Here is a 144,179-nt window from a genome sequence, read left to right on the forward strand (position 1 = left end):
CGGAGTGAATGATCTCGCTTGTAGGTGGCATTTTGTTACTTCATTCCATCTTCCCCCAACAAGATTGGATAACAGTTACAAACAGTCTAAGAAATTAACTACTTCTAGTAACACATGCCAAGTACAGGGCGGGATAAAGGTCGCTTCCCCCCTTCCCCCCAAACAAGGAGACTAGATTAAAATCAATTTGAAAACGGAACTTCTACAACTCCGTTAGTCTACTACTGAAACGCTCCTACACGTTAACGCCTTTTCTTAGGTCAGGAAGTTGTGATACGGTGAAGGTGATGTTTGGAAAAGGTGAGGGGGTTGGCGGCCGTGGCCTATACTAGGAAATGTCCCGGTGGTGGTGGTGATTATTGTTTTAAGAGGAAGTACAACTAGGCAACCATCCTCTATATAACACTAATCAGACGGAAAAATGGAAGGGATCCGACACTTCGAAAAATGAAGATATCGGCCAAAGGAAGACAAGGGCCACGAAGGGCGTTAAGATGAAAGACTCCCTAGCCCTCGCAAACCTAATAGCGTCGGGGTCGGAAAAGAACAAGAGTTGACCAAGTGAGGTCGGATAGGATAAGTTAGATGAAAGTGAGGAGCCTGGCACAATAAGTGGAAGCAATGCCAGGACTCAGCTAAGGGCCTCGTGGTCGGCAACTCACGCTCCAAAGTTCAGAGCCCCTGGGGCCCCTTTTTAGTCGCCTCTTACGACAGGCAGGGGATACCGTGGGTGTTATTCTACCGCCCCCACCCACAGGGGGAGGAAATGTCCCGGCATTCGTCTAAGTGCAGGAGAATGGAAGACAACAGTAAAGCATTCTCAGGAGAGCTGGCGGTGGGGAGCAGCCTTTCTCCGTTTCCCGATTGCAGAGGAGTAGAGCCAAGCGGGAGCAGCGGTCAACCTTTCTCTCCTCGGTTGCTCGGTCGCAGTGCAGGGTCGTCGAACCGCGGACCAGCAGTGGCCACTTGTGGGCCGAGAGCGACTCTGAATCTGCACCCCCCCCCCCCCCTGTGTTAGTCTTCCCAGGGCAAATAAAATACTCTCGGAATTTTCTGGTCCTAGAGGATTATTAATCAGCAATAAAAATACAAAATGAGGAGAGTAGAAGGCAGTGTTGGTGACAAGGTCGAGGTCTTTCCGGCTTTCCCGATTTCCAGCTCTCAAAACCGGTTTGAAAAATGAAAATCCACAGCCTGTTTCCAGTCATTCGATCGGATCAGGAATTGAATGAATTAAGCCCCCACCTAGCGGCGAGGATAGGAATTGTGCCAGCTGCCGAAGACTGTCTCACTCGTCTGGTGCAATGGTTAATGACTTACAGATGAAATGATATTGGAGAGTATTGCTGGACAGGGGAAATCGGAGTACCCGAGGAAAACCTGCTAGCACAAACCTCACATGGAGTGACCGGGATTTGAACCACGGAACTCAGAGGTGAGAGGTCGGTGCGCTGCCATCTTAGCCATAGAGGCTCTTCTCAGAACACAGTTTTATGTATCTTCATTAGTGATGTCCGACTCCTTGGTGAATGGTCGGCATTGAGGCCTTCGGTTCAGAGGTGCCCGGATTCGATTCCCGGGTCTATCATTAATTACTTTGGCTCGGGGGACTGCTGTTTAAGTTTGTCTCAACAATCTTCATATTCAGATAACACAAGACACTACCATCCACACAGTTTTGGTGTCAGGAAGGGCATCTGGTCCTAAAATAGGGCCAAATCACCATGTGCTACACAGATCGCACCCGGCACCCAGAGAGTGGAAAAAACGGCAGAAGAAGAATAAAGATAAGTTGTAAGTTAAATTAAACAGCAGAATCGTAGCAGAAGAGTGTCAAAATCAACACCGACAAGACCAATGTGATGGCCATTTCCAGAATTCATAACACGCACATTCTTATGACCACTTATGGGGAACGAGTTGAACAAGTACGGAAGTTAAAGTTAAAGTTAAAGTACATGGATTTAGAGATCCACATACAAATAAAAATGGCTCGTAGTAGCTTTCTGAAAATGAGGAATCTATTGTGTGTTAGAAGTCGCAGCTTGGAGTTGGTATGTATATTCAGTGCTTCTGTATAGCGTTGTAACATGGACTCTGAAGTGTGACGCCATTAGGAGAACAAATGCCTCCGAGATGTGGGTGTTCTGAAGGATGTTACGGATCTCGTGGACTGACCACGTTTCCAAGACTGCCATACTCAAACGCATGGGGAGGGTGTGTACAATCAAGAAAAGAAAGTCAGCCTACTTTGGGCATAGGGTATTATGAGGATAAAAAGTACAACCTACTTAAATTGAACATGCAGGGTAAAACTGATGGACGTAGAAGTCGCGTTCGAAGGGTACACTCTTGGCTGCGGAACTTGCGGGATGGGACAGCACTGGATTCCAGTAGACAGATGCGGACAGCCGAACATCGTACAGACTTCGCTGTGATTGTGGCCAACCTTCAGTATTTTTTTTTTCCTATTTGCTTTACGTCGCACCGACACAGATATGCCTTATGGCGACGATGGGATGGGAAAGGCCTAGGAATGGGAAGAAAGCGGCCGTGGCCTTAATTAAGGTACAGCCCCAGCATTTGCCTGGTGTGAAAATGGGAAACCACGGAAAACCATCTTCACGGCTGCCGACAGTGGGATTCGAACCCACTATCTCCCGATTACTGGATACTGGCCGCACTTATGCGACTGCAGCTATCGAGCTCGGTACCTTCAGTAACGGAGAAGGCACTACAAGAAGAAGAAATTAAACAGAATAATTATTAGCAATTTATCAAAATTTATTTCCTACAAATACGACGTTTTAGAATAGAAACTGCCGCACCTACTACAACGTTCACATCCATACGGGTCGATTGACTGTAACGCTCATCGACCCGGATTTACGAAAGAATACAGAATTTCTTGGGCAAGTCATGGGACATGATGGAGAGAACACTGAAAAGATTACTTTTTTTTTTTTGCTAGGGGCTTTACGTCGCACCGACACAGATAGGTCTTATGGCGACGATGGGATAGGAAAGGCCTAGGAGTTGGAAGGAAGCGGCCGTGGCCTTAATTAAGGTACAGCCCCAGCATTTGCCTGGTGTGAAAATGGGAAACCACGGAAAACCATTTTCAGGGCTGCCGACAGTGGGATTCGAACCTACTATCTCCCGGATGCAAGCTCACAGCCGCGCGCCTCTTCGCGCACGGCCAACTCGCCCGGTGAAAAGATTACTGTGTACAGCAAAGTCGACAGCAACAGACCACGTGGAAGGACAGGTCGATGAAGGGCAGACCAAGTAAAGATGATCATGGAAGAATCCCTTTGATGCGGATGAAAGATCGCAATGGATGCTTGTAACTCGTTTAGTTCTACACCTCTTATTTTTAAATCGTTAGAAACTGAGTCTAACCATCGTCATCTTGGTCTCCCTCTACTTCTTTTACCCTCTACAACAGAGTTCATTATTTCTCCTACTGAAGGTAACCTATCCTACTCCATTCGCCTCACATGACCTGACCACCGAAGTCGGTTTATGCGTACATATTCATCCATCGAGTTCATTCCTAACCTAGCCTTTATATCTTCATTCCGACTACCCTCCTGCCATTCTTCCCACCTGTTTGTACCAGCAATCGTTCTCGCTGCTTTCATGTCTGTTACTTCTAACTTCCAGCTTTCACTCCCGTAAAGCAAAGGTGGTCTGAAAACAGGTCGATATAACATGCTTTTATAAACTTAAACAAAAGAAAATAGGCTTCGATGAAAGCAGCATATCCCCGAGTAACCGTGTTGATACAAAAGTACACAAATACTAAACATACACTAACAAATTGCTGTGTCAATCCTTACGCCACAGCTCTTGCAACAATGTTTCAGCCATTACTTGTAGACCAAAACAGGTAACTGGAGCCCGTAACCGGTAGGCGTGCATAGTCCTGAGTCAGCAACGTGGGGAAGTACAAGCCGACTTGCGCCTTCGTGCACAGGTATTTCTAGCACGGCGTTCAAGCTTTGACACCCGAGATGTATAGCAATAAACACACTCTGCCTTCAGCACTGCCTGTTCACTCCCCTCCTCTCCTTTTCAGTACTGAAGTGGGGCGGTGTTGATTGTTCAATTCGGAACACCATTTATGTGCATGCGTGTACACGGAGTTCTCAATTAGGAAGTCCAGCGTTTCGTCCAGTGTGGAAGGATGCTCTTCAAGTGCGAAGTCACAGCACAGTGCTTGGCGAGGTTACTTAGAGGTGTACTAACTAGCACCTTGGGTTAGATGTGGCATTCCAAGTGGTACTTGGGGCGAAACGTTGGATTTCCGGACTGAGAAACCTATCCATTCTTACTTGTTAAACCAGACTCGATTATTCCTATGGTACGTAAAATCAAGTAATGAGGGAGACTTTTCTGCAAATCAGACATTTAACGGACCAGACTATTGTAATTCTATGATTGCATCCCACACCCTATTTGCTGGACAGTGTCCATGCGGATGTTGTTAGTGATAGCCTGACACACCCAAGACTTCTACTGTCGTTTCTAAATTGGAAACACTTTGTCCTTGACATGGCTAGCAGAGCTCAGAGCAGATGATGTAGACAGTGGTATAAAGGGGCCTAACATCTAGGTCATTGACCCTTGATGACATGATATACGACAATGATTTAAAACGTAACCCAATGAATTAAGATGAAACGAGTTGGTTACGCATTTTGATCACATAGCTGTGACCTTTCATTAGGGGGATGGTCGGTTCCAACTCTACCATCGGCAGCCCTGGAAATGGTCCTCCGTGTTTTCCCATTTTCACACCGGGCAAATGATAGGCCACGATAGCTTCCTTCCCAGCCATAGACCTTTCCTATCCCATCGTTGCCAAATGACCTAGATGAGGCGGCGCAACGTTTAAACACTTAAAATAATCGGGAGTCTGATCCATAATGCCTTAACCTTCATAGAACATTTTTAAAGGGTTTTTAACACAACAGTAAAATGTGATAAAACTCGATAACCCATTCACTAGTAAAATTTACTGAAAAATATCACAGATAATTTAACAAATAAAATAGAGTTTGTTATTCTAACGGTAAGTTCTAAACTCTCCGTCTGATTAGATATGAAATTTGCCAAATACACACAAAATTCTATGCCAAAAACAAATAATAGCTTGATTAGTACTAGAGGAGCCGTGCTGCTCCGCAGCATTCAGTAAAAAGAGGTCCAATAACGTGCCTTGTTATGAAATTGCTCCATGCCTTACCCAGGTACAGTTACGTCAACGAAACCGATCCCCGAAATGTCACTGTAATGTTTGTCCCAAATGGAAGATAATAATTGCTTTTACTTAAAAATAAGGAGCCAACGGCCATAGCCGTGTTGAAACACCGGATCCCGTGAGATCTCCGAATTTAAGCAACATTGGGCGTGGTCAAGATTTGGATGGGTTGCCACGCGCTGTTGGTGGGGGTTAAGGGAAAGGAGGAGCGGAAAGGAACCGGCCACCCTACCGCACGTAAACTCCGGCTCAGGACACCTCTGCGGAGGTTCGGACCTGCCTTCGGGTAGAATACACCCTTAGCTTTCCTTACTTAAATAAAGAGTAAAATCTGCGGTAAATTAAGAAAAAGTACGAAATATTTTACTTGTAGAGAATAATTTGGATACATACTTTATTACCTTACAACTATTTTTTCTGCTACGTCGCAGAGCTTCCGTACGTGTTTTGTTTGTCTAACACTTCCGTGTGTGATGTCTTTGCTCACTGAAGTTGTTTGAATTAATTAGGTGTCGTTTTCTTCACGTTACTCATTCGTTTTGTGCCCTAATTCATTCATTATTATTGGTGCAGGTATCATGCTATATTTTTGTTTGAACTGCCCGCGCTCTTCATATGGACAAAGATAATGAGAATTCACAGACATAGCACTTCCATTCGTTGGTGCTAGCCCTGGACCTCAAGAAAGAAACAAAAGACGGCACGAGCAGCGGAATGCAACAAAAGGGAGTCCTGTCTACAGTCCGTAAGTACGTATATATATTTCTCTAGTAACGACGGTATTTCTTAATTTACCGCAGATTTTACACTGTATTTGAGTAAAAGCAATTATTATCTTCCATTTGGGATAAATATTACAGTGACATTTCGTGGATCGGATTCGTTCACATAACCCCCAGGTACTTTTATAAATGTTTACTTTTAGAATTTATCATCATCATTAGTCGTTTCATTGCCGAGCGTCGAGACGTCATAACTATAATTTCTGCGTTGCAGCCTTGACGAGAATTTATATTACCTGTAAATTATGTGTAACAAGTTGGTAGAGACTACGCTGGAACATACACGCATACATCCATAATCTCAACATTTTTGACATTTCCCTTTTCACCCTCAAGCAGACGGAGACTTAAACGGCATCCGGAGCCTCACGGAATCTCAACGACCCCCAAAACTAAGGATTCAACACTAATATAGGCAATTGTCGATTATTTCTACATGTCACCTCCTCCCCACTCCCCCCTTACAGGTGCTAGGGGCATCGTATCCCCGCTGTAATTCTCTGCAGGTAGTATTAAGTCATATGTGCGAGGTTTCTTTAAACTGCAGGTCTGCTTATAGACGCCTGTCATTTTTCAACCGTTTAGCTTCGCCGATATCTTAATGTGAATATATTGCTCCTTAACCGTATTCAACCCGCTAAGTAGAAACCTATCAATATCTCATGATTCACCGGCAGGTCATTCTGGAAAAAATAAAAAACGAATGAAGCAAATCGGTCCAACAGAACGGCCGGATGGACTAGACAAAGCTGTTTTGGTCAACTTTTTAAATATATAGATCTGTGACATACAAGTGTTTACGATGTCTCCGTTTTAACCCTCTGTGGGTGGGGACCATAGCATAGAATCTCGGTATCTCCTACCCGTCGTACGAGGCGACTCTCCAGGGGCTCTCAACTTGTGAGGGTTGTAACTTTTGTGATGACTACCAAATAAATAATAATAATAAAATCATGAATAAAAATATATAAATAAAATTACTCAAAAACTTAATAAAATTAATAAGCATAATTAACCGAAATGCCCGTAGTATGGGCGCCAGAGTTCACCAGAATGGATCCCTCGAATTTAGATAAGAGCATGATAAACTTTATATCCCAAGGCGTGTACATAATGCTGCGTACTGGTACATCTGCTGCAGGCCTTACCTAACCTCCTGAAAACACTGAAAACACTGATTCTAAAATAGCTAACTATATTCTTAACAAATTCCGTGCATGAGCACCTCATCAACATACAACATTATACATATAATACACACATAAAATATTGCTGGAAGACTCCATATTTACAACAACAACAATAATAATGAAAATCGTGGGAAAACGAAAGCAATAACTAAGTTACCATTTGTAGATAGTCCGATGAACAATGTGCATACATGTAGATAAATACCCTTCACTGTCTTTATATCAATTCGACTTACCGATTCTCATAATCGGCAGTTATCACATCACACAGATACTGTACCTTGTACTACTGTGTTCACATATTTTAACACTTGTTGTAAAGATATATACACACGTCTGTCGATCCTCAACATAAGTTATGGAAAGTCTGAGATAGCTTTCACCAACATATAATGCTAGGCCGCCACAAGTGCTACAATACTTAATGCGCAAGCACTCTCCACAATCAGCCACTTTCTACGAACATAACAAGACTACGCTCCACAAACGTTTGAAGTCCAGTCCATTGCAGCCGTGTCATTCCAGTACTGTGTATCAGCACCACTTCCTTCCAGTACAGTGCGTCAGTTGTAGTTGTAGTTATCTTCCTTCTCGTTCCTTTACCTTCACCTCTACAATCACCTTTACAATGTCCCTTACAATGTTACTGGTTGCCGCCGTATGATCAACCTTTATAGACATCAACATCCCCCTCCTCTCAGATGAGACGTCTGGATTGGTGCTTGCCCACCAATCATGAGTGAACCTCTTGTCAAGACCAAGCCCTGAACTACTTCTTCCACCCAAGACAATAACAAACTCTGGGGAGTTTTACATGAATCATCAAATTTCCCTGGTACAACAACAAGCTCATCTCATCAGGCTGGGATATATACATGACCAATGTAATTTCCTGACACAAGTACATCACAACACACACTGGGGTAGCCAGATGACTCATTCAAATTACCAGAGTTATTAAAGCAATGTTTTCCCACTCGTGCAAAACAAATTACTCATACCTACATATGTGGATATCTTCCAGCTTACCAATATAAATGGCAAAATATACAAATGAAATACTGATAATAATAATAATAATAATAATAGTAATAATAATAATAATAATAATAATAATAATAATAATAAATCGAATACTGACAATAATATCTCTAACTTCTACATATAATTCGGGGGTGTGATATATGTACTATCACATAACGCCCCCTTGGTGAATCGATGATATCACATATTATGATTCACCATAAAACAAAACTTCATACATAACCTTATAATGACATAACTGAACACATAATTTACTGTAATAATGATATATTCATTGCGTCTACTGCATTGTATTCGCACACACGAAATACAATTTGTCCAAACAATAATAATAATAATAACAACACAACTCTGATTGTTTCATATAGCATTGAACACAATCCCTTCTTGCTACTGTACACATACATTAAAATTGATAATATATACATCCAAGGTGCAGATCCTATCTCTTATATCTACGAAGGCTATAGATATTAAATGCCCCAAGGACCTTATTTTCAGCGGTTAGGAGCCTATAAGCACACTTGCCTATTCTACTGTCCACAGTATACGGACCCTGATATAAATGAAAAAAACTATACATAAACTTAACATTGGCATCGATAAGCGAGGAATGCGTACCGTAATAAAACTAACTACGTCTAGAATCCACTCTATCTCACACACAAACATTCATACCATCCAGTCACACAAGAATCATACAAACTTTCATTCGGAACATTCATAACCAAGAAATCCCTCTTTCTGAAATGCGCGGGAATCTCACTAAGTTTACTCTTCCACAAAACCATAATTAATGCAAGCAAACAGGTCACATAATTTTTCACACATTCCACATCGCTATCACTCAGCACGTCATTCACATCATTCACACAACTCTCAGTCTTAAATGAAACATTACACATACGCTTGGATAGACTTTCTTTCATCTCACGCACACTTCCATTCTCACACACGCTCACTCTATTATTGGAATTCTTACCATAATACACTTGGAAATTGCTATCATTACTACTTAATGACCCAACAATTAATCCATCTTCACCACATTCCATATCAGCTCCCACTTGAACCACTTTCATGCCAACAACACTGCTACTTTCGACTCTCTTATCAGAAGTTTCATTAATCTTAAAGTCACCATTTTCACACATAATGGACCTAACTTTACTCTCCTCACGTACACTTAAATCAACAAAAACATCCTCATGATGTATACTCCGTGAACACTCTTCACTTACAAAACAACCTTCATCAACTTCACAAAAAACTTCGCTTTCAATTTCAGAAACTTCCACAAGATTATCGATCGCAACACCGCTATTACCATCACCACTAGCACACAGTAAGTCATCCGACACAGCTTTCTTACCTTCATCACGCCCCCTATTCTCAAAATCTCCCTGAACACAAAACACATGGTCATACAATAATTCCTCTTTCACGTCTACCTCATAACTTACCTGTTTCATCACGTGAATAGGAATTTCGGTATCGGACTGCCTATCTGACCCAACTAAGAAGTCCGATTCCGGTTTAAATTACTTGACGTGGACTGTTCACTATTATCATGTCTTGGCACTTGATCTGGAGGTCTTTGATCCGTACGCCCCCTACTTTCTGATTCCCCTTGATTAGGTCTTCTGCTAAAATATTCCTGGTGATTAACTCCCTGATTAGACTGTCTGTTTCCCCTTCCGGAATTACCACCCTGATTCCCTTGCCTAGAATGACTGAAATTCTGATTATTCCTATCTCCCGCTACCTGATTACCTTGTCTCCCATTATCCCCGTAATTTCTACCTTCACTTTGCCTAGTCCTCCCCTGCCCTTCCAAAGCATCAAACCTCTCTAACAGCTGCTCTAAATCCTTGATCGTAACAATATTTTGCATACATGCAGCTAATCCGACCTTCTCAGGAAAATGCCTCAACATCTGGCGAACTGTATCTCTCTCCGATGCTAGACCTTCAATATTCTGGCTGATCAGAACATGTGCCAAGAAATATTCCGTCATAGACACACCTTCCTGAGGTCTATATTTGCCAAATAGCACGCGATCTCTTTCCCTTCCCTGAATAGCATCACTCCAAAATTTAGAACTAAATTTCTCCCTAAATTCCTCCAAACTCGAAATACCCTGTCTATAAACTTGAAACCAGGATCTCGCTTCTCCAACAAATGCAATATCCAACATCTCATCAACCATACTCCATTCGATCAAACCATCGTCAAGATTCTTGGAAAACCGTTTCTCCACCGTTTTCAAGAATTCCATCGGATTAAACTGCCGACCATTAAACTTGGGTAATTCAGAGTCCTTCGTACAAGATACGTACCTATTACATATGCTGCTACCTACTTGGATTTGACTGATCTCCTGCCTTAACTTCACATGACATGCTTTAATTCCTTCTTCAACTACCATTCTGGCATTTCCTTCTACTGACTTGAGGTCTTTCTCCAATTTCTCAGTCTTTTCATCTATTCGCTTCGCTAAAACATTCTGGCTGGTTTTTATTCTATCTATTTCTTCGACTTTATATTCCACTATTTTTATTCTCTTATCACATTCCTTGCTGTTTTCAACAAATTCCTTCCTAACAACATTAAATCGGCATTCGATTTTCTCAGTCAATTCCAAGCATTGAGTTTCTACCTTATTATTGACTTCCTGAATTTCCCTGCTTTGATGGTCAAACTTTTGGTTTAATTCATCTATTCTACCATTCACAGCACTGCTTAAACTATCAATTTTACTAGACAAATCAACACTCACTGAATTTAATTCCTTACTCTGATTCTCAATCTTACTAGACAGTTCCGTACTAACTGAATTTAATTCACTATTAATACTGTATATTTCATTGCTTAAAAAACTCAATTCACTCTTCAACTCTTTACTCTGACTATCAATCTTATTGGACAATTCAACATTATTATTATTATCGATTTTACTGGACAGTGCATCACTTTTACTGTTAACAACATTTAATTCAACACTCACTGAATTTAACTCCTTACTTTGACTACCAATCTTACTGGACAGTTCAACATTATTATTATCCATTTTACTGGACAATACATCACTCTTACTGTTAAATTCACCCTTCAACTCTTTACTGAACTGATTAAATAGTGATTGAAGCATACTATGAGTTAAGGTCGCCCCTTGATCCCCTACATTCTGAGTTTGAGACGGGTTACTCGGTTCCTCACCTATCTTTGCCGATTGATCTTTCCTACTATCAGCCATTTCGCTACTCTCACTTAAATTAGATAAACTCAATGTGGTGGAATTCTTTTGACTTCTCCTATCCTGATTCATGGTACCAGCAACTTTAACAACCTCTCTACTTCTCAATTTTATAATACTGGACTCGCTACAACATTTCTTCATACTCCAAAATACACATGAAACATATAAAACACTTCACTGACATAGTTTGCAGAATCCCAACCACACCTGACAAGTGCACCTACGCTTATAAGCCTAACAGATGTACCAATCATTCAGCCACAAGTTGGGAAGCCAATTGTAACTTTTGTGATGACTACCAAATAAATAATAATAATAAAATCATGAATAAAAATATATAAATAAATTACTCAAAAACTTAATAAAATTAATAAGCATAATTAACCGAAATGCCCGTAGTATGGGCGCCAGAGTTCACCAGAATGGATCCCTCGAATTTAGATAAGAGCATGATAAACTTTATATCCCAGGGCGTGTACATAATGCTGCGTACTGGTACATCTGCTGCAGGCCTTACCTAACCTCCTGAAAACGACTAATTAGGTAGGAACTGCATCTAGGTTCATCAATAACACTGATTCTAAAATAGCTAACTATATTCTTAACAAATTCCGTGCATGAGCACCTCATCAACATACAACATTATACATATAATACACACATAAAATATTGCTGGAAGACTCCATATTTACAACAACAATAATAATGAAAATCATGGGAAAACGAAAGCAATAACTAAGTTACCATTTGTAGATAGTCCGATGAACAATGTGCATACATGTAGATAAATACCCTTCACTGTCTTTATATCAATTCGACTTACCGATTCTCATAATCGGCAGTTATCACATCACACAGATACTGTACCTTGTACTACTGTGTTCACATATTTTAACACTTGTTGTAAAGATGTATACACGCGTCTGTCGATCCTCAACATAAGTTATGGAAAGTCTGAGATAGCTTTCACCAACATATAATGCTAGGCCGCCACAAGTGCTACAATACTTAATGCGCAAGCACTGTCCACAATCAGCCACTTTCTACGAACATAACAAGACTACGCTCCACAAACGTTTGAAGTCCAGTCCATTGCAGCCGTGTCATTCCAGTACCGTGTATCAGCACCACTTCCTTCCAGTACAGTGCGTCAGTTGTAGTTGTAGTTATCTTCCTTCTCGTTCCTTTACCTTCACCTCTCCAATCACCTTTACAATGTCCCTTACAATGTTACTGGTTGCCGCCGTATGATCAACCTTTATAGACATCAACATCCCCCTCCTCTCAGATGAGACGTCTGGATTGGTGCTTGCCCACCAATCATGAGTGAACCTCTTGTCAAGACCAAGCCCTGAACTACTTCTTCCTCCCAAGACAATAACAAACTCTGGAGAGTTTTACATGAATCATCAAATTTCCCCTAGTACAACAACAAGCTCATCTCATCAGGCTGGGATATATACATGACTAATGGAATTTCCTGACACAAGTACATCACAACACACACTGGGGTAGCCAGATGACTCATTCAAATTACCAGAGTTATTAAAGCAATGTTTTCCCACTCGTGCAAAACATATTACTCATACCTACATATGTGGATATCTTCCAGCTTACCAATATAAATGGCAAAATATACAATTGAAATACTGATAATAATAATAATAATAATAATAATAATAATAATAATAATAATAATAATAATAATAATAATAATAATAATAATAATAAATCGAATACTGACAATAATATCTCTAACTTCTACATATAATTCGGGGGTGTGATATATGTACTATCACAGGGTGGATTGGTGACTACGGGGTTGAGTATGAATTGCTTCCATTTACTTGAGGAAGGCTCCCTCACTTTCATATTTCCTATCTGACCTCCATTGGTCAGTTCTTCATTTCTTCGGACCCCGACAATAATAATTTGTAAGACCTAGGGAGTCCTCTACTTCTACAACTTTCGTGGCCTTTCCCTTCCTCTTCTTCGAAGTGTAAAATATTTTCTTCCTTATCTTCTTCTTGTTTAATAGTTGCCTTTACGTCACACCGACACAGATATGGCGACAATAGGGTAGGGAAGGGCTACGAGTCGTAAGGAAGCGGCCGTGGCCTTAATTTACATAAACCAAGGAAAACCATCTCTAGGACTGCCAACACTGGGATGCACGACCCTAAATGCACTTCCATCCCATCAGAGATAAGAGGGGATTGGTAACTATTTGCACTTGCCCTTAAAATAATACTAACCACGGTTTCCGACTGCTTCAAGCAAGCTCGGAACATGATAATTATACTCGCGTAAAGTTGAAAGTTATTTCTGTCACTACTTCCTGTACTCCACACTGCTTTACTTCTAAAATGACGTTTTGCAAAACAAATGACTATCGCCTTGAGAACAGCTGATGCAATATGACCGCTGTAAACAGCCCTCGTAAAATACAATACCGTACGCAGAAAAGCTAACGAATCGGGATTGAAAACAAATTCACAAAAAGTACACTTACTAACAACGTACGATCCGACGCTAAAGAGAGAATAGATTATTAAGAATAAAAGAGAATGAGGAAATAACACATCACTCACCGCTAATTGGTGGCACAAGGAGGTTATAGCCTACAAAGGGAACACTTCACTGTTACCAGAGTCACTTTCTTGCCACTTGTCTTTCCCGAACTACACTTACACATGCTAAACACGCACGAACCAAGTACACCAATCAATAAACGGACGTAAATAAATCTACAGCTATTTTTATACTCTGAACTACCAAACCTGTTTTATGCTAACTTACGCTATGCTAAACTGTAAACTACGCTATACTGTACTATACTAGAGAGATAAAGACTAATGTGAAAAACACTCGATACTCAGGAGAAATGCAAAAGATTGCTAACCGTACCGAGTACCATACACGCTGAGCGACATAGGATAACCACGTGGTGAATGTAAATATTAGAGTCGGCAACTAGGTTTCGAGATCGCACTCTGCCGATATAAGTCGATTTGAATGGCAGCTTGGGATTGGTTGGATGTCTATGTTTCAACGCATAACCACCAGACAGAGCCAAAAGCAGCCAAAACGTCAATTTAGAAGTAAAGCAGTGCGGAGAATGGGTCGAGAAGGGCGCCCAGTAACACATTGTGTAGTACCTAATCATGTAGTCAACGAATGGAGTATTATTATTATTATTATTATTATTATTATTATTATTATTTTTACACGGTAACCCTTTTAAGGGTACGATAAATCAACTTTGGTTACTTTTCTTTGCATTTAACTTTCTTCGTTTCCAAACTTCCTTCATTTTCGGAGAATGTTGTTCCTTTTCCTATAATTATTATTATTATTATTATTATTATTCTTATTATTATTATTATTATTATTATTATTATTATTATTATTATTACCGAGGGGAGTGGCCGCCCGTTATAACGCACTACAGCTAGGACGCCAAATTCCGCATTCGGGATACGAGTGGGTTCGAACCCTACCGTCGGCTGTCCTGAGAGTGGCTTTCTGTGGTTTCCCATTTTCACTTCGCAGTAAATGCAGGGGTATAGCTTATTCACAGGCAGCAGTCAATGTTTTCCACCTCCTTACCCAATTTCATGTTCGACTCGTTGGCTGAACGGTCAGCGTACTGGCCTTCGGTTCATAGGGTCCCGGGTTAGATTCCCGGCCGGGTCGGGGATTTTAACCTTCATAAGTTAATTCCACTGGCCCGGGGGCTGGGTGTTTGTGCTGTCCCCAACATCCCTGCAACTCACACACCACACATAACACTATCCTCCACCACAATAACACGCAGTTACCTACACATGGCAGATGCCGCCCACCCTCATCGGAGGGTCTGCCTTACAACGGCTGCACTTGCCTAGAAATAGCCACACGAAATTATTATACCCAATTTCATTCAACATAATTCATTTTCGTCTTCAGTACCTCCTTCTGAAATGAAGTTGGCCTCAGGCTGGACAAACAACTTGACGATATGTTTATAGATAGAGCGATTTACGCTCCTTTCTACAAGCTCTTGATTGATTGATTGATTGATTGATTGATTGATTGATTGATTGATTGATTGATTGATTGATTGATTGATTGATTGATTGATTGATTGATTGATTGATTGATTGATTGATTGATTGATTGATTGATTGATTATGGCCTCCGGAATGGTCTCGAACAGGTGTTTCTAGTTGAGTCCCATCGGCGACCTGCGCGTCTGGTTATGTGTGATGATGGCGGTAATGAGGTATACAGGGGGTGAAAGCCAGTGTCGACACATGCTTACTCCTGTCTAATAACTCGAAGGGGAATTCTCAAGGCTTAACGTCTCCATCCGACGTTCAAATCACGATCAGCAGCGGCATATGCCCTCACTCCTTATTGCACCCGATAGCGTAAGTATTTAAAATGGTGTATTATAAACGCTGGGGAGGGGAGTTAGAACTGAACCCAGGTTTTCGGCACGCAAACTCGGGATTATAAACTGTATAACGGGACTCGAACCAGCTAACAGCGGAGTCAGACTTCAAATACTAGACGGCTGAACGATCATGGTCATAGGTGAGATTTTTCTACGAGCGACCAGAGTATCCGAACTAGGTTCCTAGTCTGCTTGTGGATATTGCGATCGTAATTAGGGTTACACCACTGACAATTGTAAGTATTTCTTAAGACCTTCAAGTAACACTAATTACAAGAACAGAAGATTTGTTCAGGTGGAGCGCACTGGTCTGGAAACGAAGACTTCCGCGTTTCGGTCCATGATTCCGCCTCCGTGGTATTTCCATGAACAGTGAATTCCACGAAGATTCTGTGGATGTTACTGCGTAGAACCTAAGTAGATGTTTGAAACATTTCATCTGTGATTAGATTCGGTTTGCATTTCAGAGCACACTGTTCATTAGGAGATAGCTCTGGAATGTGATACATCGTATTCAATATTCCTTTCCCACGACTCCCTGGACGATATCGCAGGATTACAAGGAAAGCCCATTAAGTCAGTCATTTTGTTGTTAGTGTTTTTGACATTTTCATGTTTCTCTATGTAATTTCTTCTGCTCTATTAAGTGGTGATATCCATTAGTTGTAGACGGTCATTCTGGTCACTGAACTTTTTACATTTTAATTTTCCTGCAAACTATCAAGAGAAGAAATTCATTCAAATAAAATACATTTACACATTTTCAGCTAAACTTCGCTATTCTAGATACTCTGACAGGTCCAGTGAGTAAATATTCTAAATCTTAATCTGGTAGAAACTGATATTGACTATCAAAGTCTGTGAAAGCCTTCAGATCTCTTTCACAAAAATAAGGATTTTGACTTAATGTGTTTTACTTGTATCTATACTTTATTTTTATTTTACTTTTTCCATTGCAAATGGCTACAATTCAACCAATGGCCGACATTCTGACTGGCAAGTTAAAATCATATACGCAACTAGAATAAGAATAAGAATAAGAATACGAATAAGATTCTATGGTCTCAGCTAAGGTATGCAAATATTCTGACATGATGCCATTTAGAATGCATGCGTGTCAATTTAAGCATTCCGTTTTATTATACCAGGTGGCAGAGACACGGTTCTGTTGAATGAGTTTTAATATTTGACAGTTAACACAAAATCCAGAGATCTATAACATGCTGAATAGACCTTTTCCACCGTCCAAATATTGCTGAATAGACTTTTACCACCCTCCAAATATTCGACTACCATTTCAGGATTCGAACCCATGGACTCGAGATCCAGAGGCCGACACTCTAACGCTGACCCATACATGAACTTATTTGTGAAATTATAAACTATAAGATTACGAAGTGCATTACCTGATATGCAGAAAGGAAAATGTGTATAGTGATTATGGATGGCGGTGATTTTTATGATCACAGAATCAGGCAGAGGCATAAATAAGCTACACGTATGAGAAAAATCTTTTTTTTTTTTTTTTTTGGCTATTTGCTTTACGTCGCACCGACATAGATATGTCTTATGGCGATGATGGGATGGGAAATGCCTAGGAATCGACAGGAAGCGGCTGTGGCCTTAATTAAGGTACAGCCCCAGCATTTGCCTGGTGTGAAAATGGCAAAAATTATTTACGAATTAAATTCATTGAATAACTTCAGTTGAATCATGGAAAATGAAGGATAGCAGGGAAGTTTGAAATTTCTTTGGAGATCAACCAAGTCCAAGCACTTGACGATTGCCATTCTCAGGTGCATCACGGGCCATCAGAAAGAACATATGGACTTCTATCTGAGGTAAAAAAATATCGAATAAGTGAGTATGGATGGCTCCCAGCAATATGAATAAACCGAAGACAAAAATTATTATTATTATTATTATTATTATTATTATTATTATTATTATTATTATTATTATTATTATTTGCTAATAACTCCATCAGGACTACGCAGAATACTTAAAGGCATGTATTTGCCTTCCTTTGTGTCCATATTTCCTTCATTCCTTGACTATGGTCTTCCTTTCTGTCTTCAGACCAAGTTGTTCCGATCTTCTTCTTTGGACTTTCCTCTTAGTCAACTTGTCATTTGTGAACTTTGGTTCTGAAGATCACCCGGTTCTGGACATCTGCTGGTGTAATTCCTGCCTGTTTCAGACCAGTTTAAATGTCATTGTGTCTGTTTGGCTTTACCCCTGTTTTTATAGAATTGGACTATTTGTTTTCTACAGCTTTTCCCATACCTGAGGGATCGCCGGTTCGAGCTGCGTCGCACATGTGGTTTGGCCCTGTTTGACGGCCGGATAACTTTCCTGATGCCAGATCTATATGGAGGGATGTATTCATCATCATCATCATCATCTCCACACTAATAGCTGTGGAGATTTCACCTATTCAACTACCTTAATACACATCCCACCGCTTCCTTTTCTGTATACCGGGTTGTCTCACCTGAGAGTCGTCAAGTGCCTGTTTGCTGATGTTTCGGAAGATATTTTCAATTTCGTTTCTGTGATGTTCGCCATGCTCATCCAGTGTCAACGCGAACGGTCGTTCTAGTTCTCACTGTAATTAATCTGTACTGACATTGTACTGGTCACATAGCTGTCAAATTGCATTCGGGAGGTCGTGGGTTTGAACGCTACTCTCGGTAGCCCAGAATATGGTTTTCTGTGGTTTCCCATTTTCACACCGGGCAAATGTTAGGGCTGTACCTTAATTAAGGCCACGGTCGTTTCCTTCCCACTCCTAGCCCTTTCCTCTCCCATCGTCGCCATAAGACCTATCTGCATCGGTGCGACTTGAAGAGAACTGTCGAACCCCACTGTTGGCAGCCCTGAAGATGGTTTTCAACGGTTTCCCCAGTTTCAAATCAGGTGAATACAGGGTTTGTACTTTAATCAAGACCATGGTCGCGATGTAAAACCAAGAGCAAAGAAAAGTATTTTCCTTAATCCGTCCCAGCATTTCATATGTTATTACGCAACGACACGACCACGCCCACCTGATCAAGGCCATTGTCTGCCCGTGAAGGTGCTATTTGGCGGCAGCTGTTCGTAACTAATCAACATTCAGGAGGACCTGTCGAAGCATTTGTTTCCTTATAACTTGCCAGGTGACAACCTTGAACACCTCCCGTATTTACATTAAATGCATTTATAATTCAAAAACCTTGACTGCTCTTCACAGAGCAGCGACGTCTCTTTGTACTTAAATGGATAACATTCAACATCTGGTACCAGCATTGAGTCTACATCTGCATTAAATAAACACGATTCTCTGTAAGTCACACTGTAACTTCCGGGACCTTCTTTACTTGGTTGACTCAGTCTGCCATACCGCAAAGCTGAGCAGCACTGGCCCTGGCTTCTGAACAAGGCGGTCCTGATTCGAATTCCAGCCAATGCACAAGGATTTTTAAAATGAAAATTCATATCACTGTCGTTCGAATTTCTCGCAAAACTGGAGGACTTCTAGTTCCAAGTGGATTCGGAAACACACCGTCTTAACTTTTCATGCACTTGACATGCACTGGCCGAGATTCAAACTGCGTTCATGTTGGTGGGAAGCCAACGACGAAGTCAAAGCACAAGATCAAATTAATAGTAGTGTAAATAATGCACGGGTATCAAATCGTGCCCGCCGTAAGCGCAGTGCCGTGCTAGAATACCTGTGCACGCGTGCGCAAGTCTCCTCCCCTCAGTCGGCTCAGTGTTGCAAGATGTAGGGTAAAATCCCTAAAGTAGGGACATTTCGCGTCTTGTAGTGAGACTGATTTTTTAAATGAGCCGAATTATAGGGATTTTCTTATCGTTTGTCAATATTTATACTGATTTCCCAATGTTTTATAGTTACTCATAATTTTGTGTTCATAAAACTAAATTACAGAAGTCTCTATACCTGTACGGTTACATCATTTACAGTAGGATGCTACATTACATCAGAAAGTGACTCCATATTATCACTCTCCACTGTAGACATTTAGACAGTTTCATCATAATATCACCTTCAGCAAATGAATCTGCAGCTGGATATGAATTTTAAAAAGATTGTTGCTGAGAATACCACGAGGCTAGAAGTAATTGGGGATAATGATTACCTACTTGTTAGATCAGGGCTTCTCAAACACCCAAAATCTCACGCGTGCAATCCGCGGCGCAGAATTTCTGTGCACCATGCATCGGCCCGACTCGGCTCGGTTCGGAAAAGTTTTTTGTCTCGGGGCGACTCGGCTAAGCTCGGCTGAACTCGGTTAGGATGATGGAGCGCAGCAGAGCAAGTGATGAAGAGGGAAACAGGCGTAGAGAAGTAGAGAGAGAGAGAGAGAGAGAGCGCTACAGCTTAAAATCTATTGCGCCGCGCAATACACCGGTGCATGCACCCTGAGAGTCCCTGTGTTAGATGTAATCCAAAGCATCCCTTTAACCTGTTGCCACATAATGAATTTGAAAAATCAACAACAATTTGAAGAATTTGTCTAAATTGTATTCAGTTTTTCCAAACCGCTTTCGAGGAAACTGTGAAAAGACCAACTCTTCAAAGGAATGAACTCGCCTTATTATTATCTTTTTCAACCTCCCATTGCTTTAGGAACATCTGATGAACGGGCCCGTGTACAGTTAAATTAAATAATCAAGAAATATGAAACAAAAATAGATCCTACTAATACACTGGATGAATGCAACAACATTAACTACTTTTCTGATGACGAGAAAGAGGGACTGTCAAAAGCACAATTCATAGATTTCTGGAACAGTGTACATTAATACATTATTAATGAAGTATTAATATTCAGACATATTACAATTGCTTTGACTTGTTTGGCCCTGCCACGCTCTAATGTAGACGCTCAAATAATTTCGTCGATGGTCAATTATATATATATACTAGCTGATGTACCCGTGCTTCGCTACGGGATTCTCAGAAAGACTGACTTTGTGGTTTTCCTAACCTGAAATCAACATAGGTCATTACAAAAACGTAAGTATGAATGTAGCGATTAAAAGCAATGCTATCATATAAAATACTCGATCAAATGGAAAGCCGCACGTTTTATCACTTTTAACGAACAGTGCTGCGGTTAGATTGCGGTGCCGATCTAATAGTCCAAAGTTCCAGAGCTGGGATGACCAGGCCGCAGGTTGCTATGAACACTCATCTGCCATTATTCCGCTAAATATACACACTGTTCATTCCAATCAGTGCCTCAGAGTAGGGATTGAATAGCCCGAATGCTATGATGATCCAGTGTGTTACGTACCAGTAGTATCAGAAAATTTATAAACCAGGGGAATGGCATGCTAAAGAAGAAAGTTATCTAACTCCCCAGCTACTTCCCATCAATATTCAGACAGGCTGTTACACAGTGTACGACTGGGCGAGTTGACCGTGTGGTTAGCGGTGCGCAGCTGTGAGCTTGCATCCGAGAGATAGTGGATTCGAACCCCATTGTCGGCAGCGCTGAAGATGATATTCCGTGGTTTCCCACTTTCACACCAGTCAAATGCTGGGCCTGTACCTTAATTAAGGCCTAAGGCACTCCTAGCCCTTTCCTATCCCATCGTCGCCATAAAACCTATCTATGTCGGTGCAACGTAAATCAAATAAAAAATACCCTGTACGCAGCAGTAATCCTATCTACCGGAGATGAGGGGCAACAGAAGATACAAAGCACATCACGACACACAATGGTCAATGTAATGTTATTGTTGATCAATGTTATGAGCTTTCTATATTGTAGGCCTTCACATTTAGTTTTCTTTCGACTCTGTGATTTGTAAAATATTTTATACCATAAACTGTAGTTTCTTATTCTCCGACTTTATATACCGATTTTCATTAAATACTGTTTACCCATTTTCTCGTTACTCGGCGCTGATATGGACTTAGTAACAAAAATCCAAATTCATGAATATCTTTGTGATCATAGCCAGTACGGTAACAATGTATAAGACATGAATAATAGGAAATTTAATACTATATAACCTCAGTTATTTAGCATTCATCGATTACACCTCTAATAAGAAATATTTGAGAATTACATTTTAGGCCTTCCCCTAAACTACCATTTCACTCAGCATGAATAAAATAATTTACAGCCTAGACTATAGCGACTTATTTCCTGACTTTGCATACCGATTTTCATCAAAATAGGACTACTAATAACAATACTTGAGAATTAAATTTTACGCCTTCCCCTAAACTACCATTTCTCTCAGCGTGAATACAATTCTTGATAGCCTAGATTGTAGTAACTTATTCCCCAACTTTGTATACCTATTTTCTTTAAAATACGACCACTAATAACATAAATAGCTGAGAATTCAATTTTAGGTCTTCCCCTAAACTACCATTTCACTCAGCGTGAGTAAAATGATTTATAGCCTAGATTGTAGAGGCTCATCCCCCGACTTCACATACCGATTTTCATTGGACCACTAATAACATAAATAGTTGAGAATTCAATTTTAGGCCTTCCCCTAAACTACCATTTCACTCAGCGCGAGCAAAATTATTTATAGCGTAGATTGTAGAGGCTCATCCCCCGACTTCACATACCGATTTTCATTAAATTCTCTTCAACCGTTTTCTCGTGATGCGTGTACATACATACATACAGACAGACAGACAGACAGAAATTACGGAAAAGTAAAAAGTGCATTTTCTTGTTACTATGGACATGACCGATACAGAAATACCATTATTTTCAAATTCTGAGCAATGTACAGACAAAACTCTTATTTTATATATATAGATATACAGTGTGAAGCGAAATTCACGCACTCGGGCGTCGCAGCGCGACTCCTCACATGCCAGCAATAAAAAAGTCTCTCACAGAAGTTCGTCCTGCGAGTATATCCGGTAGAGAAAGGTCGTTGAAGAGTGGCAATCTGGCAACACTGTAACCACATGTAGGGTAACTACCTCTGTCAGCACATATTAGTCGTGCTGTACAGTTGGTACAGTGGATAGAGTTTTGAGTTAGCATGCAGGAGGTCGGGGGTTCGATCCTGGGTTGAGCTGCTTTTTTATTTGCTAATTTCCATCGGACATTACATACTGTAACATAGCAAGACTCCGTTTCTTAGGTCACATCTATCCTACATTTACAAAATTTAGTAACGCTGAACACGTTGTAACGCATCTAGCAGATGAAGTGTTACGAATAAATTCACGCCCACGACGTGGAAAGGGCGTCTTTCAAAGCTGACCAATGAAAACGAATGTTCGTCCATTTCTAGGATCGTAGTATGTAACTGCAAATGGTTTCGCTGTTGACGAGTAATATGCCAGATACCATACCACCTGGACTACATTTACGAAATAAAAAACATACGCCTCAACCCAGGATCGATCCCTCGACCTCCTGCATGTTAACCTAAAACTCCCTCCACTGCTCCAACTGTACAGCACGACTGATAAGAGCTGACAGAGGTAGTTACCTTACATGTGGTTACAGTGTTGCCAGATTGCCACTCATCAACGACCTTTTTCTCCCGGATATACTCGCAGGACGAACTTCTGTGAGAGACATTTTTTTTTCTGTCATGTGAGGAGTCGCGCTGCGACGCCCGACTGCGCGAATTTCGCTTCATCCTGTATATATTTGCTATTTGCTTTACGTCGCACCGACACAGATAGGTCTTATGGCGACGATGGGACAGGAAAGGCCTAGGAATCGGAAGGAAGCGGCCGTGGCCTTAATTAAGGTACAGCCCCTGCATTTGCCTGGTGTGAAAATGGGATACCACGGAAAACCATCCTCAGGGCTGCCGACAGTGGGGTTTGAACCCACTATCTCCCGGATGCGAGCTCACAGGTGCACGGCCCTAACCGCACGGCAAAATCACCCGGTGTCAATTATATTAAAACACACACACAAAAAAGAATTAGGCTGAATTCTTCAACTCTGTCAGCTTTAGTAGGCATCAAATTGAATATCAGAAATGCAAAGAGTGAAATGCATATATTTATACTTCCCTCCATTTTGAGGCTGCGAAAAGAAAAGAAAAAACTTACATGAAAAGTGGATGACAGCTGCAAAGGTAGTGAAAAATATACTGTCTATAACGGAATAGTATAACTATTACTCATTAATAATCGTATCAATCAAGTATTTTGAAACCTATGGAGAACTCCTTAAAGAGAGAACACAAGGAGTTTAAGTAATTTCTGACTAATATTAAGGAGCCTTCTAGAGCCGCTAACCGAGTGTCCTTAATTTATTGCTGCCGAGCTGAGTGGCTCAGACGGTTAAGGCGCTGGCCTTCTAACCCCAACTTAGCAGGTTCGATCCTGGCTCAGTCCGGTGGTATTTGAAGGTGCTCAAATACAACAGCCTCGTGTCGGTAGATTTACAGGCACGTTAAAGAGCTCCCGCGGGACTAAATTCCGGCACCTCGGCGTCTCCGAAGACCGTAAAAGTAGTTAGTGGGACGTAAATCAAATAACATTATTATTATTATTAATAAATTGCTTATCCAAATACGTGAGTAATGGTGGCTCGTGCTTCTTATTATCAATCCCATTACTTCTCAGGAGTCCAGATGCTATTTCTCAGCGTATTATAGAATTCTAGGTTCATATATGTGTGTGTGACTATGCAGCAACGGATAGCCTAACTTCTTTAAACGATAACATTTACAAACAGAAAAACAACCCAGCGTCTCTCCGATCACATTCCATCTTAGGAGTCGAAATGGAAGAGGAGGATCCTGTTGAAGAGATCAATATGTCATTGTCTACGACGATAGGAGAATGTAGATAAGAAAAAGAAAACCTTTATTTTGCATATACATCTCGTACAATGCAACGAAATAACGACCATTTCTGTAGGGGTTTTTTTCTGCATAGGGGGAGATAATTTTGTATGGTCAGTAGGGATTTTTCATTCCAGAAAAATTGGCAACACTAGTTTGCCTGTACTTCCCCACGTTGCTGACTCAGGACTGTACACGCCTACCAATGACAGATTGTAGTTACGTGTTTTCGTTTGGTCTACTAGTAGAGTTTGAAACATTCATGATACAGTACATTAAGCTACACAGGCTGTGGCATAATGCGTGTGCGTGTGAGGCTATTTTTCTGTTGTTTAAATTTATAAAATGATGATGGTTTGCTACAACGGGGATATAGTAGTGGCACAGTATTCGGCGTTTTTCTGCTTTATAATTCTTCATAGGAGAGTTGGCGAAGTTAAAAGACGAATTCCTTTCATTTATTCCTTGTCTGCTTACGACCACCTTTAAAATAATTACATATTTATTTTCCTGGTACATTTTTAATTTTTAATTTCGTGTGGCTATTTCTAGCCGAGCGCAGCCCTTGTAAGGCAGACCCTCCGATGAGGGTGGGCGGCATCTGCCATGTGTAGGTAACTGCGTGTTATTGTGGTGGAGGATAGTGTTATGTGTGGTGTGTGAGTTGCAGGGATGTTGGGGACAGCACAAACACCCAGCCCCCGGGCTATTGAAATTAACCAATGATGGTTAAAATCTCCGACCCGGCCGGGAATCGAACCCGGGACCCTCTGAACTGAAGACCAGTACGCTGACCATTCAGCCAACGAGTCGGACTCCTGGTACATGATAAAGCATGTTTCGCGTATTTTTTACAAACGCCGTACGGAACAAATGTTGTTATACAGAATGAGAAAAACAAAACTGGGCCAGAAAATATTTATAAGATTGACGAGGAAGTGACACTTGTTAATGAATAGAAGAACTGCCCATCACAGAAAATGCTGGCAACCGTGATTTCGATGTATCAGTCGGTTGCTGGCACTTATCTGAGCAAGCACATCTCCAGCGTACGTCACTGTGTCATTATATATGAGTGAATATGAGGAGCAGAGATATTTAGTGACCAGTTGAATGCAACACAAAATCGTGCTCACGATAGAGCAGCCGTGTTCATTGTCGAATATTATGAAGCATGATTCGTGGAGAACCTGTGTGGAGCTGTTTTAGGACTGAAGTGTTTTGGCGAAACCTCCAGAAAAGTCTGCAATGCAAAATTTAGTTGCAAAATGCCGTGAAACGGGCTCTGTAGAGAATGAAATCACGTATCTATCCGAAAGAGTTCGAACACCAGGAAACAGGAAAGTCTGGAACGAAGTCCGGCAAAATCTCAACGCCGTTTATCTGTGCAAGAGGGAATTAAGAGGTCGTCGTGTCGAAATATTATCGAAAAGGAACTGCATCTGTATCCTTACAAATTTATTGTTGTGCATGTGTTAAAGCATCCACACGAACTTTCGCGTGATGAGTTCTGCCGGTGGTTTCTGAGTGAAATGGAGTCAGGATATTTGAATCCTCAATTTTTCATTTCTGCAGATGATTCCATTTCCAGCATCTTCTGTGATGTTCATTTACCAGGGTTATTCCCACCTCAGTCTTATGGTAAATATTGTATTTTGTGGAGTACCGTATATATATGAACGTGGAATGTATACGCATGCACAGAAATGGTGTCCCGGCATAAACAATAGACACTGCCCCACTTCAGTACTGAAAAGGAGGAGAGGGAGTGAAGGGATAGTGTTGAAGGCACAGTGTGTGTATTGCTATATATCCGCCACTGTGCCCATTTCAATTACAACAGTCTTGAAGCGGGTGGTCTACCTGCAGCAATGCGTTAAGCGAAGAGGTAGGGAGACGCCATGCTTTGTTTATATCGGGACACCATTTCTGTGCATGCGTGTACACTACTTCAGACTTGCACTATCTGATAACGTACTGGTCTAGCACTCGTAACAACTGAAATGAAATGGCTTTTAGTGCCGGGAGTGTCCGAGGATATGTTCGGTCGCCAGGTGCAGGTCTTTCGATATGACTCCCGTAGGCGACCTGCGCGTCGTGATGAGGATGAAATGATGATGAAGACGATACATACAACCAGCCCTCGTGCCAGCGAAATTAACCAATTATGCTTAAAATTCCCGACCCTGCCGGGAAACGAACCCGGGATCCCTGTGACCAAAGGCCAGCACGCTAACCATTTAGCCATAGAACTCGTAACAACTGTTTCTCATGCACACAGAACTGGCGGTCAGCTCATGACCTTGACATGAATGATATAATGAAATGGAAACAAGTAAATTTCAACTTCTTTCCACCACACCTCGTCTACTGCGTAATCACCTTTTTAGTGCCAGAAGTACGCCAGGAACGAATCGCAATATTCATGGTTAGCCTACTGTGTTATTCATAGCCAAGTTAGCTTTTAAAAGCAAGCATTAACTAGTAAAATTGTTAATAAAAGGGCGTATTATAGAACTCAATACATACTGGAGATAATACTGAAACTTTATATTCCTGGTAATGTGCTCATTTTTGGTTTTTATGGCTCAGATATAAACATTTCTGATGCGTAGTTTCGATTTTGAGATAAAACTTTACTTTACGAACCGCATATTGGATTTAGTACGTGTTCCTATACATTCCACAACAGCCAAACCTTCTCACTGAGAAAGAGATAAAAACACGCATCTCAAATGTTACGAGTATCATTTGGAACTAGGAATAATAATGAACGAGTGAGGGATTTTCTGGAATAAATAAATAGAGCCCTGCGCGGATAAAATAGTATTATCCCTCATCCGATCTGCATACGTGCTTCCCTCATCCGCACCCGCTTCCGCGAATGGGTATACGCGGATATCTTAAATATTTAACTATATTGCACCAGAGGTATTGAAACGGATACATCTGTTAACATAATACAACAGGCCTGTTACTTGGCACCAGAACCGCTACAGTCACAAGTTTATGAGGGATTTTCACTTGCGACGACTATCGATGTAATTAGCTGTTTCCTTTCGAAGAATTTGTTCCTTTCTTCCACTATTTGTGGGCAGGAGCCACTTAGGCTTGGGTCTGATTTATGGCTTTTTGGTCTCAAGGCTCCTTAGGATGACCCGAAAATCCGTTTACATTTAACGAGGCAATACTGCAAGAAATATTGGATGCAGAGAGGTAATAATTGACACACATCATTGGCATGACATGGGGTTTTATTGACATCAAAATAAAGTACACAAAATGACCCTCAGATGGCGCTAGACAATACCACGTTAGGTATAAATGGTGACACGTGCTTGATATGACATGGAGTTTTATTGACACCAACAACGAGTGCACAAACAGGTCAACAGACGGCGCTGGACATCAACACATCAGGTATAAATGGTCAGACATGCTTGACATGACATGGAGTTTTATTGATACCAATAACGAGTGCACAAACAGGTCAACAGACGGCGCTGGACAGCAATACATCAGGTATAAATGGTCAGACATGCTTGACATGACATGGAGTTTTATTGATACCAACAACGAGTGCACAAACAGGTCAACAGATTGCGCTCGACAGCAACACATCAGTGATGCCGCATGCGACACGTGTACGGTATAACAGGAGCTGTCGTGCGAGAGGGCGTCAGTTCCGCCTGCAATCGTGACATGTCATGTTTGGCCTCCCCAGTCCCCCGACCTCAATCCGTGTGATTATTGGTTGTGGGGTTGCGTGAACTGTACCGCGATCGACCGACCACATTACGGATGCTAAAATACAACATCCGGCGGTAATTTCTCACCATACATACGGATATGCTGTACAGTGCTGTTCGCAACATTGTTGCTCGACTACAGGTGTTGATTGTTCATGAATGACGGCCGAAATGCTGAGCATGTGTTATAAAGAACATCGTCTTTGCTAATTAATGCTAGCGCCATCTGTTGGTCATTTTGTGTACTATATTTTGGTGTCAATAAAACCCCATGTCATTCCAATCATGTGTGTCAATTATTACCTCTCTACCTCCAACATTGGGTGAAGTATTGTCTCGTCAAATGCTAACAGACGTTCAGGTCATCGTGTATATCACCATTCTCCCTTACCACTGTCAAGGGTTGTCTAAACACAAGAAAAAACAAGAATATACCAGAGTAAAAATCAATAAACTTCATTATTTAGAAATTTTAGGCAAATTAACCGCACTACCATAGATTTTGAACTGCCACAACACTAACTTCGCCGATATCCGAATCCTTGCAGGGCTCTGCTAATAAACATTTTCCATTGGGTTATCCCCAGGTGAATGCCACCATCATTAACTCAGTCTTTCACTGATGAATGTTGGCGCCCTATCATATAAAGCGTTTCACTTGTTTCCTTTCCACTAAAGATTCTGCTTCATGGCATAACTCCAACCAGGCAACCGATGTTGTCCCGTGCCAACAGCGGGCTCCCAAGGCTGTGAGGAGCCGAGCCGAAGACAGCGAACGAGAGAATGGGAAACGTATAGTTGGGGACAAATCATGACGACCTCGCCTCACACCACTACTTTCAGCGGCAGCTCGGTGTCTCTTAGCGACTTATAGGATTTACTACCTCTACTGCAGCCAGAGTTGCCAAATCGGCTACTGTACTCTACACGAAGAAAGGATAAATACTACAGAAAGTAAGGAAGAAAGTGGTTTGGCAGCCTCTCCAAAACAAACAAGGATTACTTAGAACTTGTTAACTCAGCAGGGTGCAGGGTGTGATTAACTACCGGCTTCCAGCTCGCTTCCAGGAACTGAGGCCGTCATGTTTTGTCCCCAACTGTATGTAATACTGATCGCGTGGTAGACGTGTGAGGTGTACGGACGGCAAAATTTACGAGACATTGAAAGAATTTCAAAAATCAGCCTTTGATGAAAGAATACTAGAAAATATTTTGCCCATTTCTTTTACATTTAGGACACATTCTTTCATTCACCCGTTTACCATTTGTCCACGATCATTCTCACAACATCGACGAGGTCATTTTTCAGTCGCCCATAATCCAATAATTTATTTATTACTTTATACAATCAACCAAATAGTAAACAAGAAATCTTTCAGTATCGTGCCGACGCAGGCATAGGATAGGACGTTCCTGGCAATTACAAGATTAAACTGTGTTACGAAAGCAATAAAAATGAAAATCCTTAGCCTGTTTCCAGTTATTCAACCGGGTCAGGAATGAAATGAATGAAACCCCCATCTAGCGGCGAGGATATGAATTTTGCCGGCTGCCGAAGCTTGTCGTATTTTTCTGGGGCAATGATTAATGACTGACAGATGACAAGAAATGATACTGGAGAGTGTTGCTGGAATGAAAGATTACAGGGAAAACCGGTTTACCAGGAGAAAAACCTGTCCCGCCTTCGCTTTGTCCAGCACAAATCTCACATTGAATGACCGGGATTTGAACCACGGAACCCACCGGTGAGAGGCCGGCGAGCTGCCGCCTGAGCCACGGACGCCCTGAGAAAGCAGTACTTGCAAAACAAAATTTAATTAAATAAATCAATAAATAAATTTGATTGATTGGTTATGTAATTTTATACCATCCTATGTGCTAGAACCATCCTAGCATTTTTATGGAGATACATGGCAAATCTGCTCTCAGCTGGAAGTAGAATATTTAAGCCTTTGTCCTCTGTCTTGAGGTTCTAGAAAATTCGTAGTATAGACGGGAATCGAACCTGTATCAACTGGGTGGGAGCCTAATGCAACTCATTAGAGAAGAAGGTTCTTATTTGTCTCCCCGAGGATAGAAAACAGAAAGGATTCGAACAAGACCTTTAGCTTTCACAGCAACTGGCCGTCGTATTACTGTGTCTCTGGCCTCATAAAGTGAGGAGAGTAAAGTTAGGACCATTATGTGTGAAAATGGTGACTTTGAGATTAATGAAACTTCTGATAAGAGAGTCGAGAGTAGCAATGTTGTTGGCATGAAAGTGGTGCAAGTAGGAGCTGATATGGAAGGTGGTGAAGATGGATTAATTGTTGGGTCATTAAGTAGTAATGACAGCAATTTCAGAGTGTATTATGGTAAGAATTTCAGTAATAGAGTGAGCGTGTGTGAGAATGGAAGTGTGCGTGAGATGAAAGAAGGTCTATTCAAGCGAGTGTGTAACGTTTTATTTAAGACTGAGAGTTGTGTGAATGACTTGCTGAGTGATATCGATGTGGAATGTGTGAAAAAGTATGTGATCTGTTTGCTTGCATTAATTATGGTTTTGTGGAAGAGTAAACATTGTCAGATTCCCGCTCATTTCAGAAAGAGGGATTTCCTTTTTATGAATGTTCCGAATGAAAGTTTGTATGATTCTTGTGTGACTGGATGGGATGAATGTTTGTGTGTGAGATAGTGGATTCCAGACGTAGTTAGTTTTATTACGGTACGCATTCCTCGCTTATCGATGCCAATGTTAAGTTTATGTATAGTTTTCTTTTTTCATTTATATCAGGGTCCGTATACTGTGGACAGTAGAATAGGCAAGTGTGCTTATAGGCTCCTAACTGCTGAAAATAAGGTTCTTGGGACATTTAATATCTATAGCCTTCGCAGATATAAGAGATAGGATCTGCACCTTGGATGTATATATTATCAATTTTGAGTTAAGTGTACTGTAGCAAGAAGGGATTGTGTTCAATGGTATATGAAACAATCAGAGTGTTGTGTATATAGCCATATTATTATTATTGTTTGGACAAATTGTATTTCGTGTGTGCGAATACAATGCAGTAGACGCAATGTATATATCATTATTACAGTAAATTAAGTGTTCAGTTATGTCATTATAAGGTTATGTATGAAGTTCTGTTTTATGGTGAATCATAATATGTGATATCATCGATTCACCAAGGGGGCGTTATGTGATAGTACATATATCACACCCCAGAATTATATGTAGAAGTTAGAGATATTATTGTCAGTATTCGATTTATTATTATTATTATTATTATTATTATTATCAGTATTTCATTTGTATGTTTTGTCATTTATATTGGTAAGCTGGAAGATATCCACATATGTAGGTATGAGTAATTTGTTTTGCATGAGTGGGAAAACATTGCTTTAATAACTCTGGTAATTTGAATGAGTCATATGGCTACCCCAATGTCTGTTGTGATGTACTTGTGTCGGGTAATTCCATGCGTCATATATATATCCCAGCCTGATGAGATGAGCTTGTTGTTGTACCAGGAAAATTTGGTGATTCATGTAAAACTCCCGAGAGTTTGTTATTGTCTTGGGAGGAAGAAGTAGTTCAGGGCTTGGTCTTGACAAGAGGTTCACTCATGATTGGTGGGCAAGCACCAATCAAGACGTCTCATCTGAGAGGAGGGGGATGTTGATGTCTATAAAGGTTGATCATACGGCGGCAACCTGGACATTGTATAGAACATTGTAAGGGCGATTGTAGAGGTGATTGTAAAGGAACGAGAAGGAAGATAACTACAACTACAACTGAGGCACTGTACGGGAAAGAAGTGGTGCTGATACACGGTACTGGAGTGACACGGCAGCAATGGACTGGACTTCAAACGTTCGTGGAGCGTAGTCTAGTTATGTTCGTGGAAAGTGGCTGATTGTGGAGAGTGCTTGCGCATTAAGTATTGTAGCACTTGTGGCGGCCTAGCATTATATGTTGGTGAAAGCTATCTCAGACTTTCCATAATTTATGTTGAGGATCGACAGACGTGTGTATATATCTTTACAACAAGTGTTAAAATATGTGAACACAGTAGTACAAGGTACAGTATCTGTGTGATGTGATAACTACCGATTATGAGAATCGGTAAGTCGAATTGATATAGAGTCAGTGAAGGGTATTTATCTTCATACATGTATATTGTTCATCGGACTATCTACAGATGGTAGTTTAGTTCTCGCTTTCGTTTTCCCACGATTTTTTTTATTGTTGTTGTTGTAAATATGGAGTCTTCCAGCAATATTTTGTGTGTGTATTATATGTATAATGTTGTATGTTGATGAGGTGCTCATGCACGGAATTTGTTCAGAATATAGTTAGCTATTTTAGAATCAGTGTTATTGATGAACCTAGGTGCAGTTCCTACCTAATTAGTCGTTTTCAGGAGGTTAGGTAAGGCCTGCAGCAGATGTACCAGTACGCAGCATTATGTACACAGCCTGGGATATAAAGTTTATCATGCTCTTATCTAAATTCGAGGGATCCATTATGGTGAACTCTGGCGCCCATACTACGAACATTTCGGTTAATTATGCTTATTAATTTTATTAAGTTTTTGAGTAATGTTATTTATATATTTTTATTCATGATTTGATTTATTATCATCAAAAGAAGTTACAACTTTGATGATATCGAACAAGACCGTTTCAGCTCCCCGTTTGGTGGTGTCACGGAAGGCAAATGAATGAGGATAGTTTGCTTAGCAGAATAATGAACTCGGCCACGGAGGGCAAAACTAGTACAGGGAGACCAAAAAGATTATGCTTAGATTCGGTTTTTAAAGATTGGAAAAGGTAGGACTAAACGAGGTCCTATGGCTACTTGGAAATAGAAGATACATACATACATACAGGCTTTCGGACTGAACACCGCAAGCCATAACAGTCTATTTTTTATTATTTATTTTTAAAAACGTTAGCAAAACGTAATACTAAATGCTTTATGTAATGAGAGTGCTAACTTAATATCCTATATGCAATTAATTGCATATTTTTCCTCACCAATTATTTAGTGTTTGTTCGTTGTAAGGTGTCAACACTGAGTCTGTTTACACATTTAGAACATTCCTGCAGGTTTTTGTCCATGAGTTCGAATTTCTCCATCGGCCAACGACCCACTGTTAATTTGAACTTAAAAAGTATTCAAAGAATTCTCGTGACCTTCATGCATAGCTGTCAAACAATGCCTTTGGTGTTAGTGTTCTAACCACTTTGCGCATTAGGAAAATAGCAATGACCGAACGAGTTGGCCGTACGGTTAGGGGCACGCATCTGTGAGCTTGTATTCTGAAGATATTGAGTTCGAACTGCACTGTCGGCAACACTGAAGATGGTTTTCCGTGGTTTCCCATTTTCACACCCGGCAAATGCTGGGGTGAACCTTAATTAAGGCCATGGCCAATTCCTTCCCACTTCTAGCCCTTTCCTGCCGCATCGTTGCCATTAAAACCTATCTTTGTCGGTGCGATGTAAAGGAAAAAAAGGAAAATACACTGACTGACACAGCAAATGCAACACCAAGAAGGAGTGGTTCGAAAGGGATGAAAGTTGGGGAAAAAACAGAGACGGCACGGACGAATAATTGATGTTTATTTCAAACCGATATGCAGGTTACACAATGCGCACGGCATCGACTCAGTAGGATGTAGGACCACCGCGAGCGGCGATGCACGCAGAAACACGTCGAGGTACAGAGTCAATAAGAGTGCGGATGGTGTCCTGAGGGATGGTTCTCCATTCTCTGTCAACCATTTGCCAAAGTTGGTCGTCCGTACGAGGCTGGGGCAGAGTTTGCAAACGGCGTCCAATGAGATCCCACACGTGTTCGATTGGTGAGAGATCCGGAGAGTACGCTGGCCACGGAAGCATCTGTACACCTCGTAGAGCCTGTTGGGAGATGCGAGCAGTGTGTGGGCGGGCATTATCCTGCTGAAACAGAGCATTGGGCAGCCCCTGAAGGTACGGGAGTGCCACCGGCCGCAGCACATGCTGCACGTAGCGGTGGGCATTTAACGTGCCTTGAATACGCACTAGAGGTGACGTGGAATCACACGCAATAGCGCCCCAAACCATGATGCCGCGTTGTCTAGCGGTAGGGCGCTCCACAGTTACTGCCGGATTTGACCTTTCTCCACGCCGACGCCACACTCGTCTGCGGTGACTATCACTGACAGAACAGAAGCGTGACTCATCGGAGAACACGACGTTCCGCCATTCCGTCATCCAAGTCGCTCTAGCCCGGCACCATGCCAGGCGTGCACGTCTATGCTGTGGAGTCAATGGTAGTCTTCTGAGCGGACGCCGGGAGCACTGGCGTAGCCAGGGGGGGGCCCAGGGGGGCCGGGCCCCCCCCCAAAATATTTTCTGAAACTAGAGCGAGGATTAGCCGTTGTTTTACGTACGGTACGAACAACTTAAAAACGTACGCCGAAATGTTAAATTAACGTAGCGACAAGAATCTATTAGTAGGGCTCAATAGGGACATACATAATTCTCCATATTTGTACTGCTTGAATGAAAGGAAGACACTTACGATTGTGATGCGCGAGGATATTTCCCTGTAGAGGCCTCAGTATTGGGAATGAAACCGTGTATTGACAAATGTCAAGACATGAAGAAAGGGCCAATTAGCAAGGGATTACTCAGTAGGGGCCGGAACGTGACCACCGAGATAACGGGGGCCATATCCAGAAACAGCTGCAAGCTTACAACATCGTGTCAGCTTTTGCAGATCGGTTCCAGGAGACAACAATGTCCTAGGGATCCTCGGGTTGCACCGTGGTTGAGAGATGTGCTGTGTTTGAGTTGCAGCGTTGGGAAGACTGTGACAGGATTGTGATCTGCACGTTAGTTCCTCATTTTGTGCCATATAAGTAACATTTTTTGAAGAGGGACCGTTTTGTCACGGAAAAGCCAACACTATGTGCATCCTTGGTAAGTTATGAAAAAGTTTTTTAAAAATTCTTACAGTGCCAAGACAATCGCGGATGCGTGCCTAAGTTCGATAGGTAGGCCTATATATTTTGTCAAATGCCCGCGGACTGATTGGAACCTCAAATGGCACCATCAAAAGTGCGGGTAAATACTTTGTAATTGGCGGGCGTGATAACTCAGTTCCAATGCTTCTATCTCCTCATGAGGACGGCCCAGGCTTGAATCGCAGTCGATACATGAGACATTTTAAAAATGGGTAGTCACGTTCTATTGATACGGATTCTACTTAAAACACTAGATCCCGTCCCTTACCTTTCTTTATACTTTTGAGCCAGAACCGCATCATTTATGGTGGTGTATTTTGAGTATCCAACCATTCTTCGGACTTACCTTGTACCTTAAATGGTGAGTGGATGCAGTGGCGTACCCACAAAATAATTTCAGTGGGTGGGGTGTAAGTCCAGGCCAGTAGTGTGGATACAACTTTTCCTTGGAAGGGGTTGTGAAAAGATTTTTTATTTTTTATTTAGAATTTGCTTTACGTCGCACCGTAGGTCTTCAATGGCGACGATGGGGAAGGAAAGGGCTGAGAATGGGAAGAAGCGGCCGTGGCCTTAATTAAGGCACAGCCCCAGCATTTGCCTGGTGTGAAAAATGGGAAACCACAGAAAACCATATTTAGGGCTGCCGACAGAGGTGTTTGAACCCACTATCTCCCGAATGCAAGCACACAGCTGTGCGCCCTTAACTGCACGGCCAACTCGCCCGGTGAATATGAAAAGAAAGCCGGTCCTACCGAGTGCGGTGACGGATCTTCAGTAGATATTGTTGGTTTTGATTGTTACCATGTACAATCATAGCTTTAGTACTCTTAACATAAACCGGCTGTATTACTGAAACTGTTCGTAAAATTTATAATATCGTTCTTCGTTTGCGAGGAAGTAGAATCTTCATTTAATTTGTCTTCTTAAAAAAAGGAACCACTTTGGTACTACACCCCGTGAAGGTGACTGACTACCTTCCAGGCCGTATATATTTCGATTACGAGAGACTCAAGGAAAACTCTACTGCACCCAAAAACAAGGCTGTATCTTCCCCATCCCATGCCTTTCTTAACTCTGTCAGTGCCGGGAATCGAATGCAGGATGTCTTAAGTTAAATTCGAAAATAAGGAGACCTAAAAGTACCAGCCGGCCCCACAGTGTACGGGTAGCGTGCCTGCCTCTTACCGGAGGCCCCGAGTTCTATTCCCAGCCAGGTCAGGGACTTTTACCTGGATCTGAGGGCTGGTTCGAGGTACACTCAGCCCACGTGTTTATAATTGAGGAGCTATCTAACGGTGAGATGGCGGCCCCGGTCTAGAAAGCCAGGAATAACAGCGGAGAGGATTCGTCGTGCTGACCACACAACACCTCGTAATCTGCAGGCCTCCGGGCTGAACAGCCGTCGCTTGGTAGGCGATGGCGCTTCGGGGCTGTTACGTCATGGAGTTTGATTTGGAAAAGTGAACAGAGAAGGAAGCGACATACCTGCAAGGCTCCTTAGCTTCCAGCTAGTTCTTCTGTCCGGCCTCGTGCGTTTAGGACAGTAAGAAAACGTACGCCTTAATAAATCCTCCTCATAAAACCTTTGTAAAAATACTAGCTGCACTTATTTATAACAATCACAAATGCCTCCTTTTCATGTGGCTCAGTTGGTTGAGTCGCTGTCCTTCTGAGTCTGAGTTCGCAGGTTCAAATCCCGGATTGGATCGGTAACCCTTAAAACGGTGTTGAAATGGCAACAGCTCAGTGCCGTTGATTTCTGGCACGTTAATAAAAAATTTAGGTACGAATATTAGCGTCACGAAACGCTAACTTTATACTACTATATTCTGTACCCCAGACTTGCGTGGAAAAGTAATTAACAATTTACTTTACGTCACACCGACACAGATAGGTCTTATGGCGACGTCGGGATTGGAAATGCCTAGGAGTGGGAAGGAAGCGGCCGTGGCCTTAATTAAGGTACGGCCCCAGCATTTGCTTGGTGTGAAAATGGGAAACCACGGGAAAACATTTTCAGGGCTGCCGACAGTGGGGTTCGAATCCACTATCTCCCGGATGCAAGCTCACAGCTGCGTGGCCCTAACTGCGTTCGAAACTAACAGGACAAGGTAAACCCTACATAGCATTTGTTGTAACGTGTATTTTCCATTACCAACTAACAAAATATCTATACCCATACATTTTACATTATTTATTTATTTATTTATTTATTTATTTATTTATTTATTTATTTATTTATTTATTTATTTATTTATTTATTTATTTGTCTGTTTATTAGTGCCTTCAGTACAGTGGCGAAGTTAGGTCTCCAGGCCCTCTTGTACACTTAACCACATGCTAATCAAAATCTGAAATAGAATACTGAGATTCTTAAAATAGTTAAAACTATATAAATTAATAGAATTTAAAATAAATTTAAATAAATTACTTACTAAATTAATATTAGAACTAATTAATATTAAAAACTCTTAAACATGGCTAATCCTCAGGAACGCACACATTCATACTTCAACCATTCAGTCAGCTGTCCTCAGCAGGTAGTCTCGGCAGGTGACCTTAAATCGTTATTTAAAAAAGCTAGTTTCTCTGACCTGAACTGGCAGGGAATTCCATAATCTGGCGACGGTCACCACAAATGGTTTAATAATTTTATTTGTGCGGTGCAGTGGAATAGAAAGAATGGATCTAGAACATGTATTAATGTTGTGAAATGATGATAAAAAGATGAATTTAGAAGAAATATACTGTATATTGGCTGACTTTCAGCTACCACTCTGATCATCATCGTTAAAGTATGTAGCTGCCGACGTTTATCAGACATCAGCCATGAGACAGCCTGATAGTATGGGGTGATATGAACATCGTACCCGATATTGTAAATAAATCGCAGGCAGGAATTCAGTGCTCGTTGAAGTTTAAGTGTTTCTTCTTTCGTCATGTCAACTAAAACAACGTCACAATAATCAAGAATAGGGAGAATGAGTGTCTGTATTAGTTTGGCCTGTAGCTCAAATGGAAATACATTCCTGTGTCGTTTAAGAGGGTGAAGTACTCCAAAAATCTTTTTACGTATTTCATTAGTTTGATCAGACCGATCAACTGTTACATTCATCATTACGCCGGGATTTTTAACCGTTTTACTGTAGGGAATAATGTTACCATTTAGTAGGATAGGCGGGATTGCGACATTGTTTGAGAATCTCAGTGATTTTCGTGATCCAATTATAATTGTCTGAGTTTTTTTTGCAGTTTAGTATAAGAGAGCTTCGTTGTGCATATACAGTACACTGAGTCGTCGGAGGTCCCTGTTAATATCTTGTCTTGCAGTGTCGATATATTTGAAGATCGCCAGCACAGAGGTCATGTGTGTTATTTCCTGTCACAGATGGTATGTCATTGATATAAATACAGAAACTTAGGGGCCGTAGAATACTGCCCTGTGGGGTAACACTAAGTTTCATTTTCCATTTAGAGGCCTTGTCGTTTACTGTTACACGCTGTTTGCGGTTACTCAAATAAGAACTAAAAACCTTAAGCGCAGCCAGGTCGAAATTTAGCAGTTCCATTTTCTGTATCATAGTCGGAATTAGTACAGTGTCAAAGGCGCTGCTGAAGTCAAGAAGGATACGTATAGTGAGCAGTCGTTTGTCCATAGCGTTTCTAATGTCTTCGGTAACCTTCAAAAGTGCTGTCGCGGTACTGTGACCCTTCTCAAATCCAGATTGCAAAGGGTCCGAAAGAGCATTTTTATTTAGGAATTCCAGAACTTCCTCGTATACTAAACGTTCAAAGTCTTTAGAAAGCGCAGGGAGTACGGACATAGGACGATAGTCAGAGAGTGATTATTGGTCTAAACTCTTAGGTACCGATATAATATTGGTTGTTTTCCATACAGTAGGGAAAGTTCCGTTTAGTAAACAGTAGTTCAGTGTGTGCGTCAGTAGTTTAGACAGGACAGCACCCATAATATTGTGTATAAAAGTAATAGGAATATCATCTACACCTGTAGCCTTTGATTTAATGGAATGCAAAGCCTTTTCAACCTGATTTTCTGTGACACTGTGAAATGTGAATGGCGGATTGGCTGGAGGGGAGGGCGGTGAGTCGGTGCAATTAATTTGGGTAGGTTGAATATTTATTCTACTAAAGTAATCGTTCAGTTCGTCAAGTGGAATGTCAGGAGTTGTCTGTCTCTGTTGATGTATTCCTATTCCCAGAGCTCTAAGTTGGTCCCATGCGCGATTAGAATTTAAGTCGTTAGCTAAAATCCGAAAATATATGCCTTTTTTAAATTTCTGATTAACTTCTTTGTGCGATTTCTTAAGATGCGGTTAGAGTCGAAGTCTGTGTCATCTAGGGTTTGTTTATAATGTCGAAATAACGAGTCACGGTGGGCCATCATTCTCTTGCCTTCATCATCTAGCCATGGGCAAGAAGGACGAGAAACCTGTATTCGACGCGTATGTGTGTATATCTTTGCCGCATTATTTGTATAAAATGTCACTTCTTTATTGCTTATCACATGACCATTATTATTATAACATTACTGTATTTGTTCTAAACCAGAATATTGCATCCTTACTCAAAGTGTTTATTCTTGCATTCATTTCACTTCTACGCGGAATATATGAAATGCTGCAGTTATGTTGGGATGGGAGTAACAGAGATAGCCGGGGGACCGGGGGGTTGTCGTCCAAGGAGTCCAGACACCCCAGGAGTTTTAACGAAAGTTCTTTTATTGAGCATTTTATATATAATGTGCATTAATATTAGCTTCCGGAGTCCGACTCATTGGCTGAATGATCAGTGTTGAGGCCTTCGGTTCAGACGGTTCCGGGTTCGATACCCGGCTGGGCCTTTGATTTTAATCGCATCTGAATAATTCTTCTGGCTTGGGACTGGGTGTTTGTTCCAACATATTCAGACAACATACTACATTACTAACCACCAAATAAACACACAACACTGATTACACCCCTCTATATAGGGTTGGCGTCGGGAAGGACATCCGACCGTAAAACAGGGCCAAATCCACATGTGCGACACATTTCGCACCCGCGACCCCACAGATATGGGAAAATTGAGGAAGAAGAAGAAGAAGAAGAAGGCAATTACTATTAGCTTCCGGAATCCGTACGTATCCACCACTTTTACTTGGATCCAAGGACACTAATTTCCTTTTTCGGTATTCTACACCACCTAAACTATGGAAGTTTGGACACCTATCAAAATAAAATTCTGGATGAATGGGCCCCCCCCCAAACTGAAATCCTGGCTACGCTACTGCCGGGAGTGCAGGCCTCCTTCAACCAATCGACGGGAAATTTTTCTGGTCGATATTGGAACAGCCAGGGTGTCTTGCACATGCTGAAGAATGGCGGTTGACGTGGCGTGCGGGGCTACCACCGCTTGGCGGCGGATGCGCCGATCGTCGCGTGCTGACGTCACTCGGGCTGCGCCTGGACCCCTCGCACGTGCCACATGTCCCTGCGCCAACCATCTTCGCCACAGGCGCTGCACCGTGGACACTTCCCTATGGGTATCGGCTGCGATTTGACGAAGCGACCAACCTGCCCTTCTCAGCCCGATCACCATACCTCTCGTAAAGTCGTCTGTCTGCTGGAAATGCCTCCGTTGACGGCGGCCTGGCATTCTTAGCTATACACGTGTCCTGTGGCACACGACAACACGTTCTACAATGACTGTCGGCTGAGAAATCACGGTACGAAGTGGGCCATTCGCCAACGCCGTGTCCCATTTATCGTTCGCTACGTGCGCAGCACAGCGGCGCATTTCACATCATGAGCATACCTCAGTGACGTCAGTCTACCCTGCAATTGGCATAAAGTTCTGACCACTCCTTCTTGGTGTTGCATTTGCTCTGTCAGTCAGTGTAATTTTAAAAATTACGCTTCCGTTTATAGGATTTTCTCACTCGCTTTCCCACGATGGAATGGTTTCCTCCCTCAGTTCTTATTTGATTGTATGTCAGGCCATCGATAGTAAACAATTTGTAAGTCCTGTTGCTTAGAGCTTGTTACGCCAATTGGCCTGTAATTTTGTTTCCTTCATTGTCAACACGGACGGGCCTCGACTCATTAAAAATGCAACATCTAGTTTTTTAGATGAAGGTGTCGAAAAACATATTTTATTTCTTTTATCAATAGGCCTATATTGGGGTGGTGGTTATTCCCTTAAAGTTCGAAGTTTATTTTAGGTGTGTATTATCACAGATTGTTCAGGTATATCGTCTACAGCAGGGCCTCTCAAACGCCCAAAATCTCACGCGTGCAAATCGAGGCGCAAGAGCTCCGTGCACTGTGCATCGCTCCCGCTCGGCACGGTTCGTACCAACGCTTCGTCCCTGGGCTACTCGGCTAAGCCCGGCTCAACTCGGATCAACTCTGCTCGGATTTGGAGCGCTACGCAGCAAGTGAGGAAGAGGGAGACAGGCGGAGCGAGTGAGACAGGCGTGGGGAAAGAGAGAGACAGCGCTATTGCTCCAAATCGAGGAGTGGGGGTCTGCACTCTGGTCAGCCAAGCGAAGTCATCTTTTGCACCAGGCGCATGCACCCTGAGAGGCCCTGGTCTACAGTATGTCTTGAAACTTCTCAAGAGTCGTCAGTTGTTCATATTGTTCAGGCGGATTGTTCATGTATCTATTGTATAACTTTTACCTAATGTGGTACGTTAGTTCAGAGTGGAAGTATACCATACCAGACCGGACTCTCGACACGGTTTCGGCGACGTCCGTGTACATTTAGACTGTGTACATTTATTCTTCTTTCTTGTCTTGTACTGCTTTGTTTTCAGCTGCATGAGACCATTTCTTTGTAATTCTTTGAACTATCCATTGGGATGGGTGTTGCTGAATTGTTAAGACGGCCAGTTTTGAGGTGTGACAAATGAAATAAGAGTGGTTTGGTTTTCAATTATGTGTTTTGACTTTCGTAACGGCCCCAAACCGAAATTCCGTTGTTGTTGTTGTTGTTGTTGTTATTATTATTATTACGAGGGTCGAATAATAAGTCATGGCAACTACATTTTTCTCGCGAACAGGAGACAACACGGAAAATCTAAGAAATGCATTTCGAATGATAGGGCATGTACTTATGCATAGTGCCTGAAGACTAATTCTGACTTCAGGAGATTCTCGTAGGAAAGTGACAGAACACAGGCCATTGGTAAACATTGTTTTATTATGGTATAGACAGCAAATACACAAGACTGCGTACATAGGGTAGGTCTCCACTGGTTACAGACGTTTGAAATAATCACGCAAGGTTTCCACTGTGCGTTGCCAGCGATGGGGCAGGCGCTGAATACCATTCGCTGCATGTGTATCGCTAACGTGTGACACCTCTCTCCGAAATGCTTTTACGTCTCTACCCACCTCGCCACTGTTCTATAGGGCATGGCATGCACATCTAATGCTTCCCGCAGCTCTGCATGGCATTGGCGTGCATTCCTGCAGTGGAAAGCTGCTATTTTAATATACGATCGTTGCTACTCATTGTTGACTTCCATTTTGTGACGCTCTCACTCACACACTGAATTTGGGGGCACGCTTAGACTCACACTGTTGTTTACATACATCATCTAGTGACATCATATGCAAGAACATACCGTACGTTTCCAAATGCATATCTTAGATATTCCGTGTTGTCTCCTGTTCGCGAGAAAAAAATGTTGCCATGACTTATGACTCGATTATTATTATTATTACTAGCTGATGTGCCCGTGCTTCGCTACGGAGTTATAAGTTACATTGTATACAGAACTCTAGGTTGGGTAGTGTACACGTGAGATTGTATTGATGGAATAGCTCTTAACGCTACCCTACAAAGGCGACGGGGAAGTCACGTAACTTTTTAAATGTGAAGACTGGGTTAGGGAATGTTCATTGTAATGGTAGGCCCTCTTGCCTACCTTCAGTCACAATCAAGTTGGGGAATTTTCATTGTGATAACAGACTCTCACTCTCCACTTGCCTTTTTACATGCTCAGAAAGTCTGCCTAAGTGGTTTTCCCAAAGAAATCAGCATAGGTCAATACAATGACGTCAGTGGAAATGTCGCGATTGAAAGCAATGCTATCATATGAAATACTCGATCAAATGAAAAACCACACATTTTCTCACTTTTAACGAACAGTGCCGATCTAACAGTCTAAAATTCTAGAGCTGGAATGACCAGGGCGCAGACACCCGCGAGCCGTGAACACACTTATTTTCGGTGGAGAAGAGTGGGGGGGGGGGAGGTGAAGAATTACATTTTAGGCCTTTCCGTAAACTACCATTTCACTCATCGCGAATAAAATGATTTATAGCCTAGATTGTAGTGGCTCTTCCACCGACTCCGTGGACAGACAGACAGACAGACAGACAGACAGACAGACAGACAGACAGACAGACAGACAGACAGACAGACAGACAGACAGACAGACAGACAGACAGACAGACAGACAGACAGACAGACAGACAGACATTACGGAAAAATAAAAAGTGCATATTCTTGTTACTGTGGATACGACCGATACAGATACCACTCTTTTCATATTCTGAGCAATGTACATACAACATTTTTATTTTATACTAGCAAATGTACCCGTGCTTCGCTACGGTGTTCAACATTGCATTCGAATATCGAAGTAAACAGTGTACATGCAGTAAATAAGATTGTTTTAAAATTGCATGTCTCTTAGCGTTATCCGAGAAAGAGCATGGGGATGTCCCCATACGTTGTTTCCAATGTAAAGTGTTTGTTACGGATTTGTGATATAACGGCAGGCTCACTTGCCTACTGCCATTCACAATCGAGTTGGGAAGTTTACATTATAATTGGAGGCCCCATTGCCTACTGCGCGGTCACAATCAAGTTGGGAGTGTTCGTTACAATGGCAGGCCCCATTTTCTACTCCCAAACAGATTACAGTCGAGGAGATTTTATTATAATGGCAGGTAAACTCCCTACCACCATTCAAAATTGAGTTGTGCCGTTATCATTATAATGTCAGGCCGATTTTCCTACTGCTAGCCAGCTTACTGCCAGTCACACCAAGTTGGTGAGTTTCCATCAAAATAGCAGGCCACTATGCCTAATGCCAGTCACATTTTAGATGAGGACATTTGTTTATAATGGCGGGCACCCTTGCCTTCTGCCAAACGCAATCGGGTAGGGAAATTTTACACAAAACTGCATGCTCACTTGCCTTCCGCAAGTCAAATCGAGAAGCGAACCATTCATTACAATTGTAGACCTTCCTTACTAATGACAGTTACACAGGAGTTGGAGAAGGGCCCTTTCATACAGCCAGTCAAAGTCGGTGTGGGAGGTACTAATTACATTAGCAGACCCACCCTTTCTCGATCGCTACAAATCGACATCAGTGAATATATATAGATCGGCATACGAAAGTATATGCGTTTTTACAATATTGAAGACCTTCATTTACAGATTAACTGCTACTAAACGTACGTCATATCGACAAAGAATTATACTATAAGACACGCCGGATTTAGTGCCCTAAATGGCTGGTCCTATGATATGTCATCTATTCTAGGGCCAGACTGAGTTAGAAACGTGGAACAGGCTAACGTTTTTGTAAGATTATCTCACATTACATTACTTTTCGGATAATTATGTGACAGCTACATACATAGCATTTGGCTCACATATGGCTACTGGGTGGGCCAATTTTCGTGAAGAGTTTGATGATTCTGTATTTCATATAAGTAATCGAAAGTATGAATTATGCTTGTGAAAATTCCAAACTGACTTAACATCGATTAATAGAGAAAAATCAAGCGTAAAAGGAATACAGATACGGCAAAAAGTCATAAGATCAAAGTTTGTAGATCATTCCAAATTGAACGGAGATTGTGCAATCTGTTATGTGATAGGAATTTCCGAAGGTCTGCACCATCATTAAAATTGCCTGCATATTTTGATATTCTTCGGGGATAAAAAGTGAAAAATGTAATAATCTAGCATGTTCTCCGTTCGTTACAGGCTAAAACGTATAATTTTGTCAAATTTCAATTATCTTCTTTTTTTCTATTGGCAGATTATGCCGCAATCTGGATTTTGGGCGAGGCGGTTAAAAATTAGGACTTTCAGGAAACTAAACCAAAAATTGTGCAGATGGTCATTATTACCCCTTAAACGGAAAGCCGTACGAAAATTTCGCCAAAATAGTCAGTGTAGTGGCACACAGTCGTTACGATTTGATTTATATAGATAAGGAATCTGCTCCATGTAAAACACCTTCGTGGCTATGTCCGCTGGACTTAACCTGCAAAACTGACCATTCATGCTATCTCCCTTATTAATCCTCCTGACGAAAAAATGCACATAAAAAAATGGTTTAGAGGTGGAATTCCATCACGTTTGGTCGATTTCCAGTCAGGTTGGTCTTGTTCTGTATATATTGTGGAAGAGTAAAATCACCATTTCGGTTCCCTATAAACCCCCAGTCCATTCCGGAACATGAAATGTTATTTACGTTTAAAACCTACCTTTGGACAGGTGGATGCTAAATATAAATTTTGGTTCGAATGTCTTCAGTAGTTTTCAAGTTGTAAGGAATACGCTTTACACGCACCCGCTCGTGAGTTAAGTCCGATGGGACTTGTACAGAAAAACGGTCCGTTAATGATATCTCCCTTATTAATCCTCGTATGGAAATGATGCACATGAGAAAAAAGGTTTAGAAATTAATTTCTACCAAGGCAGGTAGATTTAAATTAACGTTGGTTGTGTATATTTTGTGGAAGTGCAAAATCCTGTTTCTGTTTCGTATAAACCCCCAGTCAGTTCTGGGATTTAGAAACAATATTTGCCCTAAAACCTGTCAAGGACAGGCGTATTCTAAATATGAGTCTTGGTGGAAATACATCCAGTAGTTTCTAGCACTCGCGTACATACGGCGTAATTAAGGAAGAAAATAATACAGTTAAGAAAGTTGAAACTAATAGAAAATGGATTATAACTGAGGACAGCCGGATAACGACAAATATGTAAATGCCAAGTGACTGTATTGGAAAATCAAATGCCCCTCAATAAATTATGCTAGTGTGAGTTATGGATATAATAAAGCGGTAACAGAGGAGACATTTAGGTCCAGTGATTCCCAGGTAAACAAATAAGAAGAAGATGACTAATGGTGTTATTACTTAATCTATTCGAGGGCGGTTATAACAACCAACGATATTCCGCCAATATCCCGCAGGTAGGCCGATTGACGCCTCTCTTGTCTTCTACCCAAGGAACAACCACGAATTTAAAAGAATGATGAGAAAAATGGCAATACGTTACTTCCCTGCTGGCATGCAGTCAGAAACTTTCGTTGTCGGTCTGTCTGTCACTCAATGCAGTGCATGATACCAGCGGAAAATTGTAAATTTCTCCGTCATGTGAAGAGTAAGGTACCGTAAATTATGAACATAACGAAAGTTGTTTATAATGAAGAGACGTTTCACGTACGGTAAACGAAGTTTACAGAAAATCAATAGTATAAGAGAAAATGGAGGAAAACCAGTCTGGTTTTCCTATAAACCCCCCGTCTTTTCAAAGATTTTAAAATGATATGCATATCGAAACCTTTCCCGGGATGAGTATACTCTAAATATGAAGCTTGGTTGAGATCTATCCAGCCGTTTCGACGTGATGGTGGAAAAACCATTCTGATTTTCCTATAAACCCCCCGTCTATTCAAATATTTTAAAATGATATGCATGTCGAACCTTCCCCGGGATGAGTATACTCTAAATATGAAGTTTGGTTGAGATCTATTCAGCCGTTTCGACATGATGGTGGAAAAACCATTCTGGTTTTCTTATAAACCCCCCGTATATTCAAAGATTTTAAAATGATATGCATGTCAAAACCTTCCCCGGGATGAGTATACTCTAAATATGAAGTTTGGTTGAGATCTACCCAGCCGTTTCGACGTGATGGTGGAAAAACCATTCTGATTTTCCTATAAACCCCCCGTCTATTCAACTATTTTAAAATGATATGCATGTCGAACCTTTTTCGGGATGAGTATACTCTAAATATGAAGTTTGGTTGAGATCTATCTAGCCATTTCGACGTGATGGTGGAAAAACCACTCTGGTTTTCCTATAAACCCCCCGTATATTCAAAGATTTTAAAATGATATGCATATCAAAACCTTCCCCGGGATGAGTATACTCTAAATGTGAAGTTTGGTCGAGATCTATCCAGCCGTTTCGACGTGATGGTGGAAAAACCGTTCTGGTTTTCCTATAAACCCCCCGTCTATTCAAAGATTTTAAAATGATATGCATATCGAAACCTTCCCCGGGATGAGTATACTCTAAATATGAAGTTTGGTTGAGATCTATCCAGCCGTTTCGACGTGATGGTGGAACAGACAAACAAACAGACAGACAAACAGACAGACAAACAGACAAACAAACAGACACGAAACGTAAAAACCACCGATTCGGTCTTGAGTTGACCTAAAACGGATAAATATCTGAAAAATTGGCAAAACAAAAGAAATTACAGACAGCGGACCCCCTACAATTTTATTTATATAGAGAAATAGAAAGTGCCTGGGGTAAAATGACTGGACAGGGCATTACATAGAGTAACAATTTAACAAATTTGCAAATTTTATTTCTTTCCTTTCCTAAAATTCAGAGAGAGTAATTTAATGAAATAACAAGAAACAGTTGAAATATTCCTCGGAGATATTCACAATAAACAACGAGCTTGTCGGCTCCAACAATGCATTGGACTTTGAAGTTCTTAATCAGGTACAAGTTTAATAGGGAGAAACTCCCAGTTATTAACCTGCGTATTAGAGAGCATAATTGTTCCTAACAGGTGCAGTATTATAGAGTCTGAGCCCAAAATACACAGAAGCTAGCCTCAATCAAGCAATCAGTTGCTATTTAATACACTGACAGAGCAAATGCAACACCAAGAAGGAGTGGTCAGAACTTTATGCCAATTGCAGGGTAGACTGACGTCACTGAGGTATGCTCATGATGTGAAATACGCCTTGTGCTGCGCACGTAGCGAACGATAAATGGGACACGGCGTTGGCGAATGGCCCACTTCGTACCGTGATTTCTCAGCCGACAGTCATTGTAGAACGTGTTGTCGTGTGCCACAGGACACGTGTATAGCTAAGAATGCCAGGCCGCCGTCAACGGAGGCATTTCCAGCAGACAGACGACTTTACGAGGGGTATGGTGATCGGGCTGAGAAGGGCAGGTTGGTCGCTTCGTCAAATCGCAGCCGATACCCATAGGGATGTGTCCACGGTGCAGCGCCTGTGGCGAAGATGGTTGGCGCAGGGACATGTGGCACGTGCGAGGGGTCCAGGTGCAGCTCGAGTGACGTCAGCACGCGAGGATCGGCGCATCCGCCGCCAAGCGGTGGCAGCCCCGCACGCCACGTCAACCGCCATTCTTCAGCATGTGCAAGGCACCCTGGCTGTTCCAATATCGACCAGAACAATTTCCCGTCGATTGGTTGAAGGAGGCCTGCACTCCCGGCGTCCGCTCAGAAGACTACCATTGACTCCACAGCATAGACGTGCACGCCTGGCATGGTGCCGGGCTAGAGCGACTTGGATGAGGGAATGGCGGAACGTCGTGTTTTCCGATGAGTCACGCTTCTGTTCTGTCAGTGATAGTTACCGCAGACGAGTGTGGCGTCGGCGTGGAGAAAGGTCAAATCCGGCAGTAACTGTGGAGCGCCCTACCGCTAGACAACGCGGCATCATGGTTTGGGGCGCTATTGCGTATGATTCCACGTCACCTCTAGTGCGTATTCAAGGCACGTTAAATGCCCACCGCTACGTGCAGCATGTGCTGCGGCCGGTGGCACTCCCGTACCTTCAGGGGCTGCCCAATGCTCTGTTTCAGCAGAATAATGCCCGCCCACACACTGCTCGCATCTCCCAACAGGCTCTACGAGGTGTACAGATGCTTCCGTGGCCAGCGTACTCTCCGGATCTCTCACCAATCGAACACGTGTGGGATCTCATTGGACGCCGTTTGCAAACTCTGCCCCAGCCTCGTACGGACGACCAACTGTGGCAAATGGTTGACAGAGAATGGAGAACCATCCCTCAGGACACCATCCGCACTCTTATTGACTCTGTACCTCGACGTGTTTCTGCGTGCATCGCCGCTCGCGGTGGTCCTACATCCTACTGAGTCGATGCCGTGCGCATTGTGTAACCTGCATATCGGTTTGAAATAAACATCAATTATTCGTCCGTGCCGTCTCTGTTTTTTCCCCAACTTTCATCCCTTTCGAACCACTCCTTCTTGGTGTTGCATTTGCTCTGTCAGGCAGTGTATTTCAAATACACTGGTAACCCCCAGGGTGACCCCATGTCATAGTGTTCATACACCGGCTGCCCCCATCATGGGCTTATCAATTAAATGATTTCACAACCAGGTAAAGTACTGTTCCCCAAGGGAAAATAAACGTAAACACGGTTACCAGAAAAACCGTGAAGAATATACAGGGGCACAATTACCCATTCTACTAGGCAGTGAGGAGTAAAAGAAAAGATTACACAAAACGGGCCATTAACAAACGGCAAGGAGGCGAAACAAGAGCACTGCTTAGAAGAATGCTCTGGAAAAGACAAGAACCTTAGTAGGCTTAAGGTCCGATGACACAGACACTAATCCCATACTAAAAAGTGTGACTAAAGGGGCAACGTTTAACATATTTCCAAAATTTAGAGGTTGAAATCTTTAGTCACCCAGCTCAAAAGTGGAAGGGAAGAGTTCCGAGGATCACCACTCGTGCTCCTTAGATTAAATATTTTCCCAGTAAGGGATATAATTTACGTCCGAAGACTGCGCAGAAAGTCCTATATTTCATCCAAAAAAACCGAAAGATTACATAATAAATTTTAAGAAAAACAGCTGAAATCATCCCCTTGAAACACACGCCGGCACAATCACATGTTTAGGTAAATTCTGCCATTACCTGTTAGCGCTGCATCTTCTTCATTCTCGCTACTTTCATATCTGTCACTTCTAACTTTTAAGTAAGATATCCTGAGTCCACCCTGCTTTTACTCACGTAAAGCAAAGTTTGTCTGAAACTAGGCCAGTGTATAGTTTCGTTCGGCAGCTGACTTCCTTCTTAGAGAAAACTACTGATCGCAAGTGCGCGTTCACTGCATTAGCTTTGCTGCACCTTGATTGTAATTTCACTTACTATACTACCATCCTGGGAGAATACACATCTTAAACACTTGAAATTCTCTACCTGTTCCAGTTTTGTATCCCCAATCTGACATCCAGTTCTTTTGGATTGGACAAACTCAGAGGAAAACAGGAAATCAAACACAATTTTTGCTGGTTGCTTTACTTCACACCGACACAACTAGGTCTTATGGAGACGATGGGATAGGAAAGGCCTAGGAGTGGGAAGGAATCGGCCGTGACCATAATTTCGGTAGGGCCCCGGCATTTGCCTGATGTGAAAATGTGAAAACACGGAAATCCATCTTCAGGGCTGCGGACAGTGGGGTTCGAACCCACTATCTCCCGAATGCATGCTCACGGCTGTGCACCCATAACCGCACGGTCAGCTCGCTCGGTCTTGGAGGTTATTATTATTATTATTATTATTATTATTATTATTATTATTATTATTAAATTAGTAAAACGTTATCGCCTCAAGGGCTGTGTCCTGGAGCTAAGACTTTGGGTCGAGGGAGACCACTGGGAAGGAGGACCAGTACCTCGTCCAGGTGCCTCACCTGCGATGCTGAACAGGTGCCTTGTGGGGGGGGGGGGTGAGAAAATGATATACAAGGGATAGGAAGGAAGTGGCCGTGGCCTTAAGTTAGGGATTATCCCGTCATTTGCTTGGAGGAGAAGTGGGAAACCACAGAATAACACTTCGAGGATGGCTGAGGTGGGAATCGAGCCCACCTCTGCTCATTTGACCCCTCGAGGCTGAGTAGACCCGTTCCAGCCCTCGTACTACTTTTCAAATTTCGTAGCAGAGCCGGTAATCGTACCCAGGTCTCCGGGAGTGGCAGCTAATCACACTAACCATTACGCCACAGAGGGGGGACACTCATTTTTGACATTTAAATTTGTTACAGAATATGAGATGTCAATTAATTTCATTTTTGCGTATTTTTCACAATGTTTTCTATTCTTTACATGTCTGGACTTTACATTTTTCATATAGTAAGCCTACGCTACATTTTATGAGCAATTATATGCACAAAATCTCTCACACTATTTCTCTGCTATACACATTGCTCCAATTTTCTTGCCACATCTGGTCCTACCTCCTGAGTGTGTCGTGGTGCACAGTTCGGTGAAGGTCGCACACAGGATGGTGGCTACTGCAGCCTGCAAAGTGGCACAGTTCCTGATCACTAGACCGAGCAGCAATAACACAGCGGGTGTGACCAGGGCGAAATTTGTGCCCGTTTCAATGATTGCTTTTCCTTTCAGCACTTTTTTTATGTTCATTCACTGGTTCAAACGGCCATGACCTTATTGGAGTCCATCCCAAACAATCGAAACTGCACTAAATTTAGACTGCCGCTGGACTGTGATGAGTAAACACCCAGTGTTTGGGAACTTGAGTAATCGACCTGCAAGCTGTTGGACGCGCCGTTCACTACTTACATTTTGTACAAATTCAACTTATCCTGTCCCAAAGAAATCCAAGAAATGTCTTCACGTTTCAACTGAAATCACTTAAACCCGGAAGTTGAAGCATTTATTTTCTCACCGAGCGTGTAAGTTTTGAGCTTGGAATCGAGAGGTGGTAGGATCGATTCGCGCCATCGATAGCCCTGAATATAGATTACCGTCGTTTCCCATTTTCTTCTTCTCATTCTTGCGTTCCGGCCTTCTAAGGACCACGTTACAATTTCAATCCTTCCTCTTTAGTTCTTTCCTTTTCTTCCAGTATTCTTTCATTGTTTCACTGTGCATCTTTTTCCTGTCTTCAGTCCACTTTGTGCCTGTTTTATTTTCCTTCCTCCCTTGGAATCCTTCCATTTGTAAGACTTTCTTCGTAAAAATCTTTCTTTCCAATAATTCTTCTTCTCGTATGTTGTTCCTTTCCAGGTCTTTCTTGACTTCTTGAATCCAGGTGGTAGTTGATTTCTTTTCCCAAAGGTACTTGAAGATTCGTTTAGTTAGTCTATTGTCATCCATTCTGTAAATGTGTCCAAGAAATAGCAATCTCCGTTTTCTTATTGTTTCTGATATGTTTTCTATGTTATGGTAAATTTCATTGTTACTTCTTAATTTCCAAAACTCTGCAATTCTTAGAGGACCTTATATTTTCCTTATAATTCTTCTTTCTAATATTTCTAATTTATCGAGCTTGTAGTTCAGTGCTAGACATTCGCTGGCATAAAGGCATTCTGGTTTCACTACTGTGTTGTAGTGCTTTATTTTAAGTTTTCTTGATAAGCACTTTTTGTTATAAGTATTCTTAGTTAAACCGTAAGCTCTTTCCATCTAGGCTGTACCTTAATTAAGACCACAGTCACTTACTTTCCACTGCTATCCATTTTCTGTCCTATAAGAACTGTCTGTGTCGGTTTGCCAAAATAATAATAATAATAATAATAATAATAATAATAATAATAATAATAATAATAAACAAAAAGTAATTACGTAACATGTAACTTAACGGCTTTCCAATCTGTCGAACGCACAAGTTAAATATAGACATTAAATTATAACATACCCGAAAATAAATCACATTATTAAACAATGAATATAAATAGGCCTACACAGTATTAAAATAATTGATTCCTTTTTAATATTGAAAATATTTAGCAGCAGACAAAGTAGGGGGTCCCCATACTACGAAAAACATAAAACTAAGAATTTTCCTCAATTGCGCCGAACGTGGAAGGGCTAAAGGGCCCTAAAAAGGTTTCAAATTATGAGTCTTGGATATCTCTATCAAACTAAAAAAATAGAAAATCACTTCCGGCCAAAAAAAAAATCACTTCCGGCCTAAATGCAGTTCCGGAAAAATAGCCTAAAATGGCCTTGTTTTCTTTTCGATTCAAATTCTAGCCAAATTAACTTATTCACACAATTATTTCTGTGATGGTGATGCTTGTTGTTTAAAAGGGCTTAACATCTAGATAATCAGCCCGTAATGGTACGAAATGAGACGAAATGGAATGACAAAAGTCCAAAATCCTCCACTGACTAGAATAATTGAAAACGTGAGGACGAGGAATGAATTTAAAACAATCAGTGTCTCGCATTTACAGAAACTGGCCTGAAACATTTTTTTTTTGCTAGGGGCTTTACGTCGCACCAACACAAATAGGTCTTATGGCGACGATGGGATAGGAAAGGCCTAGGAGTTGGAAGGAAGCGGCCGTGGCCTTAATTAAGGTACAGCCTCAGCATTTGCCTGGTGTGAAAATGGGAAACCACGGAAAACTATCTTCAGGGCTGCCGATAGTGGGATTCGAACCTACTATCTCCCGGATGCTAGCTCACAGCCGCGCGCCTCTACGCGCACGGCCAACTCGCCCGGTGGCCTGAAACTGACCAAGGGACTGCGTCTATAGCATAATACTGAATCGATGATGCTATTAGTCTGAAGGGGCCCAAAATCCAGGTCATCGGTCCCTCATAATGGTACTTATCGCTAGGATAGTAGTCCCATGGTATTTGTCATGTTGCGGTACTAATCAAATGTAGCGTAGACTCGCGGCATTCCACACAGCATTAAACTAATTAATTAATTAATTTTATTTGCCTTACGTCCCACTAAATACTTTTTAAGGTCTTCGGAGATGCCGAGGTGCCGGAATTTAGTCCCACAGGAGTTATTTTACGCGCCAGTAAATCTACCGACACGGGGTTGTCGTATTTGAGCACCTTCAAATACCATCGGACTGAGCCAGGATCGAACCTGCCAAATTGGTGTTAGAAGGCCAGCGCCTTAACCGTCTAAGCCACTCAGCCCGGCAGCAGCATTATACTACTCACAGCTAATGAAATTCGCACATGTAATACATACCTATGGTCTTACGCACATTGCGGCACCATTTACAGGCAACGCAAACCTATAGTTTTCATCACATACGTGTACTAACCACCAGGGACCCGCACATTGTGCGTACTAATCATAGGCAAGCAAGAACCATGGTGTCTCTCACCCATGGTGTCACTCCTACAGTGGTACTAATCACACGTACTGTAGAAGCCGGCAACGCACTCTGTTGCTACTAATCACAAACCTACTTGGTACCTAACATAGTGGTATTACGCGCAAGTAAAAGCGACTCAGGATGTTCCCGTCGTGCTGGTACTAATTACAAGTGGTATCATGGTACTAATTTGACCATTCCTTGGTCACCCCTTTTAGTCGCCTCTGACGACAGGCAGGGGACACCGTGGATGTATTCTTCATCTGCATCCCCCACCCACAGGGGGTTGTGTGTTTGGTCGGTGAGAGGTATTTTATATCCCTCAAGTCCGCCGGCAAGCCGGTTAGGAACCCCCCCCCCCCCCCTATCCGCCACCTGGAACGCGCCACGTGGGAGTATCACCTCTTCCCCTGCTACGCCAGTGTAGTAGGTTCGTGGTAATTATTTCTGTAATGTGTTCCTTGGTTGAATACATTCCAGCGTTTGTTTGATTTTTGAAACATGGCCTCACCGAATGTAGTTAAAAGGGCTTACGTGAAACTCTGCATTGACTCACATTAGCGCTCGTAGTGGTAGAAAAAGGCAAACTGCTAATCTAATCGACCGGATAACGATAACAAATACAGTAGAGACAATACGCGACACTGAGCGAGATATCGAGGGACAGCTATTGGAGCTCACTCTAGCGGATAGACCTGAACGGTACTGATTCTCTCATAAGAGCACGTGTACTTTTGTGTGAAGTTTTTGGTGTTATTTATGCGTTTTCAGTGAGTTGACATAATTAAATAGTAGCGTACGTCATTCCTTGATATCTCCTCTCAACATGAGGGGGAAAGGTATGTGCTGTGTTTGGCTGCAGTAATTACGAAGTAGAGAAAAATGCGCGGTCGTTCTTCAGGTTCCCTCGTGACAAGAACATGTAAGTAATATTGTGTTTGCATATATATTCTTCCAGTGACAGAGATTTTTATAGTACTTCATAATCTTCTGACCTGCTCGACCCATGTTTTAACTGGCTTAAAATATAATACGCATATTTTATTGTATAGTGCAGTAGTTAACCTTCAATACCGATGTGTTGTTGTAGGTGTGATCTGTGGGTTTTGAAATGTCACAGAAGCGATTTGGATAAAGTGTACAAGAAAGAAGGGACGTTACGCTTGTGTAAGAATTATAAGATCTGTTCAGATCATTTCCAGGCCAGCGACTTTAAAAATCCTCGACTATACAGCCAAGGGTATGTTACATTTTTACTCTAATTGTACGTAAATATTCCTCAAAGCATCACTATCGACAACATTTTCAAACTTTTCTTTCTTTTATCTTTCTTCTCAGATTAAAGCCGGGATTTTATAGATTTTCTTTCTGTTAGTAGGCTTCGTGTTAAGAGGAAAATTGTCCAGCTATTAAATGTTAATTCATTGCATCATATGTGTAAGGAATATGCCGATATTTTTATTGACAAATGTCCTAATGTGATGATACAATGTTTTTAAATGAGGAAAAAAGACAAATCCAACCGTAAGATTTCAGGCAGGTATGCTAAAGCTAAAAAAGTAATGCATAAATGAAAGATCAAGCCATTTCACAGCAGTCCATTTCACACCTTGTTTATATGTCTAATTTCAGTCTTTGAATAATAACCTTTTAAATAATTCTTCATTCATTTATCCAGAATTGCTTTAGCAACTTCGAAGTTAATATCTCAATACCACTTTCTTTCTAGACGTCATTTATTTATCCATTTCCGTATATACATTTCCATTGATATTTGAATTTAGCGCGATTTGTTCAGGTCAAGTCACTAGGAGCGCCACCGTCGAATTGTCTCCCATTTTAGCAAGGCGAAATCCGTAAGTGCCGTGTATTGCCTCTACTGTATTTGACGATAATTAAGAAGGGAAATGTAATTTTAGGAATAAATAAAGAATATATTCTCATACTTTATTATATTTTATTTATCTAAAATTCGTAGCTCATATCTCTAGGATATTTTCAACATTGAGTTGCTTGACTGAAGGGATAGAACTGTGGATTTCTTTCACACAAAACACTTCATTTAAGAAAATTAGATAGTTGAAACATAACCCGCTTGTTCCAAGTTTAAATTCTGTCTGGTCGGCTATCTCGCCATTAACTGACAGACCTGTGGTTATTAATGGGATCACAGTATCTTGTTTTAATACGAACCTAACAGAATGTAATGATACCGACTGTTATGGTGTTATCAAGTGTTGACGAAGTGGTCCTCGACACTCGGCATCGCAGTCTGTGAACTTGAGAAGTGGCTTTGCTTCAAGTCGGCCGGCACTTTAATCTACTGAGAGGCCAGCTAAAAGCCTTCCATCGTATCTGGCGGGAGACCTGCATTGAGACACACAATCATTCCTCCCGGCCAGTCCACATTACCGTGATACTACAAATGCACTAAAAAGAAAAAAAATCGTCAAATACATGCATTTGTTGTTTGTCTTCGAATCGCAGGATCTCGCATTCAAACCCGTGAGGTGAAGTCAGATTTTTGAAGGGCGGAAAAAATTCTATCTACGAAGTTGGCATGTAAAAAAAATCACTCAAATACATTCAGTGATTACCCGATAACATTAATTACGAGGGTTGGAACCTAAATAGTGGCAACACTGCTATGGAGACGCTATGCTATGGAATTTAATATTGACGCTGATAGAACACGTTGGTTACATACCTACCTTACCTCAGAGCAAATGGACTCGCCCTTCCCACATCACCTGCGTGCGCACAAGCGAGAGAAACACAAGTCACTTGTGAGCTAGCGGTCTAACGTAACTTTGTCACTATGTTTTCCAAACAGGGACGACAGAGTTGGATCAAGATTGAATGCGCTAGAGGTCGTACAGCACGACAGTGTCATCAAGGTATTCAAGAGGCTTGCGGGGAATCTGTATTACCTTACAGAGCAGTGGCACGTTGGGTAAAAGCCTTGAACAATGTTCGGCAAACTGTGGCGGACATTCATCGGGCAGGTCGTCCTACGAGTGTTAGTGAAGAAGTGCATGCTTCTGCTGCCATACTGCCCGGACTTTAGTCCTTGTGACTTCGATTTGATTCCGAAGATGAAGGAACCACTTCGTGGCATTCGCTTCAGAACTGTTGCAGTGATTTGACAGACAGTAGACCACTCCATTCGCACCATCAACAGTACAGGCTCTGCTAAAGGTATACTACGACTTCCACATCGCTGGCAACGGGTTATACACAACGCTGGTGACTACATTGAAAGACAGTGAATAAGGACACAAGGCAGTCTGAAGGGGGTCAAATTGACTATGTCTGCATACAAAATCTAAAGCTAAGAAAATCAAGTAGGAATATGGAAAAGGAATCACAATCTAAGAGAGGAAATCAAAACTCATGAGATATGCCGATTACAGTTATTATATCTGAATCTGCAGATGATCTGAAGAAACTGCTGAATGGTATGGACAGAGTCTTGGGGAAAGAGTACACGATGAAAATAAACAAATCCAAAACAGAAGTAATTGAGTGCAGGTGATGCAGGAAATATTAGATCACGAAGTGAAATCTTAAAAGGGAGATGAATATTGTTACTGAAGTAGTAGAATAACTAACAATGGCAGAAGTAAGAAGGACCCAAAAAAAAGCAGATTAGCAAAAGAAAAGAAACTTAGGTACTTCGAGCATTGCTATAGGAATTAGAAAGATAATTTGGAAGAGATTCTTTTGGAGTGTTGCTCTGTATGGAAGTGAGACATAGATGATAACTAGCGAAGAAAGATAGAGAATAGGAGGTTTTAAAATCTGGTGTTACAGAAGAATGCTGGTACTCCTGCACATTTCAGTCCTTTTCCCCGCAGGCACTCTATGGCTTATTATCATGGGCGCTGGATATGTATAGGTTGACCACTTGCTTGGCCACCACGTTCTCCTGACTTAATCCGCATGACCTTTTACATTTGGGGACACGTACAACTGTCATGTATTTGACAGTATGGGTATACCGAATCACGAATGAAGAGAGGAGAACGATTTGGTGATAATTTGACCAGAAGAAGAGATAGAATGATAGAACACATCTTAAGACATTCAGTACTTGTCCAGTTGTTTTTCGAGGAAAGTGTAGGCGGTAAGAACGGTAAGGATAGACCGGTAGAACGATAGATAGAACGGTAAGGATATGATAAACAGATACGATTTAGTAGATACGTAGAAATGAAAACGTTATAACAGGATAGGGTTCCATGGTGATTTGCATCAAACGAGTCTGTGGACTGATGACTCAAACAACAAAATCACAGCCGCGGTGCTTATGAAAACATGGGACATATATTTCACGCTCTTTCAAGTGACCCCTATTGTCGTTCACCTATCGCTATCATAAAATTGTCACAATATATTTGAAGCGAAAACCTTAGATGGACTGCTCTCTCATTATATTTTTGGAGTTTTCCCACTCACTCCTCCTTCTATATAGATTATATCAAACTCAACGGCAAAAAAGAGACAAAGGTATGACAGCATGAGTCTGGAAATTCATAATTAATTATTTACCCGATTTGGTCCATAATCAACAGCAGTCAAATACATGACAGTTGTACGTGTCCCCAAAGGTAAAAGTTCAGGCGGATTTGGTCAGGAGAACGTGGTGGCCAAGCAAATGGTCAACCTATAGGGCCTACATATCCAGCGCCCAGGATAATAAGCGTTAGAGTGCCTGCAGGCAAAAGGACTGAAATGTGCAGGAGTACCATCATGCATGAAGTACAGCTGTCTTTGAGGTGCTAGTGGCATGTCTTCCAGGTAATCACGCAGAGTAGTACGTAAGAAATCTGTGTATTGTATCGAGTAAACCTGTCCAGCTAACACAGGTTGCAAAGAACTGGAGAGGATAGGATATCACGTACTGGGTTCAATAGATATGTCAGGCCCAGGGCTCTAGTCGAGGGTTACGCGAGTATACGCCGTATGACCTCTGGTTGACTCCACTCATTAGTGTGTGCCTTCTGATTTCTTGTGTACACCTTCTACTTCGCTTTTTTTCTATTTAATTTCGGCATTTCGTCAGTGAGTTTTAACTCTCCAGGTTATCGTGAACATCGAAGGTTCAACTTGATAAATAACATGATCAGCCATCATTGATTTAATGTCATCATTGTTCCTTTCTTGTAGCCTCCGTGGCTCAGGTGGCAGCGCGCCGGGCTCTCATTGCTAGGTTCCGTGGTTCGAATCCCGGTCACTCCATGTGAGATTTGTGCTGGACAAAGCGGAGGCGGGACAGGTTTTTCTCCGGGTACTCCGGTTTTCCCTGTCATCTTTCATTCCAGCAACACTCTCCAATATCATTTCATTTAGTCTGTCATTCATTAATCACTGCCCTGGAGGAGTGCGACAGGATTCGGCAGCCGGCACAATTCCTATCCTCGCCGCTAGATGGGGTCTTCATTCATTCCATTCCTGACCCGGTCAATGACTGGAAACAGGCTGTGGATTTTCATTTTCCATCACAGTTCCTTTCTTACGACTCCAGCGTTATGATCTTACTTTTAAATGCCTCACCATTTGGCCGATTTAAGCTTGAGAAATATATGAAGATGTGGCTTCAAAACCAACGTACTGCAACTTACACCAACTCAAGAGTTTGTTCCAGTGAAAAATGCGATCGCAAATTAAAAGAGACACCTTGGATCCTTTTTTTAATAAATAGCTTTTTTTTTTTACATTTTTACAATTTGCTTTATGTCGCACCGGCACAGATAGGTCTAATGGTGAAGGTGGAATAGGGAAGGGCTAGGAGTGGGAAGGAAGCGGCCGTGGCCTTAATTAAGGTACCAGGCATTTGCCTGGTGTGAAAATGGGAAACCATGGAAAACCATCTTCAGGGCTACCGACAGTGGGGTTCGAACCCACTATCTCCCGGATGCAATCTGAAGTAAGTCCAGTAGTAACCTACAATGTGAGAAAATTGTTATTGTTTGAGTCACCGACCCATAGATTGGTTTGATTCAGCTCTCCGTGCCACCCTATCCCGTGCTAATCTTTTCACTTCTACGTAGCTACTACATCTGCTCTAATCTGCTTATCATATTCATACCTTGGTCTACTTCTACCATTATTACGCCTACAATTACCTCAAGAACCAACTGAACAAATCCCGGGTGTCATAACGTGTGTCCTATTATTCTATCTCTTCTTCTCGTTAAATTTAGCCAAATCGATCTCCTCTCAGCAATTCGATTCAGTATCTCTTCATTCGTGATGTGATCTACCCATCTTACCTTCACCATTCCTCTGTAATAAGTTTACCACATTTCAAAAGCTTCTCTTCTCTTTCGTCCTGCGCTCGTTATCGTCCATGTTGCACTACCACGCGATGCCATGTTGTAGACCAGGGCTTTCCAATTTGTAGGGGGTCGAAGGCCACACTGGCAGCCTTAGGTAGGGTCGCGGGCCGCCCTTCAATAATAGGCCAATTTTCGTAGAATTCCGCAAAGAGAACAGAGGTTCCAGTATGAAATAATATGCATAGTCCAAATGAAACAAAGGTTTTAAAATTTTAATTGCTTGCAACACTATTTTAAAATTGCATAAAACAGAGGAACTAAAAATAAACAATACTGTACCCAGAACAATTGAATTTTGAAGAGCACCCATCAATGTCAGTTCATTTTATTTGACAAATGACAAGAAGGAAAAATATACCTAAAGGTAAACTGGAATTAATAATATAGTCAAAACAAAACTTAAAGAAGGACAATTAGTGGGATTAGTGTGAATGGAATAATTATATACAGCTGTAAGAGCCTAAAATCCCAGCAATTTACTTCCAGGAGTTCTTCTCTGAAAATTCCTTCGAGTGTGCAGCACTGTGTGCCAGCCAGTACTACCAATGAGGGAAGAACGAAGAATTGAAACCACTTCTTACACTAATGGCAATTAAAGTATTTCTTGGTATTCGTACGTACACAGTGAGTTTGGCATGGATCCCATAGCCCTTTTCATAATGTGAGGGCTCATTTTCCGTCAAAGCTTAGATTTTAAGTTTTAGATAAAAATAATCTATTCATATCAAGTGAATACTTAAAAACAGGAAGTAATAATAAAGAATGAATTAGTTCTGACTAGGGTCTACAAAGGGTATACAAATTAATGCATTTTTGAATGAGCTATGAAATAATTTTTATACATTTTCTTCACATTTCTTAAAATAATTTTTAAAAGCCCTCGCGGGCCACAGAATGTGCCTTCCCGGGCCGCCATTTGGAAACCCCTGTTGTAGACAAAAGTCATTAACGTCTTTCTAATTCCTATATCAATGTTCCATGTGGCCAAATTTATTTTCTAAAGAAAGACTTTCTCTGCTTATGCTAGTCTATATTTTAAGGTTTTCAAACTAATGCATTAAAATATGGATGTGTTCTTTGTCTACATAAAATGACTTCTATAACTAAGCCTGATGTCTACAAATTGAGGGAAGTTTGTTATACCTGGCTGTAACCCACTAATTTCAAACGCCAGAGTAGTCTGGTATCCTGGATTTGTCATGCCCTGATTTAGAGTATACCCTGTGAGCGATTTCGGACTACAACGCTGGGTAGGCCCACATCAAATTTATTCGTAACATGAATTGTAACTAGTGTCTCACATTATTTTTATTCTGAGAATCCGGACATGTCGGCGTGCATTCAGTGAATATACACTCTGACAACTCTGCAATTATGCCATTTCCAGATTCACGTTGTTATACACATTTTTTTTCTTTTCTATGTACAAGGAATTTATTCCCGAAGTTTTGCCGTTGTTTTTTTATACACCCTGTATATCTCTGGTATCAAAACATACAATGGTTAAGAAGAAAAGTCAGGCCTAACAGGTTCGTACAATGTCAAGTGCACACCTGCTTGTTACCTGCCATACAAACAGCAGAGTTAATGACTCCTTGTCTTTTCTTTCTCATTCTGTGTTAAGCGAGGTCAACAAGTGAAAATAAAAAGCGTGTGTTTTTAATGACTGCTCTTTTGAGCTTTAACCTTACACCTTAGCATCCTCATGATAACATCCACAATAATTTCTGCACATCTTCTACCGTCATTCCTCCCAAGGAGCTGTGTTAGTTAGTGCCAACAGTTTTATTTACACTTTAATTACACAGAAAATGAAAACCTACAACCTGTTTTCCAGTCATTGACCGGGTCAGGGATTGAATGAATGAAGCAGATATAGGCTCTTAGTACGATGCGGTCGCCACTCCCAAAGTGATGTATTAATGACTGATAGATGCTATGAAACGAGAATGGAGGGTGTTGCTGGAATGAAAGATGACAGGGAAAACCGGAGTACCCGGAGAAAAATCTGTCCCGCCTCCGCTTTGTCCAGCACAAATCTCACATGGAGCAACCGGGATTTGAACCACGGTATCCAGCGGTGAGAGGCCGAAACGCTGCCGTCTGAGCCACGGAGACTCCTAATTACAGAGAGTGGCCTGAAAATTAAGAATGAAGGCACTTAATTATTAAAAACTTCTTGTTTCTGTACTTTAGTTGGACTAAAGGCTTCATTCTCTGCGTAGAAACAATATAAGGAAATTGTACTATTATTATACACGTAGATATGGCAGAGCTGATTGGGAGTACAATTCTGGTGTTCGAGGTTGCGTCTCCAATCCTGGCGCAGCTGTTTGGCATAGACGGATGCTTAAATGTGAGAGATTCTTGTAACGAAAATTACTCGCATGTCAAACGACACTTCTTTAGGATAAGTTCCGGCATTTCGATTGCTATTGTACTCTAAAAATTTGAGGCGACACCGATTATTATTATTATTATTATTATTATTATTATTATTATTATTATTATTATTATTATTATACCCATATAAATTAATCTGCCAAAAATAATTTTAATTTTCACTAAAAGCTTAAGGTGCAACATAGTTCACAGAGGCCAAGGAGACTCTTGGAGGGGTGCAGTGGCGGTGCGTGACTTTCGTCACTGGGGGTTCAACAGAAGGAAGGATTATTTTGCCCCCCCCCTCCCCCACTTCGCCCCAACATACTACCACTCCGACTTTGGTCCAAGTCCCTTCGCTTTTTGCACTCACAAAGAATAAACAGGGAAAACAAAACATCCTGTTGGTAATTTCGCACCCACACATCCACTCGATTCTTTTGCATAGGGCCTATATCCATTCTGAATTTACGCACGATTTCTTTACTTTTAATCTGCATCGTTATATCAAGATCAGGCAGTGGGCGGCCGGCATTCTTAATCTCAAGTTTGCGCTCAAGAGAGAGAGAGAGAAGAAAATGTTGTCTTTCTAGGTATCTGGACACTGTTCATACTCATTTTGTAGCTCCTTACCTTTCCCGAGCACAAAGATTGTGGACGCAACCACAATGCACAAAAACACACACACGGACATAAGATTGTAACTTCTTTATATTCTAAAAATTAAGTTTCTGTACGACACAATGGTACAATGACACGCTTGCTCAGCGTACAATAATATAACGAATTATGATAAATACTGCAAAGTTTTACAAACACTAGTATCACATTTGAAAAACAGAAGGAAACTTTAGGGATGTGTGTTCGCACTGTTGTCAACGTTGATAATTTAATTTTACGAACTCGTGTGGGCTAGGCAGTTAGCATTTTCATTGCTATTATCTTCCCGCTATTTTTTGCCTCAATGATTTTAAAGTTAAGTTTCTCTCCAAGAAGTAATTACTCCAAAGAAGGCAAATTAATAGATGTTCAGTAATTATTAGTTGTATATTTGGAACAAAATATCAATCGGAATTTGGCAGTTTAATGTGACTTTTGGTAGTAATGATGCTTTCCAACACTAATGTCAACTATATGTACTATTCTTTGCTTCCGTAGTTAAATTCCTGTAAAGGCAACAGATGGCAGGCATGTACTAGTTGTCTAACCCCAACAACACGACTTGCGATTACGAGGACGGGTGAGAGTGGCATATTGCGCATGCGTAAATCACGGATATTAGTTTCTGCGATATCCTGGTCTTGTCTACGTGTTGGTAGGCATCTCCCCGCACCTCACCACACCCTTCGCCAAGGTACGGACGGAGATGTGGCCTTGGATGGGGGTGCATTCCAGACGAGTATCCAGCCAGGACTTCGCGCGCCTCGCTTGAATTGAAAGTCAGTACGAGTATATTACGGATAGATGAGCTTAGCAAAGGCTTCGAGATTGACAAGGCAGTTGTGAAAATTAAATAGTTAAGTACAATGTGATATAAACTGGAGGTTCATTGCTCCATTGCGCTATGCCAGAAACCGCCACTGGAGGGGTGGAAGGTAAAGGCTTCCACAATCCGTAACCTCGGCAGTTAGTAGGTACGCCCGGCCGCATTTGCCCCATGAATAACCTGGCACTCATTTCTGGTGTAGGCTGTGTCAACCTCAGGGCCATGTGCACCCCTGCACGTGAAAGTCTCATTTCTTAAATTTTTCGCCTTTCTGACAGGGAATCGAACCCACGTCCTTCCGGGTGAACCGAGCTCGTCTTCGTCTCCTGGGCTAGACAGCCCCTTCAAGTTTCATTAATTAGCATTATCCCATTGCCGAGCTCCAAACCGGTTTTGATACTCCCTATCGGAGGGTTGTCTGATACACTGAGTAAATAATCACAATAAGAGTGCCAACTGACACGCCATCTGTTTCTGAAACCATCACTGGCGATTCTAAGCATTTGTTCGGACTTTAGAACCAGATTACTATCTCTATGTACAACAGAGATGCATCCACGGGCTGGGGGTGGGGTTTCAGGCTGAACGGGCTTTAACCCTCCCCACACTAGATAAAATACCAATTCAACACTTTAAAGAATAACTTTATATTCACTTTCGTCTGAAATACTTATTCTATTCAATAAACGTGAAGAATAGAGAATTTCAAATGAAGCTCATGTTTACTACACTGATATGATGTGAAACTTTATGACAGAAGGAACAGTTCAACTCAATTAATTAATTCATTCATTTATTAATTTATTTATTTATCTATCCGTTTACCGTCCAGGGTTCGTTTTTCTCTCGGACTCAGCGAGGGATCCCACCTCTACCGCCTCAAGGGCAGTGTCCTGGAGCGTGATACATTTAGTCGGGGATACAACTAGGATGGAGGACCAGTACTCCCCCAGACGGCCTCACCTGCTTTGCTGAACCGGCGCCCTGTGGGGGATGGGAATATTGGAAGGGATAGGCAAGGAAGAAGCCTTAAATTATGTGCCTAGAGAAAGGGTGGGAAACCATGGAAAACCACTTCGAGGACGGCTGAGTGGACCATGTTCCAGTCCTCGTACCACTTCTCAAATTTCGTGGCAGAGCCGGGAATCGAAACCAGGCCTCACGGGTGGCGGTTAATCACACTAACCACTACACCACAGAGCCGGAATATTTATTTATTTATTTATTTATTTATTTATTTATTTATTTATTTATTTATTTATTTATTTATTTATTTATTTATTTATTTATTTTCAGAAAGAAGTGGAACTCGGTTAGGAATACTCCAAATACTACTCTCGAATCCCTTACTGATTACGAAGAATTCGTCCCTAACATTTTGTTTTTCTTACTGCTTTTAGCAACTTTTGCCAGTATCCACTGGTTTGACAGAGAGGAGCTTTTCTACACTAGGAAGACTCAAAACCTACCTTCGCTCGGGAATGAGGGAGGAGCGGCTCAATGGCTCAAAGACATCAACTTTGATGCCAGTGAGATGTTAGAAGTGTTTATGAGACTGAAGCCTTCACGGGCTACATGACTGGATAATACAACCTTTAAGTTATGATGTCTGTCGAACACAAACACACATTAACGTCTACAAGACAGGTCAAATTTTGAAGTTATCCGTGTGCTATACAGTGATTGTGTTGCATTTTATGGAATCTAATAATTGGTGTTTTGATTTATGATACTATAATGTTTAAATGCCTGTAATCATTTACTTTTTCTGTCATATTTATTATGTTTGTGTGTGTAGTTCGTGATTCCATGGTATCAGAATCGTTCCTTTCACATACTCTGGCTATGTGCCTGATGTACAGGCACTTGTCAGTGGCAGGTGGGACACATCACAATCACAAAATGGGAGTTATAATGTCAAACGACATGAATGTGCACGAGAAAGCCCTTTTATCCAGACCAGTTAGTAAAGCAGAGAAATCTCTACTTTGCAACATGCATGTGCGATATCTCCTTTGAATATTAATGTCATCTGCATAAACCAACAAAGTTCAGTGAAATCTGTTGTATTTAATGTCAATGATGATGTTCAATTGTTTCATGAGCTTTGCGAACGCACAGTAGATGCTAATGCACGGCATTGATGTGCTAATTCACAGGATCTCTAACATTTCCAAAACAGGCATAGATCGGTGGCATTGTAAATAAACTACCGGTCTGCCAAATAACGGTGATCAAATCTGCATTGCTTCACTGAAATCGAGGAGTATTCTCGTGGAGCTGATTCATTTTAATGTAATAATTAAGGCGTGTGGCCTCCGAAGAGGCCTAGTGTAGGTCTTTGTTGACGCCATATAAGCGACCTGCACGTGTGAGAGCATGGGGCCCTACAACCTGTGATAAATACAGTAGGTGTCGTCCCAGATTCGACCGTATCGCGTGCGTCCGGTACCACTAGCAACCGCATGATCTGTTACCGTACGGGATGCGACCCGTGTTCACAACCCGGTTTTCAATTAATAAGCTAAGTCATCATCCAAGATAAAGTAAGCTAAATCAGAAAATAGGCCAAAAAATTATAGCACTACTTACCGGATAGAGAATGAAATTCTTCTTTGTTCTGTTCAAATAGCGAACTACTTTTTTTTTTTTTGCTTTACGTCATACCGACACAGATAGGTCTTATGGCGACGATGGGACAGGAAAGGCCTAGGAATGGGAAGAAAGCGGCCGTGGCGTTAATTAAGGTACAGCCGCCAGCATTTGCTTGGTGTGAAAATGGAAAACTACGGAAAACCATCTTCAGGGCTGCCGACAGTGGGAATCGAACCCACTATCTCCCGGATGCGAGCCCACAGCTGCGCGCTCCTAACCGCACGGCCAGCTCGCCAGGTAATAGCGGACTACTATAACCACGAATAGTGCACAACATTTTATTATAAAATTAATTACATTAGTAGATAAATGTGTTCGATAATGTTTATTGAAGTAGGAAGATCACAATATGAAGATTGAGTTGGAATTCAAAAGGAATTATTGGGGCAAATATTCGTTTACACGAAGAAGAGTTTGGGATTGGAATAATTTACCGAGGAAGATGCTCAATAAATTTCCAAATTCTCTGCAATCATTTTTAAAAGACTTGGTAAACAACTGCTAGCCAATCCACCACATGGGCGACTGCCCCAAATGCAGATCAGTGGTGACAGAGTGATTGATTGGTCCCATGCGGCACGTAACCGATGAATACTCTTCTGCATCTCTTCAGGCCCCAAAATTAAACAATCCATTCTTCCACGTAGTATGAAATTAACACTTATTCAAACACTCATTTTCTCCAATAATTTATTACTGTGATGTACTAAACTGTAGAACAAACAATGAAACTTCGGAGGGCAGTGATGAGAATGAAATGATGATGAAGGCAACTCATACACCCAGCCCCCGTGCCATTGGAATTAACCAATTTGAACTTTAGGACACACATCACTCATTATTATGAGAAGCTATCCTGGCTGAGAATAGATAAATGAAGAAACCTACATACTGCGACACTAATATTTCAACTTCCGAACGAATCTACACCTCTCCTCTATCCATGGACTTAATACCACGTCAACTTCTATGCTTCTGATACACTTCAATCAGTGATCTGTTTACAGCTGCTCGTTCCAGGTTCTGGAGCAAGGCTATGGAACACTATCCCTATCAATATACGCATTATCACTTCAGTAGACTCATATAAACGCTGTTGTCGAGATTTTCACTTAAATACGTGACCAGCTTGTATGCATGTTAAGAGTGGATGGGAGCAAGTATGATTTAGCGTTATTGTTACGTAATGTAGATTTATTTATATCGTGTCAGAAGCATACGTAATGTAGATAGAGAATATTAATACTATTTTATTCCATTAATTTAGGTAGTTCCTAGGTACGGTATCCAGTCTTATTTATTTGTTTATTTCTTAATCTGTTTATCCTCCAGGTTTGGTTGTTACCTCGGAATCAGCGAGGGATCCCACCTCTACCGCCTTAAAGGGCAATGTCCTGGAGCGTGAAACTTTGTGTCGGGGGAAACAACCGGGAAGGAGGACCAGTGCCTCGTCCAGGCGGCCCCATCTGCTATGCTGAACAGGGGCCTGGTGAGGGGAAGATTGGAAAGGATAGACAAGGAAGAGGGAAGGAAGCGGCTCTGGCTTTATGTTAGGAACCATCCCGGCATTTTCCGGGAGGAGAAGTGGGAAGCCACGAAAAACCACTTCGAGGATGGCTGAGGTGGGAATCGAACCCGCCTCTATTCAGGTGACCTCCCGAGAATGAGTAGACCCCGTTTCAGCCTTCGCACCACTTTTCAAATTTCGTGGCTGAGCCGGGAATCGAACCTGGGCCTCCGGGGGTGATAGCTAATCAAGCTAACCACTACACTACAGAGGCGTACTTCCAGTCTGATTAACTTTCACATTATGTGACTATGTACTGTATGCTGTGGTTAAGTGTAAGATAGGGACGTGACCCCTAACTAAGGCACATATAAAGGCATAAATAAATAACAGTGAAGACGGCACACACACCCAGCCACAGAGCCATTGGAATTAACAACTGAAGGTCAAAAACTCCGACCTAGCCGGGAATCGAACCCGGGAATCCCTGAGCCAAAGACCAGCCCGCTAACCATTTAGCCACGGAGGTGGAAAATTTTAATGCGAAGTGTAAGGAGATTATCACATCCTTATAACAACAATCTCTGTAATTTACCAGCAATTCAAGTATAACAGCTAAGTAAGCTCCATCGTGGAAGAGCAGACGTAAATCCAGTGATGCCGACACTTGATGACGAGAAGTAGCTAAGAGTGATTGAAGAAATGGCCAGAAATGGCTAAACATTGAGAGTGGTTTGCGGTTAGTCACTATATACATGGGCATACATCACATTAACGCACAATTTGTTTTAAATTATAATGAACAAACATACAAAAATATAAATGCCGGGTTGAGTGGCTCAGACTTGGCAAGTTCGATCCTGGCTCAGACCGGTGGTGTTTGAGGTGCCCAAATACGTCAGCCTCGTGTCGGTAGATTTGCTGGCACGCAAAAGAATTGCTGCGGGACTAAATTCCGGCATCTCGGAGTTTCCGAAAATTGCAAAAGTAGTTAGTCGGACGTTTTCTTTTAAATTAGGCCTACACCATCCTTATCCCTTCTCAACTGCACCATTTCCATTTCGGGTGTCACTTGATTTTCCTCATGACCAGTAAACAGCACTTGCTCCAACAAATTCAAACACTCAGGAGCAGAACGTGCCAGCATACACCATAAAACTCTTTCTTAAATCAAATGCTCAAAATGCCCTCCGTTAATATTGAATCCCGGTTGCGCTGTTGCGGCCAGCTGATGCATGTATCAATGGTAACGGAGGGCATTTTGAGCATTACATGTAAGATAGAGTTTCAGTCATCAATGCTTGGCAGTGAGGCGATTTACTGTCCAAGGCAAATTTGAATGATTAGAGAGCGCTGGTTGCTTGGATTTCTTACAACTAAAGATGTCTCTCAGTAAGCCTCCGTGGCTCAGGCGGGAGCGCGCCGGCCCCTTATCCCTGGGTTACGTGGTTCAAATCTCGGTCACTCCATATGAGATTTGTGCTGGACAAAGCGGAGGACGGACGGGCTTAATTATTTCTTTCTCTTTTCTTTATCTGTTTACCCTCCAGTGACACCTAGGCTGTCTATGACAGCTGTTGGTGGAGCTGTAGGGGATCAAACCAGCCTTCGGGCTGAATACCCAACATATACCTTCCAGGGTTGGTTGTTGCCTCGGGACTCGGCGAGGGACCACACCTCTACCGCCTCCAGGGCAGTGTCCTGGAGCTGGAGAGAGAGAGAGAGAGAGAGAGTGTGTGTGTGTTTTTTAGTCGGGGATATAACTGGGGAGTAGGACCAGTACCTCGCCCAGGCGACCTCACCTGCTATGCTAAACAGGGGCCTTGAGGGGGGATGGGAAGATTGGAAGGGATAGACAAGGAAGAGGGAAGGAAGCGGCCGTGCCCTTAAGTTAGGTACCTGGAGGAGAAGTGGGAAACCACGGAAGACCACTCCGAAGGTGGCTGAGGAGGGTATCGAACACCCCTCTACTCAGTTGACCTCCCGAGGCTGAGTGGACTCCGCTCCAGTCCTCGTACCACTTTTCAAATTTCGTGGCGGAGCCGCGAATCGAATTCGGGCTTCCAGGGATGGCAGCTAAACACACTAATCACTACACCTCAGACGCGGACCTTATTTAATTTTCTCGGGTAAACACCTAAAGTGCAGACATGTAGTGTCGAATCGACCGTTTTCCAGCGTACAAAAACCCTGATACTATTTCTTGACTGGTGTGAACCCTTGACCTAGGGAGTTAGTAGTCCAGAGAGGGATCTTACTCAGTCCTGTAATGAAGGTAAACACGAAATTCGTCTTAATTTACTGGTCCAATTATTGCGAAATACGCCTATGATTGCAGTCTTGTGAAGATCATATTATCGATAGCCCTTCTGGTCAGCGTCAAGCGAATATGGTAACTGGCTCCCGTAGCGAGCAGGTGTGACTTGTTTAATTAATGTCCCATCAATTGGTTGACTTCCCTTAAATGAACGTCCACCAGTACAGGGAGATAATTCATCCGGTTCCCCCATCCTCCGTCCCCACTTAAAGCCACCGAGGCCACTGCCCTTGGAACATAAATACATAACAAATGAGCAATAAAAACAGAGTTAAAGGTTCAAGCCTTTAAAATTCCTTTACTCGATAACAGGAGCTCACAATATATACTCGTAGATATTATGCAGCATGCACACATAATTTTGAACTCAACCAACTGTTCAGTAAACCAAAGTTGTATGAACCTTCTAAAACGGCAGAGGGGTGTATTTCCATTTGAGCTAAAGGCCAGACTAATACAGACACTGGTTCTCCCCATTATTGCGACGTTGTTTTAGTTGACATGACAAGAGAAGAAAGTCGTAAACTTCAATGGGCACTGAATTGCTGCCTGCGATTTATTTAAAATACCGTATATGATGTTCATATCACCCCAAACTGAAGCCTGAGCTAAACATCTTAACGATGGTGTTTATTGTGTTAGCTGAAAATCAGCCACTGTACATTTATTCTAAATTCACCTTTCTATCATCATTTCACAACTTAAATATACGTTCGAGATCATTTCTTTCTATTCCAGTGCACCGCACAAATAAAATTAATAGATCATTTTTGGTGACCGGCGCCAGATTATGGAATTCTCTGCCAGCTCAGGTCAGAGAAACTAGCTCTTTATCAAGATTTAAAGTCACCTGTCGAGACTACTTGATAAGGACAGCTGACTGAATAGTTGAAGTATGAATGTGTGCGTACCTAAGGATTAGTAACTTTTAAGAAGTTTTTAATTTTAATTAGTTTTAATATCAGTTTAGTAATTTACTTAAATTATTTTAATGCTATTAATTTATGTATTCAGCAATTAGCCAGTAACGAACCACCGGAGACCACGGGTGCCTTATACTAATATGCAGGATGTGACAAAAAATTGTACTTACTCTGGGAGTGGCTATAACTCGGTGCTCATTTTTCGTTTTTATTTTGTGTTTCGAACCAGATGTACTTTTGAAGATGTTTCTTTGAAGTCCATGCACGTTCTCCTTATCTCATGCCTATGGACCTTTTAATGGCCATATCTTAAAAACAAGGTTTATGGTGCCAAACCAGCAACGATCGAGAAGTTGAAATAGAAAACTGAAAGATAATATCTTGTAATTCCACATGTTCTGCTTTGTAACGTCATTGAATCTACTGGTACCGGGCGAGTTGGCCGTGCGCGTAGAGTCGCGCGGCTGTGAGCTTGCGTCGGGAGATAGTAGGCTCGAATCCCACTATCGGCAGCCCTGAATATGGTTTTCCGTGGTTTCCCATTTTCACACCAGGCAAATGCTGGAGCTGTACCTTAATTAAGGCCACGTCCGCTTCCTTCCAAATCCTAGGCCTTTCCTCTCCCATCGTCGCCATAAGACCTATCTGTGTCGGTGCGACGTGAAGCCGCTAGCAAAAAAAAATTAAAAAATGAATTTACTGGTAACGATTGCAAACTGTGCATTGAAAATGTCTGTCGTGAGTTTAAACATGTTCATACGTTGATGATGCAGAGGGCACTAGACTTGTCAGCTTTCCTCAACATACCGAGCTCGATAGCTGCAGTCGCTTAAGTGCGGCCAGTATCCAGTATTCGGGAGATAGTAGGTTCGAACCCCACTGTCGGCAGCCCTGAAAATCCTTTTCCGTGGTTTCCCATTTTCACACCAGGCAAATGCTGGGGCTGTACCTTAATTAAGGCCGCGGCCACTTCCTTCCCACTCCTAGCCCTTTCCATCCCTATCGTCGCCGTAAGACCTATCGGTGTGGGTGCGACGTAAAGCAACTAGCAAAAGAAAAAAATAATCCTCAACATGTTTACTTGAATTTGCTTTATTCATTGTATTGTTCTTTACTATTTCATTTTCTCCATAACATGTTTTGTCATTCATAGTATGAGTTCATTTTTATGGGACATTCTTTACTTAGAAGGTATCCCTGAATAACCTCCGAAAGTTCGTTTCACCCTGTATAAAGCGTACTGTCTGTTAAGGTAGAGGTGCACTTCAAATCTTGGAAGCGTGCAGTCACATATCAAGGTAAAGTGATTATGTTGAAGCTGTCAATTTGTCAACAACATTACACTAACATTAGCGTCACCTCGTTCAACTGCACTCTTACCCGAATGAGATGATATCAGATACATTATGCCAATATCTCTCACAGAGCAATGAACAATTCCTTTTTTTCTTTTTTACAAGTTGCTTTACGTCGTCCGACTCGTTGGCTGAATGGTCAGCGTACTGGCCTTCGGTTCAGAGGGTACCGGGTTCGATTCCCGGCCGGGTCGGGGATTTTAATCGCTTCTGATTAATTCTTCTGGCTCGGGGCTGGGTGTATATGTCCGTCCCAACACTCTCCTCATCATATTCAGACAACTTACTACACTACCAACCACCACAGAAACACTCAATAGTGCTTACATCCCTCATAGAGACTTGGCGTCAGGAAGGGCATCTGGCCGTAAAACAGGGCCAAATCCACATGTACGACGCAGTTCGCACCCGCGACCCCACAGGTGTGGGAAAAGCGGCAGGAAAAGAAGAAGAAGACAAGTTGCTTTACGTCGCACCGACACACATAGAACTTAGGTCTTATGGCGACGATCGGATAGGAAAAGGCTAGGAGTGGGAAGGAAGCAGCCCGTGGCCTTAATTAAGGTTCACCCCCAGCATTCTTCAGAAGAGAAAATTGTAAATAACTGAACACCATATTCAGGGCTGCCGACAGTAGGGTTTGAACCCACTACCTTCCAAATGTAATCTCATAGCTGCACGTCCCCAACCGCACGGCTACTTGCTCAGTCTTAAAATAATAATCACCAGCACCATCATATGTGGATAGAACACATATGCAACAGCGGAGAGACGAGATTCGAACCACGGATTAATGCCACGAATATCTGATATCCTCTCAGATGAGTCATTCCTTCACACCCTTACATTCCAGTTTACTTTCTTCAGAGGAACGTTAAAATGTCAACGGAAATATCTCAGTAGTTTTGTACACACAAAATGAACCGAAACGCTAATCTTTACGATGATGGTGTCTCGCAGACTTCCGCGGCTGAAGCTGATATGTACATCCGGGTTTGCGAGATAGACCTCATTTTAGAGTGATTATCGGTATGTCCTTAAGTTTCCTTCAACGAGGGATGCGCTCATACACGTGGAACACAGAAATCGATGTCTAGCCTCCGGTACATAGGCCTACTCCTTCTACATCGCTGCTGTCCTGAAATCAAGAGCAATGTATACTCACTGTTTCGTTTCATAAATTTTCCAAACAAATTATTCTAAATAAATATATAAATAAAAATTCAATTGGCTTACGTCGCACTGACGCAGATAGGTCTTATGACGACAATGGGATAGGAAAGGGCAAAGAGTGGAAACGAAGCGGTCATCTTAATTCAAATTAAGTAACGGCATTTGCCTCGTGAGAAAATCGGAAACCACGTTAAACCATCTTCATAACTGCCAACAGTGGGGTTCGAATCCACTATCTCCCGAAAGCAAGCTGACAACTCCGCGACTGCCAATTTACTCGGTAATAATAATAATAATAATAATAATAATAATAATAATAATAACAACAATCAGAGGGCGCTACACACACCTGATTGCCCGAAGGCCTGCAGATTACGAGATGAGCATAATCAGTGTGACGAATCTTCTAGGCCGTAATATTTGGATTTCGAGACAGGGGTCGCCTTCTCACTGTCAGATAGCTTCTCATCTGTAATCGCGTAGGCTGAGCCAACCCTCAGGTCCGTCTAAAATTCGCTGATCTGGCCGGGAATAGAACCCGGGATTCGCGGCAAGAAACTGGCTTCTTCTTACTACTACTACTACTACTACTACTACTACTACTACTACTACTACTACTACTACTACTACTACTACTACTACTACTACTACTACTACTACTACTACTACTACTACTACTACTACTACTACTACTACTACTACTACTACTACTACTACTACTACTACTACTACTACTACTACTACTACTACTACTACTACTACTACTACTACTACTACTACTACTACTACTACTACTACTACTACTACTACTACTACTACTACTACTACTACTACTACTACTACTACTACTACTACTACTACTACTACTACTACTACTACTACTACTACTACTACTACTACTACTACTACTACTACTACTACTACTACTACTACTACTACTACTACTACTACTACTACTACTACTACTACTACTACTACTACTACTACTACTACTACTACTACTACTACTACTACTACTACTACTACTACTACTACTACTACTACTACTACTACTACTACTACTAATAATAATAATAATAATAATAATAATAATAATAATAATAATAATATCGAGCTCGATAGCTTCAGTCGCTTAAGTGCGGCCAGTATCCATTATTCGGGAGATAGTAGGTTCGAACCCCACTATCTTCAGCCCTGAAAATGGTTTTCCGTGGTTTCCCATTTTCACACCAGGCAAATGCTGGGGCTGTACCTTAATTAAGGCCACGGCCGCTTCCTTCCCATTCCTAGCCCTTCCCTGTCCCATCGTCGCCATAAGACCTATGTGTGTCGGTGCGACGTAAAGCAACTAGCAAAATAATAATAATAATAATAATAATAATAATAATAATAATAATAATAATAATAATAATAATAAGCCAAAGAAGAAGAAGATTGGTAGGGTCGGGTTAGAGTTTTTGCGAAACGATCACTGTTTCGACATTCGGATAGCAATGACCTCTAGTAGCGAAGCAAACCTCTACTGGAGAGGAATTATTGGTCCCCTTTTCCCAAAATACCGGGTGCGACCCTAGCTGAGTGAGATCAGTTTATGAGGTGGTCAAATACAATTTACTTTACGTCGCACCGACACAAATAGATCTTATGGCGACGAGAGGTAGGGAAGGGCGAGGGATGCGAAGGAAGCGGTCGTGGCCTTGATTAAGGCACAGACCCAGCATTTGGCTTGTGTGAAAGTGGGGGAAATAACGGGAAACGATCTTCAGGGCTGCCAGCAGTGGTGTTCGAACCCACTATCTCCCGAATGCAAGTTGATAACTACGTGACCCAAAACACGCGTTCACATGCTCGCCTTCATCTTCAGCATCGAGTTCAAAGCTTGAGCAAATTTTGTCCGGAGAACACTGAATGCATGGCAACAGATATGACATGGAATGCTAAGACGATTGCTTGCCTTTAAAATATTAAACCCAACCCAATAGTCTACCGAAGCAATGATGGACAAACTATGATTAAGGAGAGGAAATCATACCTTGAATTTAAAGAAGATCTTGTATCTGCCTAAGAATCAATATAAAAAGACGGTAACATCATAAAAGCCGGCCTTACTGGCTCAAGTAGCCGGGTTCGGTCCCAGGTTCATCCAGTAGTATTTGAAGGGGTTTAAATATACCAGACTCATAACGGTAGAACTCCTCCGGGGGATAATTCTGGTCCCTCAGAGGAGCAAAGAAATCTGTGCAGTAGATCAAATATTAACCGACCATTTATAACTGTTCGGTTCTTCAGTCTACCGAAACAAATTTGTAACAAGTGCATTTATAAACTGCCCCCTCCCCCGCCCACCGTGCTGAAGTGGTTAGTGTGATTAGCTGCCTTCCCCAGAGGCCTGGGTTCGATTCCCGGCTATGCCACAAAATTTGAAACGTGGTACGAGGACCGGAACGGAGTCCACTCAGCCTCGGGAAATCAAATTAGTAGATGGGGTTCGATTCCCACCTCAGCCATCCTGGAAGTGGTTTTCCGTGGTTCCCCACTTCTCCACGCAAATGCCAGAATGGTACCTAACTAAAGGCCACGGCCGCTTCCTTCCCCCTTCCTTGTCTATCCCTTCCAATGTACCCCCCACCCTAAGGCCCCTGTTCAGCATAACAGTTGAGGCCAGCTGTGCGAGGTACTGGTCACCCTCCTCAGTTGTATCCCCCTACCCAGTGTCTGAAGCTCCAGGACACTGCCCTTGAGGCGGTAGAGGTGGGCTCCCTCGCTGAGTCCGAGGGAAAAACCAACCCTGGAGGGTAAACAAATAAAGAAGAAGAAGAAGAAGAAGAAGAAGAAACTAATAGGAGATGGCTTCAGATATTACAAAAAAGAATCATAATAATCGAATATGTGCAGGAAATTAATAAAGATTACCCACGGTTCTAATGCCGAACCTGCAGATATCTTCCTGGAGTATAGCCTAATGCAACAATCAGATACGTGCAGTACCAAAGTAATATTTGCAAATTGTTTATGGAAAAAAAACATGTTGCCATCGAGGATATTCATTTCATAGTAAGTGGTACTGTGATATGCGTGAAGAAAAGAAACAATCCTTTATATTTTTTTCCCTTAAATGTATGAATGCTACATTGCAACATTGGATTCAGTGTAAAGTGCAGTAGGTATTCACGTGAATTTTTCAGACACAGTCAGTAATCCGGCATTCTCGTTAATTAGGCACCTCTTTGTGCAAGGAGTGTTCGGATTAACGACAGCCTAGTGATCTCAAATAATATAGGCTTTTAATTTAATGAAAGTTAAAAGTCAGACTCGTTGGCTGAATGGCAGCGTAGAGGCCTTCGGTTCAGAAGGTTCCGGGTTCGATTCTCAGACGGGTCGGAGATTTTTAATCGCTTCTGGTTAATACTTCTGCCTCGGGGGCAGGCTTTTAGTGTTTGTTCCAACACGCTCCTCTTCATATTCAGGCAGCACATCACACTATAAACCACAACAAAAACACATAAGCTAGGCGCAGGATGGGCATCCGGCCGTAAAAAAGGGCCAAATCCACATGTGCGACACAGTTCGCATCCGCGATCCAGCAGGTTTAGGAAAAGTGGAAGAAGAATAATTCAATAAAAGATTTAAAATGTAGCGGAACCTTATAATATGAGCAGGTAGTTGTCCCTCCTAATTCCTGTTACCTGTAGCACACTGTACATATCTCCAAGAGCAGGGTCCTTTAATAGCCTAATATCGTGATTTTAGGCATCTCTTAAATAAAAATGTTCTGGGGGAGGACCCCAGAGCCCCACTTCCTTGCAGGGTAAGCCAGTCCCCAAAATCCCCGGTAGTCGGCGCCCCTGCACTGGTCTATCCACCGCCCTTTTGGGGTAAGCAGTACGCCCCTGTACCCAATTACATAGCTTCGTTGTTAAGTAGCTAAAATCATACTCTTTATAGCAGCTGGCAATCTTCACCATTCCTAAATCCGACGCTGGAATGAAGTCGCTGACAACAGCTTTACAAACGAGTTCGGAATTTCGCCGAGATAACGCTCATAGCTGTTGTCCGGAAGTACCACCCAGCATGTACATGATTACGTTCCAGTCCACCTCTCATGATATTTGCGGGATTTCGAGGCGCATACTCGTAGATGGACATGCCTCTCCAAGCCCAGTGGCTTATATCATACTCGTCCGGCTCCATGGCTAAATGGTTAGCGTGTTGGCCTAACACCGAGGTTAGCCGGTTCGAGTCCCGTTGGTCGAAAAAAAATTCACCATCAGAATGTTGGCCGGCGGGGTAGGGGAGGTGGTGGTATACAATTTCTAATCACTAGATTGCGTGCCAAAAGTCTGGATTAAATTCCAAACCTCTCCGCAGTGCTCATATGGAATGAGGGCATATGACGCTGTTGATGGTGATTTGTCCGTCGGATGGGGACGTTAAGCCTTGAGCAGACCCCTTAGTGCTATTCGACAGGAGTAGGCTATGTGCCGGCACCGGGTTTCACCCTCTCCCTACTATCATGTACCACGTCATTCATTTCATCTCATTAACTCCTCTGATGAGGTTGACGTCAGGAAGGGCATCCGGTCATAAAAACCCGCCACGACATATTCATCTCACCTTATACCCGACCCCGTAGGGAACCGGGACAAGGGTTGGACAAACATTGGTTCATTTCGCTGGCACAGGGGCTGGGTGTATGTGTTGTCTCCATCATCATTTCATCCTCATCACGACGCGCAAGTCGCCTACGGGTGTCAAATCAAAAGACCTGCACCGTGCACTAAAAGCCATACGCCATTTCATTTTATGTCATACTCGTGTAATGGCTCTCTCTAGCCCTTTGCAGATTCATCTTTCCTGAATTATTTCTGCTCCTAATCTGATCTCTTCCTTACAATATAATAGTCGTATCAGGTTAATATGAAGAAAAAACGCTTCTTCCTTTGCGAAAATTAAATGATCGTAAGTTTGTATCCCAGTCATGGCCATCCATCAACGGCTGTTAATTTCATTGGCAACCCGCCATAAGACATAGTCTGCATGATTGCTATGGTTACACACTTCCATCACACATTTTGTCGCGCCACTTTACGCAAATTTTCGGATGAATCCAGCCATATGACATAGGCCTATTTATGACGAAAGTAGACTACAGGATTTTCTCCACAGTAACGCTCTATAGAGATAGTTACAGGCCTTTCACAGGGCGAGCAATGATATCTTCCTTTTATTTAACCTTATAGGTAAAAATCATAGGGAAAACAAGTTTGATAATAATAATCTAAATAACTTTTGCCATGAGAAAATGTACTGTTAAAACTAACAGTAAAAAGAGATACATGGATTTTACGTTTAATCCCCTTTCTGAAACTCCCTCTCCGCCCTGAATGACTTTGAGCGAAGATACTATTCGCCCTAATTCTGAATTAAAACACCAAGCTTAATGAAAATCCACCGATCCATTTTCGCGTGATATTGTAACAGACAAGGAAAGATAACTGAATTCAGCATCGCCTGCTATTTGTCCTGTCCAGACAACCAAGCAGGTATGTCTACTCCTTGGGCTCAATTCCTAATTTGGGGTCGAGGATGAGGTGAGATGAAATTATGTAGCATGTCTTTTACTGACGGTTGCCTTCCTGTCGCCAACGTCGTCTTAGGAGCTAACGAAGATGAAATGGGTGATGGTGAATTGAATTGGGTAAGAAGGTGGAAGGAATCTGCTCTGTCCTACGAACAGTCACTGTCCCAGCACTTTCCTGAAAGTGAAAATGGGAAACCACCGAAAACCATTTTCAGGACAGCCGTAGCATGTCTGGCAAGTGATTTTTGATGAGAGCTTCCAAGTGGAAAATGCTAAATCTGAATGTTCCCATTTTCTTGGCAAATGAATGTCTAGTTGCTTGAAACAATTTTTATCTCAAAATGTTGAGGCATAATTATCCCTGTTTAGTAATCATTATCCCGATCGCTATTTTGTAATATTTTTCGCCCACACTCTATACGTAACCACGGCACTAAGTGGATAGAGAGGTTTGCTCTACGCTCGGCTGCCTTTTCACCCAGGCATTCACTTGGTACTTAATTTGATTGTATTCTGAGTGAAACTCACAACTTTTCCCCTCCGGAAGTGGAAATCTTTTCTAAACTTTTCGATTTCCTGACGGAGAACTGAATGTACACCCTTCCAGGTACACCGATCATGCAGTTACCACATTGGCTAGACAGCCCCTTCTGTCATAACGCTCGAAGTATTACAGAACCCAAGTTAATGCGGGTTATCAGTAAGCTACTCTATAAGACACAGGAATTACAACCAAATATTTGCCAAATCTTGACATGATTGTAGGGCTGCATATCTTAGGTGGTAGAGGCTCTACTGCTAGGGAAAGACATGTGTTCAATTTCCGTTAGGAAATCGAAAAATTTATAAACGAGATGTGAATGGTCTGGGGGTTAGATCGGTCTACGCATGTGTCAATTATTTCAGAAATAGTAAAGGCGGCCGAACATAGAGCCGACTAGTTTATCTACCTAATGTTCAAGTTACAAGTTGTGGAAAACTTTACCCAACATTTATCGTGGCCTCTTCGAAGATAGCTTTGGCTTTACGACATGAATAGGCTTAGTGGCTCAGACGGTACAGCACTGGCTTTCCAAGCCCATGTTGGCGGGCACGTTCCCGGCTCAGTCCGGTGGTGTGCCTCGTGCAGGTGGATTTATCAGCATGTAAAAAACCTTGTTGTCTTCAAGAACAGATAATGCTCTATATTGCTTTATTTATATTAATTTAGGCCCCGCGGTGTACAGGTAGCGTGCCTATCCCTTATCCGGAGGCCTCGGGTCCGATTCTCGGCCAGGCCAGGTATTTTTACCCGGATCTGAGGGCTGGTTCAAGCTCCACTCAGCCTACGTGATTACAACTGAGGAGCTATCTGACGGCGAGATCGCGGTCCCGGTCTAGAAAGACAGGAATAACGTCCGAGAGGATTCGTCGGGCTGACCACACGACACTTAATCTGAGCAGTGGTCGCTTGGTAAGCCATGGCCTTTTTGGACTGTTGCGCCTTGGGGTTTGGTTTGGTTTTCCGATTAATATTAATATCTGACATAAAAGTGCGACTAGTAGACTGTTAAGGACACAGCTGTAAAGGAGTTCAGAAATCGGACTTATGCAGATTTATGTAACCTAGAGGTTCACTCAACCTAGAAAAGAAATTATTTTTCCTGGCGGCAAAGGCATTTGGGCTCAGGCGTGTTATAATCATTCTATGAAATGCTCAGGTTAAATATTACAAAGGCCTTTATTTCATGAAGCTGTTGATTTTTCGAAAAATTGAAACTAAATGCATCATAAGCAACACATAATAAACAGAAGGAAAACTGGTTGCCATATATCGTTTCATATAAATGTGTTTCATTTTTAAATAATAATAATAATAATAATAATAATAATAATAATAATAATAATAATAATAATAATAATAATAATAGAGGAAGAGTGCCAAATATGGAATATGCTCCTAATATGGAATACCCCAATATTCGCTAAGTTAAACGTGGCAGAGCTGCAAGGAGCAGGTAGAAAGATGCACAAGGAAGGGCTCTGTGGGGGTGAGTTGAGGCAAGTCACTTGAGCTGTGTTCTCTGTCCGTGACAGTCGACCGAGTGATTTTCAGCCTCTAAGAAGTTTTGGGAAGGTAAGAATTGCAGTCCTTTACAAACCAGATCTTACCTAAATTTTAAAACTCTTGTTAGCTGTGCATAGAGGGTGAATTAGCTATACAAACCACGTAGTGGTCAAATCTATTTGATGAACTGACATACGTAATTTGTAAGATGGAAATTAAATGTGGCTGTGTGCCTAATATGGAATACTGCGGTGTTCCAATTATGGAATAGTATTCCATATTTGGGACCATATTTTTGCACTATCTATAGGCAGTTTTTCTTTCCTTCAGAACCATGGCCAATCGGAAGGACAATTCGGAGGGGAAAGTACGGAAGAAGTGGAAGGAAGTAGACATGCAGCAAGCTATCAATGCAGTAAGGACAGGGAAAATGGGGTACAAAACCAAGTTCACTGCCAGTTTTACAGACTGCAGTGCCATGAAATTTCATTTAAAATACGGTACCCACGTGTATTGATCGGGACTTAATCCAGGGTCACCGTGGTGGGAAGCCAATGACATCACTCATTCGTCACACTTCACCGAAGAAAATATGGATCTTTGAAATGTGGTGCTGCAGGAAAGATTATGTGATCAAATGAGTAGATACCGTAGATGAAAATATACTGAGTCGAACTAAGTCCGACTCACTGGCCTCAAAGAAAGCTAGGCCTAGAACTGCGGCAAGAATAGCTCAAGAACTCAATCAACCTTCGTGCAGTGGTTTGAGCAGAGCTAAGCCTACGCGAAAGGGAAGTAAGAGAACAAGAGATGACAGTTCCTCTTCGGATGAGGAATTAATCAGTATAAGCGATGAATCATCTGATCTTGATATAGAGGAACATGGAAAAGTGGACCCGAGTGATGAAGATGCTACATGCTTCTACTGTGACGGCAAATATTCCCGAGATAGAAGCGGTGAGAAATGGATTCAGTGTTTGGAGTGCATGTTATGGTGCCAGACCGAGTGTTCAAGTGCAGAAGGTGACATATTCGTATGTGAATATTGCAAATAATGATCTTGTATTTTAAACTCTGTTCATGAGTTTCTTATTTCAAACATGTAGTCCATAAACATTCATTAAAACAAGAGGCTTACAAGTAGAATTATAGTATTCCATATTAGGAACACTTTTTTTAGAACAAGAAAAGTGCAGTTTCTATTATATTTTTTAATTTGCAAATATATGAAGTGTTAAATCAGATTGAAAATAAGTTGCTCTAAAGTAGACATATCGTATCAATGTGACATACATTTAGAATTTTAAAAAGTCAAAAATGAGTTTGTCATTTTTAATAAAATAAAAAGGTATTCCATATATGGTACTCTTCCTAATAATAATAATAATAATAATAATAATCATAATAATAATAATAATAATAATAACAAAAAGAAGAAGAAGAAGAAAGATAAGTATAGGGAGACCAAGACGACGATAGACTAATTTTCTAACGATTTAAAGATAAAAAGTATAGAACTAAATCGGGCCATAGCACTAGTTGCAAGTAGAGAATTGCGGCAGCGTTTGGTACATTCACAGAGGCCTGCAGACAACACTGAAAGGCATAACGGTCTATAATGATGATGTATATAATAATAATAATAATAATAATAATAATAATAATAATAATAATAATAATAATAATAATAATAATGATCATAATAATAGTAAATATTTTTATGTTCTACTAACTACTTTGTACGGTTTCCCGAGACGCCGAGGAGACAAAACATTGTGTTGCGGACATGAGGCTGGCGTATTTGAGCACGTTCAAATACCACCGGACTGAGCCGGGATCAAACCCGCCAACTTCAGCTCAGAAAGCCAGCGCTCTGCGCTACTCAGCCCGTCGCTTCGTTTTCAGTACACAACGAATATCATATATTTGACTCAAAGTTAATATTTGACTCAAAATGACTTTTTCAGTTTCTAAACATGTTTTTAAGTTGTTCGTATTTTTTAAGAGGTTTTCTACTCAAAATTAATTGTATTTTTCTATTAAGTAGTCCTAATTGCAATGAAAGACACACTAGGCAAAGCAAAGCAAGTTTTGTGCGACTCTTCATATCGTGATCATAGTTACAGGGCCTCCAATTTTCTGTGTATTCCGAATCACAGGCACGTGACCCCCCTGTGGGTGGGGGCGGTAGAATAACACGGTATCCCCTGCCTGCCGTAAGAGGCGACTAAAAGGGGCCTCAGGGGCTCTGAACTTTGGAGCGTGGGTTGGCGACCACGGGGCCCTTAGCTGAGTCCTGGCATTGCTTCCACTTACTTGTGCCAGGCTCCTCACTTTCATCTATCCTATTCGACCTCCCTTGGTCAACTCTTGTTCTTTTCCGACCCCAAAGCTATTAGGTTTGCGAGGGCTAGGGAGTCTTTCATTTTCACGCCCTTCGTGCCCCTTGTCTTTCTTTGGCCGATACCTTCATTTTTCGAAGTGTCGGATCCCTTCCATTTTCCCCTCTGATTAGTGTTATATAGAGGATGGTTGCCCAGTTGTACTTCCTCTTAAAACAATAAACACCACCACCACCACAGGCACGTGATTTATCGTTTCAAAAATTCGACATGCATTGATCGAGATTCAAAACGCGGCCGCACTGGAAAGAAGCCAGTGGCGACACGACAATAACGCAATCATCATAGAGTTATTAGTATAAGAATGAAGAGTATGCCAAATTTCTACCGTGAATCATGAATTGCAAGAAGCACTAGTAATTAACACTAATATTTCACAAGTTTGTAGACAAGTTCTTTGAGTTTTAATATTTTAAAAAGGCCAAACCCGAGCAATAATCAATAGTCTAATAAAGACCTCATAATAGCACAGGTTATCGGATAAACACTGTAGTACACGGAGTATAATAATAATAATAATAATAATAATAATAATAAAAGTAATAAAATTATTACTATTTCACCAGAGTGTATCGTAATTCCTTCCATGGTAAACACATTATAAACTATTTCTTTGACAGCTGTCATATGACATCATGCAAAATTAAAATGTATTCAGTCAAAACATTTGTTCATTAAAAAACACGTACAGAATTTTAAAACTACAGAATTGCTGGGGGAAGAAAAAAGAAAATTGTTCCAAATATGTTTTACTATTTCGAGGTAGACGGGTAGAAGATCCATAAGAACTAGTTAAGATATTATAAAATACATATAATAACTTGCTGTTTATAGAACTGGTCACGTTGACAGCTGTCATGATCGCTAACATTTCACGCAATGTGATGACGTCTTTTTATCACGCACATTAAGTGTTTACGAGGACATCTACTATGATGTCAAACTAAACTATGAGAATCTCGCTGGCTATATTTTGATTTTTGACGACGGGATATCCAGTATCACATCATTTTGCAGAGGTTTGTTGTTCTAGAAGTGAGCACACTCGTCCATTAACAAATATGTACAAAGTTAAAACATTGGTGAGAAAATACAAAGAAATTAGTTCAAATATTAGCAGCTCTTTTGCGATTCACATGTTAAACACGCAGAACAACTAATTAAAGAGACCAAAGTAGACGTATAATAACTTTAAAAAGTATGGATTTGCTTACGTTAAAAGCTGTAATGAATACAGAAATCACATGCAACGTGCTGAGATCTTGTCATCAGACACATTAAGACATTCTGAGGACTTCAACAACATGTCAAGTCTAAACTACGTTTTGATTTTCCAACAAGGTATCCAGCAGTTTGAGTCAGGTTGACAGACAGGCTTGAAAAGAGATGCAGTTGCTTACCCATGACGTCGTCGGTCTAGCCGCAGGTGGTAGCAGAGAACACACACCTGTGAAGCGACATCGCGATCTTTTGTGGAGCACTCGACTGACAGGCACTTAAGAGAACAAGAGTGAGAAGAAGGTTGGAACTAGCGAGAGAACACGACGAGAGAAGCCACCACGGACGGTGACGCGCCGGTGTCGAGACGGCAACTGAACGAGCGCGTCGCTACGGTATCCCAGTCCGGGTCCAGGCCTGCCCCCACAGACCATGCGCACCACACGACGTCTGTGCTGTGCTCCACTGTGCTGGCGAGACCTTGGCCCGCAATGCCCCGGGGAGACATCCAGCAGAGGAAGCACCTAGATGTTATGTCATACCTCCATAATATAACGTAACACATCATGCATGACCATTCCTTATCTCTACGGTCCGGATTCACACCCCAGTCGCAGCATTTCCTTGTGCAGTGAACAGTGACGTATTATTATCGACCAACATAACTGTGTATGCAGGCTGGCTCCCTGGCTATCTAGTCACCGCTCCCTAGGGTGCCCAACTATTGTAGGAAGAACTACAATTACAGCTACATTTTTAGCTCTAATTTTAGAACGACAAAATGTGTAAAGTTTTCAAAAGCATTGTGTTGCCAGTTTCCATCTGTTTTTTGTTGTGTGTGTGTTTTTTTTTTGGCCAAGAGTAATGTTACTCTGGTGTAGTGGATAATGTGATTAGCTGCCACTCCCAGAGGCCTCGGTTCAATTTCCTGCTCTGCCACGAAATTTCAAAAGTGGTAGGAGGAATGAAACGGAGTTTACTCAGCCGCGGGAGATCAACTGAGTAGAGGGAGGTTCGATTCCCACCTCAGCCATTCTCGAAGTGGTTTTCCATGGTTTCCCACTTCTCCCTCAGGCAAATGCTTGGATGAAATGAAATGTCGTATGACTTTTAGTGCCGGGAGTGTCCGAGGACATGTTCGGCTCGCTAGGTGCAGGTGTCTCAATTTGACGCCCGTAGACGACCTGCGCGTCGTGATGAGTATGAAATGATAATGCAGACGACACATAAACCCAGCCCCCATGCCAGTGAAATTAACCAATGATGATTAAAATTCCCTACCTTGCCGGGAATCGAACCCGGGACCCCTGTGACCAAAGGCCATTACGCTAACCATTCAGCCATGGAGCCGGACAACTAACTTAAGGCTACCACCAATTCCTTCCCTATTCCTTGTATATCCCTTCCAATCTTCCCATCCTCCCCACAAGGCCCCTGATCAGCACAGCAGGTGAGACCGCCTGGACGAAGTACTGGTCTTCCTCCCCAGCTGTATACCCGACCCAAGTTCTCACGCTCCAGGACACCGCCCTTGAGGCAGTAGAGGTGGGATCCTTCTCTGAGTCCGAGGGGAAAAAACCAACCCTGGAGAGTATACAACTGGGGAGGACCCCTACCTCGCCCAGGAGGCCTCACCAGCTATGCTAAACAGGAGCCTTTGTGGGGGGATGGGAAGGTCGGAAAGGATGGACAAGGAAGCGGCCCTGTCCCTAAGTTAGGTACCATCCCGGCATTTGCCTGGAGGAGAAGTGGGAAACCACGGAATGCGACGATGGCTGAGGTGGGTATCGAACCCTCCCTCTACTCGGTTGACCTCTTACTACTTTTCAAATTTCGTGGCAGAGCCGATAATCGAACGTGGCCTGACACTAGGCCTACACCACAGAGGCGGACAGTTATTACTACTAAGTACAGAAATATTGAAAACCTTAACATAAGTAAAACTGTTGCATCATTTATCTTGCTTGAAACTCTATATTCGGCACTTCCTACACAAGCCAAAATTTCGTTGTCATTCGGTAGATGCGGAACGCTTTTCCAAAGATTCTATAATCTGCTTCCTTGCACTTGCAAACATCATACTGTTGGCAACGGTTACATCATGTTTAGTTGAAGCTAGATGGCAGTACAGTTGCGCATTGTGAAATTCATACCGATGACAATAAAACACAAAAAATCGTTCAGTTAGAAAACGAGACAATTGAGGGATAAATTACGTTCCGCGCTGGACGGTTGGTAGCTCTACTCTTTCCGGTTTCGAGCTTCGGAAACCTGAGTTCAGTTCCCAGCCAGATAGTGGGTTATTAGTCTTGAAGGGTTAATTCCCTTGGTTCGGAGACTGGAGGTTTGTGCTTTCACCAACATTCTTGCAATTCGTACACAGTACCACCATAATAACACAGTTTCCTCTGTGGATCATTGGTAGAGTGCCGGCTTTCAGATCCCAAGGACGTGGGTTCGAACCCGGCAGAGGCAGTCGAATTTTTGAAGAGCTGAATAGATCCAGCGTTCGATGTCGTAAGATTTCAGCATGTAAAGGATCTCGATGATAACATTTTGGAGTTCACCAGCTAAATAATAATCAGAGCACCCTTATAGAAGATCACCAAAGAGATACCTGTTTCTCTTTCATCCGCTAGAGTAAAACAGAACGTCGAAACTGACACGTAGGCCGCCCAAATGCCATTAAATTAAACTCCCTGCATCCGATGTGTATTTATTTATTTATTTATTTATTTATTTATTTATTTATTTATTTATTTATTTATTTATTTATTGCTAGCCGTCTCCGACGTCACAAGGATGAGAGAGGACTAGGATTGGGAAAGTAGCAACCGTGGAGAGCTCCAGTATATGCCTAGTGTGAAAATGGGAAAACACAGAAAACCCTCTTCAAGGCTGCCGACGGCGGAATTCGAAACCACCATCTCCCGAATGCAAGCTCAAAGCTGCATGACACAAACCACATGGCCAACTCGCTCGGTATTATTATTCTGTTATTAATTATAATTAATGTTTATTGCTTGAGAACGAGTAATATGTTTTCCCCATTCAGTTATTGCCAGAAGGCAAAGCCTAATGAATACTGCGGTCGTATAATTAATAATAAGAGAGTTTGGAATAAAATTTAAAACACTGCGGTGTAGTGGTTAGTGTGATTAGCTGCCACCCCCCGGAGGCCCGGGTTCGATTGCCGGCTCTGCCACGAAATTTGAAAAGTGGTACGAGGGCTGGAACGGGGACCACTCAGGCTCGGGAGGTCAACTGAGGAGAGGTGGGTTCGATTCCCACCTCAGCCATCCTGGAAGTGGTTTCCGTGGTTTCCCACTTCTCCTCCAGGCAAATGCCAGAATGGTACCTAACTTAAGGCCACGGCCGCTTCCTACCCTCTTCCTTGTCCATCCCGTCCAATCTTCCCATCCCCCCTCAAGGCCCCTGTTCAGCATAGCAGGTGAGGCCGCCTGGGCGAGGTACTGCTCATCCTCCCCAGTTGTATCCCCCGACCCAGAGTCTGAAGCTCCAGGACACTGCCCTAGAGGTGGGATCCCTCACTGAGTCAGAGGGAAAATCTGACCCTGGAGGGTAAACAGGTTAAGAAGAAGAAGATAAGGATCCATTGAAATGATTGCGTAATATTGTAATTGAGCCTTTGAGAGCAGTAATTGCAATTCTTACAACATAGGCACAGTCCAGATGGATGTCCCTGCAGAAATTTACGAAGAAGCTTGGGACCGTATCTCTCGCAGAGCCCGTTAAACAGATAACTTTAATGTTGTAAAGTTGATACTTTGACTTGTAGTAGGGAATGGTTGGATTGTGGATGGAGAATAATACCTGTTGCCGGACCAACTGCTATATTCATGTATATACGTTTAATGTGTCCCATCGACAATTGACCAACGATGACAGAAAAAGGGGTCATTTACGTGGATGACATGAGGAAGCGGTTTTCATTTTGTAAGATATTCACAGACAATATTAACTCGACTGTAAGGAAGAATCGCCGGCCCCGAGGTTTAGCGGTAGTGTCCAGCCTCTTACCCGGAGGCCCCGGGTTCGATTCCTGGCCAGGTCAGGGATTTTTACCTGAAACTGAGGGCTGGTTTGAGATCCACTCAGCCTACGAGATTACAATTGAGGAGCTACTTTACGGTGAGATGGCGAACTCGGTCTACAAAGTCGATAAGATTCGTCGTGCCGACGACACGTCACCTCGTAATCTCTAGGCGTTCGGACTGAGCAGCAGTCGCTCGGTAGGCCATGGTCCTTCGGAGCTGTTGCACCATGGGGTTTGGTTTGGTTTTTGGTGGGAATTCCCACTTCAGTAAGGTATTTTCGTGTATACAGCTCAGTAATTTCCTCCTCCTCCTCCTGTTGCTGCTCCCACACTCGCGGGCGTGTAGCACAAGAGGACTTGTTTCTGTTTTAAGACCAGGTGCCCTTCCTAACGACAACACTATGCGGAAGAGTGTATTCATCACTGCGTGTTTCTGGGTGGTTGGCAGTGTTAGGTGTGTGTGTGTGAGAGAGAAAGAGAGTTACAGGTGTGTTAAAGACAGCCCCCTGCATCCAAGCAAGGTGAATTAACCATTTACGGTTTAAATCTCCGACCTGACCAAGAATCGAACCCGGGCGTCTCTGAACCGATGGTGATTAAGATGATGACGTGCCATGTGACGGGACAAACAATAATACACAGTCCCGAATGAGAGGAATTAACCAGACCTGGTAACAAACCCCTGGCCGCCTAGGAATCGAACCTGGATTCCTCTGAGCCAAATGTCATTACCATAACCTTTCAGCTAAAAAGCTATTATTATTATTATTATTATTATTATTATTATTATTATTATTATTATTATTATTATTATTATTATTATTATTATTATTATTAATGCGTTTTGTCCTCTAAGGAGCACGTAGGCCTACAACCATTATCTAGCAATGAAATAATGTTTTTTGCTTTACATCCCACTAAGTACTTGTCTACGTTTTCGCAACGCCGAGGTGCCGGAACTTAGTCTCACAGGAGTTCTTTTATGTCCAGTAAATCTACCGACACGAGGCTGACGTATTTGAGCACCTTCAAATATCACCGGACTAAGCTAGGGTCGAACCTGCCAAGTTAGGGTCAGTAGGCCAGCGCCTCAACCGTCCGAACCACTCCGCCCGGCTATACTATGTTTCGCAATGGAGTTCTTGTTCTTATCTTCCTAAAACTTCCTCATCTCATCGCTAATGGGCTCACATAATACCGGTTGACAAATCAACTATCCCACTGGTATTTCTTGGCTGTGGATCTTAATGTCAGAATCTTAATTTTCGTAAATTTTAACTCTTTCGCTGCGAAATAAATCGGAAATATATTTGATAAACGACAATCTTTCTACATGGCAAAACTTACAAAATTACATTGCATAATACGTTAGAAAGAACGTACAAAAGTCATCCTTGCACTGGCAAACCACTTTTTTTTTTTTTGCTTTACGTCGCACCGACACAGACAGGTCTTATGGAGACGATGGGATAGGAAAGGGCTAGGACTGGGAAGGAAGCGGCCGTGGCCTTAATTGAGGTACAGCCCCAGCATTTACCTGGTGTGAAAATGGGAAACCACGGAAAACCATCTTCAGGGCTGCCGACAGTGGGGATCGAACCCACTATCTCCCGGATGCAAGCTCACTGCTGCGCACTCCTAACCGCACGACCAAATTGCCCGGTAGACTACTCTCTAGTGTCTGGTGATATGATGTTCAAATTATGATATTTCGACAAAAAAAAAGAAACCTTTCTTTAGAAACAATAATTTTACACAATTAAAAATTCAAATACTATCAAGTGATGTTATAAGGTTACTGGACGTGACGTACTGCACAAATGCGACCAACGCAGCGGAAGAGTTAATATCAAGAAAAGTATAGACACAATCCCCGAGTCTCAAGAATTGACCAAACGTGGATAAAATCCTCGATTACATTGAGAATCGAGCCCAGGGCCTCTGAATCGAAGGCCGCGACACTGACCATCCAATTAAGAAGCCGGATGCTGTCACCTACACACTCACTTGAATCATAATGACAATAAGTATCGGCCATGTACGGGAAGTGTCGAAGAGGCTTTGTTTACGGTGTTTGGGTACGCAAGTATCTCTCAAGTTACCCACGTGTATGACAGTTTAATTGCTCAGCAAATCGAGTTCTCCAGTTGATTAATCTGACGTTCACTTGTCAGTGATGTCCTGATGGCAGCACACGGAGGTGTGTGCGTGTGAATTTGCTTCGATCGTGATAGACTGGCTAATATCAGAAACAATTACTGATGTATATTGGTGAAGAACATTAATTACTTATTAGACATACAGCGACTCGTATTATTATTCGGACAGACATGATTTATTACATTTTCCCTTGTATTAGTCATTTCAGTAATAATAAAGCACTGATATAAATTAAACACAAGTTTCTGTGAGGAATATAAAAACTAAACGTCCGTCATTCTTCTAATGAACACTGTCAATGAAAATATAATAATGAAAAAACAAAATCATAACCAAAACCGATATTGCACACAATTATTCGGACACTTTCCTTTTACTTATGATCCTAATGGTTCAGGGTCTCGTGGACTTTCCTTTCCTTTTAATTACTTCCCTGTGTCGACTTGGCATGCTCTCCACTAATTTCCAGGTGTAATTGGGAGATATCTTCTGCCTCTCTTCTTGAAGGCGGTTCTCTAGATGTGATTGTTGTTTTTCTTATTTCTTTAACATGTTTGTCCCAAAGATTCTCAATCACATTCAAGTCTGGTGATTAAGGGGCAATTAAACAATAACCATATCCTTACATTCCAGGCCATATGCTTTGGGTCGTTATCTTGATAAAAATTAAAATGTTTACCAACCCCCATAATTTCGGCACTCTTTTTAATATTGTCCCTCTGTATTCTAAGGTATTGAAAGTAGTCCATTTTACCTTCAATAAAAACCAAGTCACCAAGTCTATTCGTCGACATGCACCCCCACACGACTATATGTCCACTGCCATCCTCCACAGTTGCTTTCAGATTTTTCTCTTGAAGCTCAATATTATGACGCCGCCAAACTGTTATCCTCTCATCAAACAGAAATATGTTAAATTTACTCTCAACAGCAAATATAACGTCATTCCACCACTCATTGACTTCTCTAACATGCTCTTTGGCAAATAGCATTCTCTTTCTTCGATTTATTTGATTTATGAAGGGTCGTGAGAGTTACCTTTTCTGAGAACTCTCCGTATTGTTTCGGGATGCACTTTCTTTTTGGTGTCTGCGGCAATCTCCGTAACGAGTTTTGCAGCACCAAACTTGGGTTCCTTTTTTTGTTTTTCGGATGATATAACACTCTTCTCTCACAGAAAAAAGTTCTTAGACGTCCCGTATGTGGTAGATGTCCAATCCTATCTTCCTCCCGGAATCTTGTGATAATATCAGAGACTGTACTGTGACCGTTCACCATTATGCCATGGAGGTGTTAGGAGGTCTGGCTAGTTATATATGCCGTTTTCCGCAACATCCTGTGACAAATAACGCAGTAGTTAGCATTCTGTATGCTTAACCGGGGTATGATCCGCGACGCGCCAGTCCGGAGGGAGCAGTTTCCCTACGCTGTGACGAGAAGAAGACAGCGCAGTATTCTTAACCTTGAAACCGCGCTCTCTTTCTGAGCGAGTGAGGAGAGATGATGACGCTACGCACGGAGATGGAGGTTTTTTGAGACCGGGCCGAATGAAGGTGTGTTAACCGTTGAAAAATAAATGCCCACTATAAATTCAACACCGCATTCATTAGTACCACTTCACCATAATTTATGAAAAAGAGGAAGAAGAAGAATACTTCTACATGAAATAATTTTCCTAAATTTATAAATCAGGTCCTATTCGAACCAGTGTATTTTATGCTGACTGTCAATGCATATAAACACAATACTTTAAATATGGATCAGTAATGACGCCTATTATACGGTAGTACGCAGATCAGAGGCGACTACTGAAATCCGGCAACATGTGGAAAAGAGTGGGAGATATTGCATGATGAAACATGACGCATGATTTTCCAAAAGGACGCTTTGGAAATTATGAATAACCTACTGATCGCTTTGGTTTCACAGATGTTCAGTAGAAAGTAGAGGTCATGAGCTTTAATTCGATTGTTATCACGTCGCTCAAAAGCTTCGATTACCGGACCCATATTTTCAGCAGCGACATATTTCACTTCCCCCCTGACCATTTTTCCGAAGGTTATAAATATAGCCTGGACCGAGACACTGTATCTCATTCTCATCCGAGTAGCTGCAGTGGTAACACGTTACTTAATTGTCGTCTGTATAGTGGCAGCTCAACATATCAGAAGCGGACTTGGATATCAGTTACTTGGATATCAGTGTATCAAGTGTTGTGCCATTGAAGAAACACATCGATGTGATTTAATATTTTTACGGAATAAGCCGTGTGGTACAAGTTAATGTACATAATTGCCGAATAGAAGCCTTAATTTGGCATTTTCAACATCACAATCGTCGAAGTTAGTTAATTATGACTTATGGTGCAATCACCAACGGAAGACAAACACTTCAGGTTATTTAGCGTGGTGAGACAGTTAATTAATATATGCAGGGGCTAATTATCACCGCTCTTGAGCATTTAAGAACGAGTGACATCTAGCAAAAATTAAATAACCGCTCTTGACAAAATTAACATTCGCATCCTCCAGGGACATTCGTTGTGATAGTCTGTGTGACGGTCAGGGAATGAATAGTGATTTTTACAAACGTATCACTACTTATGTTAATCTGTTTGAACTTAAGAGTGGATCTTGTTACAAGTAGACCCCCTTTGAAAGTGCATAAAACAGTATTTGATAACTCATTCTCCATTTTTCTGTATGTTCGTGAGTGGTCGTCGAACCCAAGACTTGGAGCCTACAAGAGTCGCGCCTCAGTGCCTGCAATCAGCTTTACAAGGATCATCCCGAAATTCAACTGAGAAAACAGCAGTTCGAATCATGGATCGTCGTATGGAGAAGAACCAAGCAATACTAGGAACAATAATATTCATCATGTCCGTGTAAAGATCTAAGATGTACCCCAGATGACAGCAAGCCTTACTCACCAAATGTTAAGTACATACTTCAATATACCCTAAACACGAGATTTGCATGCCAACAAGTATAATATTTGTAAATATTAGAATGTCATAATGAAATATTAAATATGTAGGGAACATTATGCGCGTATAATTGGGAAAGATTTATTACTATTAGTTAGGATCATCAAATGATTTTTAAGATAATCATTGATATTTAACAAAATTCATTTGCATGAATTATTATATAGATTTCAAAGTTCTTAGCTTATATGAATTATCTTTGGGAAGAACGGCAAGTTAGCTAGATTTATATTTCTTCGTCTGGTAAAGATCTTCAGAGTAGTTTGGATATAAATGATACTTGGAGATTCGGGTAGTTGTAATCCCGGATAATATTAGATAATGATTGGAGTTGATCCAAATCGAGGCGTAATTAATTTATAATCATATATGAAATTGTGAGAATAATTAACCTGAAATAATGGGTTTTCTCTGTGAATTAATTGAACGGATTGAGATACGATGCCAAGACATGAGAGGGCGAAGCTATAACATGTTTTGTTGTTGGAGTGATAAGGAAGAATAAATAATTATAGCTGTTGAGAGATATAAAATTGGGCTGAATATATAGCCAGATAACGAGTAATAAGAAATAATGGCCTTCAAGTGAATGCATTCTTGACAATGAGCCGAGAGGATATGTAAGAGAATTGAAAGGGAGAGTGATGGGTGATTGATTTATGGTATCTTACCCAGGACTAGTCACAGCTGTTATTGTGATGAAAAGGTAAATGCTGGCCGACCGTACGCCAAGCGAAATCTGCAGTCTCTAGCAAGCGATGTTAATGTGCCAAGCTCTTTTCATTTACCAGAGTAATCTCAATCCCATTCTAATTATACGTTGCAAGTGACACGGATAATTTCCGGATTTTGTGAAGGATAGATCCCTTCTCGTACTAAGTATTAATTTAGCCTCTGATTGGAGTCCAAAAAGTTGTACCTTGGAATCCGAAGCCCGTCGGTTCGAATGATGCTGGAGCGAAGATTTAACCAGATATTATGGCTTGGTTAAGCCATATCTTCAAGATGTGTTGTGTAAATATATTTGATATTTATATATATATATGTTTCTGTGTGTTTTATTATTTCCCAGTGATATGGTGATGGGTTTGATTCCAGCTTTGACTGATTTTCTTTAAATGTTAACTTGTTAGGTAAACCCAGGATACGCACATATATGTTCAGAGTGTATGTTCATCGTAGTGTTCAATGTAAATATACATTTGTCGTGGTCAAATGGATCACATGTTCGATACACGGCAATGCAATCTCGTGTGTATATCAGATGTGCTTATATTGTGTTATAACTTCTTTTCTCCAAATCATGACGGTAGACAAAGGACACTACTTAATATCCAGTTATGATTAACATATGAAGGATATCTGGTTCTTACCCAGGAATCACGTCGTTCAAAAGCTTCGATTACCGGAACCATATTTAATATCCATTTGTGACGAGAGCTTAACAAATGAATTCAGTATCCATTCTTTTTAATATCATGTATCAGTGTATGTTGATCGAATGGTGTACATCAAGAAGTAAGTATGCCAAGACAATTTCAAGAAAGGAAGGCATACAGTGTATATAATGTTATCAGTTTATTTGTTTCTTTTATTCATATGTTGAGATACAACATTATTTGTGTGGTTCGTATCATTATAATAAATATGTTTAGAATGCAAGCATTGAACGGAGATTCTTCTCATTTAACAAATATTAGCATATTCCTCTCATATTATAGAATCCTACTTTCATTATTTTAGATAGTGCCTATTTTATTTCTTTATCGGACATTCCATTACCCATATTGCTCTACGAATTCAGCCGGTGATCTTATGAAAGTAGGGAGGATGAGACTTCAAGCCTGGTAAGTGACTTCTGGCGGTTCTCATCGGAATGTTCCATCTGTACGTCTGTTTGTGAAACCAAATTAAGTAATATTGCCTTGATATACCTAATGTAAGCCTTATTTTTGTTGCCCAATTTTTGGGGCCAGTTTCATTTTGTCGCCCAATGTGTTCAGAGCTGGTTCATACTTAATTTGGTGCGACGACTAATGCCCATGGCACGGTTGCATTTTTTTAACGCCCTAACGGTTGCAGTACTTTTCTTCATTAGTAACATTTCAGCAATTTGACGACAACTTTTACCTTTAGCATGGTGAAAAATTACTAGCTGCCGCTGTTCGATTGTGCACTCTCTTCCTTTGCGGCCCATTTTCACTTAAGTTGTGCACAGAACTCTAACTCACTGAATGTTTACGTTCATACTGTCCGTGGCTCTTCTACACACGACCTCTGCATGGCAAGTGACTTGTGTCCGAGTAATTTCGTTGAAGCACGTCAACTGCGTTCTGAGGTTCCGTGGTCACTGGTTCTCTCCTGTTTTCTAACAGTACACATTTCAACGCCGTGTTGAATCTGTCAAACTGGGTTCTGTCAGGAATTAGCTTGCGTGTACACTATTTTCTCTGAAACATAGGGCCAGTGTGTGGTAAAGGCTATAATTAACGTGTCCGAATAATTATGTGAGTCACTGTATGCGATTTCTTGAGAAACTTGAATAGTATCCACGGCGCCGGTAAATTGGTCTGCCATTGCTTCTCATTACTCATTCCAGACTCCTCGTATTTATTTCTCCTATCCTACCTCACAAAATCAAATTTTGTTCTCTGCTCATCTCGAAGGTTTAAGGCCCTTTTATAGCCCTTCTTTCAGTGGATACCTTCATTCTTCGAAGGACTGGACCTTTCTTTTCCTTATAATTGGCAGAAAAGGTTGGTGATCTCGTTGTAACAACTTCCCTTGAAAACAATAATCACCACAACCACTGAGCGACCTGGTTGCATGGTACGGGCCAAGTGCTCGTAAGGTTGAATTTAGGAGACGGCGGGTTTGAACTCCACCGTAGGTAACCCAGAAGAAGGTTTTCCATTCCTTCCCCATTTTATCACAAGGTAAATACAAGCACTGTGCCTTAAGTAAGATCACGGCCGCTGCCTTCTCAGTGTGAACTATTTCTTCTCCCACCGTTGCACAACTCCGACCTGTTTCAGTGCGATGTTCGATGGATAGAACTTCCTCTGTAGACAACCGTAGTTTCTGCCTCTGGCCCTCATGATTGCGGATTCAAACGCAGCAGAATTAGTGGAGAATCTTTGAAGGGTGGAAATAAGCTCTCTTTTCCGCGGTCGGTGGATGTACAGTTAGCTTCGTTGACTACGACTCGACCTCAAATCTGCATTCGGGAGACGGGGATGGGCTCGTCCCCAATAACCTCGTTGGGCCAGGTTCTATACCCGGTACTGAGATAAATTCTGGATTGACAAGATGGCTGATATGTGGTTCAAATGTATGTCTGTGTTTTTTTAAGTTGCTTTACGTCACCTCAACACAGATAGATCTTATGGCGACGATGGGACAGGAAAGGGCTAGGAGTGGGAAGGAGACGGCCGTATCTCTTATTTAAGGTACAGTCCCAGTACTCCCTTCATGTGAAAATGGGAAACCACGGAAATCCATCTTCACGGCTGTCAACAGTGGGGATCCCACTAACTACTTTTGCGGTTTTCAGATGCGCCAAGGTGCCGCAATTCGGTGCCGCAGGAGTTATTTTACGTGCCAGTAAATAGAACCCACTATCTCCCGAATGCAAGCTCACAGCTCCGCGCCCCTAACCTCACAGCCAACTAGCTCGGTTTAAAATGGTTTACGTACATCACCTTCATTGGTGGTGTGACCCAAAACATAGCATTTGTATTCACTTTTTACAAGTTGCTTTAGGTCGCCTCGATACAGACAGGTGTCATGGCAACGATGAAATAGGAAAGGACTAGGAGTGGCAAGTAAGCTGGCCGAGGCTTTGATTAAGGTACAGTCCGGTGTGAAAATCGGAAAACACGAAAAACCATCTTCAGGGCTCCCGGCAGTAGGGTTCGAATCCATTGTCTCCCAAACCACGCAGCTTAAAAAGACCCACATCGCCTCGTATTTACATTTTTCAAACATAGGATGTTGACTTTTCGTTGGAAAAGTCCCACATGAATTGGATGGGGCTCGAACCATGGCCGACTTGGTGATAAACCAGTAACGATGTCACTCACCTATCACACCCCCTTCAACTTCTATATTTTTTTTTACTATTTTGCTTTACGTCACACCGACACAGATATGTCTTATGGTGACGATGGGATAGAAAAGGGCGAGGGGTGAGAAGGAAACGGCCGTGGCCTTAATTAAGGTGCGGCTCCAGTATTTGCCTGGTGTGAAAGTGGGAAAACACGGGAAAACATCTTCAGGGCTGCCGACAGTGGGGCTCGAACCCACTATCTGTCGGATGAAATTAAATGGCGTATGACTTTTAGTGCCGGGAGATCCAAGGACGGGTTCGGCTCGCCAGGTGCAGGTCTTTCGATTTGACCCCCGTAGGCGACCTGCGCGTCGTGATGAGGATGTAATGATGATGAAGACAACACATACACCCCATCCCCGTGCCAGGGAAATTAACCAATGATGGTTAAAATTCCCGACCCTGCCGGGAATCGAACCCGGGACCCCTGTGACCAAAGGCCATCACGCTAACCATTTACCCACGGAGCCGGGCATCTCCCGGATGAAAGGTCATAACTGCGCGCCCCTAACCGCACGACCAACTCGCCCGGTGACTTATCCGTTGTTAGCTTTGGAAGAGAGACTGCCTTTCATTTTTGTGTCTTTCGTAACCGTCCCCTTCTTTTTGCTACCATTAATATTAACAGTGGTTGATAATCCTGCAATTGCATCCATTAAAATAACAATCAACACCATGTGACTCCTCAGTAACTTCCACATCTTTAGAACACAAGTATCAAAGAAGAAATGCGGTTTCTCTGCTTCACATCTCTATGAACCGCTAGGTAATATTACGGCCTACGCCGCTGCAGTGCTTCACAGAATGCGACGTTTCGAGAATAAGGGAATGTGCTGCTTCAAAATCAATTCCTCAACATGGAGATACAGTGAAGGCGCGTGGTGGAAACAGAAATCAATAAACTACAAAGCAGCAACTGGGACGCATCACGCAGCCATAAGATGAGGCTAAGTCCCACTCGTCAAGTTACGAGGACGCTACTCTTATTACTAGAGCCCGGAATTTTATGCACTAATAGGTTAGAATGCAAACTTACTGAAGCGAGAATCAAGTATAGTCTACCTTCACAACGATTATGCTGTGGGGTTTGCATAAACATTAGGGTTACGGCCCATGATAACCCCTGTAATTTATGTTACTCTTTCTACATTATGGAACAGCGGGTGGCCAGCATTTCCTACTAACCAAATTAGTTTGCAAACTAACCTATTACTGCATGAAAATCCGGGCTTTACTTATTACTGATCTGAAGTATAAGACTACAAGCTATTCCTAATTAACATTTCCACCACACTACCATCTACACTACAGACAAGCTTAATTAAACGAAGTCTGACAGAAATTTTATCCAGGAAACACATGGTTCTTAGTTGGAGAGTGGCGAACAGAAAATGTAGATTACAGGGAGTTGTTTGTTATTGTTAACAATTTGCTTTATCAGGTGAATACATAATTCCTTTTTCGGTTTCACTAAAAGATGGCGCCAGCGAACAGTACGCAGCGCATGAATTTGACACATTCGTCAGTTTGTTCGTCTGATATTAACCTACCAACACACACAAGTTGAGTCCACCAAACACTAGCGTCTGTGTTGTATCGTTCAGCGATCATGTCGACGTTTGTGCATGAAAAAGAGCATTTGCGGAACGCATTGCTTTTTTTTATTTAATCAAAAGAAAAAGGCAATGGAAAGTCATCGTTTGTTGGTAGATACATATGGTGAACACGCTCTATCGATTAGAACATGTGAGACATGGTTTCGACAATTTTGAACGTGGTGATTTCAGTGTGAAGGACAGCGACCTCTGGTAGACCACAAAAGTGCGAAGACGAGCAATGCCCGACGAAACAGATAATGCACAACGCTATCGCCATCAGGTGCTTAATTTAAATCACGCATTGATCGAAATACGACCAGAATGTCCCAGAAGACATGGCAAAGTGATTTTGTTCCACGTCAATGCGCCGTCTCACACAGCAAAACCAGTGAAAGACACCTTGAAATCGCTTGGATGGAAAATCCTTCCGCACCCGCCGTACTGTCCCGACCTGTCGTCATCTGACTATCACATGTTCGCATCAATGGAGCACGCGCTCGCAGAGAAGCATTTCAGCAATTTCGAGAAAGTTGGAAAATGGCTCGATGAATGGATTGCCGCAAAAGACAAGCAGCTTTTCTGGCATGGTATTCATAACTTACCTGAAAGATGGGCGAGAAGTGTACAAGCCGATAGCCAATCTTTTGAAAAAAAAACAAAACAAGGAATGAATATCCCTTCAGAATTACATGTTTGCTTTACCACAAGAACCGGCAAAAACTTACTCATACACCTAGTACGTCGCACCGACACAGATAGGTCTTATGGCGACGATGGGAAACCACAGAAAACCATACTCAATGCAGAAGGGTTCAAACCCACTATCTCTCGAACGCAAGCTCACAGCTGCGTGCCGCTACCGGCAAGACCCACTCGCTCGTTAGTAATTTTTCTTCTGAATATCTACTTACCCTGGTCCGTTTTAAAAATCAGCTTTTATGCGTCAAGATTGCTCTCATGTTGGTTTTCTGTCCATTGGCAGATCCTTTGTGAGTTTCGGAAAACTGCAGAGACATTTTTCCTGAGGATGTAAAAAGGCAAGTGGAGAGTGATTGTCTGCCATTATAATGAGAACTCACCATCACTACTGTGACTGGAAGTAGGCAAGTAGACCTGTCATCACAAAGAAGACCTCCCCAACCCGATTGCAAATGGCAGCTGGCAAGGGGTCCTGCCATTACGATGAAAATTCCCTAACCCGGTCTTTACATGACAAACGACGTATGGCGTCCTTCCCGTCGTGTTTCTGGGGTAGCGCAAAAAGCGGCGCAATTTATAATAAATTCTTACAATTTGTACACTACTTCACCTAGAATTCTGTATACAACGTAGAATTCCGTACTGAAGCACGGGTACATCGGCTAGTGTTTTATAAAGAATTGTTTTAATTCATAAACAAAGTCAGTCAGAGGTTTTTGGATAAATTTAGTTGTTATTTAATGCCTCTACAGCAGGATTCGGCACAGACTAGTTGGAGACACTGCAAATTGCTAACGAAGGTGTGTACATTTAGGTGAACAGAATACAGTATGGCGTATTTATTTACTAGCGGCTCTATTATCATAGTGATGATGATGATGATGATGATGATGATGACGATGATTCCTGTTTAAAAGCTAAGGGGGGAGACCTAGCTTAACACGGGGTAAAAAGGCCAATATTGATTCGATTGTTATATATGCTACAAACGTTGACGACAAAAAAAATGCTACACATATCCCAGTATTGGCATGCTTCAGAGCAATCAGAAGCAACTTCAATAATGTCAAAATTCTATTCATAACATTTTAAAATAAAGTGTTCAAAATTTCCCGCATTTTGAACATTATATCACGGTTTCCTTCATAACTCTCTTACTGTTTCACGGATAATTATGATTTTTTCAGAGTTTCCTCTCATAGTATTGTGCCACAATCTGTACCTCACTCAGATCAATAGGATTTAAATTAGATTTTATATAACATTTTTATTTAAAAAAGCTGTTAATAGTTTCTAGTGCTCGGAATGAAAACGCAATTTAAAAAATCCAAATCACAGCCTATGTTAATGATCGAGGTACATTTTGTAGCTTGAGGTTTGATACACACTTGAAAAAATGATACGAAAATTCTTATAAACTTGGAATTTATAATGGAAACAGTGATTGTTAAAAAGGCAGGAAATTTTGAACATTGTATTTTAAAATATTAAAATTATTAAAATTCTGACATTATTGAAGTTGCTTCTGGTTGCCAGGAAGCATGCCAATACTGGGATATGTGCAGCAATTGTCAACAGCAATTGTAGCACATTTAACAATCGAATGAATATTAACCCTGTTTTTCCTTTGTTAAGCTGGGCCTCCCCCCTTTAACATCTTGGTCATCGGCCCCTAATGGTACGAGATGAAATGGAATGGAATGATAAATAAAATTTATAATGAATATTGAATTTTCACGACCGCACTGTAATCGAAACCGACTTTCAATCTATTAGGTCGTGTTACGTACATTTAGTACGTCTTGAAGAGATGTTAAGTACAGAACAGAAATGGCCAACGAGATACCAGTGCGATCCGAACCCACAACCTCCCGATTTTGCGTCGGTTGCTCTACCAATTGAGCTATGGTAGAACAACCAATTAAGCTATGGTAGAGCAACCGACGCGAAATCGGGAGGTTGTGTGTTCGGATCCCACTGGTGTCGGGTTGGCAATTTTTGTTCTGTACTTAACTTCTCTTCAACACGTACTAAATGTACGTAACACCACCTAATAGGTTGAAAGTCGGTTTCGATAAAAATTTATAATTTACCCACTGCATCCTGAGATCTTGTTCTCAAACACCACATCATCATCATCATCATCATCATCATCATCATCGATGATATCAAAGATGTGAAAACTAGAATTTAAACGACGAAGATGAAGGAAATGACTATAAATTTAAAATAATCAGTCGATCTAATTCGCAATTACTTATTTTCGTATAAAATGATTTAACATTAGATTAAAATGTATTAAAATTGCATAAGGCATTGTTCTTGTAATGAAATCATATATTTCATTCAAATTTAAAAGTTTTAAAACACACATAAAAATACACAAAGATTAAAACAGAGTCAATGGAATAAAAATGTAGTTAACAATAAAATAAGAATTGAAAAAAATAGAGAATTCACTTTTAAACACGATAAAACAATCCATTATGCTTCATAAAACGGATGACGTTGTCTGCTGACTACTCGTCATCTCGTAGAATGAGAGATTTGGTACTCGGAAGTCAAACTTCGGCGCAGATCGGCCAGGTCTACGGACTCCGCAAGGGTGTGAACTACGGTCAGACGACCGCCACAAGTACATATGGGGGGAGGGGGGGAGCTTCTCATTTCAGTAAAGAGGAGTACGTTGCTATACTATGACCGATCCGAAGACGATGTAGACCTAATACAACTACTTCTCTCCAAGAAACCCAAAGAGAAGCCTTCCGTACCTTCGTAGTCCCTTTAATAGTTCTCAACTTATGTGAAAGAAGGGTGGCAGTGATGATGATGATGTTGATGATGATGATGATGATAATGATGATGATGGTAGTAAGTGTGTTGAAAGGCTAAACGCCGCGTTCATCGAATGTATTGGGTTCGAACTCCACTGCCGGCAGCTCTGAAGATGGTTTTTCGTGGTTTCCCATTTTCACACTAGGCAAATACTGGGGCTGTACCTTAATTAGGGCCACGGCCGCTTCCATCCCACTCCTAGGCCTTTCCTATCCCATCATCGCCATAAACCTATCTTTGTCGGTGCGACGTAAAACAATTAGCAAATTAGCAACGAATGTATACAGATAATTCGCATCTCTTTCGGCTTATTCCAGTTATTTCTGTAGTCACTGCAGCCACCCAATCTCATTTAGGGTTTTAGCCAACGATTTAAGGTCACAAGCACTTTCTGACGCCACACAAATAATCCCATCCATGCTTCATCGGAATTTTGACTTTGGTCATCCGAATGGAGAGTCAGTAACTAATCTATATCTATATATCTCTGTATCTATACATATAGATATAAGATGAGAGTTTTGTCTGTACATTGCTCAGAATTTGGAAAGAATGATATTTATGTATCGGTCATGTCCACAGTAACAAGGAAATCCACTTTTTATTTTTCCGTAATGTCTGTCTGTCTGTCTGTCTGTCTGTCTGTCTGTCTGTCTGTCTGTCCACACATCACGAGAAAACGGCTGAATAGAATTTAATGAAAATCGGTATGTAAGTCGGGGGATGAGTTACTACAATCTAGGCTATAAATCATTTGATTCACGCTGACTAATATGGAAGTTTAGGGGAAGGCCAAAATGTAATTCTCAAATATTTATATTATTAGTGGTAACTACTATCAATAAATACTACATAACTAAAGTTATATAGAATTAAATTTCCGATAATTTATGTCATACATTTTTACCGTACCGGCTATGATATCACAGATATTCATGAATTTGGACTTTTGTTGCTAAGTCCATATCAACGCCGAGCCACGAGAAAATGGGTTAACAGAATTTAATGAAAATCGGCATATAGAGTCGGAGAATAAGAAAGTACAGTCTAAGCTAAAAAAAATTATTTACCCTGAATGAAAGTGTAGTTTAGGGGAATGCGCCTAAAATTTAATTTTTTAATACCTACTGTATGTTATTGGTCCTATCGAAAAGTACTACATAGCAAAAGTTATAGAGAATACATTTTCCGATCATTTATGTTTTATTCAGTTTTACCGTATCGACTATGATAAGAGTGGTATTTCAGAGTCGGAAGAAAACTAAATGTGAAGACTTACAACATCGAAAGCGCAAAATATTGAGCAACAGTAACATTACATTGACCATTGTTTGTTGTGATGTTCATTGTCTCTTATGCTGCTGCTCAACTCCGATAGATGGGATTACTGCTGTGTACCGTGTATAAATGCCTTTGCTGGCAGGACCTAGTGTTTACAGTGCACTATGTCTTCTGGTATAGGTTGGAGCAATTTTGTTACTTTCATAGATCTGTCTCTGTCTTATCCTTGGCTTTGACAATATGAAAGTGACAGGTCTGAGCGATACTAGTAATCCCATTCCTTATGCAGCCAGTCCCTACTATGAATGGTGTGAAAATGTTGCTCATAGGGTCAGTTGGTGTATGTATTTCAGTGGGCTTGGCAGACTGATACGTAATAGCAACTCGGCTCGGTGAAGAAAGCAACGGGAAAGTACCTCACTCCTTATTTCCCTAGTACACCTCTTCAATGATGCCTAGGCCATCTATGACAGCTGACGCAGAGCTGTTGAGGATCCCACCAGCGACAACGCTGACGGACTGAACATGCATACCGTGAATGACAGCCTGACTGAATATTGGCTGGAAATGGCTAGGGAGTTAGAAAAATTTCTTCTTTAGCATTTCACTCCTCTGGTTCATACATTTTCTGATACTACTGGTACGTAACACACTGATTCATCATAGTATTCAGCTAACGATCCCTACTCTGACGCGCTGTTTTGAATGAGCAGTGTGCACACTTAAGGCAGAGGCTCACTTAGTAGTAGTAGTAGTAGTAGTAGCAGTAGTAGTAGTAGTAGTAGTATGACCTGGTCTAGAATTACAATTTAGGACTATTCCAAATAATAGCACCACAATTCACTAAATGACTCAAAATGCTACCCTGAAAAGAGCCGCTTCTTAAGAAAAGTTTCTTCATTTTTATTAAATTCTACATTAATTTTATTCCAAATTAGTAGTGAAGAGGGGGTTTCTCCTCTGGTTTGGAGGAAAAATTTACCTCCAAGTCAGATAGATTTTTCCGCCGCCAGTGTATTGAATTGAGATTTTCCGACTCATCGGGTACTCCTAGGAAACAGATTAGTAAAAGGGCATAATTTTTGCCCTGAGACTTTCAACTCTTCGACTCCCCCCCCCCCCCCCCCCGGCCGATAAAAGACGAAGAATATTCACGGATCACGGCTGTTTGCGACTTGGTCATTCCAGCACTGGAACTTTGGACTGTTGGATCGGCAGCATAGTACTGTTCGTTAAAAGTGATAAAATGTGTGGTTTTTCATTTGAACGGGTATTTCATATGAAAGCATTGCTTTTAATTGCTCCATTCCTACTGACGTCATTGTAATGACCTATGTTCATTTCAGTTGGGAAAACCACTGAGACAGATTTTCTGAGGATGTAAAAAGGCAGGTGGAGAGTGAGTATTTGCCATTATAATGAAATACCCCAACTTGATTGTGACTTATGGTAGGCAAGTGGGCCTACCGGTACAATGAAAATTCCATAACCCAGTCTTCATATGAGGAAAGACTTGCCCATCGCGTTTCTAGGGTAAGGTTAAGAGCTATGCAATTTAATACAATCTTGCTCACAAAACTTGTGCACTACCTAACCTAGAATTCCGTATACAATGTAGAATTCCGTAGCGAAGCACGGGTACATCAGCTAGTTATATATATATTTAAATTGTGCAGCAATTGCTTGTATGTTGCAGCCCTTGCAGGGCAGATCCTCCGCCGAGGGTGGGCATCGTCTGCGGTGTATAGAAAACTGTGTGTTTTGTTAATCCTGCTATGGCACGGCCTCGAGGCCACGAATCACGTTCCCAAACACACAGAATCCGCAGTTGTGAAAGCTCCGCGAATTGCAGGAATGTTGACAACATTAACCGTCTAAGATTAATCCCTCGATCTAGCCGTGACTTGAACCCGGGGCCGCGAATACCGAATGATAACCACTCAACCATGGAGCTGAATAGTCATCAGCTCGGCTGCAAATTACGCCCCTTCACTCGACCTCAAATATGGCTACAAAAGAAAAACGTTATGAAAATAAGGCAGGATAAGGTGCAAAGCCCGCCAGTGTACGAAATTAAAAATATAATCCTGCAATTAGCTATCTAGTAATTAATGACACGGAACGAAACTTTCTGAGCGCACTAATTGTAGCTTTCATTTATAGCTAATGAATTTTATCGGTGATGCTAATGGTAATGTGAAAATGAAAAATCCACAGCCTGTTTCCAGTCATTCGACCGGGTCAGGAATGGAATGAATGACGCCCCCATCTAACAGCGAGGGTAGTAATTGTGCCGGCTGCCGAAGCCTGTCGCACTCCTCTGGGGCAATGGTTAATATCAGAGATTAAATGAAGTGATATTGGAGAGTACTGATGAAATTAAAGATGACGGGGAAAACTGGAGTACCCGGAGAAAAACCTATTCCGCCTCCACTTTGTCCAGCACAAATCTCACATGGAGTGACTGGGATTTGGATCACGGAAGCAGCAGTGGGAGGCCATCGTGCTGCCGCCTGAGCCACGGGGGCGTTAATGCGACAATGCAAAATAAATTACGTCCCACCAACAGAGAGATGTCTTAATGGCGACGAAGGACAAGGAAGGCAGTGACCGGGGCCTTAACTTAGGTACAGCCCCACCATTGGGAAAATGGGAAACCGCGGAAAACCACCTTCAAGGTTGCGAACAGTGGGATTCGAACCTACTATCTCCCGAACGCAAGCTCACTGTTACGTGGACTAAACCGCGCATCCAACTCGTTCCTTGATTGAATGTTTAGTGTAACTATTCCGAGTGTCCTGGGTTGGATTTCCGACTGGTCATGGATTTTAGCCACGTCAAGTAAATTTCTGTGGCTCGGGGACGGGGTATTTGTGTTCGTCTTATAGTTCCCAATAATCACGTGACAGCGTGCAGAATCTGCAGAAGTGATTGGTTGTCTCAAGGCCGACACATGTGTTGTATGGGCCTATTCTATCGTCACCTGAGACTTGTCTGTGTCAGTGCAACGTAAATGAAATCGCAATAATAATAATAATAATAATAATAATAATAATAATAATAATAATAATAATAATAATAATAATAATAATAATAATAATGATAATAATAATAATAATAATAATAATAATAATAATAATAATATCCCGTAATGCTAATTTCCAACATAACAAAATAGTTGTCATACCGGAATCTTTATATTCATCAGAAACCTTTCTTTAGGACGTCATTCTAAAATTGCAGGCGTTGAAAAACAAGCATAGAAAATTTGTTGGTCCCACACAAGGAAATGGAATTTGGATCAAAAGGCGAACTGCAGATCGCTATAGTAACACAGATAGGTTCTTCAACGCTGTACGGAGGAGACATTTGAAACGTATTGGACAGTTTCACGATGGACAACAATAGAAGCGATAGAGTTGACCGTAGGGTCACGCAGCTGCGAGCTTGCATTCAGGAGATAGTGGGTTTGAATCCCACCGTCGGCAGCCCTGAAGATGGTTTTTCACTGGTTTCCGATTTTCACACCAGGCAAAAGCTGAGGCTGTGCCTTGATTGATGCCACGGTCGCTACTTTCCCAGTCCCAGCCCTTTCTCTTCCTTCCGTCGTCGTCGTCGTCGTCGAAAACCATCGATGTGTTAGTACGGCGTTAACAAGTAGAAAAATCTCACGAAAAGATTATTCAATGAAATAAATTCAAAAATAGGATAAAAAATTGGCTACAAGAAGCAAAAGATGGCGTGAATGAGATGATGATGATGATGATGATGATGATGATTGTTGTTAAAGGGGCCTAACATCTAGGTCATCGGCCCCTATTGTTACGAAATGAGACGAAATGGAATGACGGATTAAAAGTCCGAAATCCTCCACTGACCAGAATTCAAAACGTGAGGACGAAGAATGAATGGATGGATAATATCCATTGGATATGAATTCAAAAGAATCAGTGGATCCGACCCGCAATGTCTCGCATTCACAGAAACTGACGTGAAATAATAGTATTACTGACCAAGGGACTGCGTCGATAGCATAATACTGAATTGATGATGCTTTTAGTCTAAAGGGGTCCAAAATCCAAGTCATCAGACCGTCATAATGGTACTTACCGCTAGGAAAGTAGAACCATGGTATTTGTCATGTTGCAGTACTAATCAAAAGTAGCGTAGACTCGCGGTATTCCACACAGTATCGTACTACTCACAGGTAATGAAAGTCGCACATGGAATACAGACACTGCGGCGCTATCTACAGGCAACGCAAACCTATGATGTTCATCACAATAGTGTACTAACCACAGGGACTCGGTTTATCCAGTGGTATTCCTTAGATAGTGGGTACTAATCATAGGCAAGCCAGAAGCATGGTGTCGCTCAAAGAGTGCTACTATTCACAGGTACTGTAAAAGCTGGCACCGTAGTCATTTGCTACTAATCACAAACCTATTTAGTACCTAATATAGTGGAACTACGCGCAAGTAAAGCGACCCATGGTGTTCCCCGCGTGGTAGTACTAATCACAGATAGTTTCTTGGTTCTAATTCAGTTAACCCTTGGTCGCCTTTTAGTCGCTTCTTACGACAAGCAGGGGATACCGTGGGCGTAGTCTTCGTCTGCATCCCCCACCCACAGGGGGTTGTGTGTTTGGTCCGCGAAAGGTATTTTATTTCCCTCAAATCCGCCGGCAAACCGGTTAGGACCCCCCTATCCGACACCTGGGATGCGCTACGAGGAGTATCACCTCTCCCCCTACTACGCCAGCGTAGTAGGTTCGTGGCGTGATTTGGGCAGACATCATGAGAAGTCGCGCGAAGTATTCAGGGCCTCACTCAGAAAATAAACACACATTTATGGTGAAAACTAGCAGCAGGACGGATACAAAGTGGTCAGAAGAACGGAAGAGGTAACACAATGAATCCAAGAAGAGATATTGGAAGAATAGGAAAGAGAAAATTATCAAGCCAATTAAAAAGTTCCAACGCGCCCTATGAATGGGAATAACGAAGCAAGAAGGAGAAGAATGTTATTGGTTTCGTACAACTCCTTGCCTGAATGGTCAGCCTTGTGGCGTTCGGTTCAGAGGGTCTCGGATTCGATTCCCAGCAGCGTCGGGGAATTTAATCGCGTTTTTATTCTTGGCTCGGAGACTGGGGGTTTATGTTTGTCTCAACTCGCTCTTCTTCATATACACACGACACTACTAACCAGCAGAGAAACACACAAATGTTGATACATTTCTCCGCATAGGGTTGGCGTCAGGAAGGGCACCCGGCCATAAAACAGAACAAAATGCGCATGTGCTTCACAGTTCACACCCACACTAAGGAGAAGAAGAAGCATATTATTGACTTTACGACCCAAAGTACTCTTACGGATTTCAAAGATGCTGAGGCAGCGGGAAATTTTCACACCGGAGTTTTTTTACATACCGGTACATCTACCGGTTCGAGCCTGACGTATCTGACCTCTTCAAAGACCAACGGACTGAGCCAGGATCGAACCCGATAATAATAATAATAGTAATAATAATAATAGGAGCCTTCGTGGCTCAGACGGCAGCGCGTTGGCCTCTCACCGCTGGATACCGTGGTCCAAATCCCAGTCACTCTATGTTAGATTTGTGCTGGACAAAGCGGAGACGGGACAGGTTTTTCTCTGGGTACTCCGGTTTTTCCTGCCATCTTTCATTCCAGCAACACTCTCCATTCTCATTTCATAGCATCTATCAGTCATTAATAAATCACTTTGGGAGTGGCGACCCCATCGTACTAATAGCCTATATATGCTTCACTCATTACATCCCTGATCCGGTCAATGACTTGAAAACAGGTTGTAGGTTTTCATTTTGAATAATAATAATAATAATAATAATAATAATAATAATAATAATAATAATAATAATAATAATAATAATAATAATAATAATAATAATCAGAAATTCGAATAGTCATTCATATTCATTGATATTTCCAAGCAGGAGTAAATGGCAAACATTACATTCTTTTTTCCAGAATAATAGCAGGTGTTAATATATAAAATAAACCAAGGCACTGCTGGTAGACAACCTCGAGGATAAATAATTACAACTCCTTACACAGCCATGAAACAGAACCGGTAGTCTAGAATGCAGGCTACTAAACCATTTTAGTGACTGGAAAACAGGCAATTAATTATTCAACATGTAATTATATGTGGTTAAAGCTGAGATACGTATCGGTTCTGGAACGAGGAATAACAGACTTCGGTACCTTGCAGGTGTCTTCCATGCGAGGGAGTATCCACGCACATTTTCATCTCGTTTATAGTCAACATAAATATTAACTACCACAGAGCATGGACGCGAATTTCTTATGCACTGCTTTTAAAACACATCTGCCTCGTCCAGATTTGCTATCGTAAAAGGAAACACCTTCAGCTAAATGAAGGAGTGGAGGCATTAATAAACTAGAAGAAAAGTGAACGGCTTTGGCAGCTGTCTCATCTTCGACGAGGCGCTGGGAAGCAAAGTCCTAGCCGAAGCGTTAAACGTGTGGTAGGTTTATGCGGAAAGCCATGGGTTCGAATCAGTCAGGAACAAGGAACAACTGAATGAGGTGGCCGTGCGTATAGGAGCACGCAGCTGTAAGCCTGAATTCGGGAGATAGTTGGTTCGAGCACCACTGTCCGCAGAGCTGAAAAATGATTTTCCGTGGTTTCCCATTTTCACACCAGGCAAATGCTGGGGCTGTTTCTTAATTAAGCCTAAGGCCGCTTCCTTCTCACTCCCAGCCCTTTCCTTTCCCATCGTCATCGTAAGATCTATCTGTGTCGGTCCGACGTAACGCAACTTATAAAAATAGAAGGAGCATTTAGAAACCAGATCATACGCTAGGAGTTCACTCAGCCTACAACAGAAATGAGCACTGTGGATCACTGGTAGAGCGTCCATCTCTGGATTTCAAGAACGCGGAGAGGGAATCGGATGTTTGACGGACGAGTAAGAAAACGTTCATTCGACAATCTATGTCTTACGATGTCGTCATATAAGAGATGTCTGGCGAAACGTAAATTTGCTTTACGTTGCACTAACACAGACACTGATAATGACACAGCTCACAGCTGCGCGCACCTAACCGCACGGCCAACGTCAAAATTCACAAGCAGGCAGCCTCAGTGGCGTTAAATCAAAATGTACGCACACAGTAGCTGAGACCATACGGTTATTACTATTATTTTAAATAATTCACAGCTATCCTTGTGGAGCTACATATTCAATAATTGCACTTGAAGTTCAGGCTCTCGCAAGAATAACAACGGCGTATGGCCTCCGAGTTCAAAATCCACGAAAGGCCGGGAATCGAACCCGGGTACCCCTGAGCCAAATGCCAGCACGCTAACCATTTAACCATGGAACCAGGCTTCACATGAATCAACCACCGCAATACTTCTCCTTTCACAATATATACAAACAATTGTTAGTCTTCTGGGAACAATAATTATCCCCTCCTAATTGTACTCAGTGTTAGAATCAAGCTCTGGAGGATTCCCTGACTCCACCACGCGCCGAACACAGTATATATGACCTACTCTTGTCCGGGTTCGTGAGGTCAAATAGTCCAGCTGACCTCAGGAATGCAGCACGATTACGAGCCTGCAGCTTAAACTGGACATTTCATGGCGGCGCGAAACGCGGGAATTACAATCTCACAACAAAATTACTACAACTAACTTTCATCTGACTATCCACGACTTTCTCTGGCTTTTTCTCCAGTGGTTCTCAGAAGTGAGGTTTCCTTATTAGGAGATAATGAAGCTTAAATCATGACATTTCCACTTCCACAACGAGTACCTAATTTATTTACTTTTGCTAGAGTTTCGTTTTTTCTGCTTTTTTATTTCTCACCGAGACTGCCAGGACATATGGCGACGATGGGATAGGAACTAGCAAGGCCAGGGAAGGATGTGGCCTTAATTAAGGTACATCGAGGGAGTTGGTCGTGCAGTTAGGGTCTTGTAGCTGTGAAATTACATTCGGGAGGTGTGTCCGAATCCCACCGTCGGGAACCTTAAAGATGGTTTTCTATGGTTTCCTATTTTACACCAGGCAAATACTAGGGCTGTACCTGAATATCAAGAAGACCGAAATCATGACAACAGGTTTACCTTTACAAAAGAAAAATCTTATGTTATCCTCCTTTTCAATACAAAAGTGTCCATCTATGTTAAATGGAACAGTGTCTAACTTGTTTTGAATAATAATAATAATAATAATAATAATAATAATAATAATAATAATAATAATAATAATAATAATAATAATACCTCAACTAGTGTCTAAACTCAAATAACTGGAAGAAGTCATCCGACCTTAGGACTGAACCGTGAGGTAAACAAAGAAAGTGGTCCCTAAACTACATAGAGCGTACAGATTCACCTGGAACAGATATAATGAAATATCCATGTCCAAAGGTTCGAAAATAAGGCAATGCAACATTGTAATCAAACATGAAGCACTATACGCATCTGAAACATTGATCATTAGGTCATATGATGGATTAAAGATGTAGAAAAGGAAGAAATAAGAAACTTAAGGAAAAAGTTTTGGACCTTTCCGTACAGTGGGGATCTGGATAATAAGAATCCTGATGACTTATACCGACAACGAAGAAAAAAATCTCAGACACATTTTGGAAGAGAATTTTGAAATTTTACGGGGATATTCTCAGAATGAGTAATCAGAGATTGATCAAAATAATTCTGAACCTTGTACTACCAGCGAAATGTTTTAAAAAAACTGAATGCTCGATGTTGGAAAATATTTTCAGAAAATACCTGTAGGCACCACAGGTGGCACTGCATTAGACAGATCTAAGTTCAGAAAATTAGTCAACAATCACCACTGTGCAGACCATCCAAACACTACCACCAACAAAACCTGGTCAGGTCGCAAGAAAAGGCACAGCGAGAGGATGAAGAGATGTTGGGAGAAGGAAAAGGCAACAACGTCAGTTAAATAAGTTCAATCGCGCTCTCCAGACGGACATAACCAGAAAAGAAAAATACCTCAACTTTTTTTTTTTTGCTAATTGCTTTACGTCGCACCGACACAGATAGGTCTTATGGCGACGATGGGACAGGGAAGGGCTGGGAGTGGGAAGGAAGCGGCCGTGGCCTTAATTAAGGTACAGCCCCAGCATTTGCCTGGTGTGAAAATGGGAAACCACGGAAAACCATCTTCAGGGATACCTCAACTAGGATGTGTTATGATGGTATATGGGTCACCTGCATATCGATTTCGACGTTCACTTCAGTGAAACAACTGTACTGAGGGGGACTATCGCTGAAATTTATTTCATTTTGTCGGATAAACAGCTAGTGAAGACGGACACCGTACGACGGAGTTGAGAATTAAATTCTTTTCATCCTTGAAAATTCTAAGTTCGATCCTGGCTCAGTCCGGTGGTATTTGAAGGTGCTCAAATACGTCAGCCTCGTGTCGGTAGATTTACTGGCACGTAAAAGAACTCCTGCTGGACTAAATTCCGGCACCTTGGCGTCTCCATAAACCGTAAAAGAGTAGTTAGTGGGATGTAAAACAAATAACATTATTATTAATAAAATTCTAAGTACCTGTACCGAGTATCTTAAGATCAGGTTGCCGATACTCGATGGCAGAGGAAGATTTTTCATGACGAAGCACAGTGTTATTTTAAAACGTTGTGGATGGCGTACGCCCAAAATTCAATATTTTACCTTCGTACCCCCGAAGTACGAATATATTGAGATTATACCAGAAATAACAAATGATTGTTGCTGGATGCCAAATAATATTAACTGTAATAATAACAACAATAATAATAATAATAATAATAATAATAATAATAATAATAATAATAATAATAATAATTTCGTGTGGCTATTTCTATCCGAGTGCAGCCCTTGTAAGGCAGACCCTCCGATGAGGTTGGGCGGCATCTGCCATGTTAGGTAACTGCGTGTTATTGTTGTGGAAGATAGTGTAATGTGTGGTGTGTGAGTTGCAGGGATGTTGGGGACAGCACAAACACCCAGCCTCCGGGCCATTGGAGTTAAAACCAATGAAGGTGAAAATCCCTGACCCGGCAGGGAATCGAACCCAAGACCCTCTGAACCGAAGGCCAGTACGCTGACCATTCAGCCAACGAGTCGGACATAATAATAATAATAATAATAATAATAATAATACTAATAATAATAATAATAATAATAATAATAATAATAATAATAATAATAATAATAATAATACTCATCGTCATAATTATCATTCGTAGCTTATCCCGCTTGCTCTCAGAGACCCTGAACGCACGGAGGCATGAAAGAGATGTGGCCGGGGACTTAAGGTCGGATGCCCTTCCTGACATCACGGGATTTTTAACTGAAAATTTCACCCCAGCAACACCAGGAATCAAACCACGGCTGCTAGAATGACAGGCAAGTAGCTAAGGCGCTGCACCATCTGTTCGCCCACAATAACAATAATATTGTATATATACGGTATCGTCTCTGGGCAAAAGCAACCTCGTAACTCCGTCGGAGTAAAGTTGAGCGCTCAGCAGTGGCCGGAAAACTGTTCCTGGCATTTTCATTGCTTAACGACAGCGCAATTATTCCACCATTGGAGTCTTCTGTTCCCTACTCAGGCCACGCGACAAACCTTCACAAGACAGATGGAGAAACGTGTTCTTTTTCGTGAGTGGAACTGCAAGGTTTTCATTGCCTATCAACGATGCACTGTTCTGGAAAATACTGAAGTGAATGAGTGGATTTTGAAACGAAAAAAAGATCAACAATGCAGCACAACTAAACATTTTTTATAAACCTAGTCAATGGGAGGTACAAACTGACATATTTTAGAATGACCAGTTCAGAATGGGGACTCTGTATAGTGGTCGACAAAAACACTAAATGAAAAAAAAAAGATTTTATTGAAAATGAACAGTCCCAGCTCTTTTCAGAACTTCTCCTTGAAAACAGATTTTACGATAAATTTGCGTACCCCACTTTGAATGCCACCAACCTACCATAAAACAGAGTCAGTTTTCAAAAATCATCAAATGGTATTTATTCATATTGACATAAATATGTCTTAAGAGCTGGAGGTCATCCTAAAATGTGTGTAACGAAATCGTATGATGTAACAAACTGTGTGACGGAAGTGTAACCTAGCAACCGTGCAGGCTGTGGTGTAAAGTGTTGATAGATGGCCTGGTAGTGTTACCTAGCAACTGTGCAGGCTGTGATGTAAAGTGTGGATAGATGACCTGGTAGTGCTACCTAGCAACCGTGCAGGCTGTGGTGTAAAGTGTTGATAGATGGCCTGGTAGTGTTACCTAGCAACTGTGCAGGCTGTGATGTAAAGTGTGGATAGATGGCCTGGTAGTGCTACCTAGCAACCGTGCAGGCTGTGATGTAAAGTGTGGATACATGGCCTGGTAGTGCTACCTAGCAACCGTGCAGGCTGTGGTGTAAAGTGTGGATAGATGGCCTGGTAGTGTAACCTAGCAACCGTGCAGGCTGTGGTGTAAAGTGCGGATACATGGCCTGGTAGTGTTACCTAGCAACTGTGCAAGCTGTGGTGTAAAGTGTGGATACATGGCCTGGTACCGTTACCTAGTAACCGTGCAGGCTGTGGTGTAAAGTGTGGATAATGGCCTGGTACCGTTACCTAGCAGCCGTGCAGGCTGTGGTGTAAAGTGTGGATAATGGCCTGGTACCGTTACCTAGCAACTGTGCAGGCTGTGGTGTAAAGTGTGGATAATGGCCTGGTACCGTTACCTAGCAACTGTGCAGGCTGTGGTGTAAATTGTGGATAATGGCCTGGTACCGTTACCTAGCAACTGTGCAGGCTGTGGTGTAAAGTGTGGATACATGGCCTGGTACCGTTACCTAGCAACCGTGCAGGCTGTGGTGTAAAGTGTGGATACATGGCCTGGTACCGTTACCTAGCAACTGTGCAGGCTGTGGTGTAAAGTGTGGATACATGGCCTGGTACCGTTACCTAGCAACCGTGCAGGCTGTGGTGTAAAGTGTGGATACATGGCCTGGTACCGTTACCTAGCAACCGTGCAGGCTGTGATGTAAAGTGTGGATACATGGTCTGGTAGTGTTACCTAGCAACCGTGCAGGCTGTGGTGTAAAGTGTGGATACATGGACTGGTAGTGTCACCTAGCAACTGTGCAGGCTGTGATATTGCTACGTAACATTATCTGGCCATCCATCCATACCTTACATCACAGCCTGATGGTTGCTATGGTTGGACTTCCGTCACACAATTTATCGCGTCACGTTACACAGATTTTCGGTTGAGCCCAGCCACAAGGCATTTTTTTGAAACAAGGAATATCTTTGAAACGTTGTTAAATTTGTGGGGAATCATTTAGACCCAAAATACCTACAAGAACTGATAAACTATTTGCATGGCATTTGTGAGGCTGTCATTAAATCTGTTAAATCCAGACACTTCGATGAAGGTATTCGTTTTCCTTTTCAATAAAACTTGCTGACAATCCGAAAATGATGAATCAAATAATGAATCGTAAATTTAGTGTTGTTTCAACTTCCCAGAACGTTCAACATTCTCAGTCCAGATTTAAATTCTTTGAGTTCATCTACAAGTCCAGCAGGACTAGAACCTACCCCAAAAGGAACTCGACATCGCTACGTGACGTACAGAGATGTTATGGGTCATGAACAGGACAAGTGCTCGACACAATTGCAAGGCTGATAATGTTACACCGAGACCTTGGACTAGTAACAAGATATTCACGTCACACCACAGTGCCTCTCCTTGTCTTGTAGGGTATTCCGCCGCAACAATACAAAGCCTCCTCTTACGCCACTGTGACCGCATCCTCCTCGTGCCAACACCACCACCAAGTCCATAGCATCCTTAATAATACAGTGAAACTCCAATAATACGCTTAATACTCTCAGGTTTCTGTACATCTCATATAGTCTAGATCCATGTTGTTCCAAGTCCCATTTATCTCATTTTATGGTAGAAGGTATTTCATTTTAGGGCAGTCAATTTATACCGTATTTCTTATCATAGGCTGACCTTGTGACTCTATTATTCCTATGTAATTATAAGATGTACTAATGAAAAAAATTCCAAACATTGCAAATTAATAGGCCACAGGACGGTGAGGGTAATGGACAGAGAACAAAATGGTTTACAGAAATAGATTTATTTCAGAGATGAAGGACATAGTCCATTCATATTTGTTATATTAACGTTAACAAATAGGTGTAATACACTATCATTCTCAGTGTCTGACATCATTGATAAAAGTTTCAGCTCAAGAAACAGTCCCATACCTCTTTTGTCCTCTAATGAGAAATACTTGTAAAGTGAATGTCTTTTATATTTTCTGCATCAATTTTACGGCTTGCAGTGTTAATTACCTTTGGTTGTGGTAAATTTACAGTAGAATCAGACCTCGTCTTAGTGTCCACTAATATGCTAACTTCCTTAAAATCATTGTCTGAAAACAAGCATTTGTATTTCACTGAACTACTACCTTTTTCATATTGCATATGCTTTAATTTTGAGTATGGTACTTTCTTTAGATTTGATGTAAGAGAAACTGGTTTAAAACCAAGATCAAAAGCACATTTTGGCACCATTTAGCTAACTTAAGACTTTATTATTCGACCTACAGTTCACAATAACCCTGAACACAGACAATGGGTTATGAATTTCCATATTCCTAATGTGTCGTTCTATTGCATGCATTGAATCGACCTCTTGAACAGAACTATGACCATGTCCATGATATTTACGTTCTATAACGTTCATATCATGGTTGTCGCTTTCCAAAAATTAATTAAGGCAATGGACATATTGTATCTGGCGTTACGTTTGTACTGTGATTCGTGGACATGGAACAGTACGATCCGTAAATAAACAGGAAATATGGACATAAAACAAAACAGTTCGGTTGATATCGGAGGTTTTAAATTGATCTCCTCGCTCCCTGTCATTCAAAGCATAGCTCTGGACATGGGACTTTCGCTGAGCTTCAAAACCAATCTACATATATATAGGCCTATAAAATAAGAGTGTTGTCCATACATTGTTCAGAATTTAAAAAGAATGGTATTTCTGTGTCGGTCGTGTTCACAGTAACAAGGAAATGCACTTTTCCATTTTCTGGATTGGATTGGATTGGATGGATGAACGCGCATCACGAGAAAATGGCTGAAGATAATTGAATGAAAATCGGTATCTAAAGACGGGGAATGAAGCCCTCTTATATGGGCTGTAAATTATTTTATTCACGCTGAGTGAAATGGCAGTTTAAGGGAGTGCCTAAAATTCAATTCTCAAAAATCTATGTTATTAGTGGTTTTATCGATAAATACTACATAGCTAAAGTTATATATGAGTACATTTCCGATAATTAATGTCTTATACAATTTACCGTACCGGCTATGATAACAGAGATATTAATGAATTTCAATTTTTGTTGTTAAGTCATTTGTTTTTCAATCCCTTTTCCCTTGCACCGACACAGACAGGTCTTACGGCGACGATGGGATGGAAAATGCCTAGGAGTAGGAAAGAAGCGGCCGTGGCCTTAATTAAGGTACAGCCCCAGCATTTGCTTGGTGTGAAAATGGGAAACCACGAAAACCATCTTCAGGGCTGCCGACAGTGGGATTCGAAACCACTATCTCCCGGATGCGAGTTCACAGCTGCGAACTCCTAACCGCACGGCCAACTCGCCCGGTGTCTATTCCAAATTATAGCAGCACAATTCACTAAATAACTCAAAATTCAACCCTGAAAAGGGGCGTTATGGTACTACTCACAGGTAATGCAACGCACATGAGATGCAGACCTATAGTGCTCCTGACAGGGAATCGTACTATCCCGTGGAGTTCCTCACGAAGTGGCAACGCAGACCCACGGTGTCGCTCACATAGTGGTACTAATCACAGGCAGCCTAAGCCCGCGGTGTTCCGCACTACCCCATCCTGCTACTAATCACAAACCTATTGTGTACTTAACATACTGGTACTACTCACAAGTAAAGGCGACCCATGGTGTTCCTCGATTGATCGTACTAATTACAAGTAGTCTAATGGTTCTAATTCGATCATCACTTGGTCGCCCCATTTAGTTGTCTCTTATGACAGGCGGAGGATACCGTGGGTGTATTATTCGTCTGCGTCCCCCACTGACAGGGGGAGCCCTCGAAAGAAATACATATTTTACGTGTCATAAGTAAAGCCCGGATTTTCATGCAGTAATAGGTTAGATTGCAAACTAATTTTGTTAGTAGGAAATGCCGGCCACCCGCTGTTCCATAATGTGGAAAGAGTAACATAAATTATACGGGTTCTGATGGGCCGTAACCCTAATGTTTATGCAAACCCCATAGCATAGTCGTTGTGAGGGTAGACTATACTTGCTTCTCGCTTCAGTAAGTTTGCATTCTAACCTATTAGTGCATAAAATTCCGGGCTCTAGTGATAAGAAAGCTCATACTAAGAAATTATGCCACAGAATTCAACCTCACTAGATTTTTATTGACTTCTGGTGATAAGCTTTCCCCTTCAATCTGTACTCGTAATGACGGAAATGAAAGGAAAATACGTGTCCTTTCTGAAGTCAAAGAACGAAAGACGGAAGACCTGTCTATCTCGGTGACTGACAGGCAGTAAGTGGTGAGGTGGTGTGAGGTTTGACTGATTACTCTGGTTGGTCTTGTCCAGCCCCTATCGACTACGTGACATTTCACTACTCCCGCGAGATGCCAACTATTTACAGTGCACGCGGACAAGGGGAAGATCATCATTTCCAGACAGTAGTCCATACTCCAGTAGAAGGAGAACTGATTTGAATTACCATAAGCAAATATGGACTAAAATAGAACCTAGCATTTTGAAATCCTTTCTCCCCTTTAAGTTCCACGTGATGAGTAATGTTGAAATAAACTGTTGGGCCTAATCGCAAAATCTTGGAGAAAGAAACCCCCCCCACACACACCCATTGGCATTCTTATTCTTATTCTTCATCATCATCTATTCATCCTCTTCTTCTTCTCCATCATCATCTTATTCTTCGTCTTCTTCTTCTTCTTCTTCTTCTTCGCCATCATCATCTTCATTCTCTTCTTCTTCTCGATGACGTCAGTAAGGGAACAATTGTCAATTTCAATTCATCCTTCCTTGTTGTTTCCTGTCCCATTCTTTCCAGTATTCCTTCATCATCGCAATATGTTTTATTTTTCTCTCCTCTGTCCATATCGTACTGGGTTTCCTATTCATTCCTCCTTGGAATCCTTCTATTCTCAAAAATTAAATCTTTCTATAGTTTCCTCTTGTCTTAGTTTATTTATTCCTAAATCTTTCTTGACTTGTATCCAGTTCGTTGTTGAATTTTTCTGCCAAAGGTACCTGAATACACATTCAATAAACATGTCTAAAAAATGGCAGTCTCCCTTCTCGTATTGCTTCTGTTATATTTCTTATGTTTCTATGTTTTGAAACACCGGATCCCGTGAGATCTCCGAAGTTAAGCAATATTGGGCATGGTCGAGAAGTGGATGGGTTGCCATGTGCTGTTGGTGGGGGTAAGGGAATGGAAGAGCGGAAAGGAACTGTCCACCCTACCGTACGTAAACTCCGGCTCAGGCACACCTCTGCGGAGGTTCGGACCTGCCTTCGGGCAGAACACACCCTTACCTTTCCTGGTATATTTTCTTATTTCTTTATTTCCACTGTCCTGTTGTTTTCATTCGACCTAAGCTATTTCTCATGATCCTTCTTTCTAGTACTTGCAGTTTATCTAAACCATAGTTCAAAGCTAGACAATCGCTTGCGTAAAGATAGTTTGGTTTCTCGTGCCTTAATATTAAAGAATTTTAGATTATCATTTCTTGTTGTAAACATTCTTAGTGATGCCATTAACTCTTTCCATCTTGGTATTGTAATTTACTCTAATTTTATTTTATTAATTTCTTTACTTTTAAAACTTGCTTTACATCGCACTGACACACCTAGGTCGTATGGCGGCGATGGGATAGGAAAGGCCTAGGAGTGTGAAGGAAGCGGCCGTGGTCTTAATTAAGGCACAGCTCCAGTACTTGATGATATTTTAATTTCGTGTGGCTATTTCTAGCCAAGTGCAGCCCTTGTAAGGCAGACCCTCCGATGAGGGTGGGCGGCATCGGCCATGTGCAAGTAACTGCGTGATATTGTGGTGGAGGATCGTGTTATGTGTGGTGTGTGAGTTGCAGAGATGTTGGGGACAGCACAAACACCCAGCTCCCGAGACACTGGAATTAACCAATGAAGGTTAAAATCCCCGACCCGGCCGGGAATCGAAACCGGGACCCTCTGAACCGAAGGCCAGTACGATGACCATTCAGCCAACGAGTCGGACAGTATTTGATGATGATGATGATGATGATCGTTGCTAAAGTGGCCTAACATGTAGGTCATCGGTCACAAATGGTACGTGATGATGCGCAATGATATGATTATCAACATTCCAAAATCCATCCACTGACCAGAATTCAAAAAGACGACGATAATCAGTGATCCGTTCCGCAATGCCCCATCTTTCCATAAAGTAACTTTAAGAAAAGGTATAAACCGAACAAGGGACTGCTTCTAAACCAAACTCGTATATCGATGATTGCTGTAAAAAGGGGTCAAAAATCCAGGTCACCGGCCCTGCATAATGGTACTACTCACAGGTAACACAGACCCATTGTCTTTCTGACATAGTGGTACTATTCACAAACCCATTGTCCTTCTGACATAGTGGTACTAATCACAGACTCATGGTGTTCCCCACAGAATGGTACTATTCACAGGTAACACAGACCCATTGTCTTCCTGACATAGTGGTACTAATCAAAGGTAATGTAAAATCAATGGTACTCCTCCCTCAATGATACTAATCACAGGCCCATGGTGTTCCCCACAGAATGGTACTACTCACATGTAACACAGACCCATTGTCTTCCTGTCATAGTGGTACTAATCACAGACTCATTGTCTTCCTGACATAGTGGTACTACTCAGAGGTAACACAGACCCATTGTCTTCCTGACATAGTGGTACTAATCACGGACGCATGGGGTTCCCCACAGAATGGTACTACTCAGAGGTAACACAGACCCATTGTCTTCCTGACATAGTGGTACTATTCACAGACCCATTGTCCTTCTGACATAGTGGTACTAATCACAGACTAATGGTGTTCCCCACAGAATGGTACTACTCACAGGTAACACAGACCCATTGTCTTCCTGACATAGTGGTACTAATCACGGACGCATGGTGTTCCCCACAGAATGGTACTACTCACATGTAACACAGACCCATTGTCTTCCTGTCATAGTGGTACTAATCACAGACCCATTGTCTTCCTGACATAGTGGTACTAATCACAGACGCATGGTGTTCCCCACAGAATGGTACTACTCAGAGGTAACACAGACCCATTGTCTTCCTGACATAGTGGTACTAATCACGGACGCATGGGGTTCCCCACAGAATGGTACTACTCACAGGTAACACAGACCCATTGTCTTCCTGACATAGTGGTTATATTCACAGACCCATTGTCCTTCTGACATAGTGGTACTAATTACAGACTAATGGTGTTCCCCACAGAATGGTACTACTCACAGGTAACACAGACCCATTGTCTTCCTGACATAGTGGTACTAATCACGGACGCATGGTGTTCCCCACAGAATGGTACTACTCACAGGTAACACAGACCCATTGTCTTCCTGTCATAGTGGTACTAATCACAGACCCATTGTCTTCCTGACATAGTGGTACTACTCACGGGTAACAGAGACCCATTGTCTTCCTGACATAGTGGTACTAATCACAGACCCATTGTCTTCCTGACATAGTGGTACTACTCTGCAGACGATGATGATGATGATGATGATGCTTGTTGTTTTAAGGGGCCTAACATTGAAGGTCATCGGCCCAAACTCTGCAGACGCATCGTGTTCCCCACAGAATGGTACTACTCACAGGTAACACAGACCCATTGTCTTCCTGACATAGTGGTACTAATCACAGACGCATGGTGTTCCACACATGGTGCTACTAATCCCAAATAAAGTCGACCCATGCTGTTCCTCACTTAATGGTTCTAATCACAGGTAATCTCACGGTAAGAAAAACATCATCCTTTGGTCGTCCCTTTTAGATGCCTTTTACGACAAGCAGGGGATACCATGGGAATATTCTTTGGCTGCTTCCCCCAGCCACAGGGGGTTCAAGCATTTGCCTCGTGCTAAAGTAGGAAATTACGGAAAACTATCTTCAGGGCTGCCGACAATGAGGTTCGAACCCACTACCTCCCGAATGCAAGCTCAGAGCTGGGCAAACCTAACCTCACGGTAGACTCGCTCGGTTTTGTTAATGTTAATAGGCATTGCTCCATTCGAGAAACGCAACTTTCTAAAATAATACACATTCCAATACTTATTCAAATCTGTGTCTGGACTACAATTATGAGCCCTTGGTCACACTTCATTTCTGTGAAAGCGGCTCATCAATAGCACCTACCATTTCAGAAATATTTGAGGTGCAAGTACAGGAGTAGTAGAGCAATGGGGTTAGTGAGCCACATCGTCAGCATTTTTTGCCTTGAGTCAGCAACCGAGGTCATTGAATCCTAGTAGTATACCTATGCGGGTTCTGACCCCGAGGTCACTGACCCCTAGTAGCAGGGCTATGTCTATTCGCGGATTTGCATAAGAGAGCGAGCCTGACCTCACAGACCCCATCTTGGAGGGGCCTAACCTCACTTTTACTGCCAGATGTCCCTCCCGACGCGGATTTTGCTTAAGAGATCATGCCTAACCCTCACAGACGCCATCTTCGAGGGGCCTAATCTCAGTTTTACGGGCAAATACCCTTCCCGACGTGGACAATCACCATCTTGGAGGGGCCTAACCTCACAGGGCCAAGTTTAACGGGCAGATGCCCTTTCCGAAGTGGACTGTCGCTATCCTGGAGGAGAATAACGCAGTTTTACGAGCAGTTGCCCTTCCCGACGTCAACAGTCGCCTTCTTGGAGGGGCCTAACCTCACTTTTACGGCTATATGCCCTTCCTGACGTCATCTTGAGTAGTATGGCAATGGGTATTCTCGCGACGCCACTTTGAGTAATGGGCAATGTGGATTCGCGTAAGAAAGCAGGCCTAACCTCATAGAGGGGACTAACCTCACTTTTACGGCTAGATGCCCTTCCTGACGTCATCTTGAGTAGTAGGGCAGTGCGTATTCTCGCGACGTCACTTTGAGTAATAGGGCAATGTGGATTCGCGTAAGAGAGCAAGTCTAACCTCACGGAGGCCAATGATCTCGGGTGCTGACTCAGCATTAAAAAGCTGACTAGGTGGCTCAGTACCCCCATTGCTCTACTACTTACAGGGTTCGCAAAATAAAACTGGCCCGGAAAATATTTTAAAGACTGACGCGGAATTGACCGCTGTTAATAACAGGAGAACTGTCCATCACGGGAAATGCTGGAAACCATGATTTCGATGCACCGATTGGTTGTTGTCACATGTCTGCGCGTGCGTATCTCCCGAGTACATCGCTGTGTCATTACGTGTGAGTGAGTGAGAGGAGCAGACGTGTTTAGTGACCAGTTGAATACAACACAAAATGGTGCTCACGATTAAACAGTGCTTGTTCATTGTCGAGTGTTATGTGAAACTCGATTCGTGGAAAACCTGTGCGGAACTGTTTACGCAAGAGTTTAAGTCAGACAGTGTTTTGGGATAACCTCCAGCAAAGTCTGCAATGCAAAACTTAGCGGCAAAATGGAGGGGGGGGGGGGGATCTGTAGCGAATAAAAACCTTAACTACCCGAAAATATTTCGAAAATATTTGCTTCAGTGAAGGACCGCCTGGAACGAAATCCAACGAAATCTCGACGCCGTTTACCAGTGCAAGTGTCCGACTCGTTGGCTGAACGGTCAGCGTATTGGCCTTCGGTTTAGAGGGTCCCGGGTTCGATTCCCGGCCGGGTCGGGGACTTTAAACTTAATTGGTTTATTCCAATGACACGGGGGCTGGGTGAATATGTTGTATTCATCATCATTTCATCCTCATCACGACGCGCAGGTCTCCTATAGGTGTCAAATAGAAATACCTACACCTGGCGAGGCGAACCCGTCCTGGGATATCCCAGCACTAAAAGCCATACGACATTTCATTTTCACCTGTGCAATGTAATTGTTCCTGACTCGCTGACTATCTTTTAAAACATATCAAACTGCATTTATATTGAAAAATATGAAATATCTGCATTTAAAATGGAAAATATGAAAATTAATATTCATTAAATAAAATACACAATCATCGGACCTTGTACTCACACTTACTTCTTATCTGCTTGCTTACACATACGTTATTTGATGGGCACCAGCTACCACTCAGTGCAGCAATAATAGAATGAGAATTTTGACTATCACTAGGGTGTGGGGTAATAGCTTACTTTTGACAACATACCATATAAGTTCTGGGAAAAGGAGATTGGCGTTCGGTTTCCCCATTAAATTTGAGGTTAAGAAATTTTACTGTATAAATGAAACGAAAGATTAATTTGATAGAACAAAATATATTCTTGAAATTGTATATTGAAATAGTAAGTCTTGTTGCGATAAAACAGATGAAAATATGAAATTATGACATTGCAACTGATAGAAACTAGGCATGAATTTGAATTCTTCTTGACCGGACATTTGACAATTTATACGAAGTATATCCCTCACTGGTGCACTTGACTGTACCATCAACACTTTGAGTGCAATTACGACGTATTCCTTAGATCTGGTGTTCACTGTAGATGTGTCACGCCTAACTTGGTGATGCATCCTTGTGACTGCTTCTTCTCCATATTATATGACTTGTTGGTAAGTCTGCACTGTATGACTTCATTGCAAGTGTCTCCTTCCATGACTCCATCACTGTTCACCATCCACTTTACTTCTTCTCTCTTCACCTTCCGTTTAACTAATGTCTCCCGTTGACTGACTGAGGCCACTGCATCTCGTTCAGTTAATGGCCAACTGTGGCCTCTCCTTCCAGTAGAATAATGACTTCTTCACTGTTCAGCTTCCGTTTACCGACTCGTTGGCTGAATGGTCAGCGTACTGGCCTTCGGTTCAGAGGGTCCCGGGTTCGATTCCCGGCAGGGTCGGGGATTTTAACCTTCATTGGTTAATTCCAATGGCCCGTGGGCTGGGTGTTTGTGCTGTCCTCAACATCCCCGCAACTCACACACCACACATAACACTATCCTCCACCACAATAACACGCAGTTACCTACACATGGCAGATGCCGCCCACCCTCATCGGAGGGTCTGCCTTACAAGGGCTGCACCCGGCTAGAAATAGCCACACGAAATTATTATATTAGCTTCCGTTTAACTAATGACTGATGCTACAATATACACCCAGCTTTTATAGACGTTGGTTGACGCGCCTACGTAACCTCCAGGAAGAACTATGATCTACTCGCACCTCACGACAAATATTACATGCAATGGTGAAATTGCCTGGGGCGGCCAGGGTTACTCAAAGAAACTGAGCTCATCGCTAAATGCTCACGATGACGTAGCAATGACCTGGCAGAATCGCCAGCAGTATTGCACAATGTAGCAATGTTATATCCACATCTGATATACAGCAACTCTGTACTGTACATGTTTTTAGTGTTAATCTACACACACGCATATATGCATACATTTAACTACAATCACGCAAGCGACAAGCATTGCAGAATTGAATTGAATAAGAATGATAATACAATAATAGTAATCTCACATATAAAATAATAATATGGACATAATAATAATAATAATAATAATAATAATAATAATAATAATAATAATAATAATAATGCGGACATAATAATAATAATAATAATAATAAATAATAATAATAATATTATCACAGATGAAATAATAATAATAAATATACAGATATCATCTTGTAACGGGATTTGAACCGTTACAGCAAGTGGGAAGAGATCGTCGTGTCGAAACATTATCCAAAAGGTCCTGCAACTGTATCCTTACAAATTTACTGTTGTGCATCCGTTAAAGCGTACAGATGAACCTTCGCGTGCTGAGTTCTGCTGGTGGTTTCTGAGTGAAGTTGAGTCAGGACTTTTCGATCCTCAGTGTTTCTTTTCTTCCGATGAGGCATGATTCAGCCTGTCAGGGTATGTGAACGCACGGAATACGCGCGATTATACATCAGAAAATACTCATCAAAACGTCGGAAAGCTGTTGCATGACCTCAAATTGATGTGAGGTGCGCAATTTCTAGTGTCTTCATCGTAACACGATTCATCCACCAAACTGTTAATGCTAACCGGTATGTCCAGACACTCTTTAATACATATGTGGATAAACTCACAAAAAATGAACGACGGCACGGTTTCTTTCAGCAAGACGCAGCAATAGCACACGCCGCCTTGACAACCTTATCACGAGTGCATGAGGTATTCGGCGAGGAGAGAACAATTAGCAATTAACTGGCCGCCTCGATCGCCTGATCTCCCTCCCTGTGATTTTTACCTGTGGGGGAAATTGAAGATTGAACATCAAATGCACTCTTCCAATATATGTAGATTATTGGAGAACACTGAAAACGCTATTGCTGAGATCCCTCATGCAGAGCTGCCATGCGTTTCTCACAGTTTGATAAATCGAGCACAGCGCTGCATCGACGTGAACGGTGGCCATTTGCAGCATCTTCTGTGATGTTCATTAACAAGGGCTAATCCCGCGTCAGTGCTACTGTAAACATTTTCCGTGCCAGATTTCTTTTTCCGAACCTGTATTAGTGATTCTCCCTTTAATAGATACCAGTATATATATTTGCTATTTGCTTTACGTCGCACCGACACGGATAGGTCTTATAGCGACGATGGGATAGAAAAGGCCTATGAATTGGAAGCAAGCGGCCGTGGCCTTAATTAAGGTACAGTCCCGGCATTTGCCTGTTTTGAAAATGGGAAACCACGGAAAACCATCTTCAGGGCTACCGACAGTGGGGCTCGAACCCACTATCTCCCGATTACTGGATACCGGCCGCACTTAAGCGACTGCAGCTATCCAGCTCGGTGATACAAGTGCACATTTGGTAAAATTTCCTTTGTATTGTCAGATAAACATGCCTGAAACACTTGTACAGATTACAAACCTGTTATCACGCATAACAAACACGTATATAGTGAAGCTATTTCTTGGAAAAGTAACTCGTAAGCTTCTGAGGTGTCAGTTTGGAGTTAGGCCTATCACTTGCGAGTGCACAGTCACAAAATTGCTTTCATCTCCTAAAATGTTGTTGGGACAAAAGAACAGGGTAGAAGCAGCAGAGGTGTGACTGCAGAGACGATTAGACCGAATAATCTGGTCTGGAAGGAAAAGTAAATCCGTAGAGCTGAGTGAAGTAAATGGAAAGAGAGAAAAGTTCTTGGAAAAATGGAGACTAAGACTTTCATTCATCAGGAACCTCATGTGATAAATGAATTACAGGAAGTTGACTGCAACCTTTAGTAAATGATGATGATATTGTGTATTTTTAAGTTTTAACGCTCTATTTCCCGTTCTCTCTCTCCGTATGTTCATAATACCGCTGCGGTGCGTGATGGTACGAGTTCTTGGTTCAAGTTGCTTACAGGGCTTAACAAGGCTCAAATATTTCACCTTTGTTGTTCATAATTTATATGATCTTCTTCTTTTTCTTCTACTACTTTTCCAACACTTGTGGGGTTGCAGGTGCGAACAATGTCACACATATGTGGATTTGGCCCTGTTCTACGGCCGAATGACATTCCTGACACCAACCCATTGTGGAGATATATACTATTACATGTTTCTATGGTGGTTTGTAGTGTGGTTTGTTGTATTGTATTGTCTGAATATGAAGAGGAGAGTCAGAAGTATTAGTCGCACGCGATTAAAATCCCCGGGAATCGAACTCGGGACCCTGTGAACCGAAGGCCTCAACGCTGACCATTTGCCCAAGGAGTCGGACACATGGATCATCTACTGAAAGGTATAAAGTGACAAGGAGGGATTCGGTTATATATAAATGTAGTGAGTAGTTAGATCTATGCCAACAATTTAATCCTACGGCATACTGTACTGAAACACTGCAATCTAATATCTTAGAACTTGAAAACAGGTGCAATGACTACGATTTGAAAATTAGCCTTTCCAAGACTAAATTAACGTCAGTAGGTAAGAATTCTAAGAATACAAACCTGGAACAAGTAGATAATATCAAGTACACTGACTGACAGTGACAATGCAACACCAAGGAGAAGTGGTACGAAAGGGATGAAAGTTGGGGAAAAAACAGAGACGGCACGGATGAATAATTGATGTTTATTTCAAACCGATATGCAGGTTACACAATGCGCACGGCATCGACTCAGTAGGATGTAGGACCACCGCGAGCGGCGATGCACGCAGAAACACGTCGAGGTACAGAGTCAATAAGAGTGCGGATGGTGTCCTGAGGGATGGTTCTCCATTCTCTGTCAACCATTTGCCACAGTTGGTCGTCCGTACGAGGCTGGGGCAGAGTTTGCAAACGGCGTCCAATGAGATCCCACACGTGTTCGATTGGTGAGAGATCCGGAGAGTACTCTGGCCACGGAAGCATCTGTACACCTCGTAGAGCCTGTTGGGAGATGCGAGCAGTGTGTGGGCGGGCATTATCCTGCTGAAACAGAGCATTGGGCAGCCCCTGAAGGTACGGGAGTGCCACCGGCCGCAGCACATGCTGCACGTAGCGGTGGGCATTTAACGTGCCTTGAATACGCACTAGAGGTGACGATAGCGCCCCAAACCATGATGCCGCGTTGTCTAGCGGTAGTTCGCTCCACAGTTACTGCCGGATTTGACCTTCCTCCACGCCGACGCCACACTCGTCTGCGGTGACTATCACTGACAGAACAGAAGCGTGACTCATCGGAGAACACGACGTTCCGCCATTCCCTCATCCAAGTCGCTCTAGCCCGGCACCATGCCGGGCGTGCACGTCTATGCTGTGGAGTCAATGGTAGTCTTCTGAGCGGACGCCGGGAGTGCAGGCCTCCTTCAACCAATCGACGGGAAATTGTTCTGGTCGATATTGGAACAGCCAGGGTGTCTTGCACATGCTGAAGAATGGCGGTTGACGTGGCGTGCGGGGCTGCCACCGCTTGGCGGCGGATGCGCCGATCCTCGCGTGCTGACGTCACTCGGGCTGCGCCTGGACCCCTCGCACGTGCCACATGTCCCTGCGCCAACCATCTTCGCCACAAGCGCTGCACCGTGGACACATCCCTATGGGTATCGGCTGCGATTTGACGAAGCGACCAACCTGCCCTTCTCAGCCCGATCACCATACCCCTCGTAAAGTCGTCTGTCTGCTGGAAATGCCTCCTTTGACGGCGGCCTGGCATTCTTAGCTATACACGTGTCCTGTGGCACACGACAACACGTTCTACAATGACTGTCGGCTGAGAAATCACGGTACGAAGTGGGCCATTCGCCAACGCCGTGTCCCATTTATCGTTCGCTACGTGCGCAGCACAGCGGCGCATTTCACATCATGAGCATACCTCAGTGACGTCAGTCTACCCTGCAATTGGCATAAAGTTCTGACCACTCCTTCTTGGTGTTGCATTTGCTCTGTCAGTCAGTGTATTTAGGATTATTCTCCCAAGATGGTAGTTTAGTAAGTGATATTCAATCAAGTTGTAGTAATGTTATGCAGTGAGCTCGCAGTTGCTATCAACAATATTCTGAAAGAAAGAAGTCAGCTCCCGAACGAAACTATCATTACATCGGTCTGTTTTCAGACCAACTTTGCTTTACGGGAGTGGAATCTGGATGGACTCAAGACATTTTATTCAAAAGTTAGAAGTAACAGACATGAGAGTAGTGAGAATGATCGCTGGTATAAATAGGCGGGGCCGGGCTGAGTGGCTCAGAAGGTTGAGGCGCTGACCTTCTGACCCCAACTTGGCAAGTTCGATCCTGGCTCAGTTCGGTGGTACTTGAAGGTGCTCAAATACGTCAGATTTGTGTCGGCAGATTTACTGGCACGAAAACGACCTTCTACGGGACTAAATTCCGGCACCTCGGCGTATCCGAAAAGCATATAAGTACTTAGTGGTATGTAGAGGGAATAAAATAATAATTTTTTTGCTAATGGCTTTACGTCGCACCGACACAGATAGGTCTCTTGGCGACGATGTGTGAAGTGGTAAGAAAGCGACCGTTGCGTTAATTAAGGTACAGGCCCAGTATTTGTCTGGTGTTAACATGGGGAACCACAGAAAACCACATTCAGGGTTGCCGACCCCACTATCCACTATCTCCCAGATGCAAACTCGCAGCTGTGACCCTAACCACACGGCCAATTCTCTAATTATTATTATTATTATTATTATTATTATTATTATTATTATTATTATTATTATTACATCCAAGTGCATGAGACTGAGTTTCAATAAACACATGTTACAGTTCTAAACGACTCTTGATTTTTGCTTCCGGCATTTGTGGATTAACCCCTTTGCCAACGAATTAATTACTTAATATTTGAATGTTCATTATAATGATGGATGAGGTTAACTGGCTTTGCATATGCAATACAGTAATTGATCGCCGTCATTAACGCACATGGTAATCCAGCTCAGATTGATTATTGTGAGTATAATTACAGCGTGTGCATATTAAGGAGAGTTTATAAATGGAGCAGTCTAAGCTTGGATTTCGGTGGAATTCGAGAAGAAATAAATGTGGGGGATGGTGACGGTGATGGTGATTTCATGTCTTAAAAAGGTTTTCTATTGTTTTAGGCCGTACCAGCACAGAGTTGTCCACGGGATCGCCTCGTCGGAAAAAGGTCGGAACCGAAAAGCCACGCATCAAACTCGCTTTGAATGGAAAGAGATTTGACGATATTCCTGACATCAAACGAAACGTGACGAGGCTTTGAACACCATCCCAACGGAAGCCTTGTTTATTGAAGAAGCAACATGTGTTTTTTAATGGAACGGATTAAAGTAATGAAGGGAATAATAAATGGGAAAATAATCCACAGTATGAGATTTTTTTTTGCTACTTGCTTTACATCGCAGCGACACAGATAGGTCTTATGGCGACGATGGGATAGGGAAGGCCTATGAGAGGGAAGGAAGCGACCGTGGCCTTAATTAAGGTACAGCCTCAGCATTTGCCTGGTGTGAAAATGGGAAACCACGGAAAACCATCTTCAGGGCTGCTGACAGTGGGATTCGAACCCACTATCTCCCGGATGCAAGCTCACAGCTGCGTGACTCTGACCGTACGGCCAACTCGCCCGGTCAGTATGAGATATGCTGATGACATTTCCATAGTAGCAGACTCTTAGGAGGAATTAAATAGAATGTTGACTGTTCAGTGTGTTACACTGAAACAGTACAAACTTAAATTCAATCGTAAGGAAACAAAAAATTCTAGTTCTGAGCAATAATGGCAGGGAAGTTAATACAAACATAAAAATAGGAAATTCCAAAATACAACCTGTAATAATAAAGTTCAGTGAATGGAGACAGAATGGTCGATCGGGCAACACTGGCGGCACACAACGCTGCACCTGCGTAGCAGCAGGTTTTGACCACCTGCTCCCAACGTTGTTCAGTTGAGCATTGTGTGTGTGTGTGCCGTGTAAGACCTGTTTGATACAGTGCGTGTTTAGTGCGTTGGTTCTGAACTGCGAAGAGGAACATGAACGACCAAAAGATCAATGTACAATTTTGTTTTAAACTTGGCAATACACCGAAAGGAACGCATGCGATGCTGGTACGTATTTATGAAGGTCAAGCACTGTCCTTGAAGTGTGTGTGCGAGTGGTTCACCCGTTTTCGAGGAGGCCGGGAAAGTGTTTCTGACAACCCCCGTAGTGGAAGACCGGCGACCACCGTCAGTGACGTAAACATTGAAAAGGTGAGGACATTAATCACGAATGATTGGCGATTAACTGTGCGCATGATAGCGGATGAACTGTAGATTAACCGTGAATCCGTGCGACAAATCGTTGCCCAGAAGTTAGGGAAGAGGAAAATGTGTTCTCGTCTTGTGCAACATCACTTGACTGACGATCAGAAGCAGGCACGTTTAGAGGCTTCACAGGATTTTGTCGAAACGGCGGATGCGACACCAAATTTCTTGAACTGTATTGTCACTGAGGACGAAACCTGGTTTCTCAGGTACGACCCTGAAACGAAACGACAAAGCATGGAATGGCATTCTCCGGGATCGCCTCGTCGGAAAAAGGTCAGAACCGAAAAGCCACATATGAAACTCGCTTTGAAAGGAAAGAGAATGGACGATATTCCTGACATCAAACGAAACGTGACGAGCCTTTGAACACCATCCCAAAGGAAGCCTTCTTGCAAAGTTTCCAGGACATGTATCCTGATCTCAGCAGTGCATAGTTATGGGAGGGGACTATTTCGAAGGACAGTAAGGTCACTGTCGTGCATTGTTCATCCATGTTGATAGTACAGGACATAACTGAAGACAATAGATGCAATAAGGAAATAAAAAATAGCTTTTCAAAATAAATGAATTCTTTTAACAAATAAGGTTATAAACAAGAAAGGCTTTTGTAAATTCCCCTGTCTGGATCGTACTACTTTACGGTTGTGAGATTTGGAATGTTGGAAAAATGGAAAGATTCATTGGAGGCAACTGAAATGTGGATTTGGAAGAAATGACGAGAACATTTTGGACTTAAAAAAACGAATCGAGATATTCTAATGGAAATCAATGAAATAAAATGTCGTATGGCTTTTAGTGGCGGGATACCCCAGGACGGGTTCGCCTCGCCAGGTGCAGGTCTTTCTATTTGACCGCCGTAGGCGAGCTGCGCGTCGTGATAAGGACGAAATAGTGATGAAGACAACACGTACACCCACCCCCGTGCCACTGGAATTAACAAATTAAGGTTAAAATCCCCGACCCGGTCGGGAATCGAACCCGGGACCCTCTGAACTGAAGGCCAGTCCGTTTACCGTTAAGCCAACGAATCGGACATGGAAATCAATGAACAACGGAGACTGATAAAGGATAAGGAAGAAAGGATGGCAAAAGTTGTAAGTAATATCCTGAAACATAATGACTTTCCAGTAAATGTCTTTGAAGGAATAATACTGGGAAAGAAAGGAGGAGAAAGACCAAGGAAGACATAGAAACTTGATGGGATTAAAAGACTACAAGGAAGAGAACAGAACTGCAGGATTGAGAGGAGAATGGTTGCAGCCTTTAGTGTATGATATTACGGCAGTAGTGGTGGTGGTGATCATTGTTTTAAGAGGAAGTACAACTAGGCAACCATTCTCTTATATGATAATGACAGCACATACAGGTCTTATGACGACGATGGAACAAGAAAAGGCTAGGAGGGAGAAGGAAGCGACCGTGGCCTTTATTAAGGTACAGCCCCAAGCATTTTCCCGGTGTGAAAACCGGTAAACCGTGCGAGTTGGCTGCGAGGTTTGGGTCACGTAGCTATGAGCTTGCATTCGGGAGATGGTGGGTTCGAGACCTACAGTCGGCAATTACTCAAGATGGTTTTCGTTGTGACCCATTTTCACATCAAGAAAAAGGTGTATATCTATATTGTACCAGGATGGCTGGTCCAGGACAGAGTTCCAGACGTTTAAAGCCGAACTCCGCGCCGTGCGCCTAACACCCAGCCGGCTACAAGCACGTCAGCTGCCAGCAACGTGGAGCATGTGACGTCACGTCCTGCATATCTCTGTCAATGCTAAATTACAACAGCCGAGAGAACATTCTAAATGTTCTATCATTAATATCTTTTGTTTGAATCAGAGTACAATTAAATGAACGTCAGTATGTTAATCGATTTTTTAGCATCATAGTCCCCAAGTTTGAGAGAAATCCAACCAAGATTGAGGGAGATATTTAAAAAATGTAATAGCCTCAATTCTAGAGAATTGCGTAAAAAGGAAGGCATATTTGCATGTCAAGCCAGTCAACTATGTACCACAGTCGAGGCCGAACAGTGGACTGATGGTTCTACACCGACGTGATGTGAGTTACGAGTTCGGTTCTCGTCAAGTGTTTGAAAGTCTGCATGATAAGAACTTTAATTCTACGATGCTTCGTATCAGACTTAGAAACGTCAACACAATTCGCGTGTAATAGAGATGTTTCACTGTGAATTAATACCGTTCAATTCATGCGCATTTCAAGTAACTGACTATTTGTGACCAGCTCAAGTGTAATTAGAACTTGTATTTTTTCCTCTCCACGAGTGCAACGTTTTCTTCGAGTGATTAAATACAACTCAGTGTTCCAGTCCAAAGGGTGATAAGAATTCTTTTCGACAGTAAAGTGTACGTCTCGTTTCACCAAGTGATTGACATGTTTAACTAAGTAAAACGTTACAATCGAACTTGGATTATTCTCAAGTGAATAGCATTCTAAGTAGGACTTCCTTCAAATTCCTTAAAATTGTGTTTTACGTGCGGACGACATTCGTCGCATTCTTAAGGTTCTTGATAGAACTTGTATCTGTAAATAGACCGAATCAAGGACTGTTTTCGAACAGACTATGTTTGCGTTACAACATTATTGCTTATAATCAAGTGAAGTGAACGGAACTAAATCCAAGAGATAGAATTTTTTAGTTACAATTTATTACAGTGATTAATTTCAATTGAAAACTGTGTGAACTTGTAAGTAATCACGATTGGAGTACTTTATTTTAAGGTTATTCTTCAGTCGATTTTAGAAACACTTGACAATAATGAGTAACTACTTTTCGTTTCTTCTTAAGTGGCTGCTTTGCATTACGAGTTCAGTTCCATTTACATTGGACTCGGTCTAATATTATCAAACTGTGAAATTCAGTTGTGTGTGCAACTTTAGTAACATTCAATCTTAACTTTTTCAAGTGCGATCAGATTTCAGTGACATTCTGTCGTAACTAGTGATTATTTTGAAGCCTTTACTACTAATAACTTTTATCTGTGCAGAAGCTATTTGCCTACACGAGTACATTTCGGGCACAAGTGCATTGCTGTGTTCTATTTCAACGTCTACAAGAGGTTTTATGTCTTCTAGAATTTCGAGAACTTCGAGATATTCTAGAATTTCGAGAACTTCCAGACCTCCATTGGAAGACGATGCAGGGGCGAATGAGTAATAACAGGGCCGCAGTGTACATTACCAGCCCGGACTATGAAGGGCACTCACAAAATCTTCTGTACCGAGGTGATGTGGAATTTAACATTTATTTTGTGAATAAATTCTTCAACAATTTTACAAAGGATTCTATTATACTTAAAGCTTCAGATAGGAATCGGACCCTGCGTCAGTCTTATGCTTAGCTAGCCGACTTGAACAACAATTACTTTAAGTACAATATATATGGCGCAAAAGTCCCGAAGGACCATGGCCCACCAAGCGACCACTGCTCAGCCCGAAGGGTTGCAGGTTATGAGGTGTGTGTGGTCAGCAAAACGAATCCTCTCGGGCGTTATTTTAGGCTTTCTAGATCGGGGCTGCCATCTCACCGTTAGATATCTCCTCAATTGTAATCACGTAGGCTGAATGGACGTTGAGCCAGCCCTCAGATTCGGGTAGAAATCACTGACGTGGCCGGGAATCGAACCCGGAGCCTCCGGGTAAGAGGCAGGTACGCTAGCCCTACACCGCGAGGACGGTCACTAAATTCGTATGAGAGGACACAAATGTTAAAACGTACAAACTTATTTTCTTTTCACATTGTATTGTATGGACACGAACAAGACCCGAAAAATTCAAACCGTCTGTACAAAACGGGCGTACGGTCAGCTTATTATTAATCAAACCGCTAAAGGTTAAATATAAAACAGAGCAAGTCCCTAGCTAGGTCAAGAAAAATTAATTGATATGTTTATCGATCTATTGGCCGCCCCTCCTAAAGAATACATATAACGTTAAATTAAATCCTTTAATCATTCTATCTTAACACGTAGCGCATTTAAAGGAAATACTTCAGAAATTACATGAGAAGGCGGAAGTATCACTAAATGTTCCTCTTCCTCGACTGACTTATCAGATGTCCTGTAAAGTGTTTTCCTTAGGTAGTTTACACAAGCTTGAATTCTTTTAAAAGGCTAACATTTCCGTATTACATTTCACAGTTTACGTATGCAAATGCTCCGCGCTACGCCGTGCCGAACGGAAGTCCCATGGAGATACTGTTGGTAGGCTGGCCTATTATATTCTTTGTTACATGGAATGAAACCAGACAAGTTAATATATACGCTAGTACAATGAGAAGGGAAGTCAGGTGTGCTGGGCCCTCTCGGTAGGTCAGCGCGGTGTAGGGCTGAGCCCTGAGGGAAGTGAAGTTAGAGCGCCACGCCCAACAGGGCGTCTCTCAGTACTTCCGCCCTTGTCACGTCAAATCAAAGTCGCCACTTAAATAGGAAGCTAACATTCGATCATGTATCTTAGAGAGGAAAATAGTACAAGTTATGAAACAATATACCGAGGTCGATAGCTGCAGTCGCTTAAGTGTGGCCAGTATCCGGTATTCGGGAGATAGTGGGTTCGAACCGCACTGTCAGCAGTCTTGAAGATGGTTTTCCGTGGTTTCCCATTTTCACACCAGGCAAATTCTTGTACTGTATCTTAATTAAGGCCAAGGCCGCTTCTGTCCTGCTGCTAGCTCTTCCCTATCCCATCGTCGCCGTAAGACATATCTGTGTCAGTGCGACGTAAAGCCAATTATTGAAAAATTACTACCTGAATTTCTACAAAAACACCCCAGAAGTGTGTGAATACACCAAGAATTACGCATCACAAGTAATACAATGCAAATTCCTATTGCACCCGGATACAGTCCTTGAATGGCAGACCTCTGATAAGGGTGGGCTCCATCAGCTTTGCATGGAAGCTACGTGTCATTATGGTTAATGATACTGAGAGAGTTGCAGGAATATTTGGAACAGCACAAAGATACAGTCACCGAGTGAGTTGGCCTTGCGATTAGGGACGCGCAGCTGTGAGCTTGCATTCAGGAAATAGTGGGTTCGAACTCCACTCTCGGCATCCCTGAAGATGTTTTCCCATTTTCACATCTTAATTAAGGTCACGGCCGCTTCCTTCCCACTTCTAGACTTTTCCTAGCCCATCGTCGCCGTAAGACCTATGTTGGTGCGACGTAAATCCAATTGAGTCCTCGAGCTAACGGAGTTGACCGTTTATGATTTAAATTTCACGACCAGCAAGGAACCGAATCCAGGGCCGCAGGGTCCCACGGCTAAAACAATGACGATGCAACCACAGAGTCTCCAAATCTACTTCCTCTTGTGGTCAAATTTCAACATATCGCTCGTCGGTCACCAACTTGATTCAGTATTTCTCAATTTATATTCCGATCAACGCGTCTCGTTTTCAGCATTCTTCCGTGACAATCCATTTCAAAATCACACTAACCACACACCACAGAGGTGGACTGTGTAAACGGTAGAAAAAATTCCTGTCACCCCCACTCCACGAATACTGTACTGCAATTACAGCACTTATTTCTTTTATGTTTTTTGAATTTTTAACTTTATTCTGTTAATTAACCATGTACGTGTCCAGCCTAGAACTTTCAGATATGCCATTCTTAGCAATTAAAAAAAGACCGGATTCTGCGACTATCGGCTATAACGACCATTAACTGGTGGTCACTTCTGAGTCGTTTAACCGGTTTCGACTATTTATCAATACGACCAATCCTCCGACGTTCAAATACACAGTTCACGCTGTTTCTGATGACTCTGGTTACCAGTCTGTCGTTCGAAGCAGGCAAGGCGAGTTTTAAGGGCTGTCATACGGCAACATTCAGCTGCTGCGTGGAAGCTCACCCAGCATCATCGAAACCCTTAACTATTATCACAATAAACTATTATAGAGGCTATGTTCTTAACATTTGTCACGTTACTGGTTTTCCTTCCCGGGGGGCGCAACGCCAGTGAAAGGACGGATTAAGGAAGGAACGGTGCCACCCTTATAATACAGAAAATATGCAAATATTCTCCATTGTGTCCAGTGAGGGTCCTGCAAGTAACAAACACCGTAAAATTGATCGCCCGTATCAACAGAATGCTATTATTTTCAGCTATAACATTACAGTTAAGGGTTGTAATCAAAATGTCCGACAATGGAGAGAAAACGAAGAAACGGACAGGCTGTGCCCGGGGCATGGCCTCAAGCATTCTGGTGTAGAATACATATTTCTAATAGAAATAAAAGTCACTCTATTAGACGCTCGCCATCACCAATTACTGAAACTAATTTCGATGATGATGATTTTTTTTTTTTTTTTTTTTTGCTATTTGCTTTACGTCGCACCGACACAGATATGTCTTATAGCGACGATGGGATAGGAAAGGCCTAGGAAGTGGAAGGAAGCGGCCGTGGCCTTAATTAAGGTACAGCCCCGGCATTTACCTGGTGTGAAAATGGGAAACCACGGAAAACCATCTTCAGGGCTGCCGACAGTGGGGCTCGAACCCACTATCTCCCGATTACTGGATACTGGCCGCACTTAAGCGACTGCAGCTATCGAGCTCGGTCGAAGATTGTTAGCCTATTGTTGAAAACAATTCTTAGCAGACAATAGAACTTAAAATTAAACTATTTCCTCAACTGTGCCGAAAGTTGAAGGGCCCGCAAAGGTTTCAAACTGTGAGTCGTGCATAGCTCTATCAAAATAGAGAAACACATTTTGAAAATGCATTCCGGCCTAAATGAAGTTCGGGAAAAAACAGCCTAAAATCGATTGTTTCTTTACTCGCTTTTCAAAAATTCAAATCTTAGCCAAATTAACTTACTTGCATAATTATTTCTGTAATATGTTCCTTGGTTTAATACCCTCAGACATTTTTTTGATTTTTTGAAAAATGTCCACACCGAATGTAGTTATAAGGGCTTAAGTGAAACACTGTATTGACACACATTAGCGCTCGTAGTGGTAGAAAAAGGGAAACTGCTAATCTAATCGACCAGATAACGATGATTAAGAAAAGTATTGTAATTTTCAGGAATAAATAAAGAATATATTCTCATACTTTACTTTCTTTTGAAAGCCTTCATGGCTCAGGCTGCAGCGCGTCGGCCTCTCACAGCTGGGTACTGTGGTTCAAATCCCGGTCAGTCCAAGTGAGATTTGTGCTGGACAATGCGGAGGCGGGAAAGGTTTTTCTCCTGGCACTCCAGTTTTCCCTGTCATTTTTCATTCCAGCAACGCGCTACATTATAATTTCATTTCATCTGTCAGTCATTAATCATTGCCCCAGAGGAGTGCGACAGGCTTCTCACCGCAAGATGGGGGATTCGTTCATTTCACCCCGGACCCGGCCAATGACTGGAAAACAGGTTGTAGGTTTTATACTTCATTTTATTTTATTTGCCTAAAATTCGTAGCTAGGATATTTTCAACATTGCCTGTGGATTTTTTCATCTTTCACCCATTTAACTACGGTATATATTAACCATTTAGCTGTCTCTGCTGGCGAGATCTATTGTTTAACGTAGACTATATCCTCTTGTGTCTAGGGTAGCGTGCCTGCCTATCACCTTGAAGACCCAGGTTCGATTCCTGGCCAGGTCTAGCTTGAGGTCCACACAGCCTACATACTTTGAGATAGCGATTCCGGTCTAGAAAGCCAAGAATAACGGCCGAGAACATTGATCATGCGTCACCTGCAGGCCTTCGGGCAGAGCAATGGTCGCTTGGTAGGCCAAGGCCCATTAGAGATTTAGTGTCTTGTGTCTTGGCACAGGCCAGAGTAAAGTGTAGCTCCCACCGAAGTCCCAGTCTCATCCATGGCTGTGACAATATGGAAGCTGCTGGGGTATGGGTAGTGCTGAGTAATGACATTCAGAGCACGACTAGTGCTTCTGAGTGTTATGAAAGGTGCTGCTCACAGGGTCAGTCATGCTGCAATAGTACTTTCTGACCCAGTGAGGAAAGCAATGGCAAACTACCTCACTCCTCATCTTGCCTAGTACGCCTCATTTTGGTGCTGCCATTGGTTTTTGGGGTTTCCTTATAACCCCACAACCTTTGGTGGAGCTATTTGAGGATCCAACCAGCCTCTGGGCTGTTGACCTGACAGACAGACAGACAGTGTTTTAACGAAATTTATCGTAGACAATTTACGTTGACAGAAAGCCGGCACTGTGGTAACTAGGCAACCCGTGCTGCTCATCTATCTCTACCAAGTCTTTGTCATATTCCTCACGCTATTACCGGTGCAAGAACACTGCCTTCTATATTCAGTAGGAAAAAATGGCACCGTGTTTTAAAATAGTTTCCACTATCTTTGACTGGCGTTTCGTCTAGGTCACAGCAAAGCCCCCTTACACACGATAGCGTCACCGAAGACAGCATAATTTTTCTCATAATACGGATCTTGCGAAGATTTATGGCCATACAATTGTGTGCTAATTTAGCGACCATTTCACTGAACGTAGATCTTAATATGTGGAGCTATCTTGTGACATGGCATGGGATTAGCTGTCATGTTGTTGGACGTAGATCATGTTATTCTTGGCTTTCTAGACCGGGGTCGCTCTCTCACAGTCATATAGTTCTTACGTAGGCTGAGTAGACCTCAAGCTAGCTCTTAGATTCAGCTGAAAATTCCTGCCCTGTCTGGGAATCGAACCTGGGTCCTCAAGGTGATAGGCAGGCACGCAACCCCTAGACTCCAATAGACTGTTTCGAGTTTCCCCTGTTTCCCCTGCTGGTGTCTTTTTGTTATGTCTTCTGGTATGAGCTAGAAAAAAATGTTACTTTCATTGATCTGTCTGTCTTAACCTCATCCTTAGCACCACTCGTAGGTAACGCCGACTCATGGTGTTCCTCATATAGTGGTACCAATCACTGGCAACGCCCAGACCTGTGGTGTTTCTCACATAGTGGTACCAATCACTGGCAACGCCCAGAACTGTGGTGTTCCTCACATAGTGGTACCAATCACAGGCAACGCCCAGACCTGTGGTGTTCCTCACATAGTGGTACCAATCACTGGCAACGCCCAGAACTGTGGTGTTCCTCACATAGTGGTACCAATCACTGGCAACGCCCAGAACTGTGGTGTTCCTCACATAGTGGTACCAATCACAGGCAACGCCCAGAACTGTGGTGTTCCTCACATAGTGGTACCAATCACTGGCAACGCCCAGACCTGTGGTGTTCCTCACATAGTGGTACCAATCACTGGCAACGCCCAGAATTGTGGTGTTCGTGTTCCTCACATACTGGTACCAATCAATGGCAACGCC

Source organism: Anabrus simplex, chromosome 8, assembly GCF_040414725.1.
Source record: "Anabrus simplex isolate iqAnaSimp1 chromosome 8, ASM4041472v1, whole genome shotgun sequence".
Taxonomy (NCBI): domain Eukaryota; kingdom Metazoa; phylum Arthropoda; class Insecta; order Orthoptera; family Tettigoniidae; genus Anabrus; species Anabrus simplex.